The 122,068-nt window shown below is 45.6% G+C and overlaps 4 protein-coding genes across 4 annotated transcripts; 3 read left to right on the top strand and 1 right to left on the bottom strand.

The window, feature by feature from the left end:
- Window positions 1-890: 890 nt before the first annotated feature.
- MYO15B (myosin XVB) lies at window positions 891-42,651 on the top strand (the record flags this gene model as incomplete). The annotated part of the gene is given in 62 exon segments (XM_080629266.1): window positions 891-1,999; window positions 2,075-2,228; window positions 2,448-2,532; window positions 2,535-2,578; window positions 3,853-3,980; window positions 4,580-4,654; window positions 5,006-5,060; window positions 6,703-6,789; window positions 7,293-7,395; window positions 8,947-9,052; window positions 9,054-9,081; window positions 9,886-10,002; window positions 10,314-10,348; window positions 10,350-10,431; window positions 11,198-11,256; window positions 11,338-11,431; window positions 13,128-13,196; window positions 13,198-13,282; window positions 13,957-13,966; window positions 14,474-14,555; window positions 16,215-16,292; window positions 17,839-17,896; window positions 19,392-19,522; window positions 19,629-19,724; window positions 21,882-22,117; window positions 22,200-22,378; window positions 23,037-23,109; window positions 23,553-23,750; window positions 23,863-23,942; window positions 24,120-24,217; window positions 24,386-24,473; window positions 25,886-25,996; window positions 26,176-26,270; window positions 26,857-27,090; window positions 27,566-27,662; window positions 27,971-28,111; window positions 28,406-28,595; window positions 28,722-28,812; window positions 29,314-29,536; window positions 31,076-31,191; window positions 31,694-31,753; window positions 31,990-32,065; window positions 32,566-32,684; window positions 32,939-33,057; window positions 33,479-33,620; window positions 33,754-33,865; window positions 34,187-34,347; window positions 34,615-34,727; window positions 34,830-34,893; window positions 35,134-35,206; window positions 35,570-35,646; window positions 36,017-36,093; window positions 36,650-36,780; window positions 37,373-37,467; window positions 38,458-38,535; window positions 38,848-38,947; window positions 39,068-39,216; window positions 39,541-39,668; window positions 40,645-40,778; window positions 41,238-41,371; window positions 42,223-42,363; window positions 42,592-42,651. Coding segments are annotated over 62 exon segments (6,792 nt in total). The 5' UTR covers window positions 891-1,661.
- Window positions 42,652-45,352: 2,701 nt separating this feature from the next.
- On the bottom strand, window positions 45,353-82,778 carry RECQL5 (RecQ like helicase 5; the record flags this gene model as incomplete). The annotated part of the gene is made up of 19 exons (XM_080629267.1): window positions 45,353-45,658; window positions 45,782-45,854; window positions 46,336-46,587; window positions 47,595-47,673; window positions 47,880-48,544; window positions 48,981-49,121; window positions 49,586-49,679; window positions 50,135-50,211; window positions 50,359-50,417; window positions 51,195-51,231; window positions 51,707-51,806; window positions 53,456-53,683; window positions 74,571-74,653; window positions 75,010-75,172; window positions 77,377-77,488; window positions 77,862-77,967; window positions 78,697-79,215; window positions 80,981-81,102; window positions 82,658-82,778. The coding sequence occupies 19 exons, from the start codon at window positions 82,776-82,778 to the stop codon at window positions 45,558-45,560; spliced, it is 3,132 nt and encodes a 1,043-aa protein (XP_080485393.1). The 3' UTR covers window positions 45,353-45,557.
- SMIM5 (small integral membrane protein 5) lies at window positions 57,132-68,049 on the top strand. Its single transcript, XM_080629337.1, has 3 exons — window positions 57,132-57,217; window positions 65,403-65,556; window positions 66,923-68,049. The coding sequence occupies exons 2-3, from the start codon at window positions 65,430-65,432 to the stop codon at window positions 67,042-67,044; spliced, it is 249 nt and encodes an 82-aa protein (XP_080485463.1). The 5' UTR covers window positions 57,132-57,217; window positions 65,403-65,429; the 3' UTR covers window positions 67,045-68,049.
- Window positions 82,779-83,385: 607 nt separating the features above from the next.
- On the top strand, window positions 83,386-115,773 carry SAP30BP (SAP30 binding protein). Its single transcript, XM_080629381.1, has 11 exons — window positions 83,386-83,633; window positions 83,755-83,864; window positions 86,911-86,958; window positions 102,930-102,972; window positions 107,372-107,460; window positions 110,023-110,114; window positions 110,569-110,629; window positions 111,124-111,175; window positions 111,544-111,602; window positions 113,573-113,657; window positions 114,322-115,773. The coding sequence occupies exons 1-11, from the start codon at window positions 83,519-83,521 to the stop codon at window positions 114,501-114,503; spliced, it is 936 nt and encodes a 311-aa protein (XP_080485507.1). The 5' UTR covers window positions 83,386-83,518; the 3' UTR covers window positions 114,504-115,773.
- Window positions 115,774-122,068: the final 6,295 nt, after the last annotated feature.

Genomic DNA, 122,068 nt, shown 5'->3' on the forward strand with positions numbered 1-122,068 from the left:
CTGTTCAGCCTGGAGAAGAGAAGGCTGCGTGGAAACCTCAGAGCAGCCTTCCAGTATCTGAAGGGGGCCTGTAAGGATGCTGGGGAGAGACTCAGAGACTCTTCATTAGGGACTGTAGTGACAGGACAAGGGGTAATGGGTTCAAACTGAAACAGGGGAAGTTTAGATTGGATCTAAGGAAGAAATTCTTTACTGAGAGGGTGGTGAGGCACTGGAATGGGTTGCCCAAGGAAGCTGGGAGGGCTCCATCCCTGGCGATGTTCAAGGCCAGGTTGGACAGAGCCTTGGGTGCCATGGTTTAGTGTGAGGTGTCCCTGCCCATGGCAGGGGGGTTGGAAATAGGTGATCTTAAGGTCGTTTCCAATCCTAACTATTTTATGTGTCTGTGATCCTGGAAACCTCAGATAACTCCTACTCTGACTCCAGCAATTAAAGCTATTGGACCCATAAAAAAAGTACAAAAGAGACTGTAGTGGACAGCACTGCAAGTGGTAAAGAGGAAAGTAGTCCTTCAGAGGAAGATTGCATCCGTGAAAAAGAAGCCATGCTTGAAGATCCTCCTATGGCTGAAGGAAAAGGCTACAAGGAACTGCTTGATAAACGCAATGAAGCATCTACGGCAACTGAAAGGGAGCAAGTGACCACAAATGGAAGGAATGAATCTGAGGATGAGGGCACTGACTTTGCAGGACTGGAGACAGAGAAGAAAATGAAGACGCAAGCTGACATGCCAAGACAACCAAAAAAAATCTGTTCTAGCTGAGAGCAGTGAGGAAGATGATGATGTAAGCATTTCAGTATCTCAATTTGAAAGTCTTAAGAACAGAGAAAATTGCAATAATGTAGTAGGCAAGGAAAATATGTTAGAAAATTACAAAGTTCAAGGTGTGTCAAAAGATGCACTTGATAATTCTGACAGCAATTGGGAGAACATCCCCGAAGAGAGCATTGAAAAGAAAATGCAACAAAACAACCACTGCAGAGTGCTGTGAAAGCAAAATGACACGATCACTTTAGCAAAGTACTTCAAGGAACTGAACAGGAAGAGAAGGTGAATGATGAAGGCAGCGCACTGGAAGATAACCCTTTGCTCTCCAAGCAGCAGATGACATTGAAAGAGAAATCTGGGAGGTGTGAGACTGCAGAACAAGGTAAAGTGGTAGGACATAGGCAGAGGGACAGTTCATCAGACTGCAGCAAGCAGGAGTTAGCAGCAGTGATGCTTACAAAGAAATGCTCTTCTCAATCCCAAATCCTTCTTAATCTGAAAAACAAACATAAAAATGCTGAGATGGTACTATTAACAAGCTGTAAACCAAATCCTGTCCAGATGGCCTTGAAAACCAACTCTGACTTGAAAAATGTTGAAAGTATCTGTTCAAAACCCGTGACTCCAGAAACCCTCAGTACACAGAAAGAACTCAACATAGGTCAGAGTTTTGGAAAGAAAAGATTAAGTCTTTCAAATGTTTCAAGCTGCTCCACTATTAAAAAAAAAAAAAAAAGTCTGATAACAGCTGCTTGGCAAGAAGAAAATTGGCAAAGTTATTGGGAAAGTTAAACTGAGCTCAGGCCAGTCTCAGGCAAAAAAAGAGAAAGCATAAGAAGTGGCTGCAGAGGCACCTTCTGAAAAAGATGATGCGCTTGATGGTATAGGATCCATGTACTTGCATACCCATTCTGCTTTTGGAAAAGTCACCAGCTGGCTTAGTCAAACACCAAGCAAAAAAGCAAGCCTGAAAGCTTGTCTTCTGAGCGTAGCACATGCAATTGATATTTCAAGATGGTTCTTGAAGAAATTTGGGAAGAGAAAGAGGAGCAGCAAATCTTTTGGATTCAGAAGTCAAGTGGCAATCCGGATTATAAGCACTGCTGGGCAGCTCAGTCGGTCTGACAAAGCCTTTCCTGGTGCAGCCAAACAGCTGGGGAAGACTGAGTTGAGGGACAAGGAATCTTTTCCTCCATTAGTGGAGGGGAAAAGTGGTCCTAAAATGCCAGGGTAAGTGGGACACATTCATTTGCCTTCTGGGGGTTCTTCTTTTCATGGAAGCAGTTCATTTCCATACTTCCTTAGTTTAGATGAGGAGAAGAATAATGCTACTGATGCCAAGTTTGCTATAGTATTCCCCAGAGTCCACAGCATGTTTAAGACAAAGAACTCCTTATCCAGGGGCTTTGGGAATGGTGATTCCCTAGAGAAACAGAGAGCTCTATCAGACAGAAAATCTGTGATGCCTGTTCAACAAGGTTGCAGATTTAAATGTGACCTTCCCAGATCTTTGACGGATCAAAACCCTCAGAGAAACAGTGAACAGGGCTTCCTTCCACAGTGAGAAGAGGATCCAATACCTACATCAAATTATTCCAGGGAGGTAGATGCCGAAGAGGGTTTAGGTGTCCTTCAGACTGCAGAGTCCATAGTCACACCTTGTGTTCACTGGTCTAAGCAACAGGATCAGGGATGTGATCCTGCAGCATGGCTGAACTCTGAATTGCTGCTGCCACGACTAACCATTAAGAATCTTAGCAAATGGCCATCTACAAGGATCCACATCTGGCCAATAGCCATGTGATGAAGGTCTGAAAGGGTAAGTGGGAAGCAGAAGACATCACTGACAATATGCTAGAGATTGAATTCATGCAGAGACATACTTGTGTTGTCTCCAGTACTGGAATGAAGCAGAACTTTTCCTGATTTTCAGTAACGTGTCTATGCATTTCAGGTGTACGTGTGAAGATCACTGCATAGAAGTTGAGGAGGTTGACGATCTAACCAGACCGGAGTATGTGTTGTCAATGGTATTCTGCAGCTAATTCGAAGTCACGTGGGCTTGTTTGCTATCCTTCATAGCTACTGTTGGTTCAGCAACAGAAAGCACATGGTAAATCCTTGGCTACCATGTGAGAAAATAAAATCAATTTGATGCATCTCATAGCTGAGTAACTGATGCTCTGAAGTAAAGCTAAGTAAGGGCTGAATTGCACTATTTGTTATGCCTACACTGAACGATGTGAGGAGGAGCACAGCTGCAGAGGGAACTCCTGGCTTGTGTATAGTGTGTCCCTAAGCTCTGCTGCACAGGGAGCACACACTGAATCTCTGCAGTCACACACCAGAGAAAGCAGCTCATCCTAGTTAGCAGACTTTCTCACAGATGTGTGCAGGGAACTCCACCTCTCTTGTTAAATGGTTCCCAGTCCTGAAATGGCTTCTGAAAAACCCCAAATATACTTTATGGGTAGGGGAGAAGAGGCTTGGAGGCTGGTGTAACTTCTGTGGTGTTGCAGAGGGACAAAACTAGGAATTTGACATACCATTCATGTTGCATGAAGTGGGTGGTAAGTCAGAAAGACTTCCAGGTTGAGAGCTTGTTAACCTACTGCCATTAGTGTCATTGGTGGCTTTAGCAATTCCTATTGCCTTCAGCTATGGGAAACTCAGGCCCTACATCTTTAACAGCTTTTAAATCATGGGTTCACTGTTGTGCTTGAAAGAGAAGCACTTAATACTGCTCCTTACATAGTCCTGCACCCTCTACTCTCGCCATCCTGTTGAGATAAACAACTGTGAAGGCTGTGTACAAGGAGGTGTCATCACACAGAGATGGACAGGCTGGGTGTTCTGAGCTTTGGTAGATTTAGATGAGACTTTAGAAAGAAGCTCTTCCCTGTGAGGGTGCTGAGGCACAGGCACAGGGTGCCCAGAGAAGCTGTGGCTGCCCCATCCCTGGCAGTGTTCAAGGCCAGGTTGGATGGGGCTGGGAGCAACCTGCTCTAGTGGAAGGTGTCCCTGCCCGTGGCAGGGAATTCGAACTGGGTGATACTTTATTCTCTTTCTTATTTTTGTCCTAGACTTACATTGGGCAAATTTTGATTTCTGTGAATCCTTTCAAAGACCTCAGTGTCTACTCCAAAGCTGTGGCTGCGCAGTTGTCCTGGGTTCAGCAGTACCATCAAGGGACCCTCTCAAAAAATACCTCATACGTTTCTTTTTCTCAAACAACTTCCTAAACTCCATTCTGTTTGTCCTCCAGAAAGTATTTGCTTTCTCTCCAGTTGTCTGATAGCACAAGATAAATGCCACATGAAGTAAAAAAAGACATTTGGCAAAGTTGTAGTTGCTCATACATGTCATGCTACAGAGCTAAACTCTTTAGGTCACTTTTCTTCAGTATTGCTGAAGGTCCTGAATTCAGTGGTCCTGGGACTGTACCTGCGAAGTTCTGGCTATATGCTGTCCTCACTGGTACAGCCCTACCAGAGCTAGCAATGTAGGCAGGTTTCTCTAGTGCAAATAATTCTGCTGGTGTCCCTTATATTAAACACCATGGCACAGAGCATTACTCAGGTTAGATTGAAAAGGTCCTAGAGGACCTGATCTTTGCAGCAGCTTGTAGCAGTGGTATTAACCAGATGTCAGCAAAGAACAAAGCTCTGATTTCCCTGGTTCCTCACATTACTCATATCAAGATACTGGCCCATCTCTAAAGTAGATCACTTGCGTGTAACCTTTTGGTGCTGTATTTGTGAGGTAGAAATGTGAAGTCAGTTAACCGAGGTTTTATTTCTGTACATCTAGACACATCTTTGCCATAGCAGAAACGGCCTACAGTCTATCCCAGTCCTCAGGGCAAGATCAGAGTATTGTCATCAGGTAGGCAATTAGGGTACTTTTTCAAAGGCTTCTTAATTTCTTTATGTAAAATTTTCATCTTTGTATTCCACTGTCCAAAAGTTTATCTTTCCAGCTCTTGTGTGAAGGCTGTCAGTAGCCAATATTAATAAGATGAATATTTACTTCACTCTGTGCAGATATGTTTTGAATTTTGCTGCACATCAGGTCGTAGGAGTGGAAGAGGTGGTGGTTGGCATTCCACAGTGGAACCTTATGTGGGCTTGTTTTGTCAAGCTGTCTCAGTGTTTCAAATAATATGTGATCTTCACTTGTAAATCACTGCAGTTCCACCGATTTACTGTAACAGGTCCTCTGATATTTCTAAATTAGGTACTTCTGGTTTAATGCCAGCTTCCTTATATTTTTTCCCCAGTGTGCACAGTGGGTAAGGTAAAACAGAAGCTGCCAAAGCAATTGTGCAATATCTGACCATGCTATACTGGGGATCAGACAGGTAAGAGGCAACTGAGTTTGGCTTTGTGCTCTGACAGTTGGGCAAGAAGTAGAAGCCAATGACAGGGTAAAGAGGCCATACTGTTTATGTTATTTCTTTGTTCCTATTTAACTGAGCTGGACTTTGGATGGCTTGTGGTTCAAGGTGAAGCTCCCATAAAGACTTAAGGCAGCTGATGTATTTATTGTCCTGTATTCTAGCATCTGTGAGCCCTGATGTATAGAGTGCTCTACCTGTTTGAACAGATGATACCTGCCTTAGAGGCCTTATAGCAGTGAGGTGAATCTGAACAAAGAGAGAAAAAGTAAAGTGAAAGATCATAGCAGTGAAGGCAAAGAGCTCATAGAGCAACTCACCAATGGCTAGAGGTAATCATACCAAGATAAACTTAAAAAGAGGCTCTTCAGCCACTCAAGAATTATTTCAGTGAAGTCCCATTTCTCTTGGATTTTCAAGCTCACAGTTTGAAGCCCATGATTGCTACTGAAGTCTTCTCTCCCTCTTTTCTTCAAGCCCTGCAGTGTCCTAGCCATCCTGAAGAGTTCTGGGAATGCCAGAATCACCCTCAATGGCAACTCAAGCCATTTTGGAAAGCTTCTGAATGTCCACCTGTGACAGTGAGTTAAAGGAACATCTTGGGATGCTGTCCGTCTCAGCTGTCAAGAGATGCTTGGGTGAGAAAAGGTCTAGCAGTGCTCAGAGCTCTTGTGATAGTTCTTCCTCCCTTACACTCTGTTATCTTCAGGATAGGAAAAGGGTGAGTTTACATCCCTGTTTTCCTTTAAGTTTTCCTCCAGAAAAGAATAGATCTTCACCTCTCATGATGGGTGATAAATTAAGAAAGTAAGAAAGGCTGAACAGGTTTATACCAAGGAGCCATCTAATACAATTTTGTGTCTCCAAAACTAGCCACAAGTATTCACTGATGCAACAATTTTGTGTCTCCAAAACTAGCCACAAGCATTCACTGATGCAACAGTAAGAACAGGCCAAATACATATAATGCTTTTCTCTAACACTTTGTTAGATCTTAACCATTTGCAGCAGTGCAGAAGTTTTTCCAAGACTCTTGTGGTTTCCCAGCTTCCTCTTGGACTCATACAAACTTCATGACTCTGCAGCAGTCTCTGGCAAGTGTTCTACAGGTCTAACGAGTTCCGTGAAAAATGCCTTTTCTTGTTTTGAACATCTGTGGCTTTTTTTAGTTTTGTTTTTCATTTGTTTGGTTTTGGATTGGGGTTTTTTTTGTTTGTTTGTTTTGTTTTTTGGTTTTGTTTTGGTTTTTTTCGCTTATTTTGACTGTTATCAAGCACTGAGATGATATTTTCATGGAACTGTCTATCATAACCACAAGGTCTCAGTCCTAAGCAGCAATCGTTAACTTAGAGCCTGTCAGCTTGTGTGAAGCTGGGATTGCTTCAACTTTACATTTATTGACAGTGAATTTCACGCACCATTTTCTTCCTTTTCAAAATTCAGACCAAGTTGGTCAGGTCATAGCCTTGTTTCTCAGCAACAACTCCCTCTGCTAAACCTTCAGAGAAGTGGATCTATAGAATCCAGCTTCTGACAGGATCTGTGGTTGTCGTACACTTGTGGTGTCGTGGTGGGAAAATCCATCTCCCAGTCCCTGCTGGAGAAGTCTCGTGTGGTATTTCTGGTGAGGACCAATGAGCTCCTCCCTCCTAGAGGAGTCTTTCTCTCCCTTATTCAGATTTAATCTTAAATTTACTGTTAAATAACAGGGATGGGACTAAGTATGATATTTGCCTCCCATTTGTTCTTATAGCAGGAAATATATCCCCAACGTATAGCACAAAGTGATCACTTATTTTATTTTAATAAAATAGGACACTGTTCAGTCTCAAACAGCTTTAATTAAGCTACTTATTAGGAATTACTGGAAGTTAAATCTTTCCTCAACTTAATTTTTCTCAATGTCTGGAATGTGGGAAAGGTCAGATTTTGGAGCTGTGTGAAGGCGGCTGCTCTCAAGACGGAATGCTCCTAAGGTGGCAGGGAGAAATCCTGGAAACTTTTCAAATAAAATAGGTCTTGAGTGGCTCCTGACTTCAGAAGTTTCAGTGCCCTGCTCTTTGAGTGCTTTCTATAGGGTTTTGGAGCTGGATATGAGTCAACTCTATGAACCGTATCCCCCGCCAGGCCCATGGTGAGAGGAATTACCATGTGTTTTATGAGCTACTAGCTGGGCTGCCCATGGAGCAGAAAGCGATGTACTTGCAAGAGACAGTCTTAGCTGTATCGGGTAAGTGAGGTAAAGATGCTCTACAGCAGCTGTTTGGTCAGTGAGGCATCTAATAACTTTGCTTCCCTCCTGAGTGTCCCTCACAGGACTGTGCAAAAATCTGTTCTGCTCCTTCCCACACCTGACTTAAGAAGGAATACCTTTGTCTTGTGTGATCTTTGTCTCACCTTTCAGGCCCTTTCTGCTCCCAAAGAAAAGGAGCAGAAAAAGGAATCATTGTGTAGGCCCATGGCTCTACCCTCTGGTGAAGAAATCCTTTTCTCCTTCCCTTTCCCTGGCATTTGCAATTTATTGTGGGACTGCAAAGAGCAGGGGATATTTATTTCTACTTTCCTCAAAACTTTTGCTTCATTGACTGAGTCAATGGGTGAAAATTTTTAGCCACTGAAATGTACTGCTGATTAAAATCTATTTCAATTGGAAAACTGTTTGCCCGACTTATGGCAAGTCATCACCTTGGAGCACAGTTTTTTTCTTTTAAGAATATTTCCCATTTCCAGAGTATGTAAGAGCAACATATCCTTCCTATTTCAGCCTTGTGGGTCAGCTTTCCCAGATGGGGAGGGGCAAACTCTTTACAGCAGCTGTGGTCATGTGAGGAATCCTTGGGGAATGATCACTATCATCTTTCCTTCAGGCAAGGAATGAACAAGTACCACTAATGACTTAAGGATGGAGGGCAATTAAGGGCCTATCCCTTAATGGGGTGATGCTCCTAGTTGGCAAAGGATCTGCATTGTAAACTAAACTCTTCCAAGGGATAGTTAACAGGAGTGTCTCAGCCTGTTGCAGAGAAGAAAAGGAAAAAAAATCAGATACTGTGTAAAGAAGTTAACAGAGACTGACAAAATCTCTCTTGGATCTTAGTCTTGGCAAGAAGAAGCCCAGGGCCTGCACGAACCTCATTCTTGTCCTCACCTGAATTTGGCCATCAGCTGGACACTTTTGTCAAAGAATGTCCTTGTACACAAACAGGTTCTACAGGCTCCCTTGACCCAGGATTTCAGGGTCACAGACTGTTAGGAGTGTCTTTTTGTAGAGAAAAGCACAAGAATAGGAGTGATGTGTCTATGTTGTGAAGCTCTGTGGCAGAGGTGAGTGGGACTATAACCCAGGATGGCTCTTGAGGTGTACAGAAACCCACTGGCTTTGATACATTGGGTTCTGGTACCATTTGGAGTAGCAGCTCTGACATGACTTACTTGGGAATAGATTCTGACATCCCTTCTCTCAAGCTGCAGTCCAACAGGGGGCAAGGAGTAGCTAGGGTGCCTATATTGGTACCATAATAAAAACGGTATGTTGGCAAGAGAGATCTTACTCTCGAGAGCTCTAGAGGGAAGAGACTGGCCTGTCGTGAATGCTGAGCTCCCACTAGTGGTGTCTTTGGTCTTTTTATTTCAGATTTCTCCAGTCCTTAAATCATTGAACTACTACTTTGAAGACTGCTGCTAGTAGCTTAGCTCCAGTCTGGGGCAAGAAGGGCTGACCACAGTTATCTGTCCCTATTCTCTCAGGGCAAAGCATGTGACATCCCCCATCCTGGGGAAGGAGGACAGCAAGCACTTTCTGGTGTTGATGCAAGCTCTGGAGGAAATTGCAATCAGCGTCTCGATCAGCTGACCTCTACTTGGGCTGTGCAGGCTGCCCTCTGCAACTGGGAACATTTGCTTTGCCTCCTGTGAGGTACCCTAACCCTTGGCAACTTGGGAATGGGATGTTTGTGTAGTGAGACACTGGCAGAGGCTGCCCAGAGAAGCTGTGGCTGCCCCATCCCTGGCAGTGTTCAAGGCCAGGTTGGACACAGGGGCTTGGAGCACCCTGCTCCAGTGGAAGGGGTCCCTGCCCGTGGCAGGGGTTGGAACTGGATGAGCTTTAAGTTCCCTTCCAACACAAACCATTCCATGATTCTAACATTGCTATTATCCCACATGATGGAACTGGGGACATTATTCTTGACTGAAAATTATATCATTTGGAAGCTATTCTGTTCTGTTTGGGCCTAGACTGACTTAGAGAGGCACAGGAGATGGGAGGCAACCAAGGGTTATTACAGCTTGGGTGGCTGTTCTGCTGACAGGCAGGGCAGGCAACAAAATGACCACACACTAGCTGTATAACATGCACAGTTTATTAAACAAGCACATTAAAGCAAACAAGCACACTAACGTGAATCAGGCATGTACCTACATATAGTAAATAAGTACAATAAAGCAAATCAGATATATATATATGTAATATATGAAAGTAAAGTACAGATGAAAATTAGCAATGGATCAAATCAATACTGCACAGAGAGAACAGAGAGTAAGAAGAAATACATCACCAGTCACCACCGAACCATCCTCCAGGCAAACACTTCAGCTGGGAAGCCCCATTGCAGCTGATGCTGGGAGTCTCAGGTAACTGGTAAAGTTCATACGCTGTGCGTTCACCCATAGCTGAGGCCTTGGATTCGGCTACAAGAGACTCCTGCTTTTATACCCTTAGAAACACAATGGGCTTTATGCCAGCTCTGTCACTGTTTACTCATGGGGCCGTGCAGTTTCTCATCATCTCAGTGTTGGCTGCACCGAGAGCGTTGGCCAGGCGCCCCAGCGTGCCCAAGTGGGAAGCTCATAGAACAGCTGCACCCTCATGTTTTCCTGCCTCTTTCCGACAGTCACCATGAACACACACATGTGTACTCTACTGAATACACTGTGACACAAACATACTTTGTTATGCCTCTCAGTCATGAGAGGGAGTCAACTCTCAAATAGGTTCCCATCTGTTACAGTAGTTCTTTGAGGATCTAAAATGAGCCTAGATGCTGTTGTTTTGCCCAGGCTGTGACCGGCTCTGTGCAGCTGAGGAGCTGATACTAGTGGAACTCAGTATCCCATTCATAGTTGAATCTATTGTTCTCCATCATTTAGAAAGAATCCTATGAACATGCAGCCATTGCTAGTGACTGAGATTTGGATTGTGGCCAATTTGTTGTATGTTGCAACAGATTTCAAAAGTCTGCAAAGTGCTGTCACTCACCGTGTCACTGTGAGTACCTTTTTGGTGATTTCTCATTCATCCTGAGGCATAGAATGTTCTAGCTGGTGCTCTGTCAGAAGAAGGGCCACCACCTTAGAAGGTCCAAAATCTGGGAGGTAATAGGAGTGAAGTGATTGCTGTGCTGGATCGTCACATCTAGGGGGGCTCTTTTTTGATATGAGGTGGCTTCAGGCTTAACACTTTGGCCAGCTAACTCTCCTATGGAGACAGGCTGAGCTCCAGGGAGACCTCAGAGCAGCTCTCAGTGCCTAAAGGGGCTGACAAGAAAGCTGGAGAGGGGCTTTGGACAAGGGCTTGTAGGGACAGGCCACGGGGAATGGCTTTAACCTGCCAGAGGGGAGACTGAGATGAGCTCTTAGGCAGAAGCTCTTCCCTGTGAGGGTGCTGAGGCGCTGGCCCAGGGTGCCCAGAGAAGCTGTGGCTGCCCCATCCGTGGCAGTGTTCAAGGCCAGGTTGGACACAGGGGCTTGGAGCAAGCTGCTCCAGTGGAAGGGGTCCCTGCCTGTGGCAGGGGTTGGAGCTGGAGGAGCTTTAAGGTCCCTTCCAGCCCAAACCAGTCTGGGATTCTATGATTCCCACCCTGAAACATGGCAGCAAAATTCTCATTTTACTCCTTCCTTTCATACATGGGTAAATTCTCAGGCCAAGTAGGGAAAAAAATTAAAAAAAAAAAAAGCACCATTTATTAAGCAGGCTGAATTCCTTGTCTGTTTGTAAGATAACCACAGAATATTCTGGCACTTTATGAATCCTGGTGACATCTTATGATTGGATCTTCACCATTCTGTCTGCAGAAGGGGCCACTGGTGCCAGGTGACTTCTGTTGTCTGGGTTGGTGAGATGCACCCACAGGTGCTGTCTTTGCAGTAACTAGGTTTACCCCCTTCTACTCAGAGACTCCATTGCAAAGACTCTGTATTACCTGCTCTTTGAATGGCTGTTTCTACAGATCAATGAGTGGTTGGCTCCCTGGGAATCAGACTGTGCTGTGAGCATACATGGGTTTGAGGTTGCTTTTCCTATTCTTTGATGTTGTCTGGGCTGCAAGTGCAGGTGCTGATTCTCCTGAGCCACTGCCAGAAATGGGAGGGTGTCTGATGGGTGGGCTTTCTGGTTATTGTTTGTTTGTTTGTTTGTTATTTCCAGTGAAGAGATGGTAATTTTACCATGTAATGTAGGTATCTGTTCAGGGGAGTACTTTCTTTTTCAGAGGCAGTATAGAAGTGCTCCTTCAGGGTGTGATTTGACACTTTTGCTGTAGACTCTTGTTATGAATTGCTGTCTGGAGGAGCCCGTAGTCTTCCCTGACTGTGTAGCATAGGTAGAATCCTAAGGTCCTAGGATGGGGTGGACTGCAGGTAGCATTGCTGTGTAGGTGGAGTCCTAACAATTGTTATGCACTTCACAGCCTAGTCTCAAATAGGATGGTTTCTGGTAATCTCACCACGTCAGCCTTGCAGGTTTCATACTTTTGCATGAACTGGCCAGTATGGTGCTGCATACAGGTAATGCACACAGCTAGCTTTGGCTCTGTCATTTCAAGGAAGAAGAAAAGAATTTGGTTTTAAATCAGAACAAAGCCAGTGTTTTCATCCAACTCGGCCTATTGAATTGACTCCTATGCTGTGCTAAACACAGATCAAAACTGGCTTTTCAGCAAGTGCACTGGAGTTTAGGAACCAAGCTACATGTGATGTTGAAAGGACGCATGGGGATTTTAACTCCACGGTTTGATTCTCACCTAAAGAAGGTTTGACAAAACCCCCAGATGTTTCTTAAAATGTTCACTTACACACAAACATGCACAGCCAGAGGCCTTTCCCTGCAGCCAGTGCTCTGCTGCACAGCAGTGGCTTGGGGACCCCCATCACTCATTGCCCTGTTTTGATGGACCAAACCCAGAAAAAAACTTAGCCTGACCATGCTGTACCGATGAGGTGAGCTGTGTGAGCTAATTGTTAATGGATCACGTTTTAGTTATTGTGTTGCTATTACTAATAGAAGAAAAACATTTTGTAACATAGTTTTAATCTAACTGTTCCCATTTCTTCCTCAAGACTAGGATAAAGCTGGAAATAATGATAACACTATCTTTTACAATTTATTTATTTTCACATGCTTTGGCATATCCATATTTTTCTGTTGTTCCCAGCCTGAACAGGGACAAGTCCAGAATCCACTGAAGTTTCTGAAGAGATTCTTCCTGATCCACGAGGCTTTGTATCAGGCCAGAGAGAGGAGAATTGCAGATAACCAAAGCAAAGCTGTTACTTTTTGAAATTGAGGTGAGGGTAGCACCCACAGTTCTGGGTCAGGAATCATTACCCTTGTAGCACATAGCCACCTATGCCTCTGACCCACTGAGATTCTGGGGACTTCCCAGACTTGTGGTAAGTAAAAAACAGGCAGAGCAGGGGCATAAAGTGATCTTTCAGTTTTATACTTAGGATTCCTGTTAAAATCTACGTGTTCTGATGAATGCTGAAAACAATGGAATATATACAGGTAGGGGTGTTCATCCAAGAGCAGATCTCATCTTCTTTGTCCTCCTTTGCAGCTTGTCTTGCCTCTTAATGTTCAGCCTAGTCAATAAACCAGTCTGAGAGCTTGCAAACTAGACATAAGATGATTTGAATTTCTCAGGTTCATTCACACTTACTGATGATGCCTTTTTGTCTTTGCAGGATTTAGGCATGAATAGCTTAGAGCAACTTTGCATCCACTTTGCCAATAAACATCTCCCGTGTTTTTTCCAGCCAGACTGTTGTTGCCCAGGAAATCACACCAGCAGATGAATGGCAGCACATACAGAATGAGCTGAGGTGGCCTCAGCTGGAGAGTCTGCTTTAGTGGGGAAGCAGGACACTGAATAGGCTTGGCCCTCTTAAGCAGTACCCACGGAATCCTAGACCAAAGAACTAGCTATTGAGTATCTTTTACTAATTCTGTAGTAAATTAAAAGAAGGGCAGTTTGTTAGTGCCTTGCTCCCTCTTTTATAAGTGAGTTGGTCAGGATCAAGGAGCACAGATCTCAGCTGGCACTTTTAAAGCCTGTTTGGTAGATTCATTGTAGCATTTTATGTACCACTCATGTCCTGGAGACATTTATCAGACTTGCTGACTTTTGCAGTTCACTTTATCGCTCTACTTAGCAACTTTCATCTCTTAAATTAGGAAAAGCATCAGTGGCTTTAGAACAAGTTTCATAAGACAAAACCAGATAATTTTAGTCAAATTCCCAACAGCAGTGAAGCACTAACTTCCTGATTTATAAACCAAACCCTTCCATTTGTTCTTGGTTGCCTGGCTGGATTTGACTGGTTGGTTTTTAACATGCGGGAGGAATACAGACAATAGCAGTTAGCTTGGATTCCTGGTTCCAAGATGTACAGTGAGTTATGCCTAGATGTCCTTGCTGGAAAAAAACCCCATGGCATCTTGTGCATCCTGGATGACCAGACTTCACTGACTCAGGTGAGAAGCTCTTATCCTCTTACGTGATCCCTCTCACAGGATGGTTATGGTGAGGCAGTTATACAGATTATTGTGTTTGCACAAGTATTAGATATTTTTGCCTTTGGTTTAACAGCAGCTTTTCAGCCTACTGAGTATGTTGCAGCAGCAGGAAATGTTTACCTAGGACAGCAAGGTGGGTGGCAAGGCCCCTCCTCATGTTGGCTCCTGACCTGGTCTGCAGGGGATATCATGTTACTGGAATGCTGAAGAAACTTCCCTGCCTGGTTCTCAACACTGAGCAGAGATTCCAGGGGAAATGCAGCTGCTGTCAAAATCATTACAGTAATGTGTCTGTACTAAGGCTGATATTGTGATAGCTGGAGTAAAGGATGCAGGGGAACTGCCAAGAGAGGACAAGACTTAGCAGAGTAAGACCAAATCAAGACTCGCTGATTGTATAAATGGTTTGTTTGGTCAGTATCTTTGAAGTGAGTCAACAGTCTGCCTAAATTTAGTTGATATTTCCCTCATTAACAATTCTTCTCTTTTCACATCCCTCTAAAACTTGTTACAGGAGGCTGAAGAAGACCTTGGTGCAATTTAATACCATGATTTTAATCTCCAGATCTTTGATTAAAAAGGGGAAACACTGCCAGGTAACAATACTCTTCTCAGGATCAGGTGTACTGCAGGAGCTATTTCTGCTCTTAATTAGACAGAGCTGGTGACTGGGTGGAGCAAAGGCAGGGATGGCTTTAGACAAGTTCCTGGAAACGATCCAAGAAGGTGTCCTTCACTCTCTGGCTGACATAAAGAAAGTAAAAAAAAAGAACCACAGAGACTGAAGCCTTCTCTCCCTGGATGCATTGGCAAAGGTAGTACAATTGCAGCCAGTTTGTATGTCTCTACTTGAGCTTCTCTAGGTTGCCCCACACAAGACATGAGCTTATTCCATCTGTGGCTTCCAGAGCTGCTGTTCTGCTCAATCTATAAGGAGTCATTCATCTTTCTCTTCTAGTTGTCCAGTTCAGTTTCTGGTGTTTTCCCAGTGACTGAAAAGGATTTTTTCAGTCTGCGGTGATCCTTCCCTGACCCTACAGGTACCTCAGGCTGCTGAAGTCCTTGGCCTTTTGGAAATCAACCTTTTGGGTCTGTAGTTGGGGTGAGAACAGGATGGCAGTGGCTTAAGAAGACGGAAAATTGTGTGAGGAGAAAGCTGGTTCTGTCAAATGGATTGACTGCATTTTGCACAAGCTATTAAATACAAAATTTAAATCAGGGACTCAGACCACTTGTCCCTACAGCAGCAACTAACACCTCCATAGCTGTCAGCCTTATGAGGGGGGGGCCCAGTACAGCTGCTGGCATGACTAGCAAAGGGTGAGGCAGTTAAGGTTAGCTTTGCTGTTGGAAGACTGCAGAGGTTCCTTTTGCCAGGCCATGCCCTGCTCAGAGCCGTGCTTGTTTCTGTTCCTCTTCCTGCCCCTTCCTACTTGGACGGGATCCAGCTTTTCTTTCTCCCAGGTAACCACAATAGCACAGCTCTTTTGAATCTGTTCCTGTTTCTCCAGTGTTTGCTTGCTGAGGTCTCTGTACATGCAGTAGCAACAATAAAGGTCTCAAAGTTCACCTGCTGCAAAGTTCCTCCTTTCCCCTGCCCCACAGCCCTGCCCTTTGGACTTTAGCATGCCTACTGTCTTTCTCAGCCCAACCCTCATAACTTCCCATCCTGTCACACCATTCTGCAACATACACAAGCAGGACAGAAAGAAAGAGAGAGACAGAGACCCTCCTTTTTAATCTTGGAGTAGGAATCAGGTGAGTAGGGCATGGGATGGGATAGGAAAGGGCAGAGCTATAAGGGTGTTAAAGCCTTGGACATGGCTGTGACTCCCACACCCGTGGACAAGTTCATCCATCTACATCCGGGCTGCATTACCGTATTCTTGGATGCTGGAGGAGGCAAGTGAGTGTTTCTGCCAGCTTCTGTGTGCTTTTGTGTTGAGACACACCAGATGCTAGGCAAGGGAGGAAAGGTGTGGCATGGATGCTGGGCATGTGGTGAGCGCTCTTGCTGTTGAATTGTGTTGTGCAGGGCAGGTGATGTTTCAGCAAAGCTAAAGGCTTTGCCTGGGCATTCCCTTCTCAATACACTGTGATGAGTCCCAAGAAGGCCCTGCAGCTCTTCTGTCATTTTATCTGCTGGAGCAGGACACCAATGCTCACCCATCCACAAAGTGTGTCCCCAGAAGTAGCTGGAAGTGACCTCATATACATCTTTTCCCACCCCCCATCTCACTTTCATCTCCTAACAGCAGGAATTAGAGGAAAGGAAACGAAGGAGGTGGTCCCTGGCCAGTGGTGACACAGAGGACAGTTCCAACCAAAGAATGGTAAGTTGTCAAAAAGTCATGGAGAGTTGGAGATAGACCAAGACAGGTACTCAGAATGTTCTCCCTCCCCTATGCCCATGTTTGCTGGGGAACAGACTCCACATGTGTGCTGGAAACCTAGCAGCAAGAATAGGGCTTAGCCTGGTATAAAGAGCCTTCTAATAAAAACTATCTCAGTAGTTCAGTGATTCCCGGTCTTTGAGCATAGTCGGGCATCACAAAGTGGTCCTGAGGCAGAGTACTGTGTTCGCAGCCCTGGACCTGGTGTTTGGAGCTGGAAGGAAGATTAGTTTTGATAATCATCTTCTACTGTGAAGAGTGGGAATGAGACCGTTCTGGACAAAAATGTCTATGAAAGGTGTTTTAGAGGAAGAGAGGCATTAAAGGCTTCATAACAAGTTTAACCTCTATCAACTGCTATAAGTATCACTGCTAGCTAGTACTATTTGTATGTTTAAAGCAGGCATACATTTGCTATGATGTGTGTACAAGGAAATGTGAACTGACATACTCCAAATCCCAGATTTATCAGTAACAACAATGGGAATACTTAGCACTGAGTGCTTTTGCAATATTACCTGCTTCCTCAGGTGTGAATCCAGGGCTGTGGATAGTCACAAGCTCATTTCCTGAATATGCCATTGAAAAGCTAGACTTAATGTCAAGTATCTTCTTACAAGCAAAATCAAACTGATCAAAAAAGCCATGAATCTGTCTTTAGGCATTGCTGAGGGTTTATGTGGAGATGTCAGAATAGTACGCTGGTGAGGGAAGGCTTTACTATGCAGATATTGAAATCCACAAAAACCAAACCCCCAAATCTCAGGCTTTGTGTCTTTGATTTGGTTTCCTTGTGTCTTAATCTAAGTAGCCTGTTTGAAATGCCCTGATGTTATATGCAGACATTGGTGCTGATGAACTGTGCTGCACTGGCCCATTTACTTCCTACTTTGCACAAATGCATGCACCATGCAAGGTAACATCCAGTGAAAAATCAAGGCTCATTGGCCAGCTCCTCATTTGATTTACCCAGGTACAGATCTGAGCTTCCTAAGGAACCTCCAAAACAGTGGTGTGCGTCAAAGATCAGAATCAGGTCTTTATTTATGCTGTAGCACTCTTGAAGACTGAAAAATAAAAATGGCAGAAAAAAGAGCAGAAGGAAATGGCTCTTACCCTCCACCTGCAGTCTCTTCTATGCAATATTCCAATCTTGCTAGTAGTGAGATGAATCAAAGAAAGTCAAATGAGTCAAATAAAGCAAACTTTCCTATCATTTCCCCCTGTGGCAGTTGATTTATTTAGAAATTACCCACCTTTCCCTCCTTTGCAGACCCGTATCATATACTTGCTTATTAACACACTGCCCTATTTGTAATGTTTCTGAATGTTGCATAGGTGGAAATCACTGGCTTTGCTCAGATGCTCAGTACTTGTTCTGGCCACTTTTGCAAAGGCAGCTTTGCCCAGTCTCAACAGAACAAGTCAGGGTTCATGTGCCGTTTCACTGGTACGCTAGTGACTAATTTGCTCACTCTCTGTACAGGATGTGGGGCTTCTGGAGATCCCTGCAGAGCTTGCTGCCCTCCTGCAGGTAGCTGAAGGTGAGGAATCCTCCCTCCTTCCCTCCCTTTCCTGCACTGTTTTAGTTTATTTCCCTGTTTTCTAGCAGTTAAGTATGTGCTTGTTCTACCTGCTGCCTGTCACCTGGATGGTATATGTGAATTACCATTATTGCAGTGCAAATTTGTTAGAGGCAAATGGTGTTGATTATACTGTTTCCCAACACCACAGGGTGGAAAAGCAACTTGGGTCAGTGAGCAGAACTCCAGATTAAAATTCAATCTCTGTTACCTTTTCAGCTCCTCTTGTGAACTGTGCCGGTAGAACTGATGACAGTGATTGCTATTGGTCAGCGCTGTGTGACAGCAAGCTGGTCTCTTGCAGAGCTTAAGCCCATCTTTTTTTCTACTCAAAAATCTTTAAGGAAATTGAAGGTGAAGGAGTAAAAAGTACAATTTTAGCACTGTCGAAGAAACATTTTTGGGTTTTCATTCAAAATTACTTCTTCAAAAGTAACTACTTTTAAATATAGAAGTAGGTAGAATCGAGGCAACCACTTAAGATGTAACAATCAAAGGAAATATTTTACTGGGGATGGAAAGTTTTTCTGTATGTTTTCAAATTGCCAAAATACCACTAATTGAAATAATTTCCCAAGTTGTTGACCTGAGCTTGAGCATTAAATTATTTGCAGTTTTGTTTCCTCTGTAACTCTGCACAACCTGTGTCTTTGAGTTGCACATAGGTTGAAGCAGTATCTGCCTTTTTATGTTAGGACAGCATCTAACAAAATGGCAGCTGTGTCTTTGGCCTTCTGTATAGTACAGTAAAAGACACATTCGGGCAGAAGAGTCTTGTCAATTGGAGCAGACTTTGTTGGATACCCAAATACCACATCCTTCAAGGCATATCCCTGTAGGGACTGCCAGCTGGTCTTGTAAGCATGTTACCTAGAGTAGCTCAGGGAAAAAAACACACTAAAACTGCTGGAAATGAAAGTAGATGGGATGTAAAAAGCGGAGAGGAGGACAGCATCAGGGGGACACATTGGTTTGGAGATTGACAAAGGCACAGAAGCTGTGCAGCATTGAGAAATCCCTCCATTTAGGAAGGCATTTGCTCCTCTATTATCCATGATAAGCCCCTTATACACTGCCTCAGCATGAAGACCTCTCATTTACTTGTTGTCTGAACAGTTGTCAGCAGTATCTCTGCATAGGCTCAGTGTTTCCTGACTTGCAAACTCTGCTTAACAGAATTGAAACTGCAGGCCCTGCCCTCTGGGTGTTACCCAGAGATAAGACTCTGAAAGATCAGAGCTGTAAAAGCTCTCCTGAAGTTAGGCCTTGTAGTCTCAAGGAAGTGAGGCTGTGCCTGCCTGGGGGTCTGAGGCATCAGGGGTGGACTGGGTGAGTTTGGAGCCAGGGGCCTGGTACAGGTGCCTGGGCAAGGTTAGATGCATGTTAGCCATATGCTGCATGGCGAGCTCTGGCTGCCTTTCCAAATGCCACAACACAGGAGCTCTTTCTCTTGCAGGTCAATATCGAGCACAGGCCAACCAGATAACTGAGACATTGTCTCCTGAAATCAAGGTCAAAGATGATCTTTCCCTCCCACCAACCATCAACAGCTATCCTTTCTCATCCTTCATTAAGTCATACTTCCAGGTGGGAACTTTTTCTGTATCTCTTCATTGCTTCCTCACTGGGGAGACACAAGTTCTAGCAACACCAGGAACAAACTCTGCACTTCTGTCCTTTTGTTTCTTTGTAGAAGACAGATTTCCCACCCCCTGGCCAGACTCTGCAGCACCCCTTAACCCATCTGGATGCTGAGTATCAGGAGAGTGCGCTTGAGATCAACAAACTGGTAAGAGACGTTTTGCTCAGACAGAAGAGAAGGCTCATGGGAGACCTTTTAACAGGCTTCCAATACTTAAAGGGGCCAACAAAAAACCTGGAAAGGGGCTTCTGACAAGGGCCTGTAGAGACAGGACAGAGAGGAGACTGAGCTGAGCTCTTAGGCAGAAGCTCTTCCCTGTGAGGGTGCTGAGGCGCTGGCCCAGGGTGCCCAGAGAAGCTGTGGCTGCCCCATCCCTGGCAGTGTTCAAGGCCAGGTTGGACACAGGGGCTTGGAGCAAGCTGCTCCAGTGGAAGGGGTCCCTGCCTGTGGCAGGGGTTGGAACTGCTTTAAGGTCCCTTCCTTAGATAGGATAGATATCAGATAGGATAGATATTAGATAGATTCTGTGACTCTATCTATCTTGACAAGTGCCTTGTTGAAGAACAGGTGGACATAAGAAAATGTTTTGAAGCCTTTACACATCAAGATGCTAGTGGTGGCTACAGTCACAAAACAAAGTATGTGAGGAGAGCAGAATAAATTGCTCTTCTGAGCACTGGAGCAGTCTGGCAGAGATCAGTCAGCCACTTAGGGTTGCTCTGTTCTTGATGAGGCATAGACCAGCTGCAGGTCTGTAGGATCAAAGTGAATTGCCTGGTGAGCTAGCCTCAGAACATACAGGAGTTAGAATGCTAAGCCTTAGTTTCCCAATATTCCAGATTCAGTAGCATTGACAGTATAAGAGATATCTGTCTTCTCGAGCACTTTTTTATCTGTCAGTCATAAAAAAGTTAAATTTAACCCAGATCTTTTCCATGATGTGGCTTATAGTAAACATGTTGCTTATATCTCAGCTTGACAGTTGTGACAGTACACAACAAGGGACAATGAACTGTTGTATAAAGGCTGGAAACAGGCAGGGACTATGTCATGAGGAGAGCTACACCTGGAACCACACCTTAATGCTGTAGTGTTTGCGTGAGAGGGTTGGTGCTGTCTTTCTGAAATGCACATTTCTGCTTAAAAATTGTAATGATGACTGTGAAAACAGAGTGAAACTTCAGATGATTTCTAAGTGAATCTGGCAATCTTTTGACAATTACACGTAATTCCAATCAGCACGTTAGGAAAGGTAATACCTAAACCCAGTCTCTTGTTTTGTCCTAATGATCGTAATTATAGAAGAGCATAAGCTTCAATGAAATCTCGTGAACAGGACTGTGTTTAAGCAGACTACTCTTATTTTTCCTGAAGATCGAAGATAATTTTTATCCATTGCTAATAAAAAGAATAAAATAGCTGTTTCTTCGGCAAGGCTATAACACAAAGAATTCCATGAGAATTAAACAACCATCATCTCCTGCTTTACTTAGTGGATCCCTGAATTACTAGCACTAAATTACTACCATTGGGTTACTAACTCTTCTAAGAAGCGTTGTTCTCTGAGAAAAAGATGGGCCATCATCATAAGTGTTCTTTCCAAAGCTGTCTATGGCACATTTTGGAAAAAAAATAAAATAAAATAAAATAAAAAAATCTAATGACGTATTAAGGTGAAAGAAATTACTCTGTTTGAAGGGTGAGAAATATAAACTACAAAAGATTCTAAGATGCTGATATGCATAGGCAAGAAGATGAATCATTGCTTAAGTCTGTTGAGATGCCACATCTCATGCCATTTGGTATAATATTAACTACACCAAAGTCTTTTCCACATTCAGTTGTTAGTGTTTCCTCATGTCTGACTCTCTCAGCTGTTCACAAAGCTCAGCTGAGCATCAACTTCTTTTACATATTTTCACACCTAGGCAGCCTGTGGGCTCAGACACAGTAACAAAGAGCCTACAGTAACTTGCTTGTGTACTTGAACTCTGCCTAAAGAAGGGGAAGTATTTTGCCCAAGAACAAATTCTGAGTCAGAGGCTAAGAAGAGGCTGAAGTCAGCGTGACTTTTACTCAGGGTCCAATCTCTATGAACATTGCCCCCAGATTCCCAAAACTTGGGTGATGCACAAAACCTGAGAAAAACTCAGATCTCAATCTGAGTGTTGGCTGCTCTTCTTAGGCTCACAAACGCCCTGTGTCTACAACCCAATTAGGAACTGAATATGTCACCTTACAACACAGTTTGTGACAGAGGTTTACAGCCTGAGCTCTCTCTTTTTTTCCCCTGGATACTTCTAGATTTTGCGGTTCATTGGTGACAGGAATCTCCATGGCTGGCAGGAGGTGCTTCTGGGCAACTACATTGCTGGGAGAGGTTTGAATAATGTGGCTCTGCGCAATGAAATCTTCAGTCAGGTGGTAGCCCAGACATGGAAAAACCCAGACATGGAGCGCAGCCAACGAGCGTGGGTCCTGATGGCAACTTTGCTGAGCTGCTTTGCTCCTTCCCCAACACTGGAGAAGCCACTGCTGAAGTAAGGAGGAGAAAAGACTTGGCTAAGCTTTCAGTAGGGTTGAAAGATGAGAAGTGTGCTAAATGCAGTTGTCTTTTCCTAGATTTGTGTCAGATCATGGCATGGAGGGCTACAATGCTGTCTGCCAGCGCAAGATCTTGACAGCAGCACAGTTCACAGAGGCAGACGCTACAGTCTCCCGGGCCTACCCTCCCACTCAGCTGGAGTGGATTGCGAACCAGAGGAAGGGGAAGATGGTGCTGGATGTTCATACCTTTAACGGTAACTTCTGCTTCTGCCCTTCCATTATCTTCTAGACCCTAAGGACTTTTCCAGGGCAGAAATGAGCACTCAGGAAATCCTTCCCTCAGCTTAGTAAAGTGGGAGCAGAACACCAATTGTTTCTGCCTGGTACAGCCAGCGGTGGTACAAGCATCTGAATCTGGACTCACTCAAAACTCCCGAAGTCTGGGCCTGGTGAGACCTGCTACTCAGGCTGAGAGATGAGATTCCTCTGAGTTTGTGCCCATCTTAACAGAGGGTTGTTCTGGTTATGTATCTCTATGAGTCTAGTTTTCCTGTTATCTTTTATTGCACAGCAGCAACTGCTGCCTTTGTCACAGGGTCTTTCTCCCTTTCTCCCTTCTCAAATGTGGCTTATGCTGCCTCTTGAGTGATCTCTGTGAACTGAATGCAGAATATCCCTACTCTGGCTCCTTGGTGGCCTAAGTGAACCAGGACACTACAAGGGTTTTCAACTGTCAGGCTGGAAATGCCAACCTGTGCCATCGAACAGTTATTTTGGATGTAAATGTGCTCATGTAGAGCCCTCCATGTGTTTTCCATACTTTTGTGGCCCCCATTCAGGACACCAGCTGGCCTGCGTTGCTTTGGGTCCTGCTGGGCAGGCTGTGTGTACTAACTTTCTTTTCTGTGCTAGAGGAGAAGTTCTCAGCTGAGGTGGAGTCCTGGATGACTGGGGAGCAGTATGCAGGCTGGATCCTGAGTGCAAGGTACTGCCAGAGGATGAGAGAAGATCTGGGGGTGTGAAAGAGGCTGTCACTAGTTCTAAGGTTCAGACTGGTCAGGGCTGCAGGCTAGAATTTAAATGGTTAGCTGTGGAATAGCCAAACTTCTACCCACTCCAGTTTGTCATCTCCCCTTCACCCTTCCATCTGTGTGCATAAGCTGCAGGTCTCTTTAGAACAATCACTGGCATAATCTGTCAGAGCAGCTTCAGAGAAAAAAATGGAAGAAAGAGAAAAAGAGGCTATATCTTGAGTAATTCTAGTTTTTTCCTGGCCCTGGACACTTAATAGTTAATTCACACCCTAAGTCATAACAACTTAAGCCAGGACAGACAAGGCAAGAAGAAACTGAATCCAATGTTTTCCTTTCTCTCTCTTTCCCCTGCCTACCTGGACACCTTTTCTCTCCTTGCTTTCCCTGTTACCAGGGGCTGTGATAAGAAGTCTCGAGGGTGGTCTATCTCCATGTTTACTGGCAACACATGGCAGGACCTGCTGGGCTGTGACTTTGTGCTGGACCTCATTGGAGAGATGGAGGAGCCTAGCAGCCCCTCTCAGTCCTCAGCTGAGTACCCCATCACTCCTGAAAGGGACAGAAGTTTCCTCCAGAACTCTGACCTGGCTTTGTAAGTCACCTAATGCTCCTGTCTCATCACTTGTGGCCCTGTTGCCAAGTGGCTTGTCTTTCTCTCAGCACTGTCCTCTGTAGTGTTGTCATGTCATTTTCCTCTTCAACAGAATCCCTCCTGCTCCAGGCATCCAGGCCCCTACCTTCCCACCACCTAGCCTGCCTCCAGAATTCAACAATCTCCATCCAGGTAAGCTCTTGCCCAGGACTGTAGATGGCACTTGAAGGGCCAGATCAGAGCGGAGGGTTATTCTTTTTGATGTAGAGCAAGGAAGGTCTACACCCCAAAACATGACTGTCTAACAGGGACTGAAGGCAGGGGAATGTTCCTTACCTGCCTTGTCACCAGACTTCTCTCTGCTCTTAGATCCAAGATTCAGAGATGACCTGAGGACCACTATAGGCTTGGATCACTACGTGGATGATCTCTTCAGCACTGTCCTGCAGCAAGGCTCCAGATTGCCAGTAAGTCCCTCAATGTTCCCTCTTACTTTCTGAAGCATTCCTGTCCCTATGTCTCTCACAAGCATCCCTCTGCCTGTTTGCTCTGCCTCTGCACAGCTGAGATATGCTGGCTGTCTCTCTGTGAAGTCCATCTCTCCGAGCTCAGATGACTGTCTTGTCTTGATGCAGGATATGGAGAACAGAGAGATTCTGACTGGACGCATGAAAGGAGGTGGGAAGATTGGACCCACACAGAGAGGAATCTTTCCTTCTACAGGTCTGTAAGGGGATGGGGACAGCTGGGAACACCTGTGGGACTTCAGTGAGCACAAGTGAGGCAGTCTCTTAAATGCTAATATTGCATGGGCTCAGATGATTCATGAAGAGCATGGGTCATTAGTGTAGGTCACTAGAAGTAGCACTCCTCACTGCCAGGTGCTCAAGATAGATGCTTTGGAGAAGGTGCTAGGTAAGGGTACCACCTTTTCCTGCTTTTAATTTCTCTCTCTAGTTGGTCTTGGGGTCAAAGCAACAGGTAGGTTGTTTCTAACCCAGGCCACTTCTTCCCAAGGCCAATAGTCTTACATCCTGTATTCACCTTCTATTCACCTTGTGCATTCACAAAGTAGTTGCTGCCTTTCTCAGGGAAAGTTTTGATCTTCTTGCTTCCTTACAGGCTTTCCCATCATCTCTAGTTATTCCGTAAGTTAGTAAGTCTTGAACTCTACAGAGGTTCTGGTTTGTGTGTTTGGGTTCTTTACTTTTCCTCATTTCTGTGGTGCTAAGACTCAGGTGTTTTCAGTAGAATGGAGTCAAATACCAAGATATTAATAGCACTGAGAAATCTGCACGTGTATGAGCATAGCCAGTGATTTCAGGAAGATGGGCAATGTCCTGTTCTGATCATTACTGAGACTGGGACTGTTTTTGGCTATTGTAGAGGCTCTGAGGCATGACAAGCTCTGTTACAGATCACCAGCCTGAGGCCAGGTTGTCACTCGTAGCTACTTAGATCAATGAGGAATGTGAAGATCTCTCTGTGGCATTCTGGGCCACTCTCACTGGCAAGGACATCATGATTCAGTAGACCTGTGCTGTGTGCTGACTCACTCCTAAGACTAATCTCTATGCCCCTTCTTCAGCTGGCTTTGCCCTCAACAGGATTTCTGGTTTGTGGCCTCATGTTGGACTTGACTGCTGAGAGCAGAGGAATTCCTTTCTCACCACTGTTCCTTCACATGATACACAATGCAACCCAGGCCACAGCTTACTGTTCATTCATCCTTGCTACATGGTGCAAAGAGTCTGATATGGATGTGGCAGTCCCAGAGATATTTGCCCATCCCTCAAGAGAAACCCTTAGCTATAATCATACATAGGCAGGAGTTACTCACATACTTAGTCATGAAAGATGGTGGTGTCCTAAGCTAGGCTGCAGAGGCAGAGACTGCAAAGCTGCTATTGTAAAGTCTGGCAGGCCACATGTTTCTCTTTGGTTTCCTTTTTCCACCTGAGTTTTGATGTGTCCTGCTGTGTGTGAAGAGCTAAACCATTCAAATGTCCCAGTAGTTAGTGCATGGGGAGAGAACAAGAGGCACTCAGCCTATGTGATGTGCTCTGCAGGACTGATCAGGGCTTTCTCACCTGCTATTCCCCAAAAACACTGTGCTTATGGTCTTTTGCCTTGAGGCTTTTCTGGAGTGACTCAAACACCAGTTTACCAGCCCATGCCTTCCATGATGGGGATGCCAGCAGCCATGCCTATGATGCCAGCAGCTGCTGGGATTGCACCTATGCCAGGTAAAAATACAGTGTTTCAGTAACTGTACAGGGTAAGAGATGGAACGGTGGGTGTTGTAATGGGGCCTTGTGCATTCAAATGTCAGTCAGTGCACAGTGAACACAGCTCTGGGCTAATACTCAGCCACTGTGGGGAATGATTGCCTGTGGGCTTTTGCAGATGTGTGTGTCTTCCACAGCCATGGTTATGCCCCAGCCTGTGGTTCCATCTGTAGATCCCAATCAGTTGGCAGCACAACAGCAAGCCTTTATCAACCAGCAAGCAATGCTCATGGTGAGTGGAAGGGACTGCCTGGGAGAGGGCCAGAAATGGGGCAGGAAAATGCACTGGTGAATGTGCTGGGAAAAGGTTCACCATGCTCTCCTCCTGCCTTAGAGCTCTGTAGCACTCTGCTCATGTGCTGGGGTTAGCTATATAAAGTTGGGATGATTTAAGACTGAAAACTGAGAACCCCCCTTTTGACACTTTGTGTACCTGGGGACACTGAGGTACCATATGTGAGCAGGGACAAGAGCAGGCCTCTAGAAGCCTCAGCTGTAATTCCCATGTGTTTTTAAGGTGGGATTTGCTACAGATGCAGATCTGCAGTGTTCTGCTTTCTCTACAAAGCCTTGTGAGTGCATGGGAGTCCCAGGCTGCTCTCACTGATAGCTGAGTCTTTGGGGTGTTCTTAGGAACCCTGAGTACTTGGCTAGGTGGGAGCAGACTCCCTGGCCATGCCTTGTCCATAATACTGGGAAACTTGTGGTTGACTATGTAGATGTTCTGTGATTACCAGTGGAAGAATGGGACAGTCTGACTGATAGCTGGTGGTTTTGTGTAGCCTAGAGCTCATGGATGTTTTAATTCCTTCCTCCAGGCCCAGCAGATGACCCTTCAAGCCATGAGCATTTCCCAGCAGCAACAGCAGCAGTGGCAACAGTCTCTTGAGAAATCAAGGCCAAGAGTCTCAAGTTCACCACAAGCCCAAGCCCCAGCTCCAGCCTCAGCCCCAGTCCCAGCCACTTTCCCAAAACCTAAGAAGCCTCCCAGCAGCCAATATGCTGCTCCACCACCAAAGGCTCCAGAGCCACCAGCTAAGGCAGAAAAACCGGTATGAGAAACAAATAGTAGTGATGAAATTGGTTTGAATTTTATGATTTGTGTTTACTCTGCTTCCTTTCCAGTGTGGCAGTGGTTTGGCAGAGAGCAGAGCAGAGCTATGCTTACCTGTCATACTTCATACATACATACATACATCATGCCTTTCAAACTCTGCTTGCTGAGTCTTTAAGACACAGGATCAAACCTTGGTGGCCTTGGTTTGGCTGCAGTGTTGGCCAGTTAATTCCCAAAATTCATCACTCTAAGTTCTTTATCTTCCAGCAAGCTGTCTTGGGCCTCTAACATGCTCCTCTTTCTCTGGACTTAGTTGGTGATTTCTTGAGTCAGAGACTGATCTCTTGGGACAGTTCCAGATGGGGAGCTCTAGATCAGATCTTGCAAGGGAAGATCACCTCTGACCTTAAGAGCACTATGGAGGTATCTCCTGGCTACTGGTGACTAACCATGTTGTGAACTGATTGCAGGTTTATGACTACATGGAAGACCAGTTCTCCAGCAGTGAAGATGACGACTATCCTCGGGAAACCTTCCAGCAGAAAAGAGACTATTTTCAGAAAATGGGTGAGCATCTACCACTCCGGGAATTTTACTCATCCCTAGCATAACAAGGAATTCTTTTCTCCCTGTGCGGAACACAGCAGGAGCTGCTGGTGCTGAGTGCGGCAGGAGTTTTGCGTGCCTGCTCAGCTGGCTACAATTCAGATTGTGAGGTGCTGTGTGGCCAGTTTTCTAGAGGTTTTTGGGCTTGTGACTGCCACACCCCCCTTTGCCTCTAGGCGTCTGCTGACTGATGCAAAGGTGGGAACTATGCCATCAGTGCTAGGTTTTGACTGCAGGTTTAATTAACTCAAATCCCCCTTTCTATGTAGGAGAGCAACAGATCCGTGTGAAGAAAGTCAGTCCTTCCAAAACCTGGACCCCTCCAGCAAATCCCCAGCCAAAGCAGGAGGAGAAGGAAGAGGAGCAGGAGAAGAGGAAAGAAGAGAAGCCTGGCCCTAAAACAGAGGCAGGTAAGATGCTGCGCAGTGGAGACCCAAGCAAGCTGACAAGCAGGAACTTTCCAGGAGCATCAGGCCAGGATATAGCCAGGGGAGGAAAGGATCTGGCTCTTCTAGGAGTCTGCATCTTGACTGGAGAGGAGAAAGGCAAGGCCCTGAACTTTGAGAAGTGGGATCCCAAAGTTCCAAAGGATCAAGGCAGTTCAAGGCCAGCTTTCAGGTGTAAGAGAGGGAGCTTCAAATAAGATAAAGGCATTTTTCCTGTGTTTTTGCTGGTCTGTTGGCTAAAGCTGTTATCCCCAACAGCTTCTGCTCAACTTTTGCCACCTCCTGAGCCAAAGCCAAAAAACCAGACACCGAAAGTAAAGAAGGAGCCACCAGTAGTGAAGGCTTCTGGCCCCGAGTTGCGGCCTGCACCCAGCCGGGAGATCCGCAACATCATCAGAATGTACCAGAGCCGGCCAGCCCCCGAGCCCCAGCCTATCGAGCCTGTCAGGTGAGAGCAGGATCCACCCAGTGCACAGGAAGGAGATGAGTGGGATTATATCCCACTGCCACATGGCTCCATTGTGGCCCCAAACCCTCTGCAGCCCCTGTAACTGTCTTCCTCATTTCCTTCCAGGAAAGTATCTAAGCCATTTATGAAGAAGAACGACCCCAAAAATGAGGCTCTGGCCAAGCTGGGAATGATGAACCTCCCATCTCCCAAATCAGTGAGTTCTTTTCTCTCTGGGCACCTTAAGAGCTCAGCAGACAGAGTCTGTATATCCAGTCTCCAAAAAGCTGGGAGCTATCTGGTAGTGCAGCATCAGCCAGGTGATGTCTTCTTAGGTTATTAGAGAGCTGTGAGCTCTTACCGCAGTGCTGCCATCCTAAACTGGGTTTCAATCTGTAAAGTTGCTTGAGGTCATGAAGAAAAGGCTCCTGGAGCTACAAGTTCTACTGTGGTATGTTTAAAGCCTATCTGGAAGCAAGCATTAGCAAGCCCATTAATGTCTTTTCCCCTCCTTAACTGGAGGCTTTAATCTCAAATACTTGGTTCTCTGCACCTAGATTTGATTGATCTTCCTCTGTTTGTAGATGGTATGTTGATTTAAAGGTCCTGCTCACACAGATCTTGCTTCCAGGGTTGAACCGTTGCCTTAGAGATGATTTAGAAGGACAGCACAGTAATGCAGAGAATTGCTAGGTCACACGGTTTTGCTGTCTTGCAGCCATCCCCACTGCCACAAGAGAACAGACCACCTCCACCTCCCAAGCCCAAGCCTGGCTCAGCTTCCAGCTCTATCAAGGAAAAGCAGTTGCCTCTCCTCTCCGTCTTCAGCCAGGGGAGTACCCCACCAGGTTCCCAGGCCCCTCCTGCTCCCCCTCTTCCCCCACCATTGCCTTCTCCTCTCTTGCCTGAGAACCCAGCCTGGCAGGAATCCACAGGGAAGGGTGAGTATTGACGTCACCCAAGTGCCATTTGGTAGCAGGGAGGGAATGTGGTCGCAATCAGCCCAGTGGCCCAGCAGAGTCTCAGCACATGTTCTGTCATGGGGGAGCTGCCTGAAGACTGAGTGGGGTGTCTGAAATCAGGGACTATCATAGCTCCAGTCTGGCCCAGTAATCAGCATGGCACTTCCCAGCTCAAACTGCTCCCTCCCTTCCCTGCGCTGTGCAGGATATCAGGCACAGATGATGAAGCAGGGGCTGGGCTTCTCTGAAAAATGCAACTCAAACCAGAAAGGACCTTCAGGCTACAGCTGTATCAAGGTCCACTTCTCAGTATATTTTACTGCTTACCTGAAGGATAATTACTTTATCAAAGCTGCAATTCAACATATGAACTTTAGACTAGGGAGGATTTGGAATCTAGGTGTTGTTTTACCTTCTATAGCCTCTGGAGGGTCCTTACAGACAGGCTGAGGAATGAGGAAGTGTTCTGAGAGCAAATGAGAGTCTGGAAGGCCTTAGACATTGACCATAAAGTCACATGAAGAGTGTCTGGATACTGCCCACCTAAAAAATGGCATAGCTAATGCTTCTCAGCAGTGATTTGACAGTGTTATTCTGTCTTCGGTTTTGCCTCTGAATTTCAGTGGGAACCTGGAGCCATAATTAATTTTATATTTTGCTGCTATTTTGAATACATGTACCAATGTATTTCAAGCTGTTTAAAACTCTCATCAGCATCACATTTTATAACATGCAAGGAACAGTCAGCCAAACACATTACTGAAGAACTCCACCCTGCAGCAGTTTCCCTGGTATTAAAGACTTTCCCTGATTCATTCCTTGTCTGTTTTAGAAAATGTTTCTTTAGGAAGTCCTGTGAAAGTAAATCAACGTAACTGGATTAGCCTGAAAAATTCCTACATGCTTTTGAATAGGGATATAGAAGCAGCTGAACTGCTGCTGCATAGTAGTGCGATCTACTATGTTTCTTGGTTAGGATCTCTGAAGTTTTGAAAGTTGGAAGTGCTTAAATGAAGACATTCCTACCTCAGAAAGCAATGCCTTTGATTGTTTGCCTTCAAACTGAGCCTGTCTTTAACTGCTCTCCTTCAGAGAGAGAAAATCCACTGCAAGTCCTGGATGCCTTGAACCAGAACCTTAGAGTCTGCAAGCTCAGAGGAGAACTTTTATGTCCTTTTGAAACTTTTCACAGCCTTTTTATAATGACATAAAGTGAAACTTGCATCCTCAACCTTAAGCACAGGGGTAGTATTTTGCCTGGGATGCTCTTTGCTCTCTGTCTCTGGAGTATTTCTATTATAGACTGAACTTTGTGGCTTATACAGCAAGTATACATGCTATCAGAAATTCTGGTACTCACATGGTGTCTGTTTTGTGCATGCACTCACATTAGCTGATCACTGACCTTCAAGAGGGTTCCTACCAGTAATCCTCTTTCTCTTGGTATGTCTTTGGCAGGTGGAAGGGTGACCCTGTGGTCAGCAAATCCCATCTTCATGGCTCTTTCTTTTCACACAGACTCTACTGTAACAGTATCAGAAGATGATGGTATCAAGACCCAGTTGTACAAGCTCACTAGCAGTGTCAGCTTTTCCTATGTCAACCCAGCCTGGAAAATCTTCCTGCGCAAAGAGGTACAATTCCCTAGCTGAGGGCTGGCTATAGGGGGAGGAAACTGGTCCCACATCTGGTTAAAATAATTTTTTGTCACAGGCACCCAGTGTGACATAAGAGCACAGAGACAGGAGTCAGAAGCATGGGGATCTCATAGGGGATCTGGGTCCTGCTCTGCCTTACTGACTCTTGTGTCTTAGTTTCCCTACCTGTCCTTTTCTGCTTCTGCAAAGCACCAAGAAATCTACAGATAAAGTATACCTGTTGTTACCTGGTGTTTTCCTGTTAAAATAGTACAAATGGGTTTAAAATCAAGTATTGGAGAGTGAATTGAACTGACCAGGGTACATCCAAGGGTTTCACCACTTTATTACTGGTCCTCCACTCCTGGCCCTTCTGTTCACATTCAGCATCTCTTCCCTGCCTGTCCTTGGAGATGAACTTGCTTCTCTCTGGGAAGCTATTTCTGCAACATCTGTAAACATCAGTAACACCACTGTTGTCTGAATCCGCCTCTTGTAGGTGTTTTACCCCAAAGAAAACTTCAGTCACCCTTATTGTCTGAATCTGCTGTGTGAACAGGTATGTACTGGTGTGTGACTCAAGGCCTGTTGTCTCTCTGGTGTCAAAACACTCCATAGATACATTGCATATGTTGCTGTCGCTTCAGTATCTCTATTGGTTTTAGTACCTTCTCCAGGTCCATCCAGTCAAGCCCCTGTTCACTCCTATCTGAAACTGTTTAACAGCCTCAGATGCTCCAGGGCAATCAGATGTGGCCTTTTCAGTGGAAGCCTCTCTGTTTCCTTCCTTTGCAGATCATACGTGACACCTTCTCTGATTCCTGCTTTCGCATCTCCAAGGAAGAGAAGCGCAAGATGAAAGATCTGCTGAGTAATTAACAGCCCCATCATTCCTGTGCCTGTTCCAGCTTTTGGTTTGAAATGGGAAACTTCCCTCCAAGCCCCCTCAGGCAGAACTTAGGGCAGAGGAGAAATGTTTGTCATTGAAGCAAGAAAGCACATTTTTGTGTGCTGTGTAGTGCAGTGTAGGAATGTTTAATTCCAAATGGCCAGAAAATGGCCCTGACATTTCTCACAGCCAGCAAAACTTATTTCTGATGTGTTTATTGTGGGGAGAAGGAGCTGAGGCCCAAGGATGGGATTTTGAGTTGTCTCAAAACACAGTTGTCTTCTTTGACAGGAGCTTCATGGAGAAGGCGTGAGAAACTAGTAGTAGACTGATGATGTGTGCAAGCAATGTAGTAACCTTTCACCTCTGCATGTCGTTTGCTGTAATCACCGAGGGGGGGCTGGTGGGAATGAGTGCCTGGGCAGAGAGCGACTTAGCATCTCTGTCTTACTGAGAAAGTATCTGCTCTGTATCACTGATAGTGGAGTTCCAGGTTGGCAATGATGTCCAGTCCATTCAGGAGGATGGGATAAAGAAGAGGATTGTACTGGCTGCTCGGGATAACTGGGCTAACTATTTCTCCCGCCTTTTCCCAGTTCATGTGAGTTTTGATCTTCTCACCAGACCCTGGGCTTAGTTTAGCTGTGGGGCTCTAATTCACACAGGATCTCTTTCTGTCTTCCTGCATGGCCACACATCACTCATTCTTCTGGGCCTTCTGTACTTCGCTGGGTTTGACACCACTGTCATCCCAGGCCTTCCTTCGTGATACACGTGGCAGCATCTTCTTCCTCTGCTGCATCCTGTCCATGTGGGATGGAGCCTTTGATGCTATCTCCTGCATTTTCCTTACAGGGTGAAAATGGAAGTGATGTCCAGATCCTGGGTGTTTCTCACCGGGGCATACGGCTGCTGAAGGTGATGAAAGCAGCTGGCCATAATCCTGAGCACCTGAAGATTCTTTGCAGCTACTGGTGAGCAAAAGGGCACTGGTTGCTGCAGGATGATAATTTGTCACTTGTAGGATGCTTTCAGAGTGTTAGGGGGCAAACTGAACAGGTCAACTGAAAATTCCCTGTTTGTGCTGTACATTATAGGAATGTCCTAGGCCAGTTGTGACTCACTGACCCTCCTTCTAATGGCCTTTCCCTTTCCTTCCTACTTTTTGCTTTACTTACAATAAGTGAGTGCTGGGTGTGAGTCAGCTCCATGCCTGGAATACAGTGAAACAGTGAAAGCCAGGAGCAGCCTATGGTCCTATTTCAGTAATTCACTACTGGTGAAAGGCCACCCTTGGAGCATGCTGAGGCCTGTCTCCACTCTCAGCTCCCACCCCCATGATCTGCATCCCTAGCTCTGGCAGAAGGAGTCTGAACATGCTGGTTGTGTTCTCAGCTTTGCAGATGTGCTGTCAGTGGAACTGAAGGGCAGCAATGCCCTGGTGTTCTCTCTGAAGACAGAGCAGCTCTTCTTGCGCTCTCCAAAGGCTGCGTGCATCAAGGCCTTGGTGGAGCTCTTCATGCAGGAGCTGAGACAGGTGAGGGAGCAGCTGTGGTGCAGTAGGGAATTAAGGTGGTTTCCCAGATGGGCCTGACAGGGTCCCCGGGATGACATGGTCTGAGTCCTTCACATCCTGGGGATGAGATTTGACATCATTGCTTTTTCCCCAGGACACCAACTATGTCGTTGCTCTGCGCAGCTACATTGTGGATGACAAGAGCCTTCTTAGCTTCAGGAAGGGTGACCTCATTGAGTTACTGCCCATGCAAGGCGTGGAGCCAGGTGAGGGAGTTTGTCGAGATTGGCAGGAAAGGTGAGGACTGGGTTCAAGGGCCTGTTGAACCCATGGTGCTGAGAAGCTCTATGTGCTGCTGTCAAGTAAATCAGAGGAAGCAGACTGTTAAGGGCTGGCACAGTCAACCTTAGTTCTGCCATTCTCTAATCACAGCCCTCCTTGTCCCAGCTGCCATAGTTATGAGGAATGTTATCTTAGGCTGTGGGAAACCCTGGTCGGTCTGATGCTCTTCTTTGCCAGCAGAATACACTGCTTTTTTCTCTTTGTAGCTGCCGTGACTTCTGACTCTTCCTCCATTGCTTCTGCAGGCTGGCAGTTTGGCTCCACCGGCGGCCGCTGTGGTATTTTCCCTAACAGCCTAGTCCAATTGGCTGCAGCACCTGATTACCTCATCACCAGCATGAACAGACATGGAGGGCTGTGGAAGAGCACGAAGTCTTCCTCAGAGAGCAGGAACACCAGCAGGGAGGTGAGCTGTCCTTGGGGAACTTCTAGGGGATACAGCCGGGTGCTGGGGGAGGTGTCAGGTTTGGTCTGTGGTCCTGGTAGCATCTGACCTCGAAGCTTGGAGGGAAGACTACTTAATCCTTGCAGATGGAGACACTCAGATACTATTATAGTGGAAGGGGGAGGCACTAAACACAGACAAGGCCTTCCCAGTGTTGCAGGTGAGCAGAATATGCACTGCAATTCCTCCGCTGACTTCTTAGGGTGGATTTGGTGCCTGTCTCTGCAGAGTTCTGCTCCTAGCCTAACATCAGAACCTGACAGTATATTGTTAGTCGCTGCTGGTGATTGTTATACCATGCTTGACTTTGCCACAACCTACTTCCGAGAAGCTCAGTCCATGTGAGTAGGCTGTCATCCTCCCTGAACAGGTATACCTGTCTGACCCACCAAGCCACTTCTGCGGACATTTCTTGGATTACATGTTCGCTCTCCTCTGTCTAGGCAGGGACTGAAGGGGATGGCTGCTGAAAAGAAGAGTATAGCTGACCTGGTCCAGCACACCAAGGTGAGCCCAGTCTTTCCCCATGGCTACAGTCAGAATCCCAGCTCCAGCATTGCCTCTAGCTTTGTCCCCACAACAAAAGCACAGAGGGCAGATCCTTGGCTGCAGTCTCTGGAGAAGTGTAGGTGCCTCCTACTCTTGAGTCCTGCCTGCAACACACTGGGAGCTTGTGTCTTCATGAAGCCTGCAGCACAGCGCTGTGTGATCTGCCTCCCCAGTTTACCCTTGTATTCTGCCCTGCAGGTCCCAATCCAGGAATCTTTGCTCCAGTACTCTGATAGAGAGCTCAGTGAGCTTGCTGCAAAGAACTTCAAGAGTAAGTACCTCCCTAAGACACAACACTGGAGAGGCTGGAGCCAGGGTGGCCTTGATATGGGCCACACATAGGCATCATGGGGCCCAGAGTGGGGAAGGAAAAGTGTGAGAGGAGTGTCCGTCCTAAAGCATTTCTGCAGTTAGTAACTGCTGAAAGCATCCCGTCAAATGTGCTTTGCCTTGAGTGCAAAGTATCCAAGAACACACACTGCCTGGGCTGATGCCCCACCGACTTCACATGTCCAGTGCAAGCCCCAGAAAAGCCTGTGGAGGAGGAAAGCTTTCAGGGCATTTTCTAATCTACTACCTGCCCCATGGCAGGATCACCTCTGCTTAGACCTAAATGCCAGCCTTTGCCTTGCAGCTCTGATGCGGTTCATGGGAGATCAAGCAAAACTCAAGAACCAAAATGAGGTTGAATGCATCTATGAAATCCTTCAGGTTTGTGATCTTTCCTTGGGCAAGGCACTGAAGCAGCAGTGGGATTGAAGGGCCATGCTCGGAACGGAGAGAACAGGGAGAGCTGTAATGCAATCTCCTAAATGAGAAAGGGAGCTGAAACAGAGAGGCTGATTAAAAACCATGGGGCAGAGGGGTTGCAAGTAAATGGTTTCCCAGGATATCACTGTCTGGGATATCACAGCTGGGATCACAGCTTGCCTTTTCTTCTCTAGGCCTAAACAACACCAGAGACCAGAGGCTGCAAAGCCCAAGCTTTAAGCCAAATTGGCAGAGCTCTGAAGCTGAGAGATGAAGGGCACAGAGATGATCTGGGGCCTCTCTGATGCTGTCTTTTCCTCTCTGAATGCAGCTGTGCAAGGAAAAGGAGAGCTTGCATGATGAGGTCTACTGCCAGGCCATCAAACAGGTCACCCACAACCCTAACCAGTGAGTACAAGCACTGTCAGGAGGAGAACTGTCTGCCTTGCTTCATGGACACCAGGGCCGGGGGCAGGCTGCCCACTGCTGGAGTATGGTCTCCAGGTGCTCAGATGCTGGGGATTTGCTGAACACTCAGGAAATGCAGCCAGTCATCAGCTTTGGCACTTTCACTTCAGTGGAGATCTGTCCTTATATCTCTGGCTGCCAATATATCTGAGCACTGATAATTATTCCTGATAGCTCCTGGTAATGGTGCTGCTCAGAACCCTGATTTCCTTGTCAAAGTCCTTGGGAACTGATACAATAGTTAGGAAGTGGCTTGACCCCCACACCTCCCTGCAACAGGGCAGCAGTAGCATTAGAGCAGCCTTGACTGTTCCCTTTGTTTGCTGTTAGAATAACTGAGTCAATCACTTCCTCAGCATAAGGGAACTGACCAACAGCCACCACCTCATTTTCTGCCACCTGCCATAGGTGTTCAGAAGGGCTGAGGCTCACTTGGAGCCGCTTGGAGCAGGAACTGTCCTGTTCCAAGGTGCCCATAGATCTTTCTGTTCTGCAGGGAGAGCGTGCTGCGGGGTTGGTTGCTCCTAAACCTGCTAACTGGGTACTTCCTCCCTTCCAACATCCTGATGCCCTATGCCACCAAGTTTCTGCAGCTAGCCAGCAGCGATCCATCTAGCACACACCATGGTATGACTGTTTCTGTGTCCTGTAAAATAAATGTCTGTCCCCTTGTTACTAAGGCCAAGTGGTCAAGGAAAGAAAACAGGACCCAGGCAGGGACATAGTCCAATGAGAAAATCTTCCTTAGCCTCTTAGGCAGGAGACATGACTGAGGTACTGAGGAAGCTGAGCCTGCAGGCAAGAGTCTGCTTTGTATCTCTAGTCTTCCCATTGCATCTTCACCCAGGCAAGGTAGAATTGTGTCTCTGAGGCTTAGCTTAGCCCTGTGGCTTAGGCCGTTTGACACCTAGACCTTGGGGGAAAGCTGTGGTCTTCCAGAATCATCAGCTGGGAGGTGTCTGGATTGGAATCTTGCCAGAGAATAGGTTCTAGTTCTCCCATCCTGTCATTCTTCTGTACTCCTACTGCCCTGGAGGCTGTCTGGAGCTGGTCCCTCATGATTTGGATGTGTCCTGGCAGAGTGGAAGATGAGGTTGTCTCTTTGCTCTCATAGCAGCAGCCCTGAGTTAAATTCAACACAGGCAGGATAAGCCAGCACCACAGGAGACAATGCTTAATCCTCTGGTTCAGCACATGAAACTTTATCCTTTTCCTGCAGAAATAGCCAAGATCTGTCAGAGCAACCTGCGGAAAAATTTCATGTACGGGGGCCGTCGCCACCTTCCCTTCCCTGTGGAGATGGAGGCATTGCTGGTATTGAGGGGCAGAGAAGTGGGGTGCTGGGAAGAGAAGGAGGGCAAAGGCTTCCCACAAGAACCCCATGCAACACTCCCAGTGTGGGGAAGAGTGGCTAGAAAGCTGCTCGGTGGAAAAGGATGTGGAGGTGCTGATTGATGGAGCTGAACACGAGCAGCTTGTGCCCAGGCAGCCAGGAAGCCACCAGCATCCTGGCCTGGATCAGCACCAGTGTGGCAGCAGGGCCAGGGCAGGGATTATGCCCCTGTGCTGGGCACTGGTGAGGCTGCACCTCGAATCCTGTGTTCAGCTCTGGGCCCCTCACTGCAAGAGAGACATTGAGGGGCTGGAGCGGGGCCAGAGAAGGGAATGGAGCTGGTGCAGGGCCTGGAGCACAGTGTGATGGGGAAGGGCTGAGGGACCTGGGGGCTTCAGTCTGGAGAAGAGAAGGCTCAGGGGGGACCTGATGGCTCCCTACAAGTGCCTGAGAGGAGGATGGAGCCAGGAGGGGCTGGGCTCTGCTCCCAAGGAACAAGGGATGGGACAAGAGGAACCGGCCTCAAGCTGCCCCAGGGCAGGTTTAGATGGAGCTGAGGAACAATTCCTGCCCCAGAGGGTGCTCAGGCATTGGAACAGGCTGCCCAGGGCAGGGCTGCAGGCACCGTCCCTGCAAGTGTTCACACCCTGTGGAGACGAGGCCTCAGTGCCATGGGTTAGTGGTGGCCTTGGCAGTGCTGGGGAACGGTTGGACTGGATGAGCTTAAAGGGCTTTTCCAATCTGATTGTTTCTATGATTCCCAGGAGGTGCCATGGGCAGTTTTGCAGCAGTGGTTTGTGTTCCAAGAGAGGAAATAAAGTGTGTGTCTGTAAGGGGACTGGAAAGTGCAATGCCATAGAATAGGCAGGGATATGGGCAGTAGAAGGCTGAGATGAGGAGGAAGATAGAGAAACAATTGTGGGGCTGATGGGATCCTGCATGTCTTGCTGGCTAAAGACTGTCCTTTGCAGAAGGGGCGCAGTGCCCGCCGGCTGGTGATCCTGCTGCCTGGAGGTGTGGAATACGTCACCACGATCAAGACATTCACTGTGAGTTTTCTGCTTTGAATTTCTTTGTTGATCTGGGCTCTGAGCCACAGGAGGGAACTCCTTTATCTGTCAAAACCTTGGGCTTGGCCTGCGCTTCCCAAAGTGCTGTGATAGTTTCTTATTTGCTTCCTAAGAGTCCCTGGAGCTGCCTATCTCTGCAGGGCCTGCACAGTGCCTCATGCTGCTCACTTCTTTGTGCGGTGGCCAGAGCCATGCTGCTGCCCTCCAACAGGCCCAGTATGTCTAGCTGCTCTGGGGCTGCATTTGGCTTGCCCAGCCATGGGATTTTTTTTGCTTCTTTCATTGTTTCAGGTGGCCAAGGAGCTCTTGCAGGAGATCTGTGAGCAGATGGGGGCAGGTGAACAGGAAGAGATAGAGGAATTTGTTCTTTTTGCCAGCAGGAGTAACAACAGTAATCTCGGCAAGTAGAGACGAGCATCTGGCTTCTCTCTTACAGCAGTTTCTCTAACAGGGAGAACCCTGGCTATTGTTGCCACACCATGAGTGACCCTCTCTCTGTGTAAACATGTAGATAAAATGGTGAGGCCAATAAGATCGGAGGAGTATCTTCATGATTACCTGCTGGAGGACAGTTTGGTCACTGTGACTTTACGCAGGCTCCTCTGGAGGACACCTCTGCACTTTGAGAACAACATTTATACAGATGTCCATTACGGACAGGTAAGCAGCAAGACCAGTGTGTGCACCAGGAATTTTGGCTGATGTGTATGCTGTTTCTGGGAATGACCATTAACTGAAGCTCTGGATGCAAGGAAGGCAATGTGCCTGTAGCCCTAGCCTATGAGCTGCGCTGTTCCAGACAAGGATTGTGCAGTTCTGCATGCTCTTCCTGAGCGCAGAAAGCCTTTGCTTTTTTGTTACCAGCCTGAGCTGGATGTGCTGCCAGCAAGGCAGGATGTGGGTCTCTGCAGCCTAGCACTGCCCAGACCAGCCTATACCTTCTGGCAGGTTTAACAGAGGCCTCTCTTCTGTGCTGTCTCTCAGATGCAGTGGGATTACCTGAATGGGAGGATGCTTTTGAGCTGCAGTAAAGAAATGGAGATGCAGGTGGGCATTTTGGCAATGCTCCAGCACTGGGCCAAACCAGAGCAGCAGAACTCTGCTCTCTACAGGTATGTCTGTTGCAGGGTGGGTCTTTATCTGTAGTGGCTGTTGGCATAACAGGGGTTAGGAGTGGGTGCCTGAAAGTATTCTCTGGATAATTAAGGAATGGACAGTTCTGGAGAACATAAGCTACTAATTAATGTCACTTTAGTGACTGACTCCTGCCATTAGTCAGGGAAGTTTACCTCCTGCTCCCACTCTTAATGCTGACTGTCTCTTATGCACATTTCTTTTTGTGGCTGCTCCTGAGCTGAGGGTCATGAGGCTTCCATGGGCATTTCTTTTGATTGCCATGTGTTTGTAATATCAAGGAGGCAGTGCATGAGCTTATAGTTGGGATGAATGCTCCTTTGTTTTTTCTCACAAGTGCCAGAGTTACCAACCTGTGGCACCTGAAATCTGTAGTGAGCTGCCTAATGGGAATGAAAATGTCCCTGGGCACTGGAAAGTGTCTGTCCTGCAGTCCTGAGCTGTGTTTTCATGATCCTTCCTTCCTGTATCCTTAAGCACTTTGACTCGAAGTCAAGGTAATGTCTACACCAGATCTCCTTAGAGCACCAGCAGCAGGGGGTAATGGCATAACCCTGCTGGGCATGGGGACCTCTGCTCTCTGTAGTGCTTTGGATGCACAGGAGTGAGATAGGGCTTGAGTAAGGTGGTGTTCAGCTGAGATTGCCTAAGAAACACCTGTGGTGTTATTCTATGCTGCAGTCCTTGCTTGAAGAGCTCCTGTCGATTCCAGAAAGGAAGGATTTGTTTCCTAGTGCATAGCTGCCTGCTCTGTGGGAAGTGCTGGTCTCACCGTCTCTGATGTTTCCTTATGTGTTATCCAATGCTGTTGTGCTCCTCCCCTCTCCCTCCACCCATGCCCCCAGCCATGCAATTGAAAATCTTTCCCACATCCCATTCCTCTCCTTAATCCCCCTGGTGATCCTTCCATTTTAGCTGGGCAGGGGATGAATTACTATCTGCTTGCTGGCACAGGGAAGAGCTGAAGGAGTACACACCACAGACCCTGCAGTCCTACATCAGTCCGGAGGTTCTGCAAAGCCAAGTTGACAGGCTGCTGAGAACCAGGCAGCCCCTCCCGCCAGTGGATGCAAAAATCCAGTTCATAGGTGAGGAGATACCCAGGTCTGGTTGAGATCTTGATATAAGCTGCTCTGAATACACTTTTGGGACAGCTCATGACGTTGGCGAGGATCTTTGAAGCCTGGAATGGACTGTGACAGCTTCCCCCTGCAGACAAGCACTTGTTCCCAAGGATGGTGCTCACAGTTAGAAGCTCCACTTCTTGTAGATTTGTCTGCAATAGATTTTAGAGCTCTGTACAAATTGTGTTTTAATTAATATTTTGGCTGCGTATCTGTTTTCTAGGAGGGAAAGAACAGGACATGCTTGCAGGCTGTTGATAATTGAGTATCAGCAGCTGAGGGGAAGGGAGGGAGAAGTTGTCAATCTCACTTTTTAATGCAGAAATGCTTGGGAACATATGCAGCTTTTGATCACCTAAGGTTAGTGCAGTGGATTGCTGCCTAGAAGCTGCTGCCTGAAAGCCACTTACTGCTTTCTTACAGAACATGTGATGAAATTGCCTTTCTTTGGCTACACCATCTACTTTGTCGAGAGAGTCAGCGATGACACAATCTCCGTGCCCTGTTTCTTTGGCGTGAATAAAGAGGAGATCATTGTGGTAGACCAGACCAGCCAGGTATGCTAGACAATTCCTCCACAGAGTCCAGACCCCTGATGTCTGTCAGATGTTAACTTTGACTTTTAGAAGAACTTGTGGAGGGAGAGACTGTATTTACCTGTATCACAGCCACACTAACAGCCCTAGCCCAAAATGAGTAATGAAAGGTGGAACAGTTACTAATGCCATGTGCTCTTTTGTAAGTACAGTGATCATAGAATCCCAGACTGGTTTGTGTTGGAAGGGACCTTAAAGCTCCTCCAGCTCCAACCCCTGCCACGGGCAGGGACCCCTTCCACTGGAGCAGCTTGCTCCAAGCCCCTGTGTCCAACCTGGCCTTGAACACTGCCAGGGATGGGGCAGCCACAGCTTCTCTGGGCACTCTGGGCCAGTGCCTCAGCACCCTCACAGGGAAGAGCTTCTGCCTAAGAGCTCATCTCAGTCTCCCCTCGGGCAGGTTCAAGCCATTCCCCTTGGCTTGTCCCTACAGGCCCTTGTCCAAAGCCCCTCTCCAGGTTTCTTGTAGCCCCTTTAGGCACTGGAGCTGCTCTAAGGTCTCCCCTTCAGGAGCCTTCTCTTCTCCAGGCTGCCCCAGCCCAGCTCTCTCAGCCTGGCTCCAGAGCAGAGCTGCTCCAGCCCTCAGAACACCTCTGTGGCCTCCTTATGCTGGGAGCCCAGAGCAAAATCCACAGTAAAATCAAGTGTAGGTCCCATTCCTGCTTGTCCCAGTCTTGCACGAATGCTCTCTGCTCCAGTCCTCGGCTCATCATCCAGTAGGCTCTTGAGGTGAATCCTCCTTAGAGAGAATCAGATGGTTTTATTTGTAAGGACTGACCCAAGGGTGCGCTGTGGCTTTTCTTCACACCCAGGCAGTTTCCTTCGTCATTCCGCTGAAAGAGCTGCAGAATATGCGAACTCTGCGGCCTCTCTCCAATGGTGGGCTTCCTGGCTTAGAACTGAACTATGGCTCGGCTGCTAGCCCCAAGACTATGTGGCTTGAACTGTCACAGGTGAGATCACCCTGGATCCCATAGCAACTCAGAAATAGCCCTCACTGTCCAGCTAAGCCTTTTCTGTCCCAGAGGTGGAAGGGGCACTGCATTTCCCAAGCCCCAAAATGCAGCTTTGCCCAAGCATGTACCTGATGTTTACTTACAGAAAGTGATTTATGGGAATACTTAATTATGAGAAGCAGACATTTCTGGGGTAATGACTGACACTGATTTGTGTTTTGACAGGCTAAAGAAATGTATCACACAATTGTTGTCATCCTGGATAAAACAGAGTTGCATCACTAAAGCCTAAGAGGAGAATGACTAAGAACAACAGCACTGTTTTCTGTCCTTTGAGCTTGTTCAGTGTTTCCTGCCCTGTCATCTGGAGGAGACTCTTCCAAAAGACATCCACAACCTCAGACAGCTGCTTTCTAAGACTGCCACCACCATGTTTGCTCATGGACTGGACCATAACCTCACCTCTCCTGACCTGCCATTCAGTCCCCAAGCCCTCTCCATTGAAGCAATGAATGCGGTGGCTAACCAAACCACAAAGACACCCTTTCCACACCATTGCTCTTCCACCGCCTGTTTCAATCTGAGCAGCTGAGCAGATAAAAGGAATTGCGTGGGAGAGTGTGGTACTCCTCCTTTTTCCCAATTAATTAACATGAGCAAAAACCGATGCTTGCTATAGATTTATGTATCCTAATGGACAGCTGAGCCTACGACATGACTGCACTGGCGTTCTCCATAGGCCAGCTTGTTCTTTGAATTGATATGCAAGAGGCCCTATAGCAGGGTTTGTGAAGCAGGAGCTTGTAGAAAGCATCATAATTGCAAACCATGTCACTGTTAATATACAATTACCGCACGCTGCAGCAGAGATTGAGATACAATGGGAAGAAAGTTTATTCTTGATTATTTCTTATTGACAATTATATTCATGTTTCCCTCTGCTACGAAGAAGTGTCATGTCCATGCAGCTGTCATACTGAAATGATAGGTCCATGCCCATGGAGAAAGCATTTTCAAATGGAACTTTTACTCCAGTAGAGGAGCGTGTCCTGGGTTGTACAAAAATGCTTAATTTATTTTTATTGCTACAGCTATCCTACTGCACCACAGAATACTGAACTTCAGGAGATTGCAATAAAATGATCACATGGAGATGTTTCGAAGCTCTGACATGCCAGATACTGGTTTACATCTACCGTGGGAAGACTGACCTGTGGGTAACTGTCAAAGCTTGAGGAAAAGGTTGTTACTTGGCTGGGACAGGGATAGATGTTGGGGCTCTCAATGCAGGCCATGATGCACAGCTAGTGCTTCTTGCTGGTGAGCTGATGTCAGCAGTACCTAGAGCATCTTTCCTGTCAGGAACTTCCCTGCATGCCCTGCTCACTGTGGCCTGTTCCACCCTCCCCATTCAGCAGTGCTACTGCAAGGCCAGGTAATGTACCACAGTGACATGAAAGGAAAGAATAGAGAAGATAGATAGCCTTATTCCCCTTCTCTTTCCCTGAGCTTTTGCTGCCTTACAAAGAAGCACAACTTATCTGGTTAGAAATGCCTGTCATTGTGATAAAGAACTTGGTCATACAACTCCATGCCTCATTTAAAAGACAAAGCATTTCTGACAAGTTCACCCAGGCAGCAACTGAACTTCATAAGCACTGAACTCTGGAGAGATAGGAACCCCACTCAAATTCGCTGATGAAACAGGATTTTTCATGGGAAGGTAAAACAGAAACTAGCAGGCAACAGCTAAAAAATACTTGTATTGTGTAAAAGGCTTCTTGTAAAGCCCTTTGGCCTCCAATGACAAGAGCAAGCTGAAGATGAAAGTGACTTTGAGTTAAACATTTCCAGGTTCTCCCCCTGCTTCTAGCTGGAGAAGTCCTGCAGCAATTAAGGGTTGGAGGTATCTGTGGGCACACACTTCCCATCCAGCCCCTCTCAGGCTTGCATTTATTAGCTGTCTGTTCAGATACAAAATGAGCTTTCATGTCTATGTTCACAGCGACGACGTCCTAATGTATCTGAGACCAGTCTGTATGATTGAGTGGTAAGAAAAAGCTTTCAGGAAGAGTCCACGACAGCTCTAACATTGGTTTATTGTCAGTTCCACACGTAGCCTTCAGTACATTAAAAAAAATACACCCGTTGAGGACAGTGATCCAAAAGGCATTTATGGCCTCTGAGGCTGCAGATTCCTCCAGCAGCGCTAGTGCCTGAGGCCATCAACCTCTATGAGCATGGAACAAAAGCAGAACCCAGTAACAACCAAACAGAAAGAACCTGTGCCAGGGAATTGGGTTATTTCAAGCCCACTGACGCCCTAAAGTTCAGATCCTTATATAAATATAGCAGCAGACACACCATAGTGTCAGTTTGAGGGCCACAGTGGTACCTTAACCAGTTGTAACAGCACCACTGCCCTCGGTATTGCAGACTGCGGGTGAGGCACAGGTAGCAAATATGGCTTTAGGGGTTACAAGCAAATGCTGGAAAAGTGTTGGCAACCTTGGTGCTACTGTTGGAGAGGTTAATACTGAAAAAGCATCACCGCTTAATATTAAAGGGCAGGAAGAACTAGACAAAGTCAAAAAAGAGAAGTTCAGGTTAAAAGAAAAAGAAACTGAGTTTCTCCACCTTCAGCAAGTAGACATTGCCTGTATGGGAGAAACAAAATGCTCCTCTCCTGTCCATCCAGGAACTCAACCATCAACTTAATCATCGGCAGCCCTGAGCACAGCATGTGAACTTCTAGCATAAGGCTTCTATTGGCAACATTGCAATAAGAACTAAGAGATGGGGGAGCGAGGAGAGGACCTATCTAGGAAGCAAGATGCCATCCCAAAGCAGAGTCCCTGTTGGAAAGTCTGAGCAAACTGCTGCATAGAGGTTGGAGACACTGAGAACATCTGGGGTGGTTGCCCCTAACCTACACAGCAGATGAGTAATTCACACCTCTTAGCAAGGTGTGAGCAACCACTGGGCTTCAGCACCCCACTTACTGGAGAAACTCTCCATACATTCACAGAAACTGGTTTCCTGGAACTGTGTGTCACTAAGACCAGAAGTGAGCAAAAATGCTGTTGGAAAAGTAAGCTCAGTCCTGAAGGTCCACGAAACCCTCCATGGGTGAGTTCTTCAAGCTCCCCTGGTCACACCACTGGAGGAGAGCAGCCGACATGACCTGAGAGTCAGCTCTCAGAGCTCTGCAGCTCCTGCCAGTCTGTCTCACTTTCACACCTGACCCTTGTTTTGAAAAACTCCTTGATGAGTCTCTGTGCTTCCTCCTTCACTGCAAGAGAGGAAGCACCACCTTTGAGAAGATACTCAAGACATCTGCCCCTCTAAAGACTTTGATCCATCTAGCATCAGAAGAGCCCAATATTCTTGGCACTCTCCCCAGCTGCTAACTCACCAGTCTTGCGGGCTGGGTTCTGCTCTTCGGTCAGTAAGTGAGACAGGTGCCGAGCAAAGCCCTTGAACAGATCCTGCAGAATTGGGGTATAGCAGAAAGAAGACATCACAGTTACCTCATCAGACAGTTTCCTTTTGTTCTGCTGGCTGTTAGCACAAACCACTCAGAGATTCAGACTACAGGAGTGCTGCAAACACACCTGACCCTGCAGTACTGGAGAAGCACATGGACACATATGCTGCCTCCCCTAACACATCAAATAAACTACACCAGAACTGACCTAGATCTGTTGCCGCTTCACAGCTAGGAGCTCTTGAAAACATGCCAGAGTTTAGAGTGAACACATAAACAATCAAAACCAGGTGTGGAACCACCACTCTAAATCCCACACAAACCCCTTCTTGGGGTGAGTTGCTGCGTTCATGGAAACACATGCCAAGATGTGATCTGGAAATGAAATGTGGTGTTTAGATCATCTTCCCCTTCCTAGAGCTCCAGATCACTAGGATGATGCAGCCTGCTTCTGCTAAAGAGGGTCTTGAGCTGTGCCCTACCTTGGAAGCAAATTTGCCATCCTTGTAGAATGGGGTCAAATATTTGACGACGATGTCTGCTGTCTCTTTGAGGGACATGGCCTTGGTCACTGCCTGTATGGTCCTGCTGGTCCCTTCTTTATCACACTGCAATAAGTTTGGATCAAAAGTCACCTTCTTCTTTGTTAGACCAACACTTCTGCTTTCTGGCTGGGACAGAATAGAGGATTTTGCTGCTGTCCGTAGCAGCTTTGTTGCAGGAATTTCCATATCCTGGAGATGGGACAGAAGAAAACCAAACCCATGAATTCCTATGGCAGCATTACACTTCCAAGCAGCCACTGCCTGCTGAGAACATGAATCTTTGCAGCATTCTGCAGCCTCTTCCTACAGTGATTACCATGCAGGTAGCTCTGTGACCCATTCTGCCGCAGAGACATGATACACTATTTCTTACACAAAGGGACTTTGAGAAAAACCCTTTAAGTTACCACATTTAGAACTACCTTGTGCTCTTATTATGGAGCTCACTGCTAGACCTGTCCTACATGGGAAAAACAGACAGGAAAAAAATTCCCAGGATGTCTGCTGAAAATACACCCTGTGGGAAGAGCCAACCACTTCAGGAGTGCCACACTCCTGTTCAGTCTGAGGCATTCTCAGATGCCAAATGCAGAACCAGAGGCTGAATGCAAGGAAGGCTGTGAGCATGGTTCACTTGTGAGTGGTCCCATGTGTCACTGGCATGGGGTTGTTCCTTTGATTTGACAAAGCAGCTTACTAGAGCACCTCTGCTATGGACAGAGGCTGAGAGCTGGGCTTGTTCAGCCTGCAGAAGAGAAGGCTCCTTAAGGGGAGACCTGAGAGCAGCTCCAGTGCCTAAAGGGGCTACAACAAAACTGGAGAGGGGCTTTGGACAAGAGCCTGTAGGGACAGGCCAAGGGGAATGGCTTTAACCTGCCCGAGGGGAGACTGAGATGAGCTCTAAGGCAGAAGCTCTTCCCTGTGAGGGTGCTGAGGTGCTGGCCCAGGGTGCCCAGAGAAGCTGTGGCTGCCCCATCCCTGGCAGTGTTCAAGGCCAGGTTGGACACAGGGGCTTGGAGCAAGCTGCTCCAGTGGAAGGTGTCCCTGCCTGTGGCAGGGGTAGGAGCTGGACGAGCTTTAAGGTCCTTTCCAACCCAAACCAGTCTGGGAGACTGTGATTCTATGACTCTCAGAGAGAAACTTGGCACACGGTAGGCAGAAAAAAGACAGGAAATGAGCACCCATTAAAGTCTTACCTCATCTGATCCTGGTCGCTTCCTACTCTCACCTTCCTCAGCAAAAGTTAGCTCAGTTTCTGTGACGTTTTCATCAGCACTAGTGGGAAGAGTGGAGAGAAGGACAATTTTAATCAGTCCACAGTGAAGATATGACTGCATTTGCTGTTGGTGGTCACAAGACTCTCCATGGTAAAGCATGAACCTTCCTCACCAGCCTCAAGATCTGTAGACAGGACAGGGCTGGTGGGGCTCTGCAGCTGATTAACAGGGCAACAACAAGGAGCATAGAAGTAGAGATGTTACCTGGATTTCACATCAGTTTCTTCCTGAAGGAGCTCAGATTCAGCAGCCTGATGGGTCTTGAAATCCTCTTCTTTCTCAGTCAGTGCTACTTGTGTCTCTTCCAGTTCTTCATTCTCTGCCTGGTGTTGCCCAATCACATCTTCTCCAGAGACATCTTTGTTTTCCTGAGGTATTGGTTTCTCTTGACACACGCTTTGAGAAGAAACCTGAGGTAGTGTGCTTGCAGAACAGCCACCTTCCTTTGCTGAGCTGCAACTTTTGGCTTTAGACCCACCTTTGGGGAGGGAGAAGAATTTGGAAATATCCTGTGATTCTTTTTTAGCTGCTTCAGTGAGCATTTGCTGCTTTTTGCTACGTTTGGACTTCTTATTAGGGCTCCCCAAAAGGGCAGCTTTTGTGTCTGGATTGGGTTGCTGTCCCTTCTTTTCAGGATGGAGTATTTCCACCCCAGCACTATCACACATTGCTATTTCTTTCTTCTGAAGAACAGGACTCCTGGTGTCCAGGTCCAGACTGGAGTTACTGTTGTCTTGTCCACTGGGGCAATCTGCTTCTTTTTTGTCAGGTTTTGCATCACTCTTCTCCTGGATCTTCAGCAGTTCTGAAGCTGTCTGGAACAAACTGGATTTCCTTGGAAATCCTGCTCCCACACGCTTGGGTTTGAACTAGGGAGAAAAGAAGAAGAAATTTTGGATGTGAGAGCATTAAGGAAGCTCTGTGTGCAGAACCCTCCAGGAGCTAAGTTTCTGCATATGATGCACCAGTGTTACAGCCATAAGCTGGGGAAGGCTCTAAAAACCGAGTCATCATCTTAACCATCCCCTGAGACATCAGGAACATGGATTAGGTTAAAGTCTTAGGCCCTAAGTCATTCCCACAGTAAGGAAACAGCATCCTTGTTTAGAGCAAGATCAGAAAAACTTCTTTAACATATGGCGTGGACATAAATTCTGTTCACTAACAGGAACCAGCATGACTCATTGATCTCACTCCAAAACCAAAGGACAGACAGGGAAAGTAATTGCAATAGAAATACACAGCTATGGCTGTGATAGACAAAGATCTCATTCCCTCCTTGTCAGTTCATATGTACTCACTCACTGAGTAAACCTGGGATGCAGGGAGTAAGTCCTCTTCTGCTGGAGAATCAGATTTTGTTTCCAAGCTGCTCTTGCTACCAGTTGCAGACCCAAAGACTGAGAATAACTCTCCTTGTTTTGAGGCTTTGTTGATTTCTGCTACCTGAAAACAGAAATATCCTCTAGTGGCCAGAAATCTTAATGAGTTCCTGCCTTCATACACACTAAAAGCCACGGTGACAAAATAAATGTCTCCCCTGGAGAGACACCTATCTCAAGAACAGAAATGTCTTCAAAGAGACTTATGGCAACCAGCTGACCTAACCCAAGGTTCCACTGCTGTCAGCTACAGCCTGAAGAACTCCCCATTCCTGTTATTCCTAGCCCTAGAAGATATCTGGGTAAGCCTGCACTGGTATGTAGGTTTCCAGAGCCTGTAAAACCAACAAAGGTGTGAAACCAACATGATTCTGGGCCCTCCTGGAAACACAATAAGGAAAGATTTGGAAGACATCCAAGGCAAAGCAAAGCTTCTCCTTCATCCTTCCCCTACAAACTCTACCCAATATCCCCTCAAGCTGAGGCCACACCACATTCAAGAGAACAACTGCAGATGATTGGCACTACCTTCTTTAGCACAGTTGCCTTGTATGAGTTTGCCATTTTACTGGTTCGGAAAGCTTCATACTCCAGCTCCACAGCACAGGCATGAGGGTCTGACCTGTAACACAGGCTAGCGTGATTTCTGGCAAGACACACTTCTAGATTTGCAAAGGGAACACTAATGGTTAAGCACCTCCCAGGAATTACAAAATTCACTCCCTCCGGTGCAAGAATAAGTGACAACTTCCAGGTAAATCCTAAGGAATGCAGCAGTGAATTGCTGGAGAATGGAAAGAGTGTTGAAACCACTTTTAAATCAAAGTCCTCTTGTCCAGTTGCTCAGCTTGAGAAGTACATTATCCCCATCTTGTGGGACACGGAAGAATTGCGACTCCTAGGATCAAGCTGATCTAGCAGAATTAGACACAGGAATCCTCATAGCTGTTAAGTGAAACTACATTCTTGGATCAAATAACTTAAATGACATTCCCTGAGAATGGTAACGCTGCTGAGGGAAGAATAGGCCCTGTATTAAGGGATTCAACATGCTACTCCTTTTCTCTTGTCTCATACCCTTTTCCTCCTGCTGCTGCAACCTTTTGATTGGTGCTCAAAGCTTCTTCAAGCATCTTCAAGCAGTGTTCCCGTCCCTAGGAAACATGGGATACTGAGTCATGCTCTACAGAGATCATAGTGCCCCTTGGACTTCCATCCCTGAAGGAGTAAGAACAGGGCAGGCAGAATCTTTGTTGTTCTTTGCAAGTCAACAGGACTGAATGTGAACCAGCCTTTCTTACCTTCACTGTGAGCTTAGAGATCCTCCTGCTGATGGCATCCTTCAAGGGACAGTCTGAACCTATCACAGAAGAGATATTTGTCATAGCAGGGCTGGGGCTGGTGGAGAACATCTCAGCTGTCACTGAGGGATACCTGTCTAGCACTGCTCCACGTGCCCCTCCCTGCACAGGCACCCCAAAAATAACTGCAGTCACCCTTGTTACCTGAAGGAGCTACAAACTCCAAAAAAGTAGGCAGAAGCCAAAGTAAGATTCTTCTCTCTGGATGAGAATGTCTCTTTTGTTAGTTTATGACTAACAGCTTTCCAAAACCTCCCCATCTCAGGAAACCCCTTCTCAAGGAATGCCAGCTCTCAGGAAACTTTTCCACTCCCCACAATAACAACAATAACAACAACAACAAAAAAGAGGCTGAACAGAGTAACATGAACTACCAGGTGTTCTTTTACAATAATGTAAGAGCTATGTTACTAGACAGGGCTCCACGTAGCACAGTTACAAAGGGAACAGGTTTTCAGCAGTTTCATTAAAGCCCAGTTGGATGCTGCTGCATAACCCCTGCAGAAACAGCCTACAAAGCCAGGTTAGACAGAGTTTTTCTTCTCTCTTGCTTATTTTGAAAAGTTGTTCAGAAAGATGCATTCCATATCTTCACCCTGACCAAAGCTAAGCTCTGATCCATCTCCTCCAGCCAAGCTTCCACAGCCAAATGTCCAGCCTCTGTGCCTAGGGACTGATATCTCCAGTGCTGATGCTGTATAGATTACATGCAGCTGCAAAATACAAGACTTTCTTCTCCCAAAGAAAACCCATGATAAATCAAGGAAGATACTTACTTGGAGGAACAAAATCTTCCTTTTCTGGTTCTTTGCCCTGGAAGAAAACAAAGATCAGTCAAGCATTTCCATTCCTGCAATACACATGCAGGTCTAGAAGCAGCTACAGGGAAAACTAATGCTGAAGTTACAAAGGTACTGAAAAGGCACCAAAATGGGGGAAAGAAGACAATGAGAATCAGAGCCAAAAAGCTCACCTTTGCTATAGGAAAGAGCTGTGCAAGAGAAGTTGAGTGGGAAAATCTGTTTTTACTAATATCAGAGGAATTAAAGACAACGGGACCCTCTTGATTAGCACTGCAGTACATGAATTAAGCTGTATTTCTTCATATTATAGGACTGACCCAGAACATGGAGAACACAGCAAAAGCAGAGGTACTAGAAGTAAAAACCAAAAAAGCAACAGCAACATGCAATAACTTATTTTCATTAGTGCCAGGAAGCCTTTATGTCTGTAAGACAAGCCCACAGCAAACACTCCACGAATCTCTTACAAGGGGACACCAACTCACTCTGCGCAGACTCATCTGCTTTTTGTAGAAGTTGTTCCACTCCCGTTTCCGACTCTCTTCATTGGTTTCATCCCCATTCCCACTGCTTTCTTCATCATATCTAGATAAGGCAGGAAAAGAAGAACAAACATTTCTGTAGCCGCAGTATTAACTAGGGGACAGGCTTACAAAAGCCAAGGTCACTTTTTACAGTATTTACAAAAGATGATTACAAAAGTCTTAGCTTTTAGTTTCACTACCACCCCTAAACCTTGACAGCAGTGAGCGTTCTCCAAAAATTCGTGGGACTTGTTAATCCTGTGAACTAGTAAGCAGCAGCATGAACTAGCAGCATATAACTAGTGTTCTGAGAATGGAGGGTGCCATCCATTTCAGAAGCTCTGCCAGATTCTCCCATGGGGTTGAGGAGTCACTGCCTTGTGTCACTTACTCCATCCGTCAGTCTCTACTGCCCCTGGAGCAGAAATGGCAGAAAGGGCAAAGCAGCCATTCCTCAGCCTCAGCTGTTCACAAACTGTTACAGAATCACACAATGGTTTGGGTTGAAGGGACCCTAAAGCTCATCCAGTCCCAACCCCTGCCACAGGCAGGGACACCTTCCACTGGAGCAGCTTGCTCCAAGCCCCTGTGTCCAACCTGGCCTTGAACACTGCCAGGGATGGGGCGGCCACAGCTTCTCTGGGCACCCTGTGCCAGTAATTAAATGTTGTGGTATTGTTGTATTAAATGAAATCTCTCCACTGATATACGGAAATGCAGCAGCTGATTCTCGCCAGATGTAGCCCAAGTATTTACTGTTTTCCACAGCTGTCACAGCCAAAACCAACAGGTATTACAAATCAGAGCTTGAAGACTACTGACTGTTACAACTTCCAAGGCAGAGCTACAATCAAGTTATGGAGGGGTTCAATAAGTCAAGTGGCAGAGTGCTCTAGAACAGCATTGGCCATGTCTTCTCAAGTCCTGAGATCAAATTCAGGTCACAAGGACACCAGTTCCCTCTGACTCAGCTGGACTTGCCTGAAGAACAAAGCTCCCAGGCTCAAGCTGTCTGAGGTAAAGCAGGGGCCAGGCCAGCCAGCAGTGATGCACATCCAGCAGAGCTTCCCAGGCAGCCAAGCTTGAATCCTGACACAGCTGCACCTTTGCTGCAACTCAGCCACAAGGAACAAGGAGGAAGAGAAGTCGCCATCTCCACACTGCCAAGTGTTTTACAGAGTTTATCATGTTTCCCACTGTACATCTTCCTTTTGCTGTCAGCCTGATAGGGAAACACTAAAATTTGGCAGCTGACACTGGCACTCCATTATATCTCTGTGGTGACCAAGTCCTGTCAGTGTCCCCCAGCCTGCTGACCCACAGACGGAAATGAAGTCTGGACCATGTCATATTTTGCTGTCACACTGGTCTCAATTCAAACAGTTTTGGTCCTTGTGACTGTGAACAGGCTGAGCTCACTTACTGCTTTCCAAAAATGTCAGGCTAGCTTCTTGAACAAATTACATTCTGCAGGGCACTTCTTAGGTCAGTCAGAACAGCTTTTGGCTCTCTGGGACATGAATGTGCTCCAGGCTGCCAAACTGTGTGGAAAATTAAATTCCAGCTCCTGCTGCCAGGAAGTTAGAGGAAAATACCACCACACAGAAACGTGCTGAAAATAGGAACGGCTGGACCTGCAGCTGGGAGAGAATCTCTGCCCTCCCAGCAGATAGCTCCTATGAGCTGAGTTTGAAGCGGCCAAGTACAGACCTGCTAAAACCTCTGCAACCTCTTCTTCCGCCTTCATAGAGTTCTGGGTCGTAGCCCTCCCAAGAGGAGCTCGTGGGCCCAATGCAGGTCCTGCTCCAGCTGTTGCTGCACCTCTCCAGTGACTCCCATTGTCTTTTCACTGCTGCTGGGTTCTTGCAGTAGTCACAGCACTTGTTACAAGGAGGAGTGGCATCCCCAAAGTACTTTGCTATGGCAGCATGGCGACATCTGGGAAACAAAAGGGAAAATGAACTGGTAATTATTTTTATTGACAAGACCTCCACCCTCCAAATACAAGGTGTCTTTTGATGAAGACTTGAGGTTTGCCTGGTTTGGTTTGGTTTTTTTTGCAGAGAATGCCTGTTCCAGCAGGAATCACAGGGATTAAGTTCTGGGGCAGAACTGGGGTTCTCTTCCTGGCAAGTTGCTTAAGGTCTCTCTGCCTCCACTTCCCCACATGTAGAACAAACAGAGCTGTCAATCTCTTCTGCTAAGTGACTTCAGATCTTTGAGATCTGCAAAAGGCAGGATAAAATATGCAGTTATTAATTCTGCATTGTTGGCCATATATATTCCATGTCCAGTGGCTCTAGGATAAATGTGTAAAGGAGTCCTGTTGATCCCTACACCTCAGAGTTGAGAGGATGTCTATGTCTTTCCACATCAGAGAGCTTCTAATTTTATTGCTTCTGGTTTGAAGTTGAAGAAATCTACATTTGAAGAAACAGGAATGTAAATTAAGTCACAGAAAGAGAGTCCAGACTGAGCTGACAAGGAAGCACTGTTCAGATAACACAGCCTGGGTCTTGACCCGCTAACACACGTTTCAGAGCTGCAGCCAAACGTTGGCTGGAGTCCTGCATCCAGGAAAACCAGTCCATTTGCTCAGGCAGTATTGCACAACCAGCTCTACCAGCCTTAGCAAAGTGGCCATGTGAAGATGATTACATTCTTCCAGGAATCTTCAAAAGATTTCTGGCAGCCATCAGCACTTTTGGGTGTGTAAAAAAGAGTTTGGTGACAGAGATATGCTCATTAGAATATAGGCAGGAAGTAATTTCTCCTCTAGTACACTCCCTAACTTAAACCAGTGAAGACACTGATTTCACGATGTGAAGAACCACCCAGCAGTTACTTGTTTTTCTTGTTTTAAGAAAATGGGCAGAATTTAGAGGTGCTTTTTAAAACTTGGGTTTCACAGCAGAAGTGGCAGTTGTCTATTAAAATGCTGATAGTAGATACGCAGAAACACTTCATGAGGCATTTAGAGATCAAGCCCTGCAGCCAAGCAGCAACAAGAGGTATTTTAGAAGAGAATTTTTTTACTTCAGGAAAGAACAAAATGGAGATTTTTCTCCTTCCCAAGGAGTGCCCTAGCTGGATTACCAACTTCATCTGCAAAAAGTGGGTCACACAGGGGGAAAGTAAGAGTAAGCACTTCATTTATTCTTATTATAAACCCTTTAAGGCATGTCTGAACATACCAGAGATCTAACAAATGCATGTTAACTTGTGTGCATGTGTGTGTCTGGGGGAGCACAACTGTAGTTCTCCCAAAGCCTCACAGACCAACCCTGCCAGGAACTGCTGCTCACATTCCCATGGGCCTGGAGGATCACTCCCCAGCCCAGAGGAGGTGAAGCAGCAAAGCAGCAGGTCACAGACTGCTGCCACCAGGCTGGAGTGCGCAGGGCCTGGCACTGCTCAGGTAAGGAGGGCTGCAGCAGCGTGGCATGGTCTGCGGCACTGAATGCCTGGACAAAGCTGGCTTTATGTCCCTATGAGGAGCTGCGCTGACTCGCTCTCGCCTAGCACTCAAAGAGCTCCTTTCACATGGCGGGGAGGGGTGGGGGGACCGGGATGAGGACAACACATTTGATGCCCTTGTTCTGTCTTTCCAAAAGAACTACTGGTGCTGCCTGTTCTGCCAGTGCAACGTGACTATAGAAATGTCAGCAAGCTGCAAGACAGCTTTTTGTTTCCCCAGAAGAAACCAGGCAAGCATTCTCATTAGTCCACATCTCTCAAATGCACTGATCTGTATTAGAGATAACTGAGGCATACAGCAATGGTCAAGCACTCTCCTCACCCCTACAGTCTCCTCACCAGTCTGGGGAGGGACATACACACACTGCCCCCTCCCTTAAGGCAAACAAAAGATGCCCCAACCAAGGTTTTTGTGGGAGCACAGATCAGCCCTGAAGTCACTGGAATTCAGACCTCTAGTTTCTAACCCATCAGGCCTGTAGAGCCCTTTCCATCCCACCTCCTGTAACTGCCTGTATCTTTCTGCAGAATTACCCAAACTGTGGCCGTGGCCCCACTTGAGCCAGCGGTGCTCCTGAGTTGGGTTATAATGGAAATTCAGTTGCAGAACAAAGATTGCAGTCCTGTAATGGAAGTCAAAAGGCCAAAACCAGAGTTACCAATAGCGATGCTGAGGGTAATCATCAGATTAATCCTTAACACAAGAAGTCCTGAAACATAGTTGGTTATGCATTAACATGTGGTGGGAGAACTTCCTGAGCACCTGACTAATGCCCAAGAGATGGAGAGATAATTTACATAAATTAGGTAGTTTTTATTATTATACATGTCCCAAAATTATTTCACCTTTTAAATATGCAACTGTATTATTTGCCTACCCCACCCTTCAACAGGAGTATGCATGAGCTGACCACTGGTCTTTAAAATGTCCAAACAAAGTTATCATTTCCTTTGAGACATCCTACCCTGATTTGACCTCATGGGATAGGATAAAGAGCAAATAACAATTGAGTTCACTAACATGTTTTTGCCTCCTTGCAATTAGTAGAAGCAGATGGACAGTCAGAGAAGAAGCAAAGTCACATACCCCAAAAGCAGCTTTGCCTCTCCCAAAATATATCAGAAGAAAGCATTCCCTAATTTAAGCCAGAGAAGGGTACACAGCTCATCAGAAATCCCCGAAAAGAAACTAACCAGAAAGTCTTAGAATTAATCCAAGAAATGAAAGCATTAAAAACGACAAAAATCATGTGAGTACAAGTAAGTCATGTAGATGCCAGCTGCTGAACAAAAGCCATCTGATGAGCTTTATCAAATAGGAAAGCAAATGATGAGGTTGATAAGAAATCATCACTTTGCACCTGTCTGAAGGACATCATCTGAATTCCAACAACCTCTGGGACAAGACAGAGGGTGCCAGCTGTCCCCAACACAAGGCACCAAGAGAGTGAACACCATGGCCAAGGGCAGGGGGCAAAGTGACGTCAGCAGCAGCGTCCCTGTGCCCTGTCCGGGCAGGCTTTGCTCCACCTCTTGCAGACCTCTTGTCCTGTCCCACCAAGGAGCACAAGAAAAAAGCTCCTTCCCTGGGAGTCTTTACGGGCAGCATAAGGAAAAGTTAATTGCTTTAACAGCCCCCAAACTATCGCAGGGAGAGAATCGAGACAAGTCTCACTCCAGAAAAAGCTGTAATTAAAAGGAAAATAAGCAAAGACCTCGCTAGGAGGAAACGCGGGGAGGATGCGAGCAACAAGTGCGCTCGGTGCGCGGGAGCTCGCCCCAGGCTCCACTCCTCGGGGCCACCCTCCCTCTCTGGCACATGTAACAGGAAACTTCCCGTCTCCGGGACAACCAATAACAAAAACCGGGCAGAGCCAACAGCTGGCTGTCAGCAGCCCGAGGAGAGCGGCGCCAGAGGAGCCGGCCGAGGGGAGATGACCTGAGCGCTTAACACGACCGAAAGAGAAACGAGAGAAGAGCTGGTGCGCGGCTGGGGTAAGGCTGAGCTGTTGTTGCTGGTGTTCGGTCAACCCTAACACCTTAACGTGATAGCAGGGAGCTGGAGCTTTCGTAGCTGTCTGCGCGGTGAACTGCGGAGTCAGCCGCTGAGCAGAGCCTGCCCAGCCCGAATCCCTGTGCAAGGGACGCTCGGGAGAAAAGCTTTAACGAGAGCTGCAGGAACCTGCGCCCAGTGCGCCAGGGACAAGGAGCCGGCCCGCGGCCCCAGAGCCGCAGCAGGGGCTCCGCTGTGATGCGGAAAGCGGCTGCTGTGTTCTGTTGCTGTTAGGGAATGTGACTCAAGCTGATAAGCAGGTCTAGCACAGGGCATTCTCCACTGCAGTGACTTGATATATTAATGTGGACAAGAGGGCTGCTCTGCTCCTCCATGTGTGTATGTGCCACCAGGGAGAAGCTGCCCGCACAGGCAAGCGCCTGTGAAACCAAGCGGGTGCCGTCACAGCGCTTCTCCAGAGCTCCTCCCAGCTGGAGCAAAGTTTAGCCCCCAAATCCTTAAGCAGAGAGCTTAGCAAATAAACCCTGGTCAGGGAACCAGCATATTGTGCAAGCTCAGCATCTGTGTCCAATAGAAATAAACAGAAAGACTTTACATAGCTTCTAACAAGAGTATTTAAAAAAATCAGCCAGTGTATCGGGCACAGATGCTGGTTTACTATTCAAAACAGCCTGAGAAACCACTGTGCGAGAGAACACAGACACACACATACATGGTCTATAGTTTCCAGTAACAAGACTATCAGGTCTGAATGCAGTAAGAGGGGAAGGAAGAGGATTCCCCAAATACATGAAATTACAGAATCGTTTAGGTTGGAAAAGACCTTTTAAGATCATCAAGTCCAAGCCTTGGTTTTACATAGAGGTGTCTCACAGCCTGAGCTCCCATCTCATTTTGCTTCTGGATACAGAAGGAGGACTAGAAGGGAAACTGATCACGTATCCCCTGTCTGCTGCCACTTGAAGCTGGTGACTCTGTTTGGAAGCTCCTGCAACTTCTAACACTGAGCCAGGACCACTTGCCTCTTCCAGAAGGTACATGGGCAGCCAGCTGTTTACCAACAGGTAGGGAGAGAGGCAGGAAGCCAATTCCCACCAAAAGGATCCTGATCTTACACATACCTGTAGGGAAGAATGTTAAGGATCAGGTATTTCCGCTTCTCTCCATTCCCATTAATGCAGAACAGAGGGTGGGTCTTTCTGACCTATGTGTTGTACAAACACCAGATTGGAACTGCCTGTGTAAGGAGCAAAGACCCGCAAGCCTCCAGTCTAGCCCTATGTTCAAAAGGGGATGGAGGCAAGTTTCTACCCTGCTAGTGAAGTGTCGCTGTAGCCTGGTTGTTGCAGTTAAGACGGTTTCTTAAATTATGGGAAAAACAAAGTTGGGGGGGTAAGGGGGAAGGCAGGAGGGAGGAGTGAGGGGAGAAAGGCTGGGGGGAGGTAGAGAAACACACCAAGTGTTCCAAGCCAAAAGAAAATCTTAACATGTTTGGCTGGGGGCTTGTCTAGTGCAGCTGAGTTGTACATATGTGGGGGGGGAGGAAGAAGCAATGTGAAACACATGTCTGGATAAAAGCAGCTTGTGTTACAGCTGTCATAATGCACAGGCCTCTCAGCCTGACTGCACTGCTAAAGCAGTTATGGGAGTAGAAGTACAAACTAAGCAGAGTTGGATAGAGCTGAGCCTTTCTGGAACACAATCCCCTGCTCCACGGAGCTGGACACAGGGACTGCATGAAAGCTGGGTAAGGAAAGCAGCGCCCACCTCTCCCCTCTTGGCAGGCTCTCATCACTACCCCCTGCAACCACAGCGGATACAGGGCAAAACAGCTTCTTCTGAGGAAGGAGCTGTTGTAGCCTTCAGTTCTGAGCTCTCACACACGAGTTCTGAGTTCTTACACCCAAGCAGCATCTTTACTAGGCTCAGATGAGCATACTTCACAAGACCTCAAAAATGCATGTAATTTCTGAGACCTGCAGGTTTGAGATCAGCTAAGGCCAGGGCACAAAGGTGGCTGACAGAAGATGGAAGTGTTTCCAGCGCTCTCAGGGGACTCCAGCTGCCTCACCTCAAACACCAAACTACTGAGAGATCCCAGGATGTTTGGAAGTAACTATTTACAAGGTTCTCAAAGCACACAGGTACCTCTGGCAGCTTCCTGGGAAACGGTTATTTTGCTAATATTAGAATAGACTTCTAGGCTAGATTCAAGCATCAGCAGCCCTAAAAAAAGTTATCTTGCAGAAGAGCCACAGGTTTATTTTTAAAATTGACCTTTTCCTTTCATGGATGGCTCAGAGCTTTGGTTTTCCCACTTAAAAATGGGACTAGCAATGAGGCATGGGGTTTTGTGGACTTGTTTGTGGCATGGACTGGAGAAAAACCTGGGTGTCCTGCAGAGGTGCAAAGACTCTGAGCTCAGTGCCCCAGTGGGTACCTCAGCTACTGAAAGTGCAATTGCAAGGAATTCAGTGCCTTTTTATATTAATTTAATATTAGGTTGTAGGGGAGGGAAGGGACATTTACAGTGCTGCCTCAAAACCGATCTCCAAACAGTGGGTAGTGGAGATGACAGGGTATCCCAGCCAAACGGTTACCCAGTCCAGGCAGCTTTATAATCTGAAAAACTGTGTGGCTGCCTTTGCAGGCCAGCTGACCAAGTCAAAGCTTTTCTTCCATGACATTGAGCTGCAATTTACCAGTTTGGGTGTGTGCTGTTAAAAGGCTGAATTCTCTTGATAGTGGAAACTATTTTCATCTGCTCGGGAATGAATTATAGGTCTGTTTGGCTCCATTCGCTCCTGTTTTAAAGGAAAAAAAGGGCTTGTCTGTGAACTGTAGTTTTAAATTTCACACAGCTGGTCACCTACAGTCATGGCAGCAAACCATGCTGCATTAACAACTATGAGGGAAAACCATGTACTAATGATATGACTACATTTCTATAGCCCTTTTCATCTCAGAAGTACTTAGAACAATGAACAATTGTACAGGAACTATTACATGTTCTGCCAAAATGCACCTAAACCATGACACCACCAAGCAGCCCAGCACTGTTTGAGGACAGGAAGCACCACAGACCTTATCCATGCAAAATCAGAAGCGTGTTCCAGGAATTAAGAACAAAGCTGGTAGGTTTAGGAACTAGCCAAGCCTTCATGTTCTTCAGAAAATGGCCAAATGCAGTCAGAGTTTATTTGAAAGTTTTAAACCAGAATAAAAAGCATCCCCTTCTCTTCAGCTGCTCAGCACCCTCCTTCTGTGAGGCTGGGGTTGCCTCGTAAGATCTCCTACCAAATAAGTTATCACAATCCACACAGGCTTCCCATCCCAGCACAGGTCCAACTTCAACCGACTTATTTAAATTGTCTGAGTAAGAACACTGCAAAGTACTTGCTTCTCCACAGCCACAGTCTTGGGGGAAAAGACAGTGTTTCAATGAGAATGTTGCCCTGGATTCTGCTTGCTTGGGCACACCAGCGAGGTCCAACTTCATAAGGTGTCTGGAGCATTGCTGATGTGCTTAATGGGCACAGTGAAGGATGCTAAACTCACTGTCACCGGGACTTGCTGCAATAGGACTAGAGGCATCAGCAGCTTCAGGGTACCACCAACGAACTCCCCGCTCCAAAGCTCCATCTCCATGTTTAGATTACTACAGCAACAAATCCATGCATGCAAAAATTTGTAGAGGGAGCACAGTGAAGCCAATGGATTGGGACCACATCAAGAGAAATAAACCCCCATGAGGCATGGCTGGGTAAGGAGCAATCAAGAGCAGAAGCCATGCTTTCATCTACTTCATCCTGAACAGACTCAGTGACTGCAGTGTAACAAGCAGTCAGCAAGTTAAGGCCATTTCAGTCTGTAACTGCAGAAAGACCACGGTCTTCCTAGCGAAGGATTTTGGAGGGTGTTAAGAGACCTGGACACACAACAATCAGCAGACAAACCTCATGAAATTGAAATGGTTGCATGTTCTGCCACTTTGCAGAGATCAAGTCACCTAACAGAGGAATGGGATGACTTATCCAAAGTCACACAACCAGGAAGCATCACTGGCAGTCCGGGAAGACCACCTGCACTTACTGGCTTCCAGTCCTGGGGCTAAACCACAAACTCAAATTTATGTTGCTTGCACTGAAATTGTCTGCTCAAATGCCACCAGGGTTGTGACTAAACAAGTGTCTCATTCCTCAGCAGTAAAATTAAGCTCACCCACTCTCTACAGTTCAACTTGTGATGCACCCGTGTAGACACACAGGATGGATACAGCTTTCCAAAACAAAGATAAGCCAAAAAAACCCCAAGTAATTCACATCAATTCCACTTACTTAAGGTAACTTGACTAGCTTAAGACAGGGAGAGGATGTGGGACCCCACCTTACATGGTCATCCTGAAGCTCTTTTTCTTGCTTGAGGCCTGGAATCTACCACACACAGCCAGTTCACAGTACAGAGAAACCCTGACCAAGGTTTTCCTCTTGAATGTCTAGATTGAGGCCTTTCAATGGCTTTATTCTCAAAAGGGCTGAGCAGCCAACTTCTTTGAGTGCTTCAGTATGGCGTAAGTCCACTAAAACAGTTCAGAAAGATTTCAGTGCTATTATGGCAATTTTCACTGCTTTAGTCAGTGGGCATAGCAAGATGAATCTGCATTAAAAACAAATAAAAGCACTTTCTGGGAATCAATCTACAGAAGCTCTAAATATAGGATGTGCTTCTTTGGTTTGAAAGGGTCATGTAATCCTTGCAGCAGAGCAGCACATTCAGATGCTGAGCATCCCCCTGCTCTGTGCTCTCTTTTCAGCCAAAGCTACAGTACATGGCATTTGGCCTTTTTTTCCTCAAAAACAAGTAAACACAAATAAAAAGATTTGTTCTATTCCCTCCCCTGCTAGGCCTTGTACCATAGAGGAGAGCAGAAAGATTTGATGATCTAGTCCCACTGGCAACACTGGAGAGACGAGTTATTTTATAAAGAACAGACAGAAGAGGAAACAGCTGAAACCAGTATTTTCAGCCTGTCAGGGCTCCTCAGCTGGAACTCCCCAACCACCTCTCACAGGCATCAGCACTGTGTTCACCTTCTTTTCTACGTGATTTTCTCATCTTGCCTCTCTTCATTGTATTTTTACTTCATGTGATCTCTAGCTACAGCTGTGAAGCAAAAGTTCATGACATTAGGTCTGACAATGCCTTATGAAGACTATACTGCACTGTTGTCATTTTTCCATAACAAGTTCCATCAGCGGGGCTGCCCTGGCAGCATGTCACCTCTGCTCTGGAGGGCTCCTATCCTCCATGGATGCAGTTCTGAGGAAGGACATGGAGAAACTGAGAAAAACACTGGCAGACAATTATGTTTGCTCCAAACCCCACAGAATCTGTGAGGTACTAACTTGGGTGGCCGCTCTAGGCTCTGGAACAGCATTCTAATCTTAGAAAGTGAACTGTCAGTTAAAACCTACAACCTTAAGTTTCAAATCTCTTAAGACTTGCCCATTTTAATAATAATCATTACAGTGACTGCTTCAGCCAAACATCCTGCACCACCTGGGCCTCAGCTAGTGGTGCTGACTGGGAGCTTACTTGAACACAGTATGATAAAGAAAAATATGGATTAATTCTCACGGCTCCACTCTGCAATCTGTAAGTACTGTCATTGTTGTTGGGGTGTACACGAGCAAGATGAGGCAGAAGCATAAGACACTGAAGTCACTCAGCACTAGCCTTACCCTTATCCTAATCTCCAGGGCAAGATCTTCGTTCTCCTGAAATCAACTGGAAAAAGATCAGAATCAAAACTAGACCTGACCAAAGACTTCACATCACAAGTAGAATGGAAGATACAAAAGTCCGTGAATATAACTAGCTTTCTTGGTGGGTTTTGGTTTTTTTGGTTTTGTTTTTTTTTTAAAGTAAGTGATTTTTCCCCTTGGCACCTGTGTGCTGTCAGAAGTGCAGTTGAGCAGAAAAACATTTGCTTCCTCATGGGTGGACTGGAGGCTGCACCACCAACATCAAAACTTTGTCTCTGAAGTTCAAACCAAAGTAAACAAGCAACATTCCTTGCAAGTTTTCAAATAAAAACTCTTTCACTTAGCTCCAGCTCAGGTCTGTTACTGAGACACCTCTTGTCATTTTAGACTGGGCACTTGGCTAATCCACAGGGAGTTCTACAATCCTAATCAGTAATTTTACACTGGATGCCCAAACTTCAGAACCTTGGCTTTTAACACTCACTGCTTCTGGTGCAGCCCAAAGCGTGGCATGAAAGATGACAGCAGATTTCGTACTAGGAGAGCTTCCAGGTAGGCAGCAGCACCTCCCAAGGGAGCAAACATTTTCAGAATGTTAGAGCCAGAAATACTTTAAAAAAAAGTTTCTCTTCTTGAGCCAAGAGCAGAACACACAACCCACTTCAGCTCTGCCCGCACGGCCACCTCTTGGAATAGGAACAACACCGGAAACTTGCTGACAGAATCACAGAATCCTGCAGCACTGTGTGATAAAGCAGCCATTTCTGCAGCAGCTCACTTGGGGTGCAATCATCTAGAAAGAACTTGTTAACCCTAGTCTCATAAGTTATCTTTTCAGGTCAAAAGGCCACAGCTTTGCCTCCCTGCTGAGTTGGACAGAGATCTTTCTGCAGATGTAGATTTTCCATCCACCCCCATCCCTAGGATACCAGTTGGTTCTGATTTTTATTTCTTATCTTGGATTTCAAAGAACAAAGAAAATGCTTTTTGAATTGCATAAACACACAAAATGTAATTTAACTTGGCATTGTAGTATTGCAGCCCAGCATGCGAAGATATAGCCAAGGTCTCTCTGTTCTCAGTGTGTTTAGAAGAGCTGAACTCCAAGCAGCCGTTTGTTTGAGTAACCAAACCAGATCTGCAGTAATGAACTAGCTGGCTTATTCCTGGTCATTTGGCTTTGTGTTATCACCAAGATAACACATTAATAAATATTAAATAGCAATGTTCCAGTCCCACAAAACAGTACTATTACAATACACACACGCTAGTACATTCTGATATAATAATGACATGAGTTATAATCCATCCAAGTGTTGACCTGTCCAATCACTTGTTTTAAGATGAATTCTCAACAATATCCTATTCCAATTACTGACTGAAGCAAAATTTTAACTTCCATAGCTCTCATGCAAGCTTGTTTGTTGTGATGCCTTCCAAAATCTTTCTCATGGGACAAAAGAACAGCAAATACTGGTGGCAAAACTGAGGCACCTAACTTTGACTAAACTATTTTCAGTAACAACAGTTCCTGGTGATCATGCTTTCTGGGAATAAAGAAGGTGTAAAATGACTGTGCAGGGCAGTAGGGATTAAGGGATTAACTTCATGAGGCAGGTATCTCTCCAACAGATCCAGGGGCTTTTGCTTTGCTTGTTACCAGCAGTGATAGGTAGGCATTCACTGCTCTATACATGTACCGCACCATTAGAATAGACTGTGGCTTAAAAGAAAAAAAAAAACTGCATTTAACTTGCCATATAAAACTTGCATTCACTTGTAAGAAATTAAAAAGCATCCAGCTGTCACCAGTGAACACAGACTTTAGTTCTTAATGTCACCAATCAGTAAAACTGTTTGGTAAAACATTATTAATGATATTGCGGTGAGGTATTGAAGTAAGTTCCTTAGTTTTTGAAGGGGCTTTCTGTGGGTGAAAGTGCAAGAAGTCTTCAAGGGCTGTGTTACTCAGTAAAAAACAATGAAAAACTACATACCACTGGAGTTCAGCATTTGGAATTCCAGTTAGAATTGGATTTCTTTCTGGAAAGACAAAATAGGAGAACTGGCAAAAAAACCCTACTTTCTTAGGTGCAAGCCAAGGGCAGGCACTGTCCAATTCTAACTCTGTGCCTGCTGAAATAAGTGTCCTTTTACAAGAAACACCATTTTGCCTTTGCTGAACAGTACAGCTGACAAAAGCACCCTCAAACCCGGATTTTGAAATTAAACCAGTGCCAAAACACGTAGACAATTAATAGTTCTCCACCTTAGCTACTGGGAACAAGGACTGAGACCAGATAAACTTGTTTTCCTTGTGATCACCAGCCCTATAAGAAGGCTGGCAGTTTGCTAGTATTAGTCAGTGGAAAGGTTTATTCTCTATTTGGTTCTTCCGCAGCATAAAGCCTGGAGAGGTTGAGCCAGCATGTCTTCTGAAGGCTTTCTGAAGGAAATGCAAACGATTGGTGAGAAGTTTCTCCTTAAGCTCCAGAAACTGCCCAAGGCTGACCCGGTGGAGATTGTGTCCTTTTGTGTGGTTCTTCTGTTTATCGGTGAGTGTATCAGTGGATGCAGAGGGATGTCAGAATGTCTCTTCTCTTCTACGGGGGCAGCTTACTCCAGTCTTTGTTGCTGGGTTGGTGTTGTTGGCAGTCATTTCCTCTGAGGCCCAGTTTAATTTCTAGGTAATGTTTTAATACTCAGTGTCTGTCTCTACATGCATGCCGAGAACAACAGGCAACAGCATTGCTTTCCCCAGAGCTTTCATATTACAGCATTAAACAGCAGTACTCTACCAGAGCTGCTGCAATGTTCTGATGCACAGGAGATAGTTTATGACAAATGGCATTAGGACACCTCACTGCTGATGAAGACACAAAGTCTGAGACTCCAAGTGTTTGCTTCAGTGGAATGACCCTATTTATTCTTCTCCGGTAATGGCAAGATCCCTCCTCCTGCTCTGTGTGGGGATGGCATGAAACTAATAACAACGAGCTGCTTGATCCAGAGGGATGAAGTTTGTTTAGACAATGGGAAAACAAGCAGGAAGGAAGAAAGGCCCTCCCCCTCCACGAGGTACACTTTGCTCCCGGCCAAAAGGAAGGGAGTGGATCCAGCCTGGACACTCCTCCCTGGGCTGGAATTCAGAAAGACACACCTGCTGCTTTAGTTTTTTCATACCTACAGCTGGTTCCCCACAGGTCCCATAACCTGGCAGCCCAGCTCCAGACTGTTAAGGAACACATGCACACACACGTGCACATTCACACACCCTTATGTGTTTTGAGGGATTAAACACATCATCCTTTCCTATTCTTGATGAGTTAACATACTCCTCCAACACCAACCATTATGCCTAGTGTAGGGTAGCAGTGATTTAGCCCAAACCTTTGTGAAACAATCCTTGCATTTGCAGTATGTATTTTTTCAAACAAAATACAGAAGAAAGAGTAAAGCCAACCCAGTCACAAGTACCTGTCCTTATTAAAGGGTACACTGCACACACTCCTCAGAAACACAACTACCAGTTTGACTAACCAAATCCTCTTGAGTTGCTTCTGACACAATTATGCGGACAGTTGGATCTTCATCCTTTCCAGGTACACAGCTGTACTTAGTCACTGCACATCACCTCCAAAACAGCCCATTAAGCAGGTAAACATATGCCTCCATATGGTTTGGTATATAGCTCTTAGGATCATGAAATATTCAGCAATGACTGTCCAGATTAAATGGATAACTAACACAAGGGAGCACAAACTTAGGAGGAGGGAGGTGGGGATATGGGGAGAAAAAAAATTACAAGAAACCAGGCTTTGTTCATTCTGCTGCTTACTGAACAACTTAGAGGAGACACAGGGTTACTCTGTGGTGATTGCTCCTATGTCAATAAACAGTATCCTTTGCTTGTCTTTCCAGTTACTATTCTGGTGCTCATGATCATTGCCTGCAGCTGCTGCTGCTATAGCTGCTGTAGCTGTGATGGACATCCTGATCACAGACGGAGAAAGATCCAAGTCCGCCCAGCTGCCCATTCATGAAGTGCAACAAGTGGTTACACAATTTACTATCAAGGTCATGCACAGACATCATGATTCAGTCCCATGGGGATGACTTTCTACACTAGGCCACTGGAAATGGCAATAACAGTAACAATTAATATGACTCAAAGGACCAGAAATCACAGCATGGAATTCCTTCTTTCTGTGACAGCCACTACTGTGACCAGAAAGGTAATGCTACTTTACCATCACTGTCTCCTTCTTCTAGGGTGGGGTGAAAGTGCTGGACACATGCTGCTGAGAAACAAACATGCTTTCCCATTGACAGCCCTGCGACTGGGCCAGCCAACAATTCCCTCTGTGAGCATGGAGCCGCAGACCAAAGCAGAGAACACAGAGGCTGCCACATGCTAGGTAGCGCTTACTCTCTTTACAGGCAGCTAATCCAGAAGGATGATGCTGGGCACTAGCAGAACCCCCTGACATCACTAAGAGATCTACATGCTTAATGCATCTTGGATCAATCCCAAACCTGCTATCTCAAAAGCTGCCTGCAACAGACACATTTAGCAGATACGTCTGATGAAAACAACAAACCTCATCCAGACATACCAGCTGAGGCTCTGAGCATGGCCAGAACAAATGCTTCTCGCTTTACTGCATGGAGGCTACAGTGATACGAAATTGCCAAAGAGAAAAACCAGTTCATGTGCAATACCCTTTGTAAACAGAAACGTGAAGGCAAAAGTGAAAACTTCACCGATGCTACAGCTTCATTTGATCATTCTGCTGCTAAACGTGCTCCCTCCCAACCCTCCGTGTGGTTCTGTTCTTCTGTTTACTGCAGGTGGATGGTTCTTACAGTGCATGGGAGTTTGAGATGAACAAACCCGTCCTTCCTTGAGGAACCTGTGTGGACCTGACTCCCTGCCCTGTGTGCAGTTTATTTTAGTGGACATAAACATTATGCCTTAGGTTTGTTTATTAGCACATGCAAAGGCATTTCAGAGGAGTGACATACCAGGTGGTAACCATCACTGCAGGGCACCCATGCAGCAGCTGACAGCGGGCACTGTGACAAAGCAGAGCCCAGAACAGCCTGTACAGCTGGAGACAAGTGCAAATAAATCCCGTTTCCACACTGCACCCACTGTGTATGTTTGGTTTATACTTTGGTGATTTATGCACATACAAGGCTATGGTGCAGGTCACAGCTTTCCTAACTGGGACAGCCAAAGGAAGACCATCACACTGTACCTGACTCTGTAAGTCATAGGTCTTTCTGCCCCAAACGTGAAACCAGCCACCTTTATGAGAAGGCATATTGATCAGTTATCTTCTATCCTTGTACCCCAACTGTTAAGTGTAGAGGAATCAAAGGGATTGCACATGTGTATATACCAGAGCCAGCATCTAGCTCTCTAGAGAAAAGAATCCAATTTACAACCATTTATTTGGCTTTTAAATATTCTTCACACTTCAAAAAGAACAAAAATTTTGAAAACTTTGTAAAGAAACCTCTTTTCTCCGATGCCTGCACCCAAATCAGTAAAAAGCACATTCCACTGCTACATCCTCATGTATTCAATTTTTGCAAAGAAACCAGATGTAGGTATTTTGCATTTTTGTACTGTTGCCCATTGGGATACAGCTGCAGCAGAATAGGCTAAAAATTAAGAAAAAAACTTCCAGCAGAAAATAAGGCTGTTCCTTAGAGCATAAATATTTGAGCCCCAACTTGACAACTGCCAACAGATGACTGCACTAGTATGAGCTACTGCACACACAGTTACGCTGAGACGAACAAAGTGCTGGCCTTTATTGTAGTTCCCCAAAGCTTTCACTCCAGACCAATAAATATGTCAGGGTAGGATAAGCTCAAGTGTGGCATCAACCTACTCTAATCAACATTCAGAGATACATCACACAAACCACGACAACCTCTCTGTCAGATACGGCTTTTCTCATTTTGCTTACAAACAAGTGGCAACCAAGGCGACATACGAAGTCTCAGAACCTCTTTTGCAGGAGACAGACTCAACAGATGTTTCTGGATCTCATTTAAATCAGGAGACCTGTGAAAGCACAGAGCTTACCTTCTTTCCTAGCTTATCCTAAACAGCGCCAGCTACAGGAATTAACAGAATCCCATTGAGAAATGTTACAGTGGCATGGAACCAGTCTGTGCTAAGTCAGGAGGAAGCTCAGCTCACATACCAACTGACAGCTTGGTGTCACTAGGAACAAGCTGCCAGGCCTTATCTCAACAGGAAAAGCTACAAATACACATTCCCCAGTGGTTTTACAAATCAAACCACTGACAGATAGCAGGCAGGGGGACAAGAGAAATGGCTCCCATCTTATTTCTGCCATTGCAAGTTCCTGAATTAGAAACAGAGACTAAACTCAACACTTAAGAGAAGGAGTGAAAATTAAGCAATCCTCTAAAGAATTCATGTGGCTTTCTGGAGCAGAGAAGCAGTCACTACATACAGGAGAATCCCTGGACCAATTTCTACATACTTGCCTGGACCTCACAAGCCTAATTTTCTGCTTCCTACCATTTTGTACAATCGCTTGCAGCTGGACTATTCCTACAGTTAGTGTTTAGTTATGCCCATTGCTGGCCTGGGCTGGGTGGGCTCTGCCACCTTCCTGCATGCAACAGATCAGTTTGGCCTGAAAGATGCCCAGCAAATCCCAGCTTACTACAGTTCTTCAGTTTCTGTTGACTAGGAACATGTCAGCCTCTGGGTCCCTGCTCGCCACTCACACCAGCTTTTGTGTGTTTGGTTTCAATCATTACCCACATAAAGGAACCTGGAACGTCCTGAGCACTAGTGGGGACAGATCCATCCTCTCAGTCGCAAAAAGCAGAGGGAGATCCAGAAAAACACAAGACTAAGGTGAGACTGTTTCAAATACAGCAACTTCTGTACATGTTGTGAAAGCCTGAGTGACCCTAGAAGGAACTGCGAGGGAATACAGTTACTTCAGCCATGATGACACAAGCGTTGAAATAATTCCCTGAAAGACCTAAAAGAGACAAGAGGTCAGCCTTTCCAGTAGAGGTGGCTGAAGTTCCACTGACTTGACAGAATAGCTTCTATTCTGTAACATCATCCCTTCCTTTCAAAGTGACTTGCTTGGCTTGTGAAAAACAAAGTTTCCTTTTACACACAACCTCACACACCACATTCTCCTCCTCCTCCCTTCCCACCTCTGTCCAGCACCATCCTTCTGGTCTTCCTCAGTCAGGAAAGCAACATGGACACAGTCTTATTGCAGCTAACGGCAGTGCAAGGCTCTGGAATGAGTTTATCCACCCAAACTCCTACAATGAGTTTTGGACTGGAGGGCAGTCTTGTTCACAGTCATTTTAAATATGGTGGTCTCCTAACAGCTTACAATACAGATCCACTCAGGATCCAACAAAAGCCTCTTCTCTCCACTGCAGCCTTCCCCAGTCAGAGGGCATCATGAGCCTTTACAACCACTGGAACAGGTGTACGAGTAGATAAAGCCATGGAGGAGAAAGAACCTCTTTCCAACTAGGCTCAAGGCCTTTGACCAGACTAGCCACACCTTTGCAGGGAAGTCAGTTGTTAATCATTGACTGTAGTACAAACAGGCACCTTCCATGCTGGCTCTGCAATCTCCAGGTGCAGTAAGGGAGTTCTTCCCCACAGGCCAAGATCTCTTGGAGGGAATGCAGAGGACCAGAAGAAACACCTGCTACAAACATAACAGCTTCAGGTATTTATAAACTTGCATACAGCTGTCCTGTTTCAGGAGATTTAACTGTGGTTAGCAAAAGAGATGAGAATTTTCTAGGGTGGACAGTCACACCGGGTTTCTGCCTTTGGGTCTACTGAACTAGTATCTAGACTGTCTCCTTTTTAAAGGCAAAGCAAGCTATCCAGAACCACCTTCATGTCCCATATGCCTGTTGGCTAGAGCCTGGCATGGTTATTTGCCATCATTCCAGAAAACAACACATGAACTGAATATATTTGGCTGCTAAGAAGGAAACAAAAGCTTCAGCAAACTGAAGTGTGCTCCTAGTCAAATGTATTTGGCAAGGACGAAACACACTTTCCTTATAGTATTAAGGATCCAGACACAACGGGAAGCAAGTCAAACAAATTTTCAAAAATAATGGACCACCCTTAATGTATTAGGACTGCACAGTCATATTTCTGAGAAAGCTTGAGGAATAACCCATCTTTTCCCTTGAGAAGCAAGGAAGCTTTAGTAAAACCACAAGATGCTCGCAGAGAGACGCTGGATATTCTTTAGAAAGCTATGAACAAGCCATTATGCAAAGTACCAGTGAAAGAGCAAATTTGTAGAACTCACTGAGATCCCACTTAGAATTATTGCTGGACCCAAGTACTGCATGGGAGGAAAATATGCTTCTATGGCAGAGTAACAGAAAGTGTTACCAAAGCAAACTCCCTTAGCAGGAGACCTTTTTACACAACTACTCTAAGCCCCATGGTAGCACGAGATGGACATGAAGAACTCTGCTTATTTTTTCATGGGTTTTTTCGGTTGGTTGGTTTCAAGTTAGTGTTCATTTAATCTCCAGTGTGTTTTCAGAGTTTATCTCCCTTTTAGAGATGCTTCCAATGGCAGCAAAGAAGTTCTCCCACTGAATACTTGTCTTTCATGCATAGGCTGTACAGTTGACAGAGATGAAGGGTTCACACTGAACATGCTGGGACAGACACTATGTTATATTATTAAAAATTGTGATAAACTGTGATTAAAATAAATCTCAACTGCCAAAATCTTGTAAAGCCAGAACCTTTCCTCTTTACATCTCTGTAGATCTGATTGTGAAACTGGCCTTACCTACCTTTCTTCTGGTTTACGCTTCCATTGCTGTGACTCTCCCTTTTGGAAAAAGGGTGCTGCAGGCACAGAGAACATGCATGCCTGTACTGCTTTGGGGACTGGGGCTCAGAGCACAGAGAGGACACCAACAGCTGACACTGTCCTTGTGTATCTCTAGCAGGGTGGAAGCCAACATGTCTTCAGTACAAGAGGCATCCTCAGTTCTGGAAGACCTAAAGAGACTGATTGAAACAAGTGACTGGGCTCTTGGAGGGCTAGTGGTGATTGGCACCTTTTGTCTTGTTTTTGTTGGTCTCCTTTTATTTGCTGCCATTTTTGGGTGCTGCTCATCCCCAAGGCACAAAGTAGGGTATAAATAGCAAAGCTCAGACACCGTACATGGAGCCCTATGCTAAGCAAGAGTCAGCCCAGCTACAACCTAATTGTGTCGTTCATAGAACATCATCTTCTCTCACACCCTCTTCTCTCCCTGGATGGTTATTTCTCCCCATGCAACTTCCCTGCATCAAGAGAATGCACCACTGCCAGCAAGCTGCCCTGCAAGTCTACAACAAACTCAATACCTAAGAGTATCTGCATTCAGAAACTGCGTGACTAGACAAATACCAAAGTCAGCTCACATCTGCCTGATTTTCATCTTTCAAGCAAAACCACCAGCTACAGGCAAATGGTCAGCTACCACCTAAAACTGATAAAGATGTCTTCCAACTGCTGCAGTTACAGGGTTTTTTTTTCCACCTTGCAAATGGGGAACAGGAAACTGACCAGCGAAAGCTTTGCTCAAACGCACTCCCCAGAACAGCTTATACCATTGTTCTGTCATATTTGGACAAAAGCCTAAATATACCATGCAAAAATCCTTGCCAACATGCAAGTCTGTCTTTATTTGTTCTTATTTAGAACATTGCAAGGTCAGTTTCACTATCCAAACAGTGAAAGCAAACGTGAATAGAACTGTATGAATTCAAAATGTAAAAAATAAATGCAACCTGGTGTTCCTTTACATAGAATCTTAGTCTCCTGTACAGTTATAAAGAGGGAAGCCAGTGAGCGGTGCCGCAATATGCTACTCTGGGATACGTATACAGCATGTTATACAGTAGGAAGAATGTACCAGGATGAGGGAGGGAAGAAAAAGTATGGAAGAGGTGATTTCTAATTAGGGCAGAGATATTTCCCTACAGAAATCTCTCTTATGTATCCAATGAAATCCTGTATCTGTTACTATACATCTGAGCAAAGGAGAATGTTTTCTTTCTGTCCTTGCCTAGTTACTGCCTCATTGCTGATGTGCAACTCTAGAGAAAGTCCTCACTTGAGACAGCAGTCAGGCTCTTTACAGCATGCATGAAGTAGGAGATGCAGTAAGATAGTAACATGGAGCCCAACTCATGCCCTCACTGGGGAATCACCGTGGAATGTCCTGAGACCCCTGCTTCTGGTTTGTGCAAGGTTAGTCCAGTGATCCCAGTCCAGTTCTTATGGCACTAGCGTCCATTCCAGAAAGTGACTGTCCTGACTAACTCTACTGCTATGAACAGCTTAGGAATCAAGGAAAAACAGATACCAAGACAAGGCTTCTTGAGGTTAACATCTAACCAGATAGATACAGCTGCCTCTCAGATTATACAAACCCCAGACACAAACAGCCACCTGGCCACTCTAGCTATTAGCTAGTAACACACACCAGAAGGAGCAGAGCTGCTTAAAGTAAGTAGATCAAACTAAATAGCAAGACAATTCCCAGTAGCTACTTCCCAGAATCACCTTGACTTTGGGCAAAGAAGTGCTCCTTCAGATGCCCCAGGACTCAGTATCGTGCCATACTTTAGTACAAGCAAAACTTTCTTGGAGCAACACCATAAAACAGGATTCATTTACCAAGCATGACCACAAGGAGAGCACATGCTAACCAGGGCTTCAGAAAAGCATCAGGTGTCACAGTCACACTGAAAAAGTTGTCCTAGACACAGGTGTGAAAAATGAAACAAAATGGAGACTTGAAAGCAAAGACACATGTTGATTGTTTTCAGCTAGTGAACACAGACTGCTCTCTTACTGGCAAAACTATAGCCTTGATGTCTTATCCAGCACGGAATAGCAATTAGTACAATTACAGTTTACAAGTCAGAACCTAAACAATTCACATTGCTGTTGCTACTCTGCATTTAGACTGGGGACATCCATAATTCGGGCCTGTTTCTGAAACATTCTAAGCACCATTGGCTCCTTCTAAGGTCAACAAGTATCATAGATACCTTGTTCTTTGCAGAATAGAGCCACTGAGGTTTAGAGAAATATTAAACCTAAATGCTTCCATCCCATGCTGATTAGGCTGCCTATCTCTTTAGAAGAGAGACAATGTAGTGAAGGAGGAAAGAGTCAAAACAAAAGCAAATGCAACTAAGTCAGCCCATCATCAAAGACAGAATATAGTAAAATTCATAGCCAGAGGAATTACAGTTTAACACCACCACATCGCTTGGTCGGGCTCCAAGACCAACATACCAGTTATCTGAGAGGTGGGAGTGACAGAGAGATGTCTCAGGGACACCTTCCTCAGTTCAGACAGCAAAATACCAGGTGATTCATTCAGTTTGGTTTTTTTTTCCTGGATATGCAAGATCTCAGGAATAACACTGCCCTGGAAGGGACAGGGCATGGTTTCTCCAACACTAAACAGTGTTTGAAAGAAGAGCACTCACCCCAGCTCCTCACAGAAGTTCACAATGGCATCAAAAGCTGTCATCACAGCTTTGTCAGATTCTTTTAAGGTGCCTTTTTTTTCCTGAAAGCAGAAGGGGACAATAACTGTAGTCTTAAATTTAAATATAAACAGATAAAGTAACTCTAGTGACAACTAAATCCAAACCTTCTGATCAATCCAGCAAACAGGTATAGGCACCACCCTGTCTCTACTCCACTCTTATGCTCACCCATGCCTCACTAATAGAGCTGAAGCTGTAGCCCTTTCCCTTTCTGTTTCACTCCTCTCTGCTATCCCTTGAAACAGGGCTACTGACAGCTCAAGACCCAGAAAAACTCACTTCATCTTTGCACATTCCAAGATTACTGCAGGCAAACCAGACCAGAGCAAAGGCAGCAGCATATCTAGGCAGGTGGGTACTATTCTGCAGATCTTACCTGGATGTTAGAGAGCTCCTTCTTAATCAGAAAGCTGACTTGATCCCTCTCATGCCTTGAGTAATAGAGCCGACAGCAGGATGGCTTCCCATCTCTCCCAGCTCTTCCAGACTCTTGGTAATATCCAGCCATTGACTTAGCAATATTCCAATGGGCAACAAATCTGCATGGGATAAGACAACAGGAAACATAAGGCTGCAGGTTTCTCAGACCACTTCATACACAATGGTGTTATTTGTGGACATCAACAACAGTAAAATACAGGGCAGCAAAAGCATAAAAGACAGAGTTTAGCAGAGCAAGGGATTTTGCACACAGAAATGTAAGTCCTCTTAACATGAGATGCAAGGAAAACAGCTGGGCTGTAAGAAAAACAACACACCAGAACAGCACGTGAGCAGGATGTTACTTCAAATGGATGGAAAAGGATGAGCATGTGAATATCCCAAACATGCATAGAATTGCACAGCTATGAAGACTGAGAATAAGGACATTGAATCACAGAGTTCGGGAGATTTTACCATGAAGTACAGCATTAATAAAAAAGTCCTATTTATTTTGTGGAACACAATGTGAACATTGCAGAACACTTTTTGAAATAATCGTTTTAAAAGACACTTTTTTGCCAACAAAGCCTGCATGGGAAATTCTGTCTTACCAAGCTGACTTGCAGATGAAGGCATCCTTCCTTCCTTCCTAGCCAGACAATACAAGTATAGAATCATTGCTAAACTTCATATAATCTCTGACTGTTTTCAACACACCACTTCTTTAAACCTGCTTGTACCTGACTATTTGGCAATTCAGCTTATACCTGCACTGAGAGGGCTTCATAGGACAGTAACGCTGCCAATGTTTTAAATCCCAGCTTGCCTCCAAACCAGCATGTCCCAGGGGCAGGTATGACACAAAAGGGTGTGGCAAAAGAGTAAAGGACAAAAGCAGGCAAACATGTTTGAAGAAACACAAACGCTCACAGGCCAGGCAAGGAGCGTCAGAGCCCTACACATTTAATCCCCATAAGAAAGCTTGCTGAAGCAACTGATAATCTCAAGCAAAATTGAATTAACAGAAAGGAGGTGATTCCATCATAAAAAGAGACACCACCTATTTTCTCTTTTGTGCAGAAAAGTCACCTCCAGAAGTTGTCAGACCTGATCTTAGTTGATAACATATGCATGAATGCTCAGAACTCTGCCAACAGAATGAAGGCTAAGCAGCAGTTGCTTATTGCCTAGGCTCAGGTCTAATATCCTTTAAACTATTAAAAAACATCCTATAAAAAGTCGTTTTAACTCCATCCCTTGGAAACTAACCAGATTATAAGCATGTTTCAGCTACATTTCACTCTCAACCAGCCCTATGCATTTCAGTTACTCTGCTTTTTCTAACAGCCACTCTCCTGAACAGGGCAGGGTGGCTTCAGCAGGTCATTAATTCATGCTGCTGTCCTAGTAAACTTCTCATTTCTCTCTTGGGTCACTCGCCTCAAGCAGCAAAACGGTCAGTCACTGTTATGCGATCTTGTTACCTGGCAGCACAGGGACACAGAAGGATGGCACAATTGTGAACTGATGCGACTGTCTCACTGCTGTTCTGCCCCTCTCTCACAGCATTCAGAGCAACCACTTTATGTGGATTCTAGAGTGAAGATCAGGTCTGTGTGGGGCATTGCGTGAGCTGCACCTGAATTACCCTCTGCTAAGCAACCACAGTTCACAATGCCAACTCAGCACAGCCATAGTGCAGTGCAGGAATTCTAGCAACACAGAGTGATTATGGTGACAGAAGTCCCAGAGGAACAGCTGTTGAAACCATGTGCAAAGTTTTATCCTTGGACTAGAGCTGTATTTTGATATGGTTATTGCCATTTATGAACTGCTTTATTTTTCCCCCCGTTGCATTGCAAAAGGAGATGTCTAAAAAAGAGTTGGCTCTGACCATTTTAATAGAGGGTGTATCAATTATTTCAGGTGCTCATATTCTTCTCACTGCTTTTTAACAGCAACTATTGCACTAAGAGAAGTGACTGCTTCAGCTGTGACTGCCTCAAGATGGCTTTTTTTGAAATCCTGGAGGGCATGGCAAAAAAAAAAAAAATAAAAAAAATTCCTCCAGTTTTCTTGGTTTGGAAGATGACTGGCACAGAGGAGCTCTGGTGGCTTGGTCTTAATTTCTTTATAAAACCCTTCCAGGTTTGTTTTACTGGTTCTAAGATAAAAACCATCCAGCTCTGTTTCTGTGGATTTAGCAAGTGTTCATCAGGCATTTGAGTCGCATGTATCAGGTCACAGAGAGACTGAGGCATTCCCTTCCCACTGCTCAGGTTTCAGACTCCGGCAGGGCACAACACTCAGCCTCACATACCTGACGTTGGCTTTGTCTACTCCCATTCCAAAACTGATGGTTGCAACAATAACAGGGATCTTCTCCTCCATCCACTCATTCTGGATTAAAGTCCTGTCAGCTGCCTTGAGTCCTGGGAAGGGAAAAAAAAGGAAGAAAACAACAGCTAAAGAAATAAATGAAATTCCTCCTCCATTCTCCCATTCTAAGCCAATCCCTGATTGGGACAGCACCAGCTGTTTCCATTCCAGAGAGAAAAATCCGATTCCTTCCTGGGATAAAAGCAATTATTATATTTAGGCTGTGCAAGATCCAACAAAACCAACAGCTCTGGAGTAAAGGGAATGATGTCCTGTGGAAGACCCCGAACTTATCTCACCTGAGCATCAGACACATTGCAGACCATGCCTAGAAAACTGTTTCCTAGATAGCCCCAACCCAGGCCTTAAGGATTGTACAGTTCAGTTCTACCAGCTGTTGAGAGACGCAGATGCAGCTTCCCGTACCTGCATGATAAGCCTTGGCTTTCACTCCTCGGTAGCTCAGCTCAGTAGCCAGCTGGTCACACATATCCCGCATCCTGCAGTACACAATGCCACAACCGGAGTACACCTGGGCAGACAGGAGAGAAAGTCGATAACACAGCCTGAAGCCAATCAACAAAGCTGCAGTATCAGGATGGCAGAGACAGGAGGAATGTCCAAAGCTCATCTCTTTACAAGCTGATTCCCTGGCAACTGAAAATACTGTGTCAGCACAAAAGTAAATCAAAGAGAAAGACAGTTTCCTTACAAGTCCTACAAGTCAAACAAAGTCCTACAATCAACCAAATCTGCTCCCTCAATCCTCTCCCAGTAGACACAAGGCAAGAAGCAGTCTCCCTCTGCTGTTCAAATAAACACGGGTGCAGAGGCTACAACAGAATATCTGAGAGTTATTTTGGGAATTAGTGTCAGAGCAGGAAATTCAACACAACATTCAAATGCTCCTGTTCATCCTCACCATAGCAGACAAGCAGAACACCATCAAACATACAATAATTGCCTGGGTCATGACAAATCAAGACAAATGCTTGCCGCATATTCCTAATCCACCTTCTTTTAGGGCAACCCCTTTCTGAGGACGCCTCTGAAAGGAACGCAGCCTTCACATTCTACCTATCTTAATGGAACTAAAAAACATATGTGACCACTTTTAGAGCAACTAGAATATACGCATGAGCACCCTCCTTCCAGGGACCTTCTCCTCCCCGCCACAGACCTGCCAGGGCCGTACCAATGTCAGTGACCATCAAGGTAGATTTTTTTCAGTTTAGCCTTCTTCCTTACATGTAAAACCTACCCCAGTAGTGTTTGTCACTTCAAGCGCCTTCAGACAGAAATCCTTCAAGTTGGCATATGGATCGGTCAAGAGCTCTTTGAACTGCACATCATAGAACAAGTTAGATCTGAAGCAAGGGGTCTTAAATGTAGAAAGTGGCTGCTTTAGCTTAAGCACTGCCACAATGTCCTCCTGGACCTGCTTGGTGGCAGTAGCTGTCAAGGCAACACATGGCGTATTGGGTATGCGAGTGCGCAAGGTGCCCAGCCGGAGGTAGTCAGGTCGGAAATTATGTCCCCACTGGGAAACGCAGTGCGCTTCATCAATTACCAGATAGGACAAGAGCTTTCGGGACACCAGAGAGTTCAGCGTAGCTTGGAAGGAGGAGGCAGCTGCCATCTCTGGGGTGATGTACAGGAGCTTTACTTGAGGCTTCTCACTTGTTAAGTCAGCCAGGATGGTCTTCTTTTCCTGGGCAGAAAGCTTGGAGTTCAGAGAGCAGGCTTTGATCTTTAGAGCCAGCAAGTGATCCACTTGATCCTAGAGTAAATACAAAATTAAAATCAAATTAAAAGCAAATGGAGATAAATCAGCACAAGAAAGACTACCAGGGACATCCAGGTGAGGCCCCAACTTTCACCTCCAGGATCAAGTCTCACGACAACATACACCTACAGTCTGGGTATTTATGACTTTAACTCTAGATGCCTTTATCTGCAGCTGTGAGCATATCCATCCAACTGCAGTTTTGTGCCTCCATTCCCTTTAAGACAGTCTTTTTGCTGTTAGGGAACACCAGGAGGGATCTGTGCAAAATAACTCATCACAACCCGAAGCATGTTGAAACAAGCTACCAGCACAATCAAGTTGACAGAGGTGGAAAATGAATGTGACCACCCTACAATAACAGAGTGCATTTCATACCAAAATAACAACAGGATGTCATAAAAACAGCTGAGATAGGACAAAATACAAGGATCACGCAAATCACTGCAACAGAACCAAGTCTGCTGATCAGAATCATGCCAGGAAAACCAGTAAGAAAACACATCCAGACAAACACTGGGCATACAAATTCACCTCCTCATCCCTACACTAAGCTGTTTACTCACACTCGACCAGCACATAACATTTCAGAAGATATCAATAGTCCTGAAAAACAGGTACCTTATTATTTCACTCAATAACTGGTTTCAGTGATTGATTTCACGTACACTGTTCACAAAGTCAGCTCTCAGGCTAACATGAATTTCCCAGACTAAGCTCTTGAAGTCTGGCTACACTGAAATATATCATCATCATTTCAGGCATAGCCACCCCATCTTGATGAGAAGACCTCTGAAGGTTCACTCCAGCTGTGTTCCGTAACTCACTGTGCTCATCTCAACCTGTTTATCACTGTGACACATTCTGCTTCACCTGCAAATCTTATCAATAGCAATTCTCTTAACCTCCATTTCACTAATAAAATCTTGTCTGTGCTGGAGTTTAATCAGAAATCCTCACACTTGGAGCAAATTCACTATTTGTAACACCTTCGGAGATGTATCTCTAAGCCTGCTTTTAATGTGCATTACATTGAGACTGCAAAGGAGTTAAAAAAATAATCCACAAAACACAGACCAGCAGCCCACCACACCAGGTTATCATGCAATGCTAACAGATGCTTTACAGAAGTCTAAGCAATGCTACAGCTGCTCTTATAGGGAACTGTGTCTCCCAACAGGTGATGAAAAGTAGAAAAAGTAAAATACACGTTAAAAAAGATCCACAGATGTGAGCACTCAAGGAGCAGCTCTGCTAAACCAGCTTCTTCCCATGACAGAAAGACTGTCCGCAACAGAAAGACATTTTGATGCAGAACAAATTGTGCCTTCAAAGGCAACTTCATTCCTGGAGTTATTACTTTATAAGTAAAACGGCAGTTCTCTTCTGGGGAAAGATCCAGTTTGGTCCGTTTCAGGTACTCTGCTGCTTCTGTATAGCACAGCAGAGGTAAAAGACAACTGGAGAAAATGGAGAAAGGCTCAGTTATAAAACCTACTAGATTATTAAAGAAGAGAAACATCCATTTAGAAAATTGCATATTATCATATTAGAGTTACTCTGCTTTGCAGCTAAATTGCAGCCTCTTCACCTATCACCAGGGTAAGGAAACATCAAGAGATATTTCAAGACATCAAGAGAATCTTGAGGAAGGCCTACAGCAGAGACGCGTGGACAGAAAGACAAGAGGCAGCTGTGCCTCCAGAGTCTCCCGACCCCATTCACTGACACTTTTCCACAGCTAACAGGAGACAGTTACCTGAATCAGTGCAATCAGAGGTGAAATGACAATGGTGATGCCCACTGCCAGAACTGCAGGAAGCTGGTAGCACAAGGATTTCCCTGCCCCTGTGGGCATGCATACAAAGACATCCTTCTCCCCTGCAAAGACAACAGAAGAAAGCTCAAGGCTACTGAGTGGTGGTGAGCTTCCAGGACTCTGATTGGAGGGGTGGGCAGAAGGGCTTGTAATCTGTGAGAAACAGCATATGTATGCATGTACCATGTGGCATACCAAAAAAAGACATTTAATTTCACTTAATTTTCTAAAAGCATAGAAATAATTTGCATGCCTGCAATGGTTTTCTTCGAAGAACCTCTGATTGCTTTGCAAACATTCAGAAACAGCCTTACAAAAGTAACAGCAGATATACAGAAACCAAGATAAGGAGAAGTTAAACAAGTTATTCATGCTAATTCTCTTCCAGACGAGTTGCTTTCACTCATCTTACAGACCTCCAGTTACCAAATTACTAGTCTCATGACAGATCTTTACCACATTCTCTTAAAGCTTATCCCAGAAACATATCACATAAGAAATAATGGCTGGAAATTTCAACCATGTAGATAATATCTTGTGGCTAGTAACTGTCACTCTGCTAAGCAGTATCCACCTGAAGTCACAAAGATGCCAGCATATGCAACATTAATAGGCAGGGATGCACTGCTGGTAGAGCATCACTTTTGGGCAGGCTGCTGCCAACAGCATGTCTGCAGAGCTGCTGGAAATAGATGAAAACTGTAAGTATATCCTGAGTTCTAAGTTTGACACTGTTCTGATTTGCACTATGGGACCTGTCAGGAGAGCTGAGGGTTGACAGCAGGGTTGGCATACATGAGCTGCCTGTCCAACCAACAGTGGTACATAGGTTGGTACATTCACACCAGCAAAATCAGGTTTCTGATAATCACAGGCTGGTTTGGGTTGGAAGGGACCTTAAAGCTCATCTAGCTCCAACCTCCTGCCATGGACACTGACATCTTCCACTCAAGCAGGTTGTTCCAAGACCCATCCAACCTGGCCTTCAACACTGCCATGGATGGGGCAGCCACAGCTACTCTGAGTACTTGTGCCAGGGCCTCAGCACCCTCACAGGGAAGAGCTTCTGCCTAAGAGCTCATCTCAGTCTCCCCTCTGGCAGGTTAAAACCATTCTCCCTTGTCCTGTCCCTGCAGGCCCTTGCAAAAAGGCCACGATTCAGAGAACAATCATAAACTCTGCCAGGAAATAAAGTTTTCTACTGGTATCATCTCTAACACAAGGACAGGTTGACTCTGAAAATGTGCACATGTAAATAGTTTTGACCTATAAACAGTTTTAACCTTATCTGACCACAAGCATGCTGGCAGATGCCTCCAGAGGAAATGTCAACAATAGCACTTTAGCACTTCTTATTTCCCGGTTGATGCACTAGCGGTGTTACAAATGCGAGGGAAAACAGGCAGGGCAGAGCCATGGTTGGAGAGCTGATGGGCAGCACAAACTTGTGCTCTGTGCCACTGAAATGATTTCAGAGCAGAGGAGTGCTTGGAGGTCCTGCGCAGTCCAGGTGATGTGTCTTCTCAAAAGCAGCACGATACCAACTCTTGCAGGATCACCCCCACAAGAAGACGAAAAGGCAGACATGCTTCACATCTTTCTGATGCTGGACCTCACCTCTCACCACAGTCATAGTCGCACTTTCCTGCAGGGAAGTCTTGAAGGACTCAAACCCAAAGACTCTTTGCAGTGCTTTTCGAACCCTGCCTTCCAGGCCTGGGGGAGCCTCGCCACTCATCCTGGAGAAGCTGTGAACGGTGACAGGAACCAGAGCTAAAGCCCAGCACTGCCACCCTCCTCTGCCCACAGCCTGCCCCATCTGCAGCCGCCCGCGTGACCTCCCCCATGTTTGCCCTGCCAGGCTCCCCTCTGCTTTGAAGGCCTCCCCCAGGGATGCCATCTAAGCCCCACCAATGGAGGGAACCCCAATAGCGTTTAAGCTGGTACAACCACCCCGCCCAAGGCCTCCACATGAGGCACAGCTGCAGGGCCATGGTGGTGGGGCCCCACTGCCTCCCACACCCGCCCGCACTCGAAGCTACGGGGGGCGGTGAGGGTTGGTGTTGGAGAACAAGACCTCCTTTTTGCTGGCCTCGCACGTCCTTTTCCCAAGGGGACCCGTCCGCCACCTCACATCCCCGCACCGCCCCTCCACAGCCAGAGCCCTCCACGCCCCAACCCCGCACACTTGGTTAGGATCCAGCAGCTGCTGCAGCGGCGCCGCGCGATGACGTCAGGAGCCACTCTTTAAAGGGCCAGCGCTCACCTTTCCCCCTTCTCTCCCTACCGCAGCCCCGCGCCGCCGCGCTCAGGGGTTTGCGCCTCTCGCCGCGCGCCGCCGCCGCCGCCGCCGCCGCAGCGCTCCCGGGTTAACATGAGGCCGCTTCAGGCGGAAGAAGGAGGGCGGTGGTGCTGCCGCGAGCGCGCTGAGCGCGCCATCTCCCCGCGCCGGAAGTCCGGCCTCGGAGGAGGTGGAAGATGGCGGCGGCTAAGCGGAGCGTCTTGTCGTCATTGGCGGTTTATGCTGAGGATTCGGACCCGGAGTCGGACAGCGAGGCTGGGACGGCGGGAAGCGATGGGGGAGCGGCTACGGGTGAGGGCAGGGAGGGGGCTGGGGGAGGCTCCGGCCCGCCACATTCCGCTGTAAAGTGAAGGCCTCGCTCGTTGCCCCTTGCCACCTCCTCGTTCCTCATGGTTTAACTTTTTCTCCATAGGAGAGAAAGGAGGGCTGGTCTCAGTTGGGTACGGAGATGATGACTTCACCCGCCTGGATGGTGATGAGGACGGATATGAAGAAGAGGATGATGAGAATAGCAGGCAGTCAGTAAGTACCTCTGTGCTCCGAAAGCTTGCCCTGATGCCTGTCATGCATTGCAGGGGTTTATTTCTTTCTAAAGAAAGCCCCCGAGTTGCAACCCATAATGGAACCTCGAATATCTGGCAGTGCGGGTGGGTTTCAGCACTGTCCAAATCCTTTGTTCTCTTTGTTTTCGAGGTGAAAGCATTTTCCTTGAAACCTATCAGCAGCTTGGTGCAGTCTTTGTTGCTTATTGCTAACTTTGTTGATGCCATTTGTCTCTTATGGGAAAAAGGGCTGGAAAGAGTCAACAGCCACACCAAAATAAAATTACTCTTTAAGTGTAGTTGACATATATCTGTATATAGTATATGTCATATAGTATGATCTTTTAAGAGGAACACACTGGTGCATGGTTAGCTGGAGGATTGAAAAGAATAAAGTTCTGTGATTTCTTAAAGATATTCTTTGGTGTGTAACTCAACCCACTCACTACATCAGCTTACCTTGATGTAGCAGCATCCCATCTAGGTGTATGGCATGTGTTTAACATCACCTAAATACCGAGATAACTGATGTATTGTGAGACAGGGCATGTAGCTCACTGCCTGCGAGTGCAGTGGTAACACATAAAAGCATATATAGTTCTGTCATGTGTCTGTAACAGCAAAACGATAAGTCTGGGGAGGGTTCTTGTCTCCTTTCATTATCATTAAATTTTTGCTTACCATCACATTAAGAATGTGTTATCTTGTCCCTGTTCTAGTTTTTGCCTCTCCCATGTACCTAGAAAATAACAGGTCTGTGGTACGATAACCTTTCCTCGTTGAAATTTACTTCATTAGGTTGAAATTTACTTCATCAAGTTGGTCTCTTATGAGACATGCACTGTTTCTGCAATCTGTTTTCCAAAGTAGCAGACAAGAAATTTGTCTCTTGTTCCTGCTTTTGTCTTTGTTCTGTTGCTAACTGGAGCAGGTGCAAGTGATAGCCTGGCATCTGGCTTAGCAAAGTAGTAAAACTTCTTCACTGCTTTAGGGATTCTTTGTTTTACATCCCAAATTTCTAGACCCTTCTTCAATGAGACCACTTTAAAGAAAGTGGTGGGTGTGCTCAAGATCAGCTGTGTTTAGCTAGCATTGACAAATGGGCATGTAAATAAAGTAGCCTTTATTGCACACACAATTTTGAGCACGGGTTGCAGTGTCCATCATCTAGGAGGTACAAGTTGCTGTTCAAGTAATGGCAGTCGGTCGAGTCACTCATTTTAGGCAGTGGATCTTATGTGTATTTGTGGTTACTGTACAAATGTGTGCAGGTTACATGGAGTGCCTTCCCTCTGGCTTGTTGCAGGAGAGCAAGGCTTGGTTTTTTTGCATTAAGTTTTCTTTGACCAGAATTCAGACCTTCCTAGATACTGCTTGTGCTAGTCAGTAATACTGGTTATGAGTTGGTTTTTGAAAGCAGTTCAAGTTGCACTCAGGTTGTCCTGGGCTTTTACCTAAACAGCTATGTGTTTATATTATTTACCTTAACAGTGGCTGAAAAGCCTCTGTCTTTTTCAGAGGCAGTTCTCAGCATTGTTGATGGTTGTTTCAGTGATATCCCTGCTAGGCCAGGAGGCTTGAGGAGCTGGTTTAGTTACCTGTCTGTAACATGTATGGTTTGACCTATTGTTGCTTTGTTGAAAATGACTTTTATGTTTATAATATAGGTGGGACTGTGGAGGGGAGAGAAATCTCATTTCTGATAAGCACCAAATTACTTGATACTGTGGTTCTTTTCTAATTATAAGCTTATTGTTATTAAACTTTGACAGTTAAGTCTGAATTATTGGCATAAGTGAATCTTTCAGAAAGGTAAGCTGGAGAGTAGCTGAAGTGAAGGAGTTTGTCTCAGTGAGATAGGCATGTTAATTCAGGCAACTAAAACTTACTGGCATTATTGTGTGGTTAATCTGTAGCTTGCCTTGCCAGAACTTGCTCGTGTGCTCATGCTCTGAGGTGGGCACATGAGCACATTTCATTGTAAACTCTTCCTTTCAGTTGCATTTAATCATCACACTTCCCCCCCCACACCTTTTTGAAGCTGTCATACCAAGTTCTTGTTTTGGAGACAAAGTTGAAATTTGTGGCAAAGTTTGGAAGAAAAACTGTTCTGCTGAGTTGCGTGAGCATGAAAAATGTTTTCTGCTCCTCAAACTTGTTTTGAACCCAGAGTACGTATTCCTAGAAACATAAGTAGCTCTAGGATCCCCAGTGAAGTAGCTGTGAGGGTAGTGGAACAGTAGGCTTAGCTAACACATGGTACCAAAGATGGAGCTTGCTTCTCATGTGGTGTAGAATTTTACACAAGGCTGCATTCAATATTTCAAGCTCTCACAGGGCAGGAATTTCTTGGTAGAAATAAAAATTGAGGTCTGTTACCCAAAACCAATAACGTTTGTCAGTGGTTCCCTTATGTGTGAGCTCACATCAACTGCAAATGAGGCTACAAGGGTACTATACAAAAACAAAGATGTGGTGTCTGCTGGCAGCACCAGATCCTTGGAACGTGGTGCTATGCCAGACCTTTGCCAAGCGTGCGTGTGGAGTGGTGGCAGGCCAGCTGTGTCCTATGTGTCTTGCTGCTGTGTGCTTGGGAGTATAATAGGTCTTGCAAATGCTGTTTTTTCTGTGAGTACTACTAAGTGGTGGGGACAAGTGGAAAAAACCTGCCTGCCAACTGGAAGAGACAGCATTATCAGATAATCAGACAGAGGTGTTTTTCCACAGTTCTGTTCCTTCTTACTGTCTAGTTCAGGAGCAGCATGAGTTTTGCAGGGGACACCTGTTACTGAGTGATGCTTTTGCCTAAAAAAACCCAAACAAAAACCAGCCCACAACCCAAAGAAACACTTCTTTCCTTGGTTGTAGGACTTTTTTTCAGGTCATGAGTGGGTGGGGTAAAACTGCCTTCTGTGGAAAGGGTCTTGGACTACTGCTGGGCTGCTGAATGCCAGCCGTTTGCTGTAAGTGCAGTTACTTGCAAAGCCTGCTCTTTAAGCTTAATCCTGTAAATTCTTGTCTTGTAGGAAGATGACGATTCAGAGACTGAAAAACCTGAGGCTGATGACCTAAAGGTATTTCAAAGTGTGGTGGTGTGGTGGGGGGGAAGTTCAGTACAAGAAGAATAAGTCTTATCAGCATGGCTTGGTGTTCGTTTGTGATCTTCTGTAGCTAGTTTCATAATTTCCTTTTTGTAGTTGTAATGTGTTTTTTTGACTTCTGGCTTCTGCGAAAGGTAGTTAAGTAGTCAGGCTATGGGCTGAGTCATGATCAAGATCTGCATTCGTGAACTTGGTCATCCTGTGCATTAGATCTGAGGTATGTTTTCTGACAGTATCTCAGTTATTTTGCAGTGACCTGGGAGATGTAGTGTTCGATACAGAATGCTCTTACAACCAGTGTTAGCTGGAATACTTTTTTAGAACAACTTAATAAATGATGTTATGCTCCTAAAGGTCATGAAATGTGTCAGAATTGATTCATTTGTCTCTGGCTGTCTTTGTGTCCTTCTGAATGAAGCAATTTTGTAAAGGGGGTGTTTAAGAAAGTGAAGTAAGATCCGTGGATGGTAGCTGTCATAAATAGTTGAGGTCATCTTTATCTTGGGATTACATCTTGTTTCTGCTGAACAGCAGGTTTAACAGCACAGAGGAACATAACATTAGGCTAAAAAAGCTGGAAGACAGACACAGACTAAAGCCATTTGAGACTTTATATACAGACCTGTGCCCAAATTATTCTGCTAGTTCAATTGCCCATGCAGTATATAAGCAGTCTTGTGGGATACTGAGTGAAGAACATGTGTGAGGGCCTTTATTTTATCCAGCAGCTTCCTCAAGGTTGCAGATAGTAAGCTCTGCTGAGGAAACCAGAGGACTGTGCTACAAACTGAAATTCTGTGGAGCATTTAAATTAACATAGGGTTTTGATAGGACAAGATGAAGTCAAATGAATCTGTTGAGCTATTCTGCTAAAATTAATTTTATAGCAGGACTTCTTCCAGTTTCCACAATGATTTTGTGGGTTTATAATGATACACACTTGAGAATCTTGGCAGCTGTACTGCAGCTGGTAAATTCTCTTGCATCAGTGTGTGAAATATCATGAATGCCTTTGGTGTACAGATAAAAGGCACTTGGAAATGGAATGCATTGTCTCCTTTCCTTGTTGCAAGAAAAATAAATTACCTTTTTAGGAAGTGAGGAAGAGGCAATCACTTCTATCCTTTTTCCACCTCTCTGGGCAACCTGTTCCAGCACCTCACTAGCTTCATAGGAAAGAACTTCTTCCTTATGTCTAACCTGACTTTCCCCTGTTTTAGTTTGAACCCATTACTTCTTGTCATATCATTGCAGTCCCTGATGAAGAGTCCCTCTCCAGCATCCTTATAGGCCCCCTTCAGATACTGGAAGGCTGTTCTGAGGTCTCCACACAGCCTTCTCTTCTCCAGGCTGAACAGCCCCAACTTTCTCAGCCTGTCTTCATACTGGAGGTGCTCCAGCCCCTGATCATCCTCATGGCCCTCCTCTGGACTTGCTCCAACAGTTCCATGTCCTTTTTATGTTGAGGACACCAGAACTGCACACAATGCTCCAAGTGAGGTCTCACGAGAGCAGAGCAGAGGGGCAGGATCACCTCCTTAGACCTGCTGGTCACGCTCCTCTTGATGCAGCCCAGGATACGGTTGGTTTCTGGGCTGCGAGCGCACACTGAAGCCGGCTCATGTTAATTTTCTCATCCACCAACACCCCCAAGTCCTTCTCTGCAGGGCTGCTCTGAATCTCTTCTCTGCCCAACCTTTGGCTGTGCCTGGGCTTGCTCTGACCCAGGTGTAGGACCTTGCACTTGGCATGGTTAAACTTCATAAGCTTGGCATCAGCCCACCTCACAAGTGTGTCGAGGTCCCTCTGGATGGCATCCCTTCCCTCCAGCGCATCAACCGAACCACACAGCTTGGTGTCAGCAAATTTGCTGAGGATGCATCAATCCCACTGTCCATGTCGTTGACAAAGGTGTTGAACAGAATCAGTCCCAACACCAACCCCTGAGGGACACCACTTGTTACTGCTCTCCAGTTGAACACTGAGATGTTGACCACAACTCTTTGCGTGCAGCCATCCAGCCAGTTCTTTATCCACCGAGTGGTCCATCTATCAAACTGTTGTCCCTCCAGTTTAGGGACAAGGATGTCATGTGGGACAATGTCGAACACTTTGCACAAGTCCAAGTAGATGATGTCAACTGCTCTGCCCCGTCCATCAGTTCTGTAGCCTCATCTTAGAGGGCCACCAAATCGGTCAGACAGGACTTCCCCCTAGTGAGGGCCATGCTGGCTGTCATCAGCTACCTCCTCGTTTCTCATGTGGCTTAGCATGGTTTCCAGGAGAATCTGCTCCAAGATTTTGCCAGGCACAGAGGTGAGGCTGACTGTTCTGCAGTGCGCTGGGTCTTCCATTTTCCGCTTCTTAGAAATGGGGATTATATTTCCCTTTTTCAGGGCAATGTAGAAAACTCTCTCTGACTGCGAGAACAAAATTGGACTATAATAGCTCTTGTCTGAGTAAGGATGCATTACAGAAATCTTACCACTGAATTGTGTGGCTGCTGCTTTAACATGTTGCTGACATATTGCCGTTTCATGTTGGCATGTTTAAAAAGTCTCTTGATTTCAGCAAATTTTATGTGCTGCTGTTTAACCCTTCTGAGGAAGAGCTACAGGTGGCCATGGAACAGTGTTTCAGCTTCAGCTGGGAAGCAAAGAAACTGTGAATGTATCAAAATGATTGCTGTCTTGAGTACACTCTGCATTAGGAGCTCTGCGAGAACTGAAAATGTAAATTTAAAGTTACCTTTTTTTTTTCCTTTTTAAGTTTAAAATGTAATTCGTGGCATGGGATGAAAGATGAGGATTTGGGAAGAATAGCAGGGAGGCAGATCTGAACTTCAGTTTGACTTCCATGATCTCCTTAATAGATGTCTTCATACACAACTGAAAAAGGGAGTAGCTTTCTCTTGCCTTTTGGCTTTTAGGTAGCCAGGTGGCACTTGAGGGAGAGGTAGAAGCACACCTTTGCTGCACAGCGTGCTGCAAGGCAGCCCTGTGCTGGTCAGAGGAGGGCATGTTCTGTACAGCATTCCCTGTGGCACTGATGGAGTTGCACTAGCCATGATGTTAAGAAATTCACTTGGGATGGGGGGAAATGAAACGTCGCTGTAAAAATAGTTTTACTTGGAACAGTTACAAATGTTTCCTTTCCTTTTTTTCCACCAAGTGGCAGTGTTCTCTTTGTTCTCCCTCATTGCTTTGAGCTTGCAGTATGTGACAACTAGTGAGTAAGGGTTGTAGTTACTGTAAAACCAAAGTGTGGCACTTGATTATAACTTGCTGATGCTTTTGGACAACTTTTTGTTCTGTCTCAGCTGAGTGCTGTTGTAGTTCTTGCTCTATTGTAAGGCATCACCTGGAAATGACCTGGAAATGTGTTTAAGTAGATATCACAGGTCCCTTATATATGGTGAGGGCTTTTCTAGGGTCTGAGCCTGACTGTAAACAGAAGGTAGATCCTTAAATGCATGAATGCGATAAAGCCATTGCAATTCATCAGGTAATTATAGTAATTTCAAGCCCTGAATATACATTTAGCATTTTTTCTGGTGCTCTGCCTCTTTGTACATACAGTAAAAGAACTACTTTGAGATTTGTCTTGAATAATTGACCAGGACAGTTGAGCCAGGCTGTGTGGAGAAGTAGTTCCCTTGTTGCTGGTGCATCCTGCAGTTTGGCCTCATTCTTCACTTGGGTAGTACCAGACACATAACCTCCAGAAGGTTCAGCTCGTATCTGTTGTGGGTATAGACTGAGGACACTGAAAGCTGTGAATGATGTAAAAACTGTCTGCTGAAGTGATGATGGGGAGAGAGGAATTTGGTACATGCCTCAAAGAACCACACTGGGGAGATATTTTTCTACCCCACCTATGGGATTTATATTTTATCTCTGTTTTTTACCGTGGTTCCAGGGAGTGTGCTCTTGTTGATTTGATGAAGGTATGTCTGTGTCTGTACAGCCCTTTGTCCTCACTAGAGGTGAAGTCAATATAAAGTGCTAGATGAGACTGCAGCTTATCTGTGTTTTTTCTGCTAAGTAGCAAGTCACAAAAAAGCTTTTCAAGTTCAAACACGCGGATGTCAAACTGCTGTTTTCTGTCTACCCTCAGAGGAATACGTGGAGACTTTTTTATACATATCTTTGAGTAAAAGGGTGTGCCAGGAGTAGAAGAATATTTAAGCTTCGTGAGTCATCCGAAAGAGTTCTTCCAGAATAGGTTTCTGGCCCATAGGATTCACTGTTACTGAGCGCCTGTGAACCAGTTCTGAACGCTGTGTGCTTGCAGCAAAAAGCAAAATCTTCCTTTTTTAAGTAGCAAAGTCAGATATGCCACATCCTGTAACTGCATTTGAAAGTGTTTCAAGCACAGATAGAAAACTAGAGATTCAGATCTAGGTAAAACTAGTCTTTTTTTCCAAATTTCACTCTGGATGGATGTCCTTAGGCTCTGGAACAGGACATTTGTTAGTGACTGAAATCACTGTAGGGGTCCCTGCTTTTAAATGAGACATCATTAACTGTGAACAAGCATATGTCCTAAAGGCACTTTGCAAACAAGGCCTTCTGCTTAGAAGGGAAAAGAAATGGTCAACAGGAGCTTTGGCAAAGGCATGGTGTTAAGATGGAATCTCACAGCCTGCACGGGTTCCTTGTGTCTTTTCCTTAAATAATAAAGCCATGGATACAAAACAAAGGCTGTGGAAATGGGTCTGAACTTTGGTGCTCTGCTGGCAGTGTTGGTTTGGGATGACAAGGGTTAATGGTCTGTGCAGTGAGTGCAAGGTGCTTGGGCTTTAGCCAGCAGCTAGCTATGGTCACAGCCTTGATGCAGTAACAAGATACAGGCCTTCAGAGCTCACTAAATAGACTGGCCCTGCAGGAAGGAGGAAAATTAACCTTAAATGCAATACTGACCTTGCGCTCCCAAGTCCCACGTGAGGGATTCTTTCCTTCACCTTGTAGGGCTGGATGGGTAACAGGCTGCAAGTGTTGATCAAGGATGGAGCCCAGCCCTGCAGCTTGGCTAGCTGGAGTTTTCACAGGGGAAATCATTAACTCTTGAGCCTTGATTGTGGTATCAGGAGCAGCCAGTGCAGGAAAGCTAATAAATTTACCACTCCCTTGGCAAGTGAATTCCTGGCACATGGCAACAATTTTTCAAAGCAGGTGGCTACTTTGATGTTTTCTGGTTTTAGGAGTCCCCCTCTGCCTCTTGAGGCATTGCCTGAAGGGGCAGCCAAACTGGGATGGAGCAAAAGGGTGTCTGATTTTCAGAGGAATATTGTGTTTCTCAGCATGTACCACATCAACTCTTTATAAAGTTTGGCTTTTATTGATACAGCATGCTTGTGGAGTAATTCTACTGTGTTACAATATGTAGGTGTGTACTAATGCTTAGATAGAGACTTTTGATTGCAGTGTTTTATTTTTATCTTGCCTGCTTTTAACCTGTTCGTTTAAATACCAAAATTATCTTGATTTAAAGTAAATGAGGTAAGTGCTAAGTACCAGTAAATGGGGGTCTGTGAATTAATGTAATCCTTGTAATTAACTCTTACTTTGATAAGGCATTTTAACTTTTCTGAATTCAAGAAACATTCATGAAGCCAGATTCTCAAAATGTGCCTGAACCTAATCAATAAATTTCACCTCAAGTGTAACTGCTTTGGTCTGAAGAAGGGGAAGAAGTGTTTGGGAAAAGTTGTGCTCCAACACGAGATGGATGTGGACCTGTGTGAGTGAGTCCAAAGGATGCCATGGAGATGCTGTGGGGGCTGGAGCAGCTCTGCCCTGGAGCCAGGCTGAGGGAGCTGGTTTTGTCCAATCTGGAGAAGAGATGGCTTGGGGGAGACCTTAGAGCAGCTCCCAGTGCCTAAAGAGGCTACAAGAAACCTGGAGAGGGGCTTGGGACAAGGGCCTGTAGGGACAGGCCAAGGGGAATGGCTTTAACCTGCCCGAGGGGAGACTGAGATGAGCTCTTAGGCAGAAGCTCTTCCCTGTGAGGGTGCTGAGGCGCTGGCCCAGGGTGCCCAGAGAAGCTGTGGCTGCCCCATCCCTGGCAGTGTTCAAGGCCAGGTTGGACACAGGGGCTTGGAGCAAGCTGCTCTAGTGGAAGATGTCCCTGCTCATGACAGGGGTTGGAGCTGGATGAGCCATTCTATGATTAAAGCACTGCTGTTCCATTTAGGTGTTCCACAGCAAGCTGTGTAAAAGGAGCTGGTATTAGTAAGCTTTAGAAAGGAATTTTAATCTTTGGTTGTGGCAGATAATGAAGGTTGCTCAGGAAATACCAGCCCTTCATGCTTTCAGCTGTTGAGAGGTACTCTTAAAAATTCTTAGAATATATTAAAGGTGGTAGATCTGGAGAACACCTTAAAACTGCAGTACCACCCAAAACCAGCGCACTCTGCAATGGCTGAGGTGGCTGTGGATTAGTTGTCTTGTGGTGGCTGGATCTGGTGGGGTAGGACTGGTTTGTGTGTTATGGAAAGGCACTCCCAATGTCTCATCAGAAACAAAAGAAAAATACTTCATCATGTTCTCTCTCTTTTTTTTTTTTTCCATCAAAAGCCCCTTGGCTTTTTTGCTGCTCTCTGGGTTAGTATTAGCCTCTGAGGGGCAGAACTGGCAAAAAAGCAGCTGTATTTTAAAGATACTCTTCTATGGCTGTGCTGCATACCTCTTGGTAAACACCTTTAAAGCGTGAATTGTGCAATTTCTAGGTTTGGGGCTCAGGTTAGATCTCCAGTGGTTTGTTTCCCACTCATACCTGTGCCTATGAGCACAACCTGAAGCTGCTGGCAATAAGCACTGCAGTCTCAGAGGCATTTTTTCTGTATTCTGCCTTCATATAATGGTGGACAATGCTGTCTGTGCTTCCAACTCTATGGGTTTGGGTTTTTTCCTTGTTCTAGGTTTGGCACATGGTTTTCCATGGCTCTGTGAAGGGAACCAGTTGAGCAGCAGCATTACATGCAGAGAGCCTTTAGGGAGAAGTAGTGTCAGCTCAGCTTCTGAAGCTATCCTCTGTTAGTGTGCCCAGACATTAAAGCAGCTGATAACTGGTTCCCATTTTTTGACTAGGTGGTTGACCTTAGTTATTGCCAGAGAATATCAGTGGTGATTAAACAGTTTTACATGCAGGAAACAAAATGGCATTTGGCAGCTCAGGCATTTTGCCCTTTGTCCCACGTACTTCTGAAAGGGAGATAGATCACAGTGTTGTTGGTTGCTGAAGCTGGGTTACCTGTGTTAGAGCTGCTGGCTTCAGTCCAGCTCTTGAGCTGTTTGGAAGATGAGACATGTCCATGGACATGCTTGTTCCTTCCTCCCCGCCAGGCATACGTGTTGGGGCAGACTCTTCATTCCCTGCAGTACTAAATACCATGGATTATTGACACAGGTGTGGCTTGCCTTTCTCCAAAGGAAGAACCAGGCTTTTTCTGTTTGTCTTTAAACTTGAAGAAAAGTCCTTTCTGGAGCTGTTTCCCCGTGCATATTTCACCTGATAAAGGTCTAAGTTCTTCAAGTCCAGTTCTGTGGTTGCAGTTATTTCTGTCTTCTGAACTGAAATAAGCTGTTCTGATTTCGCCTGTTGATGTGTGTCAGAGTGAGTGGCTGAGCAGTCAGTACAGATGGAGGATTGCCTCAAGCGCCAACAAATAGCTTCTTTCAGCCTCCCTGTTTTGAGTACAGAAGAACCAAAATCTGCAAAAACTGTGGGATCCATTCATGAGGATTGCATATCCCAGGGAGGACACATGGCTGTACACCTTGCCTCTACCCCAAAACATGAAGAAGGGTTTTATCCTATGTACTAGGGAGGAAGCACGAGAAGGTTTTGTCAGCTCTCCAGAGCCTTGCTGCTGTGAGGCTCAAGGTTTCTCACAGCCCAGCTTCACCTTCTACTTGATTCTGCACTGCAACAATCTGAAAAAAGAACAAACCCCATCAAAGTAGCTTTGACACCTCCAGCCCTGTCATGTGGTCCTGATTTTTTACCTCTGAATTCCTGTTCACTGTAGGAAGCAAAAGTGACATGAAAGCAGATTTTATGGGCTCTGCAGACCATGGGGGCTTCAGGTGGAAACTGCTAGGAGCTCAGCTACTGCCCACACTCAAGAGCAGCAGCTCTGAGCTGCCGGTGTGTGCCCACAGACTGTGCAATATTCCTTGCATGCTGTTTTGCACATTTACACCACTGTGCCGTGGTTGGTGTCTGTGTTTCGTGGTATCTGTAAAACACGTGCACAGGGTGATCTGTGGATGTTAAACTTGGAGGACCCCTAATATCAGAGATGGAGAGGGAGGCAGCAGGCAACAGAACAAGGTAGCTCTGGGACCAGGATGCAGGTGTTATTAACTGTACCTCCACTTGGAAAGCGAGAGTTCTGGCGCACAGTTCCTTTACTGGAAATTACTTCTAACAAATAATCTTTGTCAAATGTTGAGATAGCGTATGTCAGGTGAGCAGAATCAAGTTTCAAAGAAGCTATTTAAAGGCTTTTATGCTGTGAATGCTTCCTTTCTAAAACATTTTTCCACTGAAATGTTTTGCCAGATGTTGGTTGGGTTTCCTGATACTTCTTTCTTTTTCAATGAAATGAAATGAAGGTGGATTTTTAGACTTAATTTAGCTGAAAAAGTAAAAGATACTGTCAGCTGCACACGTTCTTTGTTTTGATAAGATGCTTGAGGATTGCCTCAGGAGTTGACTCTTTCCTGACTTGTTCTTTCTTCCCTCTTTGCCTGAGTCGATAGTATCTCAATATAGGCATGTACAGTCTTTATGAAGACTGTACATAAGTGTCACTGAAGGCTGGATGTATTGGGGTTTTACCTATGGGTGTCTTACTTTCGAGCTGCTGTGCTTCTCTGAGTATCTGGATTTGTTCTTTCTTAGTTAAATTTCTTATACTGGGCACTTTGCCTGGGGCTATATATCAGAGCTGGCAAACAGGATATGACTGTAGGAAATGGGCTTGTTTCAAGCTTTCTCTTGGGATTCTTCTCTCACAATACAAGAAAAGGAGGGGTGGAGGGGGGAAATAAGAGCACTGTACTTCTGTTCCCTTGCTTTCTCTTCCCTAGATTCTGAATACACTTGACTCGCACTCTATTTGCTGCCCTCTGCCTGGTAGCAGACCAACATCGGGCAGATCAGGTGAGCAAGAAATGAAATAGTTTGCCATGAACTTTGAATATTAAATGAGAAGTTTCTGGTGTTCTCTTTCCATAAGCACTTCTGATGTTTGTAGAAAAGCAAGAACATAACTGCTGGCATGTTCCTTTAATAAAAAACCCCAAGCACATGATCCATGGTTTGGAGAGGTCTTCCTTTTGCTGCCTGCATATAAACATTTCACCCACTTCTCTGGCAAGGCCATCTTCACTATCACCTTAGATAACTCTTCTAACAACTTAAGCTAAGTTACAGAGTTTCTTTCCATCATACTCGGCCAGATGAGGCTGTTGATACCTTAGTACTGCAGGAGATAGTCTGAAGTGTAGAGAGGAGGAAGAATTATAAAATCTTCTACTGGCGCTTGCTCATATGAGAGAAATCCTTGTAACAACAACTGCAGCAGCAGGGCCACTGGCTCCTGGTGGAAGGACTGCACTGACATTCCCTGTGTTAGTATCTTTCATCACAGGCATGACAGCAGTGTGACTGATCTACACATTTTGTGGCTGTCAGTTTAAATTGCTGTTAAATTTCTTTAGGTGCAAGCAATCAGGTGAAATAGTTGGGGGAGAGAAGAAATTCTGCAATGCAAGAGCAGTCTCTTGGGGGGAGGGGGGGTGGGAAGGAAGAGCAGATGTTGTTGAGGGTGCTGAGGAAGCTTCCTAGCTACTGGGTTTAATACTAACTGGAAGTTGGGAGAAAAATGGAACTGTGGGGCAAAGTCTGGGGACACAATTGAGCAGTGGCAAATCCCAGAACTGTTAGGGCTGGAAAGGACCTCTGGAGATCATCCAGTCCAGCCCCCTGCCACGGCAGGGCTACCCAGAGCAGGTTACACTGGAATGTGACCAGACAGGTTTGAAATGTCTCCAGAGAGGGAAACTCCACAGCCTCCCTGGGCAGCCTGTGCCAGTGCTCTGCCACCCTCAAAGGAAAGTTCTTCCTCATGTTGAGGTGAAAGTTCTTGTGCGTCAGTTCATGGCTATTGCTTCTCCTCCTGTTGCCGGGCACCACTGAAGAATCTGGCACCATTCTCCTGGTGGATGGGTGGTACTCAAAGGAGTACCCGGTTTTGAGGTATTTATATGCATTGATGAGATCCCCTCTCAGTCTGCTCTTCTCTAGACTGAGCAGGCCCAGCTCCCACAATCTCTCCTCATAAGAGAGATGCTTCAGACCGCTGATGATCCCTATGGCCCTGCACTGGACTCTCTGCTTGTCTGTCATATACTGGGAAGCCCAGAACTGGACACAGTATTCCAGATGTGGCCTCACCACAGTCAGCAGAGGGGGAGGATCACCTCCTTTGACTGGTGGCCACATTCCTCCCGAGGCACCGCAGGAGCTTGCTGCCCCTCCTGGCCACATGGGCACGCTGCCGGCCCGTAAGCAACTTGGCAACTCTGGCATCAACTTCTCCACTTCTTACAATTTTAATCTTATTCAAAGGAACAGGTTTTGGGTTTGTATCTTTTCTGCCTCCCTGTTCAACCATTTCTTGTGGCTTGACGTGCACCTGCACTAACGCACAGCTAACTAACCATCTTCTACAAGAAATCGATGGTTGAATTGTACCTTTTGGTGGCAGTTAGTGCCAACAGTTACGTTGCATGTGAGCTTTGTACTGGAGTAATGGAGCTTGTTTCAGGAAGGATTTGGCATGCATTGTTTTAAGTCCATTCTTTCCGTTAAATAAAGCTGTTCTGGGCAAGCCTTTCCAACCTTGAATTCATCAGTCTCAGATGCATAGTTTTTGCTTCCTTCCTTTAATCTCTATTCGACATTGAGGACTGTGTTTGGTTGTTTTTAATTTCCATGGAACTTGAACAGAGGGTGGTTGTTTTGTTTTGGTTTTGTGTAATTGAATAGAAATACTCTGTGACTGAGAAGATGATCTGTATTTCACCTTAGCAACATGAAATATTAAGCCAATATGCAGCACTTTCCTTATGCATGTGCCCTCCTTCCCCTCACTGCTCTTCTTTTTAACTGATTATGATACATGAAAACAGAACCATCAAGCTGGTTCATATCAGCTCTTGCACACAGTGTTGTCCTACCTAGGGCTTAAGGAAAATGAGGAAAGCATTTGTCCTGGGGAAAGAGAAAAAATGGAAACCCTTTTCTTGGATACACACATGAATAAGTAATGGAATAACTGTTTTCTGCTGTTGGTAAGCTGATGTGCAGAATTGCTCTTAGAAGCACAGAAATTGTGACTTGTGTTAGTGGTGCAGTTAGGTGTTAAAAAGGTGGGTTTTCTCATTGTTTTTCTTGTTGGGTGGTTTTTGTTTGGTTATTTTTTTTAATGCTGTCTTTGCCTGTAGTTTGAACTCTCCAGAGGCTGCTCTTTGTTAGTCTCCAGATCAGGGGGAAAGAGTGTGCCTCCTGCTTGTATTGCTGTCTCTCAGTCAGCTTGGCTTTGAACCACCCCGGCATCCCTTCTCTCCTTTCAGTGGGTCTGTTGGAGCAATGCTGTCTGGCTTTAGGTCCTTAACAGTTGATCTTGTGCAGTCTTGGCTGCAAAGTAGGTAGCAGCCAGAAAATCAACTTGCCGGGTGCAAGAGGGGAATAAGGTACAGTAGTGCTTACTTTAAACTCAGTCTAGCCATTCTCAGAGGTCATCATGTAATACAAGATCAGGCAAAATGGCTAGAAAAAAAGAATGAAGATGGGATAGGTTTTATTCTGCCCCCATTCCTCCCCCCCTGGTTTTGTGTTTCCATGGTGGTGTTGAGATTTTCAGCATAACTAATGTGTCCTGGCTGACTTTGTGCAAGTAGCAGGAGACTGGCTGCGAAAGTAAATTCAGAGATGCTCCTGTAGAGACTTTGAGGTGGGGCTTGTGAAAGCTGTGAGCTATTGGAAAGTGCCACTAGTTGAAGTCTTTACCTTGTTATTTTTCGGAATCAGGTTCCAAATGGAAATACTATATTATACGATGCCTGTAGCTCTGGGATACTTGCAGCTTTCGTGTACCTACTGATAGAGAGGTTTGATGTAGAATCCCCTCTGCTTGGCACTGCTTGGTTTTGTGCTCTTCATGTGAGATGATGATACATAGCATGGTGGGATTTGATGATGTAATAATCTACAGAAAGATCACCTTTCCCTGAGTGGATTTAGATAACTTCCCTTCTTAAAATACAGTTACCTTCCAAATTTTCCATTGTTTAAATGCCTTGGAATTCCTTTAGAAATCTCTCATCCATGATTAAGTATTTCTTCCCTTTCACACCCAAACACTAGAAAATGTGCAGTATTTATTGCCCTTATTTCTCCACTTGGTGATTCTCTGTTTCATTTAACTTCATATTAGGTTAGATCTGCGGAATTTTTGTTTAGATGCCGTGTTGTATTCAACATGTGTTCCAGGCTTAAATTAGCCTAAGGGAGTGTAAGACAGTTCTTGTTGGGTGATTACTCCACTGAAGGCTTTTAGACTGTCCTTAAGTTCTAGATCTTCAGGAGATACTCAGAGGTTTGAACAAGACTTCTTAAATCTCTCATCTGCTAAACCGTACATCTTTGGTCCCATTGTTGATACTTGCCTCCTCATAATGTTTGACAGTAGACTGAGCGAATATGAACAAGCACTGTAGGAGGAATTGGTCATCCCTTTGTTTTCTGAAGGCATGTAAGAGCCTTGAAAGTAGTCCCATTTAATGAAAAGCTGTGTTGATGTCTTCAGCTTGTTAATGACAGAGCAGTGGGTGTCGGTACACAGTAATTCATCAGTAAGCAGAATTCATATCCTCTGGGCAGTGAGGTGTGGCTGTAATATGTTAGTGAACTTGTTTTTGTTTGCTTGGTGTAGCTCTGGGGTTTCTGATGTCTTGGCTATGGCCTGGGTATGTGGAGACTAGACTTGCTAGAGCAAGTGTGGGCAACCAGGCCAGGTAGATACGCAGTGCCTACCTGATAGGACTGGTATCATTTAGCCTAAGTGGGCCACGTTTGTCCTGTAGCTTTAGGATTAAAGGATTATTAAGATAGTTAAAGAACAAACCCCTGGTGAAACAAACTTACTGATGATTCTGGAAATTCATAAAATTTATTTAACACTTCTGTTAAATAATTATTTATTTAACACTTCTGACATTTTAGAGGTATTCCTCTAATGGAAGTAACAGGAGAAGTTTCTCTCTCAGAATATTAGTTCATGTTTCCTGAGAATTGTGTGCTCGTGCTTGGTGCTGGCTCCAAACAGCTACAGGAGACTTGAAAATGAGTTTCTGAAAACTTCAGAAATACAGCAGATACCTGTTAACTGGCCAGACAAGAGGGTGGCCTTCTTGGGGGCATTTAGTACCTATCTAAAGCATATGAATTTGACTGTGCCACTGGGCTGCTTAAGTGCCTGCTTCACAATATTGTTCATTTGGAAGGGGTTTCCCCTTGCTTTTGTACTCTTGGATGGTGAGAGAACAAGTAGGTAGAAGAAGATGGGAAGGGTAATGGAATAATAAAGACAGTGCTGGGTAAGAGGAAAGATCAAGAGATGCTCAGGGATATAGCCTGTCTCTTTCTCTTCCCTCTCAGTCCACTTTAGAAGATAAGAGAGCAGAATGTAATTCAGTCAAGGTTGGAACAAAACAAGTTCCTTTGTTTCACCTCAGAAAACATTTGCTTGTTGTCTCAAACCAAGACAAGAAATACTTTTAATTACAGATCTAGCAAGTTCTCCCCTAAAGGGAATAAAGCAGCCTCCTGACCACATACATTCCCGGCCCTGTGAGTCACTGCGTGCTGCTGGGACCTCTGCTTACCTTGGGGCTGTTGCTGTGATCCTCTCCAGCCTGCCTGCTAATGTGAATTGTCCCCACAACCCGTTAGTTGCCACAGAACTGCCCGCACTTCTCTGGTGGCAGGCTGAGGCTCGCTGCGTTAACACCATGTTGGTGCAGTTGAGCCTCACCACTTTAGTGCTGTGTCTGTGTAGGTTTGTGGGGAACACCACCTAGGTTCCCTGGATTCCTGGCTTGCCAAAGAGGGCTCATTCTCTTGGCAGAACTCTTCTGCTATGAAATGTCATGCTTTTGTTCAAGTTTTCTAATGCTTGCGCTGTTCCTTCTGAACACCCCAGGAGAAGAGGTGTTAATGCACTGCACCAGCTGCAACAGCTTAGAGGATTGGAGCTGTTACTCTACAGTCCATCTCACAAAGGTGCCTGGGGGCCTCCCAGCTGGCTGTTGAGAAGATGCGTGTTCCTTTGGGTACTACTTGGTTTTTACTAAAATAGCTTTAGCCTTGTATTTCTGTGATCCAAATGTACTTACTTTTTTTTTTTCTTTTTCCATGGATGGCTATAAAAAGTGCAGCTGGTGCCACACAAAGAATTTGATTTTCTGCTTCCAGAGAGCTATGGCTTCTCTGGAAGTTGGTGGTGGGTTTTCATAGAGAATTTGGCACAGCCTGTTTCCAGATCTGCCTTGGTGATCTTTCTGCTTTCTCCTCACCTTATGCATCTCTCACCTGATTGAAAATGGAGTCAAGGAGAGTGTTCAGAGAGCAGCTATTGAGCAGGAAGGAGGCAGCATTATGTCTGTGTCAGGTTGAATGAATAGCTTCAGTGTTCAGAGGCACTGAGGAATTTTGGACACACAGTCCAATGAGTCACAAAAAGGCTTTGGGGGGAGGCAGAGGGAAGAGGGCAGTGTTTGGATACAGCTGATACTGTTTCAGAAACTTTATTTGTATTGAACTTGATATCACTTGTGGCTATCTTGGGGTCTCTCAGAAGCACCAAAATATTTGAATATTGGTTTTAATATAGTGAAAGCATATTTTAGAGTGTCTTATCCTACGTAGCACCTGCTGCTCAGCAGACTGGTGCAAACATCTGCTGTACCCCCACAGCTGAAGCAGCCTTAATTTATATAACTGAGGATGAATTAGCTGTGTTGAGATCTCCAAACAGAGCACAGGCCAGGAGAGGTTGCCCTTGAGTTTCTGGTAAAGCAGATCCTGGAAAGCAGGAGCCAAGAGAGAGTTGACAGTGGAATCGTTCTTCCAAAATGGGAATATAGGATCTGCATCACCGTCATGCTCCCTGGCATATTGCTTTGTAGAGGCTTTATGATCCCAACCCCTCAATACTGCAGTTACAGAAGGGAATCCTGGCACTGTCACACTGGGTGAATCGTGCGGTGTCACCCTGAGACCCTGCAGAGCCTGGAGTGTCTGCAGGGAGGCCGATCCATGCTCCCCTCCGGTGTAATGCTCTGCCCTCACTCTGGGAGCAGGTTCCTTTAGGGAATGCATCCTGCTGACCCTGCTTAGAGAACTGCCAGTTGCACAGGGCTGCGCTTAGGCATTCCCAGGGCTTCAGTAGTTTTCTGTGGACTGCATCCAGCTTGTGTTTAGCTAGCTATGCTCTAAAACATTGACTGGTGCCCAGGGCCAGTCACCAAAAATGAAGGCTCTATGGTTTGATCTGTTATGAAAAAAAGTCTTCAAGTACAGCTGGTTTTGTGGAATTCAAAAAGAACTGAGCATCCAGGAGTCATTGAAACAAAGCCTTCATTCTTTCATTAGACTCTTAACTTTGTCAGGAAACAGCATCCTATTAGGTTTTGACTTTCCATGGTACAAACATTGCCCTATTCTCTAATAACTGGCATTTCATTCCTAATTTTTATTCTTTTGTCTCAGAAGTAATGTGTACATTTCTAAACAAATGGACACTATAGCTATTTAGGCTGGAAGCATACCTTGACTAAAACCCCATCTTTCTTTCCTCTTCTTCCCAGGAACTCTCAGAACTGGAGAAAAGAGACCCTCAGGAGCTAGTTGGTAAGTTCATGCAGAGGTATTAATTCTTGTGTTTTTTTCAAACTAGACCTTCTAGTATTCCCCTTTGTAAGAAGCATCTTCACACTGTCCTGACAATGCTGCAGTTGGAATTACTGCCCTGCAGTGTTTGATTTCCAGGGAATGTTTTCAGTGAAGTCTTCTTCTGGGAGAAACGTGCCATGCCCAAAAATACAGGCTGGGGCTGCTTCCCCTCCACCCACACACGTACACTGAGCTGGGGCTGCTTCCCCCAACACACACAGTGGGCTGAGGCTGCTTCCCTTGCTCTTCGCCTCTCCCCCGCACCTTTTCTTCTTCCCCTCTCCTTTTTCTTCCTCCCTCCCTTTCTTTCCCCCCCTTTCTGCATTGCTCAGCCCACAGCAGAAGGAGAACTAGTGTCCTTCCATGGATGGGTGACTCACTGGCATGTTGTTGCCTCCAGTTCTTCCCTCTGATTTGGTTGTTCTGATGCCAGGAAATCAGAAACCCCCACGCCCTGGTTTATGCCAAGCAGACTTGATGAGCGTGCCAAAGAATGCAGAGACCAGCACCACTGGTTTATTGTCTCCAGGGGGAAGCCATGTCCCTTTGCTCACCCTTTCCAGGTCTTTCCTTGTTTTTTTTTGCATTCTGCGACCTTTATAGACAAAATGGCACCTGATACTGCCTGTATCCCTTGTGATTGCTAAAGATGCAGCATACAAGTAAACCTTGGAAGGGACAGGAATTCTTCATCCTGTCTGGTGAGCAGTGTTAACTCTCTCAGAGCCCTGGGGCACAATGCTTTACCTCGCCTCAGCTCATGCACTCCTCAGTCTGTCTGGGTACAGCCAGCTCTCTGTTCCTGTGCTCCCTATTCTTTTGGGTTTTCTCTTCACTAAGAAGATGTGTCTACCCATCTGTAGGAAATAAAGCTATGTGTCCTCCATCCATGCCTCCAGCATAGGCTTTGGATGTGAGCACGCAGTTTGCCTTGTGGCGCTTCCTGCCCTGCTCTGCACTATGTTTTTGTACTCTTGGATATACTGGTCAAATAACCCATCTATCTTAAACTGAAGCAGATTAAATGTAGCATTTCTACTTAATTATTTGCCTCACCAAGAACTGGCAAGTAGATATTCTCCACTGACTGCTGAGATGATGAATCTTTCCTAGGTATACCCTAATACTCAGCTGTACTTTGGCCTGCTATGCAGGGCCCAGGAACTTCTCAGCTTGCTCGGCGCATACACCAGCTGTACAAAAAGCTCCAAGCACCTAGTGCTTGTGCTGATGACATTTTTAACTTTTAGATAGCCTTGGAGGAGAACGCACAGGCTGAGCACCAGTGGCAGTGCTGTTCAGCAGCAGGGTGTTTGAGCTGCAGACCTGGCAGTGCATTGGCTCCTACTGTCTTGAAGCTGTGGGATCTGCTTTCTGGCCCTCATGCTTTCTGGACTGCGAATCTGATTAGGGAAGATATTTACATCCTGCGAGCCAGAGCCTGGGTGTGCCCGTAGTGATTAATCGTGCCAACAGCCAACTTCCTGAGGTCTCCACATGGAGATCCTCTAGGCTGTGAGCCAGAAAGCACAGGCCCCATCAGAGGCTGCAGCCGGTGTCACTGCCGCTGACTCACGAAAAGTAAAACTTTGATCTTGGCAGAAATAACAGGATGCACAAAGCACTTGGATGTTTCCTGCGAGGACACACCTTGTTAACTGTCCATCTGCATTTACTGCTATGTACATGGTGGAAAGCCCTGCTTGGGACTTTGAAAGCACAAAATCTTTTATATAGGAGCCTGTGCCCATATTTGCAAATTCCAGGATTATTGTAATGATAATCTCAGTTGCCCCTTCCTCTAGGGAAAAAGCTGGTGGGGAGAGGCCATTCTGCTGTCTCTTGGAAAGGAAGCTTGAGGACTGCTCAAGGGCATGGATAATTTGTACTTCCTTACTGTAAATACACCCGAAGGGGTTGAACTCATCCTTTTCTTCTTACTGATGTGGCATTTCAGTCTGGCTGCAATGTGATGAAATAACTGAGTAATGATGAATGTTAGTGCTCAGCTTGCGAGGTGCACGTAGCCTCATTGCTGACCCAGACTTGAGTGTAGTTATGGGGGGATTGCAGTAGACAAAGATGTCTTAGTTCTGGTTCCTTATAAGCCACTAAGAGATGCTTTCCCCCATCAGCATACTGTTGATGATAAATGATTGCTTTCACACGGCTCAAACAAAAGAGCAGATGAGCACCAAGACCTGAAAGTCACATGTCAAAATATGTTATCTCATTGGAAGCTCTTGCTCTGCCTCCAATGGTATTTTTGTTTCAAAGGAGCATGAATTGATTGCTGAACATACTCTTATGATTTTGACTGCTGGCTAGATGGAGTTCCTGAGTTTATATGAGCCCACAGTTCCCCTCCCCTTACATGTTTTGTTTCTCTGTGGCTCTGTGGGTGATGTGCAAAGATAAAGAGCCTGAGGAATGTCTAGTCTGGAGCTAGGCTTGATTTTTTTTAATTTATTTTTTTTTTAGGTCCTTTCTTTGCCTCATGAAGTCTGGATTTTGTGGTCTTTTTTTTCCTTTTTAATGCTTCTGCTGATGCTGTGAGTCTCTTGAGCCATTAATCAGCTTTCACCTTTTCCGGAAAGCCCGGTGTGCTGTCTATTGTGCACGCTTCTGCCTATTTGCTACTGTCTTTCTGGATTCCTGAAACTCTAATTAAACCAGAGGCTTCCCTGTCCCACCAGCAGCTGTAACCTTTAACAAGTGTCTGCCTTGTTCTCAAGGAGCTCCAGTTTGCCTGCCTATCTGCAGGGGCTCTGGCAGGCTTTCCTTCTTCCATAGAGCCACACGCTTAGTAAATGCCAAAGGACACTTTTTGTTCATTACCAGCAACTGCTGAAGAATTTAACCCCTCAGCAACATCTTGATCAACTAGAATGAGTGGTCGCTTGCAAGCTTTGCATCTCTAAACGATATCGTCCTTAGTGCATTTCGTTTTGACAAAAGAAACGGAAACTGTAGTAGCACTGGACTTGTGTAGTGTGGATTATCTGTAGCCTCAGCTGTGGAGCACTGTGCTGGAAGGCAGGAGAGTACGCTCTGCTCAAATGCTCTGTCTGTCGTTTGGGCCCTTCTGGGCTTTAGTCAAAGGAGCTGAACCTGAGCATCCTGGAACTGCAGGTCAGGCAGCTTTTACAGAGGAATGTATAATGGAGGAGCTGCAAATATGAATGGCTCGGTTGAAATTACTTCTGTGCTGGCATCAGGTCTCTTTTGTCCACTACAGACTACTGTTCTGGGATGTATTCTCTGTACAAATTATGGTTAAAAACAATCTCAGCTACTTAAAAGTGGTACAAATCTCTGCTCCAAGATTTGGCTAGAAAACTGCCTGGGTTTCTTGTAATAGCAGGAAACTAGCTAGCAGTAGGGGGAAATGTGACAGTTTCTTTTGCTGGTAACTCTGTAAACTAACCTTTACAAGGCAGTCAGGTACTCTGTTAGTACATCCCAACACAAACTGCTATAGAAATCTGGCAATCTGTGCTGCTCTGTTCTCAGTCCTGCAGAAGGAGTTGTTCTTTCTCGCATCAGACTGAACTTTGCTGACTCTGTAAACAAAGATCAAAGTGCCTGTTAAGAAGCGTGAATCTAAGGATGAAATGTAATTTCTTGTGGTTAACTCCTGACAGCCTTGGGGAGGCTTGTTCCTTGAGCCTTCAAAGACCAAGCCTTGAACCATTTTGGTTCATGTAGGCAGGTCTTGAAGTAAATAGTACTCAAAGTGATTACCACCTCAAAAATGGCAATGGGACAGGCTGCTTTAGATTGATCCTGTGATCATCGACGTACACAGCCTGATTCTTCCTGAGAGAGTATCCTGGCACAAGTTTGGTCAGAGATTCCAGGTTATCTGTGCTGTTCAGAGCAGGACTTTAAAGTGCATGTGGAAGACCTGGAATAGTGGAGGGCTCAGTATGTGGTGAACAGTGCAGGGTTTAGAGGTACATTCCAGAAACCAACCTTTGTTCCTCTGAAGATCTTATCAACAATTGCAGCTCAAGTGGGAAGTAGCTTAGCTTTTCACATTTCTGTTCTGGGGTGAAGAGACCCTTGAAAATAAAGCTTTAACAATGTGTGCCACAGAGCCACAGTCTGAGGTAGGTATCAAGCAAGCAAGCATCATATCCTTCTTCTGATAATACATGATCTAAGGTTAGTTGCTTCTTGCTCAGCACTTTGAGAACACCACAAGTACCAGTTGACAGCATTCCCTTCTCTCCTTTACCCAGCTGCTCTCAAAAATGGAGTAGCACTAGCAAGGATATAAAACAAGTTTAATGATTTGCATGGGTTAAATTCCCTTCAGGATGGCCAGAACTCATGCTCACTTTGCTCTCTATAGCTTCTTTTTCAGAGAGGGTACGGAACATGTCTCCAGATGAGATCAAAATCCCTCCTGAGCCTCCTGGCAGATGTTCTAACCACTTACAGGTTGGTATAAGTCCACTTTTATTTTTTTAAAAAGGCTTGGAGTTCAGTACGGGGGGAGGGGGATGTTCGGGAACTCTGCCCAGTGTTTTTGTACAAATAAAAATCCAGCATCAAAGCTGGGTTTTACTACGCTGAGTTTGAGTGCACCGTGTTAATGCCTTAGACTTTACAGCATTTCTGGTTCAGGAATCTGAGAAGCTTAAAGCTGTTTTCCAGTCTCTGTGGGTCACTTCTTCTTTAAAATGGCTTGTGGTCCCACCAGTAACTTGAAAGCGATGTTTACTGTGAAGGCTGCTGTCTTCTTACCTCAGCACATTCAGCTCTGTAAGAAAGAACAAATCATTGCTTTTTCTATACGGGCCCAAGAATTCCCAAACTGGAATAGTTGAGGCAGCATTGACAGGATTCCTTTTCCACCTACGTATCTCTAGATGATAAACATTGAGGGGGAAGGTCAGTAACTTAGAAGCAGCAAAAGAAAACAAATGTGTTTTCTCTCTGATGCACACTCAAATAATTGCAGTAACCAACTCTGTAATAACCTTCTGCTCTGTTCTCGTCCTCCTGATGGGAGGACAAATGAAACATCAGGGGCTGCTGTTTCCTACCACCCATTTGAATTTTAACTGCAGTTATTTGCCCAGTAGAAATACACATAAATAATTCCTTCTGGAATGCTCTCTAAAGTAAGCCCTTAATGTACAGTGATGATTCAGAACGACTCACCATCCAGGTTAAGCTTTCTTCTTCACACATGGCACGCCCATTCCTCCTCCTGGGCTGTAAGAGGATTTTACTGTTCTGACATCAATGAATTGGAGTGTGTTAGATCTGAGGAATGCACAGAGCTTGAGAGAGTAGACAAAATAAAGCCGATTTTCTTTCTTTTTGACAGCAGTTTACTGTGTTAAATCAAAGGAGAACTTGTCCTCTGTTAGCGGGTCAAGCCACATATTAGAGCATTTGGAACATGGAGATGGGATCGTACTTTGGAGATGCACAATGTTCTAGGCTGTTCACTGTTTATTTGCTCTTTCCTTTTATCAGATTCTTTCTCTAATAAACTGTATCTTGAGCTATGCCAAAGGGAGCATTTCTTATTATAAAGTTGACTGAGTAAGTCCCCATCTGTGGACTTTATGAACCATATTGCTACCTCCATGGGGAGAGCACAAAAGGCAATACCAATTGTTCTACTCCCCAAATTCACCTTTTTTAGTTGTTCCTTCAAACCTCATGATGTTTGTGCTGGATGTGAAGATTGTGTAATTTCTTCTTGCTAATTTTATGAGGACTGGATGCAAATTTGTTTTATAAAGCTTTTTTTAAGGTTGATGAAATAGGAGTTGCATGTCAGCTCTTAACAGTCCTATTTTATTGAGGCATCAGCAAATCCCCGTGTGATACATCTGCAAAGAGAAGCTGATTCCATCTAACTGGTCACTTGTGCCAAAGCAGGGATATACAAGTACATTGTTTCTAAGAGCTGTTGGCTGCCAGAATCATGGAATGGTTGGAAGGGACCTTAAAGCTCATCCAGTTCCAACCCCTGCCATGGGCAGGGACCCCTTCCACTGGAGCAGCTTGCTCCAAGCCCCTGTGTCCAACCTGGCCTTGAACACTGCCAGGGATGGGGCAGCCACAGCTTCTCTGGGCACCCTGGGCCAGCGCCTCAGCACCCTCACAGGGAAGAGCTTCTGCCTAAGAGCTCATCTCAGTCTCCCCTCGGGCAGGTTAAAGCCATTCCCCTCAGCCTGTCCCTACAGGCCCTTGTCCCAAGCCCCTCTCCAGGTTTCCTGCAGCCCCTTTAGGCACTGGAGCTGCTCTCAGGTCTCCCCTTCAGGAGCCTTCTCTTCTCCAGGCTGCCCCAGCCCAGCTCTCTCAGCCTGGCTCCAGAGCAAAGCTGCTCCAGCCCTCGCAGCATCTCTGGGCTCGCTCAAGGAGGTTCATGTCCTCCTTATGTTGGTGGCCCCAGAGCTGGGCACAGGGCTGCGGGTCTACTCCCGTAGACACCAGCAGCAATACCTAATGATCACATTTGGTTTAGCTCTCTGGTAGAACTTGGCTCTGCTGATGTTACCCAGGTGTAGCCATGACCCTTACCTTGTGTGCAGTGTAGCCCAGTGGTTTTTCAGGTGCACGTATGAGTCTGAAGGTGGGTGTAGTGGTCACTCTAAGTTGTGAGCAACCTTTGTGGATTTTACCTGTCTCTGGGCTGGTTTCTACTTCTCTGCAGTCATGGCTATAAAGGGGAACAACAGACTGGGCAGAAGGGGTTTGCGCTACTGCCTCATATGTGAATCTTTGATCCCCGAGGCCTTCAGAAAGTTCAAAGATCAATTCCCTAACCCATCCACACAGTTCATGAAGATACTTTCAGACCTTAAAGAAGGGAGTGGCTGTACTAATCAGCCTGCCTGGCCTTAGGGGGGAGGTGGAATCCTTGCTCCATGCGAGGAGGTCACTGATTCAGTTGGTTTGTTTCCACATGTACACTTTTGAAAGTCAGCTGAAATGAGCCACATTTTCATAATGGCTCACCCTATAATCTTTCTCCCTTAGGATAAAATTCAAAAGCTATATGAGAGGAAAATAAAAGAGGGCATGGATATGAACTACATCATTCAGAGGAAAAAGGAGTTTCGTAACCCCAGGTCAGTGGCCATCTTTTACTGTGTGACCAAAGCACCACAGAGCAAATTCCAATAATTTTCCTCTTTACTGGAGTTATAGCAGAAACAGGATCCTGAGCAAGAAGTACCACTGCTTATGAAAACAAGACATAATTTGATGGTAACTGGAAAAGTAAAACTTATTTGTGTTCTTTGAGGCAGCAACTAGAGTTGGTGTGGTGGCTAGCTTTTAAACGTACAGGCTTTGGCTGAAGTATGCTAGAAGATGCTTGTTCTAGGAGCTTAATTTGGGGGAAGTGGGAAAAATGTGGTTAATGGCATGCCACATCCATCATAGCAAGTGTAGCTTCCCAGGTTCTGATTTTCCTCTTGCAGTGTGAAGAGGTGACAACCTCTTTCTACTAACAAATGTGAAACGCTTCTGTTTACTTCTGGTTCACTGGCTCTGTTCTGAACTCTTGTCTTTCCTTTGCAGCATCTATGAAAAGCTGATCCAGTTTTGTTCAATTGATGAACTCGGTACAAATTATCCAAAGGTGAGGTGCCATACTTTTGACTGGCAAGGAAATATTTAAAAGGTAATATACAGGTGTAAGGTTTTACACAGGCTTTACTGAGCCTGCTTGTTTAGACGTCCTTTAAATGAATTTTAGTCTGATCCTCTGCATAGAAGTGAACATTTTTCTGTGGTACTGAGCCTCAGTGCCTTCAACTTCGCTACAGTGATTCTGAACAGAAAGTGCTGAAGTGTGGAGAATTATGTGAAATGCTGTGGTGAGAGATAGAAGCTGAGCAGCAGAAAAATGCATGACTTTCCCCAGCATCCTTTTGGCTTCAATGCTCTTTTTTCATTCACAACAGAACATGGTCCTATAAAAGGTCTGATGTGGTCTTTGTGTCATTGGGGTACAAGAAGTCAGTAGTGAATATCATCAGTGAACAGAAATCCATAAAACATTTTTGAACTGGGCTTAGTGTGTGTGTGGAAATAGCCCTAATCTGACTGGTTTGGTATTTTTTCCTTCTTTAGGACATGTTTGATCCTCATGGCTGGTCAGAGGATTCCTATTATGAGGCATTAGGTAATTAAAAGGAAGTCTTTTTTGTCCTAACTTGGCTCTTTGTGTTTTGTAGTTAATTAACTGCACTGGAGTCTTCACTTCTTTTATAAATAAGAAGTCATCACATGCTTCTCTAATTACTTAATTTTTGTTGGATGTGCCTGAATGCTATTGATGCTTCATCAGTCTGAAAAGCTGTTTCATTTAAATTTGTTTTTCAAGGTTTTCATCTCTTAAATCATTAATTTAGTGCAGTAATGCTTTGATTAAAAAACAGTAGTTAGTTTCATGGTAGTTTAATTTTCTATACACAAGGTTTTTATTATTTATGATGGGAAGTGAGTTTTTTACTGTTTCTAGTGCTTCTTTTAACTTCTAATCTTTCTCAGCTAAAGCCCAGAAGATTGAAATGGACAAATTGGAGAAGGCCAAGAAAGAACGCACAAAGGTAAATATTCAAAACCAAAAGAGAGAGAGATGCAGGGGTTTTGTTTCTGTCCCTGCTGAGTTTCGTTTTATTGCTTTGCTCTTATGAGCTGTGCTTGTACTTCTCAGTTTTCCCTGATTCTCTCCTTTCTTCTTGCATGTCCTTTTCCAAGCTGTACAGATCCAAGTTCCCTTCCTTATAGGTCCAATTATCCAGATTTATTCCACTGGATTTCCTTCTGCTTTGTCATTATTTTGAAACCAGAGGTGTTAAAATGGTGCTCAGTAAGCCAAACACAGACAAGATAATGCATAAAAAACAGCTTGCTTTTTTTGTTTTGTTTCTTAATCTAACATTTTGCTTGGTGGCATAGCCCAGTTAGAGCTTAATTTCCTCACCATATCTTGTTGTGAGAGAGTATCTGCCTTATCTGCTTTCCGTTCTCCGTAATATTACTATTTTCCATCCAATTTCTGAAAATGTTTGGCCTATTTTAACTTCAGCTGGGCTTTTCACAAAATGTACATTCTTATGTGCCCCCCCAAAAGAACACAGACAAGCTTTGGAAGATTTTATTCCTGTCCTTCAATGGTGTTGCCTTTAAGCCAGTGGCTGGTATTAGAAAACTGTTTAAGATTAGAGAATGTCATCCCACCTTGAAAAAGACTCTTTCCATATTCAGTATGTGAAGGTATCTTTTTTTTCTTGCTGCGTCTTGTTTTGGTTTTTGCACAGTAACCCAGGTGTCTATTACATCCTTGCTCTTATCTGCAGTATTGAAAGTATGAGCATTCATGCTGCTGTAGCTGTTGTTGCCAGGCTTCCTGTGATGATGTAGTCACAGTGAATTGGGCATGGACTTGTCTTGTATAGAATCATAGAACCATAGAATAGTTAGGGTTGGAAAAGACCTTAAGATCATCTAGTTCTAAACCCCTGTCATGGGCAGGGACACCTCACACTAAACCATGCCACCCAAGGCTCTGTCCAGCTCCACCTTGAACACCACCAGGGATGGAGCATTCACGATTTCCTTAGGCAACCCATTCCAGTGCCTCACCACTGTTACAGTAAAGAGCTTCTTCCTTATATCCAATCTAAACTTCCCCTGTTTTAGTATGAACCCATTACCCCTTGTCCTGTCACTACAGTCCCTAATGAAGAGTCCCTCTCCAGCATCCTTCAGATATCTGGAAGGCTGCTATGAGGTCTCCACGCAGCCTTCTCTTCTCCAGGCTGAACAGCCCCAACTTTCTCAGCCTGTCTTCATATGGGAGGTGCTCCAGCCCCTGATCATCCTCATGGCCTCCTCTGGACTTGTCACAACAGTTCCATGTCCTTTTTATGTTGAGGACACCAGAACTGCACACAATGCTCCAAGTGAGGTCTCACAAGAGCAGAGTAGAGGGGCAGGATCACCTCCTTGGACCTGCTGCTCACGCTCCTTTTGGTGCAGCCCAGGACATGGTTGGTTTTTGGGCTCAAGCGCACACTAAAGCCAGCTCATGTTAAGTTTCTCATCAATCAACTCCCCCAAGTCCTTCTCTGCAGGGCTGCTCTCAATCTGTTCTCCTCCTAACCTGTAGCTGTGCGTGGGCTTGCTCCGACCCAGGTTTAGGACCTTGCACTTGGTGTGTTTCTTAAAAGCAAAAAAGAAGGGGAACTTCTGACTGTACAAATGCATTCTTTAATGACCAGGATCTGTCCTTTCTGAGCTATGTTGAATTCCTATGCTTATAACAGGTAATAAACACACTTTTATTGTATCTGACTTAGAGCTGGGTTGCAGGAATCTTGAATGATCATGACTTCAGTACATTTTGGCCTGCAGTCTACATCTCTCTTCCTGCATGACAGCTCAGAGGCCAATGTCCTACATTAAAGCTGTTTTTTAAAAACAGAGCTGCAATGTAAGTTAAAAAAAGACTGTGTATCTTAATTACTCATTTTTTGTCTTTTACCTGTTCTCCTGCTTGTCTCTCCCTTCCCAGATTGAATTTGTGACTGGCACTAAAAAGGGTACAACAACAAGTGCCGCTTCTACAACAACCACAACAGCCAGTACCACTGTGGGAGGTAAAGAACAGATATGATTGTTCCTGTTAAGCTGCTGAACTGCCTGGATTAGTGCTTCCTGGAAAGCCTGAGGGCTCCTTATTGTGTATATAATGCAAGAAAGTATTTCTTCAAGGGCTGATGGACTAGCTTTTCTCTAGTCCCTATATTCCATGGCTGTCCTTCTGGAATGAAGGACTAGGGCCAGAAAGGATAGTGAAGAGATTTATTAGCGAGTCAAGAAACTTGCTGATATCCGTGGTTGTATTCTTGGGGCTGATACATCTCAAGATACTTGGAAAGACTGAAAATCATTCTCTTGCCTACAGCCTGCCTTTTAAACTGGGAGGAAGGGAGAAAAAATACCAGAGGCTGTTTGGTGTGTCGTGTGCCTGTACCTGAGCAACTGGGATACATGTGCTCTGTTAAAATTAAATATGCTTTGGGGCAGGGAGTGAACCTGGCTCTCATTTGGCTGGAGTTCAGGTGTAGAGTTTTACTTTGACTCTTGAGTTGTCTTCCCTCGTCAACATTTACTGCCAGTGAATGCTGAAATAAATGTGAGGGAAAGTTGTCTAGTCAAGCAGTGGTATGTTAAGAGTTGACAAGACAGGGTGTTAAGAAGGGATTGGTGACCTGTAACATAATGCTAATCCTCCCTTGCTTGATCTAATCAAATACACAGATGCCCAGAAGAGGAAGAGCAAGTGGGACTCGGCCATCCCTGTAACAACAATAGCTCAGCCCACCATTCTCACCACTACTGCAACACTGCCAGGTGTTGTCACAGTGACAACCAGCGCGAGTGGATCCAAAACTACAGTCATATCAGCTGTTGGAACCATTGTGAAAAAGGCAAAGCAATGACTGGTGTGCTAGGCCTGGACTTTTGGACTTAACTGTCATTGCCATTGTTCTTGGAGGGGAGGGGTAGCTTTTGCCTTTGGGAAAAGTTGACAAGATTCTTTGCAGCAGACCACAGTTCCGTTTGGAAGGAATGAGGGCAGGAGCAGGCATGCCAGCTGTGTGCCCACAGGAATGGACTGCTGCGGAAAATGCTTCTGCCTTTTCTTGCTGGGAGAAGAACTAGTCTGTGTGTGTTGTGCTGGATGAAGCTGGTATCTGAAGTCAGCCTTTTAAATTGCTGTGTTAGGGCCTTGCCCTACTTGTAAGTCTGGTTTGTGGGGAAGGGAGGGAGAAGGGGCACAAAGCAAACTGTATGCTAACTCAGTTCCAAGGGAATTAAAGCAAAGACAATTGGTCAGTGTCCATCTTCAACTGTGTAGCAGAGACTTGAAGTGATCTACATCCGTGAATGTAGATTGTTACAGTACTGTCATCTGTACTTGTGTGTGCGTCTGTGTAGATCTTGGTGCCACATGTTAAATAGTTTAACTGTTGAGGAAACTGTGCTGAAATAGTCCTGTGACAGTCTTGCAGGGATGGAGATTTCTATGTAGAACCCATAAGCTGCTGAGGTTTGATTTGTGAGCTGCTTTGCAAATACCTGTGCAGAAAAGACTTCCATTGCTACAGAATGAGATTGGTCAGTGAATAAGAGGAGAGTGTCTGATCTTACTTGTGGTATTGTCCATCTTTATGCTAGATAGCGATGTACTGTGGAATGCACACATGGCAATTACTGCTTGCTCCACGCTTGTGAAAGAAGTATTTTCAGTTGAAAATTTTATTATATAATTCTTACCTGTGGCAAAAAAAAAAAAAGAAAAATTCTAAAAATGGAAGAGTCTTAAAAAAAACCAAAAAAAACCCCAAACAAAACAAAAACCCACACACAACCAAACCTGGTGTCATTGATGTGTCTACATTTCTCATCTTGGTGGGACGCTTTCCACTAGAGCAGGTTGCTCCAAGGTCTGTCCAGCCTGGCCTTGAACACTGCCAGGGATGGCGCAGCCACAAATTTTGTTGTGCTCTGGGCTACAGGTGAGTGTGTGATAACTCCATGGGAGTGGGGATGGCACGAAGGCTGCTTCTGTCTTTTTCTGAACCTTGGACTCTGGGTGGGAGAGGCGGGGAGGGACATTAAACTGATTCTGAATGAGATACTTTTGTTGTAGGTGTTGTTCTGCAATAGTTGGCAATTCAGCTGTTCTTACTGCCTCTTGTTTGATTCTTCCCCACCCACCCCTATTTCTGCATGTTGACCAAATTGTAGCACTCGCACCTGGGCCTTCCATAAACCCATCACCTTTAGAGGCCCACCTCCTGAAAAGGAGCTCAACAGACAGGGGTAAAGGGAATTGTTCCTTGTTTTGAGGTAGGTGAGGGGCGTAACTTGGCTGGTTCCGTATGTGCAGAGAACCAGCTGCCCACCTGGCCTTTTTTTCTTCTTTGCAGTGATCACTCCAGATTATTTCAGTGGACTTTAATTCTTAGACCATGATTGTTCAGATTCAGTAATTTTTCTCTTTCCCATTGTTTTAAGTTAAATTTCTACCCCGAGCCTGTTGGGGATTTTTTCCTGCATAAGTAGTAATGGGAAACACAGTTGGAGATCAGCAAAAGCTTCCTAGAATTCAGTGTTGCTTTTTCAGGTTTTTTTTATACCTTATGTTGCTCCTGATCTACGTTTTGCATTTATAAAGCTTTGACAGATTCCTGAACTCCATCATCTTCTATGGAAGATGGTAACAGCTCCCAGTCTTCTATGTGGGGATTGTACTGTACTCCACAGAGGAAGACACATCTCATCGCAACAGGTTGAGGTGTTTATTTCCTTGCCTTGGGAAGCAGCTTTTGGGGGTTTCCTTTAAAGGCCAAAGATACACTTGTGGGAAATGCAAGCCATTAGGGAGCTTTGCAGCTCCATAAGGTGACTGTCCTGTATAGAATATCTTGTACAATTCCATCCTGTTTAAAAACGTGCATGCTATAAATACCTATTTTAAAGTCCTGTTGAACTGTTGATGTGGATGAAGGTACAACAGTAAAACTGCAGCAAGTTGGGCACCAGCTGCTGTGCTTTCTCTCGTGCGAGAGACCTATGGCAAACTTTGGCCTTGAGAAGGGTCACTGCAATTGTCTTCTCCTGTGAATAGGGGTGGGAGGTGTGTGTCTGGCCTTCTGGAACAACTACTGTTACTCCAGTGAGTATCTTTGATATATGTGCTGTCAGAAGGTCTGAAGCTGAGTAAGATCACGGATGTTATTGGGATGTGTACAGGTCACAGGAAGGCCCAGAGGTAGCAGCCAGTCCTGCGCATCTCCTTCCTCCATCCTGCCCATAACGGGAACTGCTGGTAAGGGCAGAGTGGAGGAATCTGGCAAGGCGGTGTTAATTAACTGATCTGAAACATTTAGCTACAGCAGCCACCGAACATCGTTTAAATGAAGATACCTTGTGTCACACATCCTGGCATCTCACCCTTCCTCTTCCATGCACCTTCTTCTTTCTTGCACTGCAGTATCCATCATCATTCCAAACCTCTGGATTCTTTGCAAGACTTCATGACCAGAGCTAAGAAGTACTGCTTGTTTAGCTCCTACATTGCTCCCTGCCTGCTGCTCTGGAGCTACAGGAAAATGATCAGCAGGACTTGGTGAGGATGCCCCATCCCTGGCAGTGTTCAAGGCCAGGTTGGACACAGGGGCTTGGAGCAAGCTGCTCCATTGGAAGGTGTCCCTGCCCGTGGCAGGGGTTGGAACTGGGTGAGCTTTAAGGTCCCTTAAACACAAACCAGTCTGGGATTCTGTGGTACATAGAAGAATAAGGAGAAAAGTCCCTAACCCAGCTCTGCTGAAGCGTGCTGAGCAGAGATGGCCGTGAGGCACCTGGAGCAGCGGATTTCAAATTCCTGCAGTAACGAGCTTCTGCATGAGGGTGGGCTGAGCGATGCCATGCTCTGGCAGCCGGCCCCTGAGCTCTCACAGGAGAGTGTTCACTACCTGCAGTGCAGAGAGCAACTTGAAATGTGTGTGATGGGTTGGCTGGGGTTTTTCACTCCCATTCAAGAAGCTGGAGTGGAGACGCCAACCATTATGTACCAGACTTGCAGCCAGTACAATAGCTCTCTGCTCTTGTTTATCTTGGGTGTTCCTTTCGGAAGTAATAGATGGATACACAGGTTGGAAACTACAGTTCTAGCAAAAAGCCTCTTTCCTACCTCCGAGAAGGTGATCGCACTGGATGCACTTGGCTGTGGTCAGTCAGCGCACATGGAGGGAGCTTTAGGTATGCACTAATGTCCTGAGGAAGAAGGATCCTTTGCTGCCCCATGAAACCTCCAAGGGGAGGTTTGACTGGTTTGCTTGTTGGGAATCTGTATGGCTGGGACCAGGGCTATGTGGCAGCTGCTGGGCTGCACTGCAACAGTGATTGCTCAGGCTGTGCCTGTAGCAGTGCTGTAGATGTTCATTCTTTCCTCTCCTCCCAAGGGGACACTGACTGTACCCAGGAGGGTAAAACCAGCCCTATTTTCATTATTCCTTTGCCTGAGAACTACAGGCTCACGCTCCTTGGGATCATGGGGCTTCTCTCTGCTTACTGCCTTTTTAAGCATGGTGTCTCCTGGCTTGTGCAGGTTTCTCTTAGCTGAAACTCCACATTCGATGTGTGCCTGTGCCAGGCTGGGCTGCACAGCAGACGGAGAAGAGCTTCCATAATGAAATCACCTGTGGCAGGGCTGGTCCTGCTCTCACTCTGCCTTCTGAAGTCTCCCACCTCCACGCCCTGAGGTGTTGCTTTTCTTTCCCGTTTGCTTGTTGTGATTTGGAGATCTGCCCTCCTTTGATGCTGTGGTGAGAAGGGATTTTGTATGTTCAGGACTTGCTTTTATTTTATGTCTAGCTGTTGCTGTCTCCCCAAAAGAGTGGGTGGGGAGGGGCAGCCCTTGCCAGCCCCACCTCAAGCCGTAAAATGGGAGCACCTCAAGCTATGCTTTACTTGGACTGCTGCTGTACTGCTCTATGGGAGTTATTTACTCAGACTAAAAGAAATGAAAGAGAAGAAGTCTTCCTTGCCCAGGCTTTGGGGCGTACTGAGGCTCCCACAGGTGGAGGTGACGGTTTCAGTGACATCTGATCTGCCGACACTGGCACAAGCTCCCTTCCAGCTCTTGGGCATTGCAGGAGACAAGAAGTTGCAGCTTCTGCGAAGCCTCTCACACAGATGGTCCTTGTGATGTGCCCAGCAATTGATGCAAGGGCACAGGCTGCTCACTCCTGTTGAACAGCGTGAACCCAGGACAGCCCAGAGGCATTACCTCCAGAGAAAGAGATGCTGTGCAGCAGGGCTCTCCAAGACTGCCTAATGTTAAATAAGTTGCTATTGAGGTGTGAGATCTCTTCCTTCTGGGGAATGTTTACACCAGCACAGTCATGCATGGCTCCTACAGAGCCGTTTTCCATCTCAAGCCTTGCTGGGTGCCGCTGTTCCTCTGTTTATATTCAACTTCCTTCCTTTTGTTCTAAGCGAGAACCATGGACACTGATGACTTCCAATATTTAGTCTTTGTTTACTTGAAACTTGTCTTTGGCTGGGGCTGGCCTCCTGCTCTCTGGTGCCAATAAACAGCAGAATACCAGGATTTCACAAGAAAAGGTTTTGCCTTTTCACATGCAAGGCGTCTGTCTGTCTGTCCTCTACCAAGCTTGTTCTTCCTTCTTTGTAGGAAGAACACGAGTCTGCCTTTTGGTGCAGTGATAAAGGGTGAAGTTACTGGTACTTTTAACCTCTCTCAGCTTTGTGTAGCCACTTGCAGTGGCTGGAGAGCATGACAAAGGTGAGAGCCCAACTCCTGTCCCGGTTTGTGTTTGCAGGCTCCTCAGGAGACCCTCACCCACATTATTGAATTGGGCCAATACAAACTGGGAGGAAAGGTGGGCTGTCTGCTGAAATCCTTCAGACACAACACCAGTGTGCTTCCAGCCTTCTGACGGCTGGGTAAGCCGCGAAAGTAACCCTGTAGTGACTTACCTCTTGCTGCTGGCCCATTCCAGAGGAAAATAGGGATCAGTGATGTTCAGCAAAGAGATTTTCTTTTAGGTGTGTGTTCCTGACAGGAACATCCACTGCAAAACAGATGTATAGTTAATGCTGTCTTGGGGGAAAGGCTGAGGAAGAGAACATGGAAGCGGATTTCATCCTGCACTTTTAATTACTTGGGTAATTATATTAAGCACAACTTAGTGCAATAAATTATGTGCACATAATGTACACTAATAATATGTTGTTAAGCACTCCTTAAATTTATGCCAGATAGCAGGATATTGCCACTACACTGTACAGTGCAGCTATGGGATTGAGTATTCCTTTTAGCAGTGCATCTTGTTACAGAAAGGGAATGAACAGGCTCCAGCATCAGGATCTTGGCTCTCACTGCTCAATAGAGACCTAGAAAAAGCCCCAGAGCCGCCTCCGGGCAAACTGCAGTGGCAGGAAAGAAGAAAGGTTCTGTACAAGCTGGCGTGGCATTTAAAAAAAGAATTAACCCTAAAATCACTTGTAATTATCAGTAATTGCCCCTCAGACTGGTAGTTTCAGCAGAGAACACAGTAATTTACTGTGAGCAGTAGAGCAACTTGTTTTCACTCCCAGGTGGAAAATTCCTAGATCAGAAAATCACTGATTTATAGGTGTGGCGTCCACCACATCAGCGGCTGTGAGCTTTGGTTGAGCCATCTGCAGCAAAATCTGCTGCTGCTTCCTCTCTGCAGACCTATCCTCTGTTGTTTAAAACCATGAATTTATGGTCCAGCAGGCAGCAAGTGCAAGGTATGGAACCAGTGCAAAAACTTGAGCTTTTCAAGTCTTTCAACTCATAAAACAACAATTTTTAGAATTTGTTTTTAAAGAGCTGGGCTGGGTCAGCCTGGAGAAGAGAAGGATCCTTTAGGAGAGACCTTAGAGCAGCTCCAGTGCCTAAAGGGGCTCCAGGAAACCTGGAGAGGGGCTTGGGACAAGGGCCTGTAGGGACAGGCCAAGGGGAATGGCTTGAACCTGCCCGAGGGGAGACTGAGATGAGCTCTTAGGCAGAAGCTCTTCCCTGTGAGGGTGCTGAGGCGCTGGCCCAGGGTGCCCAGAGAAGCTGTGGCTGCCCCATCCCTGGCAGTGCTCAAGGCCAGGTTGGACACAGGGGCTTGGAGCAAGCTGCTCCAGTGGAAGGGGTCCCTGCCCGTGGCAGGGGTTGGAGCTGGAGGAGCTTTAAGGTCCCTTCCAACACAAACCAGTCTGGGATTCTATGAAGTTAAACCTGATAAATTCTTATGACCAGTTACTGATAATCTCTAACTTCTCTCTGCTTTGTTGCCTTAAAGATTGGTGGTAGAGTTGTCTTAATACCAGAAAAGTGCCTTTTATCAGCCCTGCAAATGTCTACTTGAGTACAGGTCAGCCACAGGTCTCTGGGAAAATTCATGCTCTGTTCTCAGAGTTCTCTGAGGGGCTGGGGGAAAGTGTCTCTAAGAAGGATGCAAAATGAGTATCTTGGGCTCTTCTGGCAGCACCTGTGGCGAGTAACCAGGCTGCTTGTGACAGCTGGAGATGCTGAGTGGAGCTGCTCCTGCCCTGCTGCTGCAGGGAGGAAGGGGAGAGAGATGGTGTCAGGCAGCCCTGAGGCAGTCAGGGTGTCTGTAGATGACACCAGAGATACTTTACAGCAGACAAGGCATCTTTCATCTCAGGTGGAGAAAGGAGAACAGACAGAAACCAAGGCCACCGAATACCATGGTGGAAGGTCGCTGCTCCCATGCTTTTCTGGTTGGCTCCAGGGTTCCTGATGGTTGTTTTTTAGGGTATTTTTTGTGTTTGATTTTTTTCTGAGTTTAGTTTTGGTTTAGGTTGGGGGTTTTTTTGTTTGTTTGTTTGTTTTTTAGTAATATGGTTCTTGCTTGCAGCCTAAATTGGCTTTTTTTAACTCTAGTATGCAGCAGCATTGCCCCAGTGGTAGCAGAGGGAGGGCTATGGTGGGGGGAGGTAGGCTGGGGCTGATGTGAGCTCCTGGTGGACAGGACCATGTGCAGGAGCAGGCGAGGTGAGCAGACACAGTTGTGTTGTTTGTCTGCTCACATCCCTGACCTGACATGGTCCTGTGCATGGACCCTCTGCCTTCAGCCCCTCACTGGTACCAATCTGCTCTTTTCCAGTTGCCACTGCTGCAGCTTGAGCATTGGAGCCTCATGTCCCAGCTCTCACGTTGCAGCAAATGTCTGTTGGGGTTTAACAAAACCTGACACCAAACCCCCTTAATTTTCAGAATTTTTGTTTAAAGATAGAAAAGTGCATCTCTAAAAAGGCCAGGATCATGTTGAGGGTGTGAAGTCAAGTGTTCAGAAACTGGGAAATACCGGAGTTATACTGCCTGAGCCATCCTCCGCTGTGCCCCTACCTGTTTCCCGTTTGCTGCAGTTTTTAATGGCACAAGCACATCTTCCTTTTCCCTCAGGCTTAATCAGTTTACACATATTTATTT

This window comes from Psittacula echo (assembly GCF_963264785.1).
Source record: "Psittacula echo genome assembly, chromosome: 14".
Taxonomy (NCBI): domain Eukaryota; kingdom Metazoa; phylum Chordata; class Aves; order Psittaciformes; family Psittacidae; genus Psittacula; species Psittacula echo.

Excerpts from the sequence above, each read along its gene's own strand:
- SAP30BP (XM_080629381.1), top strand. The coding sequence starts at position 83,519 with ATGGCGGCGGCTAAGCGGAGCGTCTTGTCGTCATTGGCGGTTTATGCT. Across the intron at positions 83,865-86,910 it reads ATGAGAATAGCAGGCAGTCA|GAAGATGACGATTCAGAGAC; the intron begins GTAAGTACCTCT and ends CTTGTCTTGTAG. Across the intron at positions 111,603-113,572 it reads CCAAGAAAGAACGCACAAAG|ATTGAATTTGTGACTGGCAC; the intron begins GTAAATATTCAA and ends CTCCCTTCCCAG.
- SMIM5 (XM_080629337.1), top strand. The coding sequence starts at position 65,430 with ATGTCTTCTGAAGGCTTTCTGAAGGAAATGCAAACGATTGGTGAGAAG. Across the intron at positions 65,557-66,922 it reads TGTGGTTCTTCTGTTTATCG|TTACTATTCTGGTGCTCATG; the intron begins GTGAGTGTATCA and ends TTGTCTTTCCAG.